The 144,179-nt window shown below is 34.1% G+C and overlaps 8 protein-coding genes, 3 long non-coding RNA genes and 1 pseudogene across 17 annotated transcripts; 8 read left to right on the top strand and 4 right to left on the bottom strand.

The window, feature by feature from the left end:
• Nucleotides 1-11,548: 11,548 nt before the first annotated feature.
• On the bottom strand, nucleotides 11,549-15,203 carry LOC123886727 (pollen receptor-like kinase 3). Its single transcript, XM_045936019.1, has 2 exons — nucleotides 13,194-15,203; nucleotides 11,549-12,303 (listed from the first exon to the last, which is right to left on the bottom strand). Exons 1-2 carry the CDS (start codon nucleotides 14,623-14,625, stop codon nucleotides 11,549-11,551), a joined length of 2,187 nt encoding a protein of 728 aa, XP_045791975.1. The 5' UTR covers nucleotides 14,626-15,203.
• Nucleotides 15,204-32,362: 17,159 nt separating this feature from the next.
• Nucleotides 32,363-35,089, top strand: LOC123884596 (jasmonate ZIM domain-containing protein 1-like). 2 transcript variants are annotated; one of them, XM_045933728.1, is made up of 5 exons: nucleotides 32,363-32,758; nucleotides 33,166-33,289; nucleotides 34,044-34,294; nucleotides 34,424-34,481; nucleotides 34,727-35,089. In XM_045933728.1, the coding sequence occupies exons 1-5, from the start codon at nucleotides 32,593-32,595 to the stop codon at nucleotides 34,836-34,838; spliced, it is 711 nt and encodes a 236-aa protein (XP_045789684.1). In that variant the 5' UTR covers nucleotides 32,363-32,592; the 3' UTR covers nucleotides 34,839-35,089. The 2 variants fall into 2 exon arrangements, with proteins under 2 accessions (XP_045789684.1, XP_045789685.1); XM_045933729.1 differs by having other exon boundaries at nucleotides 32,374-32,758; nucleotides 34,424-34,523; nucleotides 34,598-34,748.
• Nucleotides 35,090-49,997: 14,908 nt separating this feature from the next.
• Nucleotides 49,998-51,218, top strand: LOC123886726. Its single transcript, XM_045936018.1, has one exon. The coding sequence runs from the start codon at nucleotides 49,998-50,000 to the stop codon at nucleotides 51,216-51,218; it is 1,221 nt and encodes a 406-aa protein (XP_045791974.1).
• A 7,864-nt stretch (nucleotides 51,219-59,082) lies between these two features.
• Nucleotides 59,083-64,503, top strand: LOC123884088 (oligouridylate-binding protein 1B-like). The gene is made up of 12 exons (XM_045933096.1): nucleotides 59,083-59,372; nucleotides 60,632-60,693; nucleotides 61,010-61,112; nucleotides 61,216-61,292; nucleotides 61,370-61,431; nucleotides 61,530-61,617; nucleotides 61,818-61,893; nucleotides 61,981-62,011; nucleotides 62,333-62,455; nucleotides 62,715-62,800; nucleotides 63,151-63,327; nucleotides 63,889-64,503. The coding sequence occupies exons 1-12, from the start codon at nucleotides 59,247-59,249 to the stop codon at nucleotides 64,159-64,161; spliced, it is 1,284 nt and encodes a 427-aa protein (XP_045789052.1). The 5' UTR covers nucleotides 59,083-59,246; the 3' UTR covers nucleotides 64,162-64,503.
• A 1,493-nt stretch (nucleotides 64,504-65,996) lies between these two features.
• LOC123884087 (protein FLUORESCENT IN BLUE LIGHT, chloroplastic) lies at nucleotides 65,997-69,319 on the bottom strand. The gene is made up of 5 exons (XM_045933095.1): nucleotides 69,096-69,319; nucleotides 68,374-68,483; nucleotides 68,013-68,175; nucleotides 67,208-67,528; nucleotides 65,997-66,453 (listed from the first exon to the last, which is right to left on the bottom strand). The coding sequence occupies exons 1-5, from the start codon at nucleotides 69,196-69,198 to the stop codon at nucleotides 66,251-66,253; spliced, it is 900 nt and encodes a 299-aa protein (XP_045789051.1). The 5' UTR covers nucleotides 69,199-69,319; the 3' UTR covers nucleotides 65,997-66,250.
• A 2,779-nt stretch (nucleotides 69,320-72,098) lies between these two features.
• LOC123884724 (homeobox protein mls-2) lies at nucleotides 72,099-72,804 on the bottom strand. The gene has a single exon (XM_045933896.1). The coding sequence runs from the start codon at nucleotides 72,732-72,734 to the stop codon at nucleotides 72,225-72,227; it is 510 nt and encodes a 169-aa protein (XP_045789852.1). The 5' UTR covers nucleotides 72,735-72,804; the 3' UTR covers nucleotides 72,099-72,224.
• Nucleotides 72,805-76,325: 3,521 nt separating this feature from the next.
• Nucleotides 76,326-96,034, top strand: LOC123884830 (nuclear pore complex protein NUP107). Its single transcript, XM_045934063.1, has 24 exons — nucleotides 76,326-76,528; nucleotides 77,240-77,598; nucleotides 77,970-78,039; nucleotides 79,339-79,454; nucleotides 79,934-79,965; nucleotides 80,054-80,179; nucleotides 81,294-81,452; nucleotides 82,099-82,191; nucleotides 82,263-82,430; nucleotides 82,604-82,699; nucleotides 83,001-83,236; nucleotides 83,314-83,371; nucleotides 83,735-83,823; nucleotides 85,683-85,814; nucleotides 86,037-86,159; nucleotides 91,405-91,503; nucleotides 91,587-91,775; nucleotides 92,047-92,221; nucleotides 92,318-92,474; nucleotides 92,639-92,838; nucleotides 93,234-93,375; nucleotides 94,338-94,498; nucleotides 94,719-94,835; nucleotides 95,721-96,034. The coding sequence occupies exons 1-24, from the start codon at nucleotides 76,449-76,451 to the stop codon at nucleotides 95,778-95,780; spliced, it is 3,237 nt and encodes a 1,078-aa protein (XP_045790019.1). The 5' UTR covers nucleotides 76,326-76,448; the 3' UTR covers nucleotides 95,781-96,034.
• Nucleotides 96,035-111,361: 15,327 nt separating this feature from the next.
• Nucleotides 111,362-118,773, top strand: LOC123887541 (protein PHYTOCHROME-DEPENDENT LATE-FLOWERING). The gene is made up of 12 exons (XM_045936873.1): nucleotides 111,362-111,648; nucleotides 111,931-112,012; nucleotides 112,108-112,172; nucleotides 112,267-112,338; nucleotides 112,899-112,979; nucleotides 113,353-113,514; nucleotides 113,610-113,708; nucleotides 113,798-115,167; nucleotides 115,834-116,045; nucleotides 116,128-116,276; nucleotides 116,780-116,818; nucleotides 116,907-118,773. The coding sequence occupies exons 1-12, from the start codon at nucleotides 111,559-111,561 to the stop codon at nucleotides 118,404-118,406; spliced, it is 3,921 nt and encodes a 1,306-aa protein (XP_045792829.1). The 5' UTR covers nucleotides 111,362-111,558; the 3' UTR covers nucleotides 118,407-118,773.
• Nucleotides 118,774-120,845: 2,072 nt separating this feature from the next.
• LOC123887171 lies at nucleotides 120,846-135,173 on the bottom strand. Of its 6 annotated transcripts, none has more exons than XR_006801391.1 (6): nucleotides 135,036-135,173; nucleotides 123,120-123,251; nucleotides 122,211-122,453; nucleotides 122,047-122,099; nucleotides 121,820-121,933; nucleotides 120,859-121,451 (listed from the first exon to the last, which is right to left on the bottom strand). It is a non-coding gene; the product is annotated as an uncharacterized LOC123887171 (long non-coding RNA). The 6 variants fall into 6 exon arrangements; XR_006801389.1 differs by lacking the exon at nucleotides 135,036-135,173 and adding an exon at nucleotides 123,525-123,814; XR_006801392.1 differs by lacking the exons at nucleotides 123,120-123,251; nucleotides 135,036-135,173 and adding an exon at nucleotides 123,525-123,813 and having other exon boundaries at nucleotides 120,846-121,454.
• Nucleotides 132,223-132,322, top strand: LOC123887790 (annotated as a pseudogene).
• A 4,333-nt stretch (nucleotides 135,174-139,506) lies between the features above and the next one.
• Nucleotides 139,507-140,746, top strand: LOC123883158. Its single transcript, XR_006800120.1, has 5 exons — nucleotides 139,507-139,546; nucleotides 139,681-139,773; nucleotides 140,015-140,091; nucleotides 140,188-140,278; nucleotides 140,694-140,746. It is a non-coding gene; the product is annotated as an uncharacterized LOC123883158 (long non-coding RNA).
• Nucleotides 140,747-141,136: 390 nt separating this feature from the next.
• On the top strand, nucleotides 141,137-141,634 carry LOC123883496. Its single transcript, XR_006800222.1, has 3 exons — nucleotides 141,137-141,207; nucleotides 141,283-141,382; nucleotides 141,520-141,634. It is a non-coding gene; the product is annotated as an uncharacterized LOC123883496 (long non-coding RNA).
• The last annotated feature ends 2,545 nt before the right edge of the window (nucleotides 141,635-144,179 follow it).

Genomic DNA, 144,179 nt, shown 5'->3' with positions numbered 1-144,179 from the left:
CCCCTAATTGTAATCACACGAAAATGAATAAACAAGGAAAACATGTATTGGCCCCCATTTGCCGGGAGTTTTAAATCCAAAACAAGACAATAAAATGTTGGCCATGCACCAAGTTTGTAAAATTTATGAAGTGTTTTGGTTCGATTACTACTTGGTACTCACCTCGACATGACTAAGGACGTAATTGAGTTGCTACCATTGGCTTATACACATTCAACAAAAGGGCCACGGATTTAATCATTCTCAAAAGTTTGTCACTTTTAGATATCAAAGTGGTTGTTTATGATCATCAATTAGATTTTTTTTCTTCTAACTACATTGTGTTTATGTGATTTTTTATATTTGAAGAACACTTCAGGACTCGAACCTAGTTGGAACTCCTAGTAGACAAGTTTACTAAAGATTTAAATACAAATAGAAATAGAAAGATGTTGAAAAGAAACTTTGAAATAATCAAATTAATAAACTTGCAAGTTGCAAGGTCTACAAAAAATTCTATCTCTTTTGTAACATCTATATATATAACTCTAAACCATCCTAGTCGTGGTCATTTATGTTAAGAGTTTCACCTTGAATGATATATAAAATCTAAACAAATTTATATGGGGATGTAATCCTAAAAGTTGGTTTTGCAAGTGAATGTCATTGCACCTTACGACATTTTGTAAGAAATAACATAATATAAAAATCAAATATGACATTTATCCATTTATAACCATTTATATTCACGGATCAACCTCAATAGTGTTGAGAGTAATGAGTGTATTGAGAAACACAAATCCCACCTAAAATAGAGATAACGCAATGACCTTTGTGTGAGATACTTACACCAATAGTATAATTATAGGTTTAATTGCTTTTTTGGTCCCTTATTTTTATTTTAACGGTAATAGTGAAAAATTAACGGAAACCACACTTGGAAAGATGACACGTGTCCAAATTTAACGGTAATAGTGAAAAATTTGACGGGAGGGACTAACATAAAACCTGCAGAAAAGATAAGGAACCAACTTGAAACTTTTAAAAGATAAGAGACCAACTTGAAATCTAAAATAAAGATAAGGACTAAAGGTGTAATTAAGCCTATAATTATATATGTTCATTAGTCATTTTCAGAATATAAATTTTTTGATTTTTTTCTGTCCCCCCGTGAACTTAACTCAGTTGGCAGAAATATCGCATTAACCCGTGCATTGCACGGGTTCGATTAAAATATATAATTAAAATATTTTTATAAATGAAAAATAATAGTTATGATAATAATTAAGTATAACCATACATAGTTAAATATATAATAATTTAAAATATGATTATATTTAATATTAGTATATGTATTAATTTTTTAAAAATATTAGACTTTTTATTGATTTATATCGTAGTTTTGTTTATATTATTTTAACGTAATAGATCTTTGATAATATCTTATAAGTTTGAAGTGATGCATCATATTCTATTTTAATGGTGTAGTCGTATGAGATTTTAGCTTTCTTTTTATGAGTTGCAATTGTATAGTCACATATCACTTTGCGTTTTATTCTTGATGTATCATTTATTTTATTTTTTCAATAAGAGTTGGAGGAATGCATACATATATGCTTTTTTTATCACATAATCTCGTTTTTTGAAAATTACGTATAAAATAGCATAAACGCTTACTCTCTTCCATGCAATTTAAGTTACTCCATATAGTTTTTCTACTTACTTCTCTCTCTTTTTTTTAAGTCTCTTCTCACATATTCACTTGGTGGAAAATAATATTTGCTTGAATATTTAGTTTATTTTTGTTATAATATAAACTTGAATACTTTTGTCGCCAATATATAAGTTTTGATGTTGATTTCATATATTTGAATTTAATTAGGTTTAATAATAATAATTATAATTCATATTCAACAAAAGGAAGGCTAATTACAAAAACGAAAAAAACTACTAAAGTAAAATAAATGGAAAAATTAAATCTAAAAAATGTGGCTCACATTAAAAAAAAATTCACATTATGTTTAATATGAATCTCTTAAAAATTATCTATTACAAAATAACCATAAAGTTAGTACGTACTACATATTAAAGCTCTTAACGACAGTGTTTCATGTTGACAATAGATACAAAGTCAATACCTTCAAAAGAAACAATAGAATGAGATCATAACGTATAAGAATATTATATTGCAAATTAAAATTTTAAGTAAATTATATTTTCAACACATTAAGAGTCAAACATAATTAATATAAAAAAATGAAGAGAAATAATACATTATATTTTCTATATATTACCTCCCAAAAAATTTCTCTAATGATGATATCTAAGATGCACAAGCACAGTCATGCTTTAGAGTTGCTTAATGAATCCTACTAGTACCCTAGAGCTGCCAGAGTTGAAGTCCATCATCATATAGCTATCTTACAATATTGGTCGAAACTTATCATCACTAATTTATGCAAGTTTACCGCAGTTTCTATAAGCTCTTATGCGAGATTAATTAACTTTTTTACCCAAACACTCAAAGTAAGTGTGAACAATATATTTTATGAAAAAATTGTATAGAAGTGTGATCTATACATGTCTATATTTTTAATTATTGTCGTGATATCTTCTAAAATACTTAATACATTCGATTTGAGATTTCCATTCACATTCTTATCAACTTGAAATGCCAAAGAATAATCAGTATGTTTAGTAGAAAAAGAAACAAAGTTAAGAGCCATTGTTTTAAAAAAATTTATATAGGGTTCAAAATAATAATGCATTATGCTTAAGGGAAGATATATGAACACAAAGTAGTAACTCACGACAGTAGTGACACTGACAGTCAAAGGTATGATATCCCTGCAAAAATTACACGAATGAGTTTCTTGCCATCAATATACAAATTGACGTGTTGCTACATAAAAAATATGTGTTATTTTTTTTTTTTTTAACATTACATATACAAAACCCTTAGTTTAAGTATAGCTAAATTACTTACGTATAAACTGACGTGTTGCTAAATTATCACAATTCACATCCCCAAGATTTGTTCCATTGTTATCTTTGAACAATTTGAACCTTAACAAAGTAAGAAAAATGAACATGTATATTAAAAATAGAATAAGCTTTAAACTTGAAAACACACCAAATAAAACCTACAATATGAATAGTTGAATACCCAAACATGTATGACTCTTCTTGCAAAAGTCTCAATATATATATATATATGATAAAATCTTCATGCTAGCTAGTATCTATATATACTTACTATGTCTATGGTTTCTTAATTTTATGAACGTATATGTTTATTATTGGAATTCTTTGAGTCACATAGCATAATAACCTCCCTAATTATATTTATTGACCTTATGTATTCATTTCATAAGGTGTGAGTAGATTGATTTTCCGTATTCTTTTTCATTAAGTTGATGTCATTAGCAATATTTATTACCTTTTAATATAATGTATTAGTTTTTTTTAGATTAAATTTAATAAATTAAAAGAGATAATATTAAGATTTTAACAAAGATTGAAAACATTTTCTTAGAGTGCCACATCATCACAATGAATGCCTATGAGCAATTCAACCTTCCTTTTACTAGTAAAAGAAAAGATATATAAGAATCGGAATTCGAAACTTAGACACTCTACATTATTCATTTTAAGAGTAGAATTTATAATTACTACTTAAAAAAAAATATAGAAAATAGTGGGTAAGGAATTGATTATCAAACTCAAGACCTTATATATATATATATCTCCCCAACCCCTTAGCCTCTTATATATTTAGTAATACCACAAAAGCTTAAAACATTATGTTTATCGGTCTTCTTACTCATAATTAAAGTGTTCAACCTCCACTAATTGCCACAATATTTTTCCCCTAAGTGTGAGTCATTTAAATCTTTACGCCCCCTTAAGCGAAAAAATTTCTTCATCCATACACTCGCATCACCGTTGGCCGCACTCAATAGGACATGTCACCAGACCTCATTTGTCAGGAAGACTTTCGATACAAGGAGCCGGTCGAACCCTTCATCAAACCATCAGCTCTGATACCACCATTGTTGGACCACGAGAGGGCAGCCGAGGATCATCTACATTGGGTTCAGAGCAACTATACAAGTGAGTTGGACACCATAATTTTACCCCAAAACTTTAAGGCACTAGATTTATGGGTTCTCTTAATTACTTATAAAGTGATCAACTTCCACTTGTCTAAACAATATGAGACGTAACTCACATCATACTTGCCACCATAAAAACTGTTAACTTACAATCAATCAAAAAGGGAAAAATACAAATGAACACAAAAGGAGGTTATGGTTTCCATAACATTACAATGACATTGCTTTGAATACAATGAGTTGTCTTATGAATATATAGAAAACATAAATAGACTAAATTATTATTATGCCCAAAGGCCAATTACAACCAAAAACCCATTATATTATTAAATTACTAACATATTATCTAATATCTCTCGCAAACTCACAATGCCTTGACATGAAGCATTGAGAGTTTGTCAAACAAGAGATCAAACCAAATCAACCAACAGAGAGCAGTAACCAAAGTGAGTTGACATCATTGAAAATGCAGCAAGAACCATCACCTGTAATAGTGAGGATTGCCTCTAATATATAAAAACTTAGTCAAGTCATCTCTCAACCAATGTGAGACTCTTAACAAAACCAAGACAAAATACAAAGCAGTCTCCAATTCCACCAAGCTAATAAAATAACATGCTAAACTGCCCATAAAACAGAGCCTATTGAAATAGTAAGATTAAAAACCAATTCTTTTGACAAAAACAGTACAAACGGGACAAATCAAAGAATAAGTGACAAACCAACCAAGCAAACAACAACATTATCCTACGATTCAAATCGTTAACAGTTTCCTATTATAGCAAAAAAAGACGAGAGAAAGAGAAGTAACTAACCATCTTGAGGGGTTTCCAATAGATCCCTCAATGTCCGCACTACTCTGTGAGGAGAGGTTAGTAGTAGATTTCTCACTCTCCTCACTATTCTTGCTCCTTCCATGGTTTCACACACACACACACTCTCTCTCTCTCTCTCTCACTCTTTCTCCGCGAACAATCGTTAGTTGTGTCTTGGCCTACTTTAGTTTATTGTCTTAATTTCTACTCTCTCTCTGTCTCTGCAATTAGCAAGGTTGCTGCAAAACAAAACACATTAAGTGATTTCTAAGAGGGAAACAAAATATTGCATTAATGTATCACTTTCCATTTTTATCACTCAAATTTTACAAAGCTTTTCAACTTTAATTTTTGTTTCTTTTACTAATTTAAGCAAGTTTTAGAGGACATCATTAGTTTCTTTGGTGCACTCGTGTCTGCGTGCGTGTGCGTTAAAAATTAAAATAAATATATAAATAAAATAAGTATTATAATTAAATTTTAAAATAGACTTAGACTCTTATAATCTTAATAGTGAAATATATTCAAAAAATTAAAAATTACTAGAAAAATTTTAACAATTGAAAATATAATTTTTAACTTTTCTCTAAAACACTGCATGTGGTCACTGATCAGGTGAAAAATACCACTCTCTAAAACGGCAACTTTTAAATTTAAAAATATTTAGTGCACCATTTTTCGACGGAATCCATGGATTACCCATTTGGCGGATATCCGCACGGATATGGAGTGGACATGTATATCATATTTATCTAACGTAGTGGACACGGATATCATACTATTTGCCTTCAGGGATATCTATTTACATCTCTAAACATGTGCAACATTGCACATGTTAAAGCAACCAAAAGTAGTAACCTTTTACTATTTGAAAACGACAATAATGTATTAAAAAATTATATATTTAATATAAAATACACAAGTTCCAATGTAATATTATTACTCCCTCCGGCCATTTATATAAGGAACACTTTGAAAAAATTACAAAGACCAAGGAAGTGCATTTTACATAGTTATTTTCATTTAATACTCTTATGAATTTAAATGTTCCATGTATACCCTTATTTAATTACTCTTAATTCTTCTAACTTACTTATTTTTAATATTATCTCTCATAATAAATAAGGGCATAAGTGAAATTAAACATTTAAAATATTTGAAAATTGGTCAAAGTTTCTTATAAAAAGGACCAAAAAATTTCCTCAAAGTGTTTCTTATAAAAAGGACCGGAGGGAGTATTTTAAGTTTCTTAACATGTGCAAATTTGCACATGATAGAAAAACCCTTAAAAAAATTAATTACTCCCTTCAATCTTTTTTATAAGAGATAATTTATTTTTTTATTTATTGAACTAATATATATTGTCTATAGCCTAAATAATTATCTCTTATAATAAAGACTGAAAAATTAATTGTCTCTTTAAAAAAGACAGAAAAATTAACATTTTTCAAATCTGAATTACACAAAACAGTGCAAGCTGGCTAAGCAATACCTTGCATAGCTAGGCTTGTCCCTAGTCCCCATATTAAAAATTATAATTAGCCAGCAATTAATTAGCAAATATTATTCATGTTCACTCTTGAACAACATGTGCATTTCACATAAAAAGAATATTCAAACGTTTAAATAATCAATAGCATTGCCACAAAAGGGAGCAAGAGAGATTTTCTTACAATTTTTACGACATTGGTGAGGAAATAGTATATAGTTTTTTTTTTTTCTTCTAATTATTCTTTTTAAGGGAATCTTGCATGGCATGGGTGCAGGGCCGGAGTCGAGATTTTGGAGGCCCGGGACAAATAATAAAGTAGATACTTGATAAAAATACTTCTTTTTTTTTTCAAAAAAAGAACATAATCTGTTTAGAATTTTTTTTTTATAGAGTAGAAATTAATTATTTATTTTCAAAGAAACAATAAAATGCAATTTTTTTAAAAAAATAAATAAAGTAGTCGAGTTATTTATAAGTTTTAAAGTTTTTTATTTCTTTTTATGCAAAGAGTATTTAATTTATAGAATATAATTTATATAAACAATAGTTGTGTAAATTCATTATAAAAATCTTAAATAAAAGAAAACAAAATAAAACTGTCTTGGGAGGAGTTGAACTCACGACCCCAAACACTGTAATTTACAGACCAAAGCACGCACCACCATACTAATGACTCTATTCTGTTTATTTGTCTCCTAAATAATATATTACCAATATCTTTAATGTTGGGCCTAAAAAAAAGAGACCCTTAAAAGTTTGGGGCCCTGGGCTGGAGGCCTGGTTGCCTAGGCCCAAAACCGGGCCTGCATGGGTGCAAGGGGTGCTCTGCTACACAGCTAATTGTTTTTAACTAAGAAAAAGACAAAATAAATAAGTTGAGAATTTAGAGTTGCACGAGTGGTGATGCTATCAAATCATTGGTAGATATTTTAATTAAATTTTGAGTGAAATTTAGACAATAGTTCTAGAAGTAAACCTTGTTAGCTGGTCCTAGTAAATTAAAAGCAGAATACAGGTCATCAGTGACACGTAATTATTATTAATTAACTAATATTTGCAAAGGTGGATTTCTCTCCTTATTTTTTTTTTATTTTTGAAAGTGTCTCTCCTTTTTTTTCTTTCTATATGTAATATTCATATAATAAAAAAAAAATTCTCTCCTTATTTTTTCATTATATGAATAGTGCATAAACTTATATGAACTTGTGAAGTTTTACAAATTTACTAATTTACTAATTTTGAGTTGACGATAAAGAACTTTGACCTCTTAAATAGATGGTCAAAAGTTCTCGAATGAATATCAGTCACTGCTAAATAGCAGTGAAAAATTCATAAATTATCGCATTATAAAATTCAAAAAAACAACCGTACGAATGCACAATAAAAATAATAAATATTGCTAAAGAATACGATTAACAAATAGTATAGTGTTTAATTCACATAAACAAATCGTCCATAAGTTCAAAGTCAGCTAAAATGTTGATATTGTCAAACTCGACATCTTCTTTTGAGATGACCATACTCGAAACTTTAAAGATGCGTGAGATTCTTGGTAGTGTTTCGTCTACCGACCAGAAAATAAAGAATTGCTAGTAAAGATTCTTCGAGTATTTAGAAAATTGATATTTAGTTTTTGACAAGATTTTTTTTTGGCAAAAACAAAATGATATTCATTCATTCAAATGGGATAGAATACATCAAATACAATCATATGTATTCAACATCACTAAAAACGTAAAAGGATGAATCTGCGAACAAACTCATAGCATCCAAGTTAATAGCATATAACGGCAAATTACCTACTACAAATAATACGATAAAATTAAAGTCACCGGAATATCAATGCTTCCGGATCTGCAACGTTGATGCCCAAATCATTGATTGAATCTGCAATTGACTGAAGTTGATTTTTCAATAGTAATAAGCGAACACCACAACAATACTAAAAATCAAATAATATCACACAAGGCGATGACCAATACAACGCCGCACTTAGACGACAACATGAAAAACAAAAAGAAAAAACAATATATGTGACAAATCACTTATTTATATGAAAAGAAAAGGAAAAAAGGTGTAGAGGAGTGATTTTAGGCCAAAAATGACCTAAAACCACCCCTCTACGATGAATAGATTTAAAAAACTGATATTAAGAAATTAGTGCTAGTTTTTATATAAAAATAATAATTCAAAAATGCCTTTTTTAGCACTATCAATTTATAAGAGATTTGAATACCGACTGATGTCATGTGAGGAGAGGAGAGGCAGATTAGCATCCACGAGGTTCAATGATATGAATTTGTTAATTTGGTTATGGCACCTAAAAAATGGACAAAAGATTTGAAATACAGATAATAAGAGATATCCAAATATGCAATGTGGGTTATTGTTGTATGCCAGGAGGATGATATATATATTTAGAGACCTACGAGTTTGAGCTTTTCAATTAAATTAAAGACATATCATTCATTTCAATGAATATCCAGCTGGAGTATGCTGTTAACAACATCATATATGGTTGACTTAACCAACATTATTTTATCAAATTTTGTCCTTTTCTATTCAAACAATCAAAGCCCAAAACAAACAAGAAAATAAAATTGTCCTCTTGGATGGAGCATAGAGAAAAAAATTATTATATGTTCTTTATGTTATTTCCAAATGAAACTATTAAAATTTGATATTTAGGTCTACTACGTATGCACGTATAGTGATAGTTTAAGATTTGGCATTATGTCTTGATAAAACAAAAAAGATTAGGTAATTATGTTTTTTGAATAAGCATATCCCTTATCCAAATTAGCTCTTGTGCTTCTAGTTAAAAAAGTTAAGCTCGCCAAATTAGCTCTTGCCTTCCATTTGAATCAACAAAACACGAAAAATTAATATTTACAGTTGTGCACAGAACGTATTCGATGAATAAAAGTTTATGCTCAAATGAGAAAATATAGTCCAAATAGTTATGTTTATTTGGATTCGAGTTTGAATGGCTTTAGGGATAACGAGAGCTCCTTTGTGCATTATTCCTATGGTAGTATTGGTCCCCTCTTTATGTTATATATACTCCATTTATGTTGAGATTCTTCCTCTTTATCATGGTCTTCATTTATGTTGGTTTGTTGGGACGTGTTGTATTGCTAATAAGATTCTCTTCGTGTGATTCAATTTGTTTTGGCGCCCTACATGTTTCCTTCGTGCACCTTTCTAATTTTTAATCTATCCTTCTGTTATTTAAGTAGCAGATATTATAAAAATGAGAAATTTGACACCACATGCAGTTCTTTACTTAAGTAGCGGACGTGTGAAATCTTGAAATTTTCAGTAAAGAACATTGTAAAATCTTTATTGAAAATTTCAAGATTTCGCACATCCGCTAATTAAGTAGAAGTAGAGAACTGCATGGGTGTCAAATTTCTCATTTTTATGACGTTCGCTACTTAAACAGCAGAAGGATAAAAATAGAAATTAGAAAGACACGCGATGAAACATGTAGCGCGCCAAAATAAACTTTCTTGATAATTTGGCTAATAGGTAACTTCTCTTTTACTAGTCCATTTAGTCTTGAAATTACTAATACTCAGAGCAATATGATTATTTACTACAATACAATAAGAACTATAAAAATGATAATATTTCACACATTTATTGTGCGTTTGATCTGCTAAAAAAAAAGGATTGGACATGACAACTTTTGCTGTATTGTGTTTGATTTTAAAATTGTTTCTGGTACTGGACAAATTGGCAGCCAAGGGACATGACAAAAATTGAAATTCTTGTCCTCCACAGAACCATGGGACAACTTTTTGTCCTCAGCACAAGTTGTCTAAAATACCAAAACAACCTTTTGTCCACCAAACATCGTGCAACACAAAGTTTGTTCAATATCTTAAACGTTTGTCCTATGCTGTTCTATCTTGTATTGTCCTGTACTGCTCTGTCCAGTATTTATATTTTGCAGATCAAACGGAAGGACGAGTCATTATTTACTAATGTCTAACATCCTGAGGAATGTTATTTGAAGGAAGAAAAAAAACAGGGTGTATTAGAAAAATGGAGAGTGCATATAGCAACTCCCTAATACTTTGAAAAGCCTGTCTATTGCAAATTTCCAATTTGTTGCAGGTGCAAAATTATACAACCGAGTTTTTTATGAATATGAAATAGAGGATGGAACTGCCAAAAATTAGTTTAAAGGATGTACACAAATATGTACTCCTTCCGACCTTAAGTAAAAGTTTTTTTTGCGAATTTCTTGAATAACTGATATATCTTATTTTTAATATAAGACAGATATATCAATTATTCAATAAATATAAAAAATGAATATTTACTTTTAATTACGGCCGGAGAAAGTATATACATCCAACAACCTTATAATCGTACCAATGTAGAACTCCAGTGCTACCTCAATATACATACAATGCATCAAAACTCAAAAATACATTTTTGAGATTATGTGTGTACCGGTATCAGACACCAACGCGTATAATTATATTAAATCATGTTGTTTTCTTAAATTATTATTGGTATTAACGTATTTGTGTCGCGTCGGTGTTTGTCCATGCTTTATGACACTAATTATGAAAATCAAAAGTGAAAAGTAACAAACAAGGAGCAATATCCTTATAACCTTTTTGTTTTTTATTTTCAACACTAAATGCATTTATTCCTGCCTTACTACCTGGTATGATTTGGTAAGTTGATTTTGATCTTCTGTTAGTATTTCTTTTTATTTTTTAGTTCAATAGTTCAGTAACGACTCACATACTATAAATGTGAAGAAGTAGGAAATTCGGAGTTCAAATCTCGACCCTTCAATAATGTCTCCGGATAGCTACCAACTGAACTACTTTACGGGACAAACTTTCATTAGTATTTCTATATAATGTTGGGATAAGAATTGTATGTTTTTAAGGTGATGCAATGCAACCAAAGAAACTTAGTAAATATCATTGAGATATTCTATATCAGTGACTAAAAAAATTTACACAAAATAACTAAAAAAAGAACACAGCATAAGAAAATTCTAAAACATCTACAAATCTTTGTCCTATAATTAAGATACCCCTAAACTTACCTGTACAATGTACATATATTACAATTTTCCACTAGATAGAAAATCTAACATAATTTTTATCTAACATAACTTATGCTACACCAAATTCAATATTATCCTTATTTCCAACACTACTTGTTCCATGTCTTCTTCTTGATTCATCACCAAAATGTCCTTGATTATCATATGCTTGAGAAGAATCTGCAAAACCATCTCTAAGAGATGGTAAAACTTCTATTGTTCTTGATTCTTGAACTTGTTCTTGAAAATGTACACCTTTTGTTTTAATACCTTCTATTCTTCTAATTGCTTCAAACATGTCTAATCTCTTTTGAGGATTACTTTCGGAACAAGCCGCACCGATATGAAGAAGGTTCTGCATTTCACTTAATGATTTTTTATTACTTGAAATTTCAGGATCAAGTAATTCAACTTCTCTTCCTTCAGAAATTGCTGATGCTACCCATTGTACTATATCGGTTCCGCCTTTACCGGTGTTAAGATACTGAGATGGAAATTTTCCGGTTAGTATTTCGAGTATGACTACTCCGAGACAGTATACGTCGCAACGAGGTGAAACTTTGTTGTTTTTTAATGCTTCTGGAGCTTTATAACCAAATAATGTTTGTGCATAACTTGAAGGGGGAACTAGATTGATGAAACCAAAGTCCATGAGAAATGGTTCATAATCTGGTCCAAGTAGAATATTGCTTGATTTTAAGTTTCCATGTGGTAGATCAGAAGAAGCAAGTTCTGTGTGAAGATAATGCATTCCTTTTGCAATTCCTTGTACAATCTTTAAACGTGTGTTCCAATCTAGTTCTGCATGTGATGGTCCTCTATCACCTGCAATTAGGAGTACAATATTAACATAAGTGCTTATAGTAGAAGTTTTTATCATATATGTATAGGTTATTTTGGTATCAAAAGATAAAACAAAGTGAAATTGTTTTCATATAAGATATAAGCTGTTTTAATAAGCTATTTCGGAGAGCTTATGAAAAGAAGCTGAAAATAACTTATAGACATATCATTTTATAAGCCCTCTCTAACAATCTCACAAGTGTTTTTGTCAGCAGATAAACTCAAATAAGCAATTTAAGTTAACCCTAAAGTCTTGTGACTTGTCTTTTATCATCAACTCACAAGAATCATGTCTTACTTGAGGCATGTTTGGTTTGAAAACATGCTACCTGCTTTAAATTTTCATATTCATTTTAAAAATGAAAATAGAAAATGTATTCTAAAACAAAGACTCTTTGTTGTTTTAAAGGATAGAGTTCAAATTCTCTCAGAAACAATTATACAACGGTCATTAGTGTCATTTTCATTAATTACACTTTTAGCACCCTAATTTTCACAAACTTGCGATTTTGGCACCTTAACTTTCATAATAACACTTTTGGCCCTCTAACTTTCACAAACTTGCGATTTTCATCCCCTGACCAAGTCAACGCACATATGTGGCAAGTGACTCACATGTCACGTCAGCATGTCTTGCCACATGGACAATGACTCACATGTCACGTCAGCAGATGTGGCAAGTCATGTTTGGTGTGGGCATGTGAGTCACTTGCCACATGTGCGTTGACTTGGTCAAAATCAGTGGGGGTCATCCTTTTGCAAAATGGGCTAAAGTTAAGGGGCCAAAATCATAAGTTTGTGAAAGTTAGGGGGACAAAATGCAATTTAGCCTTAATAATAATAAATAATTGATGCTTATGATGAAAATTTACCATGCAGCAAATAGAGAAGACTTCCTTTAGGAACATACTCAGAAATCACTAATTTCTCATCCTTTCTATAATGATAAGCCAAAGGAGTCAAAACATTCCAATGTTTAACCCTTCCAAGTCTTTTCATCTCAGCTTCAAAACCATCTTTTCCTAAACCATTCAACTCTCTAGTTCTTTTCACAACCACAGCCATACCATTAGACAAAACAGCTTTATAAGATGATCCAAACCCTCCATTTCCAAGCACTTCTGCAGAAGCTTTCATTAAATCAGGTAAACCAAACACACCCTTATCATCATTCATCATTATAAGCTCACCAATCCCTCCTTTACTACCATGAGATGAATGTCTTCTACTACCAGATGGTGTTTTTTTCACTACATTCATATCTTTTTTCACTTGATTAGTACTATTACTAATACTATTATTACCACTACTTACTTGAACTTCAACACTACCAATATCATTAGTACTTCCTTGTCGATTATTCGCACCGATTTCATCATCAAATTTAACTTTCTCTTTTTTTTTCTTTGATTTCATAATCAAGAATATTGCAAGTGAAATTAGTACTAAAATTGTTATAACAATACCAATAATCTGCAATGACCTATGCTTACTTTTATCAGTCACATTCATATAAACATTATCATTATTGTTCTTAAATTCTGGCATATTATTCATATTATGTGCTCCAATAGGATTTGTTTGTTCCATTGGTTTTCCACATATTGTACCGATTTTCTCGCCACATAAACCCGAATTCCCTTGAAAAGAACTTTGATTAAATCTCATCAAACCTTCGGGAACTTCACCTTCTAAATTATTGTTTGAAACATCAATTTTCACCAATGAAGGATTGTTGAAATTTGGAATGTTACCACTAAATTGATTATTTTCAAGATGTAATTCAACAAGGTGAGGAATCTCAGCTAATGATGATGGAATATCACCTGTGAATTCATTATTTGATAACCAAACTTTCTTCAATGATTTCATTCTTTGGAAATAGTCCCGAGGAATATTTCCCGAAAATTTATTTCCCGATAAATACATCGCTTTCAAGAAACCGATTCGATTCAATTCAGGAATCGAACCGGTGAAAGAATTATTCATAAGATTAATAGTTCTTAAACCTTTAAGTTCAAGCAATGCATCAACATCAATTTTTCCGAATAGTCCCATTCCACGGAGGCGTAGACCGGTTACTAAACCGTTGTAACAAACAACGCCTGCCCATTGATCGTCGTCGGTACAAGGAAAAGTGTTGGCAATCCAATTATCAAGTGCTTCTGAATTTGAAAATGAGTTTTTTAGGCTCAATAAAGCTTCTGCTTCTGACATTGAACATGTCATGGAAAAATTTATGATGATGTTGAAGATCAAGATGAAGAATTTTGGATGAAAAATTGCAGAAGCTATTATGGCCATTATTTTTCTGAAAATTTGTTGATTGTTTTGTTGGTAACTATGGAATGTGATTGTGAATTTTTTTTGGTCATTGGTAATTAGTTCTATTTTTTTCTTTTTTTTTTTCTTAGTTTTTTTTTTGACCTTCTGGATGCATGAGGTAGGTTTCTGTTGTGATAGTAAAAATTAAGATAGCCTCACAATGAGAGAACCTTCAATTTTTGGGGAGAGAGAATTTGATTTTGAGGTTGAACAAGTCAATAGGAATAAAAATCTGTTATAAACCTTTGGTGATAATTTAATTATAATCTATTATGTGTGTAAACTACTAACTAGTTTTGCTCGAATATAGGTTTTCCGTTGTAACTTCATAGTGCATGTACATGTAGTAAATAATCTCAATCGTTAATTTGATATGGACGGCTCAGACTATACATTTATCAAATCAGCGTTGAATAGTCTCATTCATTGGTTCAGATTGGTTGATTGAGGAGATCAATAACTAACATTACGGAGTTATTGCAGGAAATTTGATTCCGTTTTGTATTGTGTTTGAGGATATTTTGATTTTATTGGCACAAATAACTAGTATTGTGAAAATCTAACTCGATCGCACTAGTATTGATGAGATTTGAGAAACAACTTAATTTAATTGCTTATTTCATTATATACTTTTCATCTTTATAATATAAACATATTATTAAATGTTTTGGATTAAACTATGAGCTTCCTCTAAGATGAATTGTTCGGGAGAACCGGAGTTCGATCAGGATGGAAACAATTTTTTGTCAGACTTAATTTACCTCGTATTTCTCTATTAATATGAGAGCAGGTAAAACGCATTTGTTTAGTTAGCATAATGTAGTTCCTCCATTTGTTGAGTAATCTCCAAGTCACCAAGGAATCATTATTAATAACTTGGATGACAAGTTTTTTAGTCGCATAATCGCATTCTAAGTTCTAACTGCTGTTATGAAACTTAGCAAACAAATAATGAAAAATTGTGCAAGCATAGCAGAAAATGCAGTGGTAATAACATATCCTGCACAAACAGAAAGCGTGTGTGAATCGTGGTCTCCTCCGCCATACTGCTATCAGAAGTGCAACGCAAATGTAGCATTGTTCAAGAAACATAACTGCGTCGAAACTAATCTTTGAATCCAACGTGACCTTGCTTGTTTAACAACACTCGAGTACATATTCTTTAATAATAAAATCGTAGTAGTTAATAGAATCTTACGATCAAGTCATATTTAATGTGAGTAATACTAATGTCACATCATCTAACACACTTTCATCTATTGGAGGAGCTACGTCACTCTTTTTGGACTGCACTCAATGACTGCAGAGAATCCGGATCCAAAAGTTTTGGAAGTGTTCGACTTCTTAAATTACAGGTTCAATGCTATTAGTGGTATCTCCAATGCTGACATTTTTTCCATCCTTCGAATAGCACTCTCGAACATATGATTAAATCATGATTCAGTTTCTTTTTATCGAATTTAAAAATGGATAAAATTTACATGCATTGTTTTAGGTGCAGTTTTAGGTGCAGTTTTTACTTTTCCACTCACAAAGAGGTGATTTTTTGTGTTTTTTAATTTAAAAAACCACCTTTTTATGAGAGAAAAAGTAAAAATTGCACCTAAACCAATGCACGTAAGTTTTGTCCTTTAAAAATTAATCACTTATAGAGTAAAATAATTTTACTGTATTGTCTTTGTGAATTCTTCGGTATATATTTCATTTGGATATATTATATACACCTTTAAGATTAATAATTCTGATAAGTTAACAAGTAATGTTGATTAATTTTTAGATGCATCAGAATTATTCACCTCAATAGTATATCAGTACATGTCTAAATAAGTTGTGTACTAGAGTGTTCACTTATAATCTTTATTAATTATTAAAGTATTAGTTATTGTTATTATCAAAAAAAAAAGTATTAGTTATCGTTGTAAATGCATGAAATAATATAATAGTTTCAACTGTAAAAGAAAAATATAATAGTTTAACAATGATTTTATACACATTGTTTGCTTGCGAACAAATTGGAGGAAAAATTATTCTAAAATGAAAGTTAATATAAAATAAATATATAGAAACTATTAAGATATTGCTATAAAAATGAAAATAAAACTATTAAGATATATAATATGTTAATCATAAAACCCACTTGGGGTGTGCTCCTCTTGAGGTCTGAGGTTCCATTCTCTCTAGCGTCAATTTGGGTGGACTAATTTAAATTCTTCAAAAAAATATGTTAATCATAAATCCATTTTAAAATATTATCTTTATTAACATTTTGTTTCGAAAAATGCTTCTCTATCATTTCATCTTTGTCAAGAACAACATTATTTTAATCAAACGTTTGTCTTCAAGTGAACCATGCAATGCAAGTTGCAACTGTTGGCTACAGTTTGTCGGCCCACAAGTGGAAACAATGCAAGTGGCTACATTTTTCTGGCCCACCAGAAATAAGTGCCTATAGTACCATTCCCGTGAGGCTTCTTAAAATAATAATAACGTTTTTGTCGTGGAAATGATAATGTTTATTTTTTTTTTTTATTTTTAGCTTCCACGGATCACATTAGAATTAACCATGCTACTATGGATTATATAATACACTCTCCATTCTATATTATAAATAATAACAAATTCACACTTATTAAAAAACTAAAATATAATAATTTGAAATATGACTTTTAATGTTTCCTTTTAAAAAATGTTGATAGGAATATGTAAAAAAAAATATTGGTTATTAATTATAGAAAAAAAAAAAGAGAAAAAATAAATTAAATATAATTTACATTAAATTTTATGAACATAAATAAAAATAAACCTTAAAAATAATAAAGATTAGTTATTATTTCTTTTAATATAAAATAAAATAAAAAATTTGGCATAAATTGAAATGAATAGAGTAAATATCAATTAGAAGCCGGCCCTAGCTCTTTTGGGAAAAAAATTCTCCCTATCTTTCAAAGTTCATTTCTCCTTTGTCTCCTTTGTTCATGGGATTCGGGTGATTTTTAGTTATTTTAGTTTAGTATCATCCATTTACATCTTTTATTTTTAGGGTGTTGTTAACGAGTGCCCCCGGGGCACTCTTTAAGCATTCCATTTAAAGGAACTTTTTATTCAAAAAGTTAAACACTACAATTTTCAATGCGTTGACTTTACGCATTCCGATAAAAATTCTATAAAAAGCTTACTATTTAAGGGCTTAAAGAGTGCCCGGGGGCACTATTTAGCATTTGCCTTATTTTTAATATAAATAAGTGGTTTTCATATAGATTAAGATTTTTGTTTTTGTGTTTTTTTATTATGATTTTATCGTATGAGTGCGGCGTTGTGTTGTTCGTCATCTCGTACGACACTATTTGATTTCTTATATTGTTGTGGTGTTTGTTTGATTATTATTAAGAGATTGTTTCAATTAATTATAAATTTAATCAATGATATGGACATCAACATTGTAGATCCAAAGACATAGATATTCTGGTCACCTTAATTTTATCATATTATTTGTAGTAGGCATTTTGTCGTTGTATGCTATTAACTTGGATGTTTCTGAATATGTTCGCAAATTTAGCTTTTATATTTTTATCGATGTTCAATATGTGGTTGTATTTAATGTATTCTATCAATTTGAATGAATGAGTATCGTTTTATTTTTGTCAAAATCATTTTGAACCCTGGACATCGTGCTCCTTAACCTTTTACTCAACTAGCTTAACCAGTTGAGCTGTCCATCCCACCCCTATCTTTTAATTATTTAAATGGGTCTAATTACATAAATTTAAAAATAAGAGGACCAAAATTATAAAATTAGAAATCACAGACCAACCAACAATGAAGTGATCTAAGTGGTAAGTGTTTTGATTTCCTTAAGCATGTGATAAGGGGTTCGATTCCTAGCTCATGCATATAGAAAAAAAAATTGGTTGGGAGGAGAGAATCAACCTTGTGTATCCCACATATTTCCCGACAGAGATATGCAGCCGCTTTTCTGGGACCCGGATTCCGTGATGTCACTTTTTTGGTGCAGTCGTGCAGTCACGCTATTTGTAGTCGTGCGGTCAAGATCAGGTGGCTATGATTTAAAAACTGTATTTATTGACTGCGTTTGTTTAAAATGTCCTATCGTGATTAGTCTCAATAACATATCATATGATTTCCGATTTCTTTTTAAAAAAAATTATGGATGATCTAAACGATATAATCTTTTAATCTAACGGTTGATTTTGTAAAATTTGTATTCATTATAATAATATTGGGAATTTGTGCATCATAGAAGACTTGGTGAAGTCTTTCATGTTAGCCAAAACCTCCATTTCCCATTTTCTGGCATACATTAAAAAAAACGGCCTCCTCTTCCACATTAAGCCAACCGTTGATGCTTCTGACCAAGGGTGGATTGTGGGTGGATATGGGCGGGTTCTGGCCCAAAGTTGTCATTCGGTCTAAACCGCATAGTCAAAAAATAAGGCCCAATCCACCCGAAAAATGAAGAACGGTTTTCGCGGGTTCAGGTTTGCGGTTTAAGCGGGTTGTTTGGGAACAAATCCAAATTTTTTAGTTTAGATCCAGAAAATATGCAACCAGAGATGAGAGAATCATGAAGCAAACACAAAAGGAAAGTCTTAGAAACTCTAAATTGACATAAAAAGTGAGAAAAAAATATTAAAATCTCAAATAAAATTAAAAATATAACCTTTGATTTTAACGAAGTTAGACAAATAAGATGAAAAATGATCAAGTTTTGGGTTTCAAAATATTTCATGATTGTTTTAGTCTCTGTGGGTTTGAGGTGAAGTGAGAAAGAGTGAAGAGCAGGGACAGACATAGAGGGTGGCAAGCAGGGGCTGAGGCCCCTCCCTCATCCATATAATTATCATATTAATATATTGATAGATTAGTATAGTTATTGCTTAAAAAAAATGATTAGTATAGTTATCAACTTATCATATTCATACAATATTGTTGGATTAGTAAAAGCCTAATAGCCACCATCACTTTCAAATTACTACAAATTTAATTAATATTTTGATTATATATATTTATTATACTAGTTTGCTAAAGTCCAAATTTAAGATGAATTTATGAGATGAAGTTAGACGTTTACTATTAAGATAAACAATCTAATATTGTACTTATTATATTTTTTACTAAATGTAATATTGTATTTAATTATTTGTTATTGAATATATTTAACTATTATATATTTATTTCTTGTCCCGTTAATACAACTTAATTGATAGCTGTAGGCATTAACTTATGGAGGGATCGGGATTTAAATTAGCACTTAAGGTGTATGAATCTAATCACTAGACTATTTAACCAAAAAATAAATAATTTATTATTTTAATTTTTGGCCCCCCATTACATAAGTTTCTGGATCCGTCCCTGGTGAAGAGGACACGTTAGAAGAGCTTAGATTAGTGTTTTGATTTACTCATGCAGCGGATTTTGGGCACCGTCGATCTAGTTCTCTCTACTCGGATTCGCCCGTACCAACCTAGTCCAAATCGAATTTTTCAACCCGCTAACCCGCGGTCATTCAAAGCCACGCAAAACTCTAATTTTTAGGCGAATTTTATTGGGTTCAGACGAGTCTCAGTTTTTTGTCCAACCCTACTTCTGACCATACAAAAAGTTGTGGCATATGCTCTTTTGATAGCCACGATTTTAACCGTCGCCTATATATACTTTAGGCAACTGTTTATTGTTTCTGACCACGCAATAACAGTGTAGTCTAACCATATTTTAAAGCCACACATAATAACTATGGCCTAAAGATATACATAAATCACCAAATAATAAGCAACAAAGTAAAATATTAAGTGGCTATTTTAATTTCAAACTAAGAAAATAATAAATATAACAAAGAGAAGGACACTCGCAAATCATTCCCTCTCTTCTATGTGAATAAGCGTGTGTTTGGTTCTGCGGCGGAGAGAATTGATTTTGGCAGAATTGATTCTGTAAAATTGATTCTGGCCAAAATTGATTTTAAGCTGAAGTGGTTTATGTTTGAATATATTCATGAAAAAGTGAGTTGAACAAAAAATTTGAGTGTAAAAATCAATTCTAGAATCAGAAGCTACGATTTCTAGCTTCAAGTAGAATCAATTCTAGAGGCAGAATCAATTCTACTTTTGAGAAACCAAACAAGTCAGAATCAATTCTACACGTCCAGAATCAATTCTGGATGCTCCAGAATTGAAACCAAACATACACTAAGTAGAGTGTCCGAGTTCGAACTCCAACTCCTATATAAAATATATGATGTCCCTACCAACTGAATTAAGCCCACAGACTCCAACGATCATATTAATACAACCAAAAAAATATTTAATATTAATTTTACTAAGATAAAATATACGAGACGTGATAGGATGTATAATAGTTTTCACTAAAGGACAAGATATATAAACAGCACATGTTATTTGTGGCAATAATATTTGTGGTGGTTTGGTGGGTAATGTCAAAAATTAATAATGGTGGCTACTCAAACGAAATAGAGATTAAAATTGATGGTTCAAAAGACTATGATGTAGAGTTGATAAAATTTAATCTCAAATATTATATTTTACATTAATTTATATTAAAATAAATTTAAATTTTGAATGAATTTTGTTTATAAAATATCAGTACCGAACTAAACTGGGAATGTCAACGGGACACAGAATAAGCGGAAAATACTTTACACACAATTTTCCATCATTTAAAATGATCATGATTCCCGTCATCATTATCCGCTTCGAAGAGTATTGATTCTTCCTCTATAAAAAAAATTACTTATTCAAACTAGTTGTATTATTAATTCTACCACGGTTCTCGCGGGGATCCATCAACATTAAAAAAATTATCAAATTTCTATTATTTTCAATCAAACTAGTTGTAAAAAAAGTTTAATCATAAAACAAATATAAAATAAAAACATTATTTAGTCTTGTGAGTTGTGACAACAATAAACATCAATAAAAATAAATTTATGCACACATTGTGTGAAAATATAAATAGATATAACATATATATATATATATATATATATATATATATATATAAAGATATAACATATAAAATACTTTTTTTTTTACAGAAACATATAAAATAGTTAAATATACACGTACAAAGATTATTTTAATAAAGTGTTCAGGAACAGAGTCTCCACATGCATGACGGGAATACAATTTCATTCTCATCTCTAAATCTCCTTCGGATGGATTTTTTTCTCCTTCCCCATCTGCCCAGAGAAACATTCTTCGTCTTTCGGTCTTCAAACGGGAAAAATCCCACGGGAATCTCTATTCACAGATCTAATTAACATCTCTAAACTAAACTCTAAAATATGAGTTTTCTAACTGAGTGGGACACATTAAAATTATTGCCCATATCCAAAAAAGAAAAATTACTCAAAAAATTATCCTTTTTAACCTCAAAATTACAATTTTTTGGCCAATTTTAAATTTGAACATGGCATACAAAAAAAAATTGATTTTTTAAATATCAATTTTGGGACAAAAAATCAATATTTGTTGAGACATTTAAATAACTATAATCAACTTAAATGGAGTTGCATCATCAAATTATATGTCATATCATATAAAATATATAACATATCACTATTTTTAAGTTAAAATAATGAGAAATTAAAATTGAGTAATTTTAAAATAGGAGATTAATTTTGTTAGTGGATGAAAATAGTAGTAGAATCAAAGTATTAAATGCACATACTACCAGATCTAATGCGCTTAATGTTAATAATTTTGTGGCCATATATTAATTTTGTATTAACGCTTCAGTTTTTAGGTGGTCCAAAATTTTATTACTAAAATAAATGGATATTAATGGCCATGAGAGAAAATTTTTGATAATTATATTGCAATACGATGTATCGCTATTTAGCAATAGATATGATCCTAGGATAAGATGCCAGTATGCCACTACATCATTTATTGCCTCTGACAACAGGTGAAAATTGTTGCCAGAACCATGAAAACCGTTGCCTAAAAGAATAGAGGACATTTTTCAAGTGTCTTTTATGCAAGTGTTGCCTACTGTTTAAGGGGACGTTTTTTCTCATTCTCTGGGCACACTTTTTTATAAGCTGATAAAAGGGATTTGGATTTGAGGATGAATTTTTAGTTTTATATATATATTTTTTTTTTGAATAAGCGTTATGTTAATTTTTGTAACCAAAAAAAGTGTCACGTTAAATAATTAGTTTTTTTTGTTAATAGACGAAAATGACAAAACTTTTGAAAATTTACACACACAAAGTGGAGTGGTCAGGATTCGAATCCCGGTCATGATGTCCGACACTAACAATTTCAGCATTTGTGTCGGTTGAGTTAGAATTTGTAGACGTTAAATAATTAGTTCTAATTTGACATCTAAATATAAATAATAATAATAATAATAAAATTTATAATGTTTGGAGGGAAGTTTTTTTTTGTGAAAAAGTTTGGAGGAAACAAAAATTTGGTGTTGTTCAATTCTTATGCAACAATGAAAAAAATAAAACACTGCAACCAAGTATTGCCAAAGAAACATATGGTGATGCATTAAAAACGTCCCCAGAAATATCTTCGGGGACAGTTAACAATTTGTTGCCAAAAAAATAATGGAGTAACGCTCTAAAAATGTCCCTAAAAGTAGTAGTTTAGAGGACATTTATAAGGGGGGAAAATATCTACATGAACCATTAAAATTTAGATTCAATTTGGTCACACACACATAATAACACATATCATTTAATTATTTTAAAATACACATTATTTAATTATTTTCTCTTTCTACATTTTTCTCAATTATGTGTGTGTGACCAAATTGGGTCTAAATTTCAATGGTCCATACAAGTATTTCTCTATAAGGGGGTGTTTGTTTCAAGGTTAGGAATAATATTCCTGAGAATATATGGGTTGGAATAAATATACCCATGTTTGTTACAAGGTTGACATGAAATTATTCCTGGATATGAAGTTTCCTTGGAATAAAATAACTTCCAATAACTTCTCTTATTCCCATGATTTTATTCCCAAGGAAATGGGTGGGAAAGAAAAGTTCCCATGAAAATGGGAATACATTTTAAATAACTTCCAATAACTTCTCTTTTACCCACTTTTATCAATAATTCCTAGGAATGTAGTTAATATGAACCAAACATGTTTTTTCTAAAATACCTGGGAATAAAGTTCCCATTATTATTTCCTGGGAATATGATTTCTGGGAGTAAAATTAACAACCTTGAAACAAACGCCCCCTAAGGGGTTGCGAAAACATTGTTGGCAACATCCATAAACCATTGCCTAAGGCAACTTTTAGGCAACAATTTTATGTGTCTAAAAAAGTGTTGCTAGTATGGGGGTAAAAATTTGATTTAGAAAATTTGTAAAAGTATAAAAAATATTGAGATAAAGCTGGTAAGTTTAGTTTAGTAGTTAAAAATTTAGGTAATATTATAGAGATCGTAGGTTCGATTTTCAGCTTCATTGTAAATTAAAAAAAATCTGCACAAAATCTGCTTCTGAGCCTCAAGTTCAAAGCTTCGCACAGAACTCAATTTGGATCAATAATTCACCAAACTGGTACCTAAACGACCGCAATCGAGTTAGTTTTCCACAGAATCAAACTCCACTAAATTTGGAGTTACAGAGAGAGATTAGTTACCGTTTTAGTGAAGGTATGTCCAATTACTAATTCTGCAGAAATCTATTTGTGACCTTCAAATTCAACATCGTCTACCGAACGCATCGTAACTCCAAATTCGACGAAATTGAAATACCAACAAGGATAATTTCGTTATCTTTCCATACATAATCGTAAAGTCCCGCATAATAATCGTGATAAGCGCAATATATGAAGATCGTGTAGCAAATTAATTAGGTGGATCGTGTAGTACTAATCTACTATGCTAAAACTTATCAGACCAACTTTTTTCACGTCTCTATATATTTTCATTTCAGCAGTCAAATAAACTTCATATATCTCATCACTCTTACATGTTAGAGACACTTGCATGTGCCCTCCTCAAAATGGAATGTCTCCATTCATAATTGTCAAATATCGTATATCTTGGAGACTTGTTTAAGTTATTAGGGTAATCTTTCAGTAAAATCAACCCATTTTTTTATTTTTTATTTTATGATAAAATCAACCGATATTAGATTTTAGATAGTGAATTAATTGCTAGGAAAAATAAAATATATAATTTAATTTTCTAGTAAAAAACATATACAATTTGATTTTTCTATCAAAAAAATATATACAATTTGATTTTCACGAGTATATATTACAAAATTATTGTGCTCTTTAAACATTTATAAATTTCGGAAAATTATATGCAACAAAAATCTATCGAAAAGCAATTTTTTAAGACGAATATTTCGAAAGAATTCGAGTTCAAATTATGATAAAAATAATTTTTAGTTAGATTTTAGTTATCTTGTAGTAAAACCACTAGATCCTTTTATCTTAAAGTCACTAAGCTTGGTCTAGTGGTGAGGAGTTTAGATAGTATGTTGTAGGTCCTGGGTTCGATTCTCAGCTCATTGTAAACAAAAAAAAAATCATTTTCTCTTGAAAATCAGAAGATTAAACCACAATTATTTGAATAATATGATAGAGATCCTGAATTCGGCTCCATTAACACAAAAAATTTAAGAAAAGTATAGAAATAGAAAAAGCATCTTGTCTTCTAGTCTAGTCTAGAAATAGAAATAGTAGCCTAATTAAATTTTGTCCTTTGTGGTTTGCAAGTAGTATTAGTATTATTATTATTGCTTTTCGATAGAACTTTGAATGCAAAATCCAAATTTGCGTAAATAAATTACATGATACGGAATCACGACTCAACACGCGTCACAAGATTACGTGATTCACACGCTTCAAATGGAGCCCTCGTACGCGTTTAGATGTCGGCACGGAAACATCACTCCTTCTTTTCAAACGAACACTCCTCATTTTTATTATGTTTTATTTTGAAGTTTAATTTCAATGCACGGTCGATATAAAATTATTTTACATATGTATCTAATATTATGTTGATATATTATTTAATGAATGTTATACGTCATGTGTATATAAATATAATACATGATGTGTTAGCATTATTGGATGCATATGCAAAATAATTTTACATTGATGGTATATATATAAATATATTAAATTTCTTATTCCTTATTTTGGGATAATATTCTAAGAGAAATGGAAAATCACTAACAATGTAAATTTATTTTACACTATTATTTAATATCAATTATGTATTTTGCCAAATTACTCTACTACACCTCCACTTTAATGATATGTTGTAAAATAATAATTTATTTCTATTGGACTTTCTTTTACAAATATTTTACTCTGACGTAGCGTATCCATTAAACTCATATTTTAATTATTTGAGAAAAAAGAATATATATTAGTTATGTAAAATAATTTTAAACTATGAACCAATACCAATTATGTATTCTATCAAATTACCCTCATTTATCCAACTTTCTTGATATTACATTGAAGATTGTTTCATTCTTATGGGTTGTCAGTATAAGATTAATTTACAATGGCAGGACATACCGTTTATGAAATGGAAGAAATAATCACAAGAAAGAGGGTTTGAATTGTGACCCTTTTTTTAAAAATTAATCTTGCATTCTACAAAATTGATCTCAAGTGTATATTTGGGTAAATGTTAGTGAATTATATAACAGCTTGGTCTGAGAACGTTCTTTACTATAAAATAGATTATTCCGAGAACGTTCTCTACTGCGTGAGAATTCAAATTAAATATAATGAAGTGCTTTGTGTGATGTGTGTTTACAGTAAATAAAAGAGAATAAGGAAGATAAACAACACACAAACAATTATCCTGGTTCACCCCCTAATAGTATGGGTTACTTCAGTCCTCACGCTCCTATGAGATTATCCACTATGAGATACTACCGATCTCAAATTACATTTCTTCCTTGATCTAGTCCAAGATCATAATCTTCCAAGCTTCACTCGCTTTATCTACCTAAGTCCTCCAGACTTTATAAGGTGTCACTCAGTCAATAGTTACGTATTGACTTGAGCCAATTTTTTACAAAGATGATGATTTGGATCTTCAAGCTTTTACAAAACTCAAACAATTGAGAAGCTTGTTACAATGGAAAAAACTCTCAGTTCACTCAAATGATATACTGATCATAGAATTGAGATTACAATGCTTGGAGTGAAAGAGATAGAATAAAGAGACAAATATACAATCACTTAAAGGTGGGTTATGTGAAAAATGGTCTCTTGAAGTATTTGCTTTTAGAAACTCAAAGGTTAGTTTGAGAAGCAAATAAAAACACTCTAAACTTAGAAGTATCGATGAGAATGTAGATCTTGAGTGTGAGTGATAAAAGAAGAGTTTTATGACTTGTACACAAAAACAAGTGATTGATGATTTGTAGCTTCAACTCTTGCTCTTCAAAGGCAACCAATGTTTTCTATTTATAGTTGAGGTTGTGTCTTCAGTTCCTTGGTCCCAAAGGAAGTCTCTAACGGCTAGTTTTTTCAAATAAGACAGCTCATGATGATTTGTTGAAGAGATAAATGCTGACTATTCTTTCTCATAATGTTCTCCAGACAATTCTTCAAATTTTCAAACAAAAGAGCCAATATTGACAGCTTGCAGTGAGTTGTAGATAGTTGTCCCTTGCTTTTCCACCAAGTATAGCCATTACAAATCATTTAAACACGTTTTGGCCAGCTGTAGATGAGTTTGCATCTTCAAATGTAAAGGACAGTCATTCTCAGCATCGTTCTCGGAGTGTTCTCCAGAATGGGTAACATATGACTTTGTTCTTTTGGAGCAGATTTGATGCATGACAGAAACCAGCTATAATATGTAAAGGAAGTAGTTGTATTGTCCTTCTTGGAACTGTTCATGATGTACTTTCCAAGTACATCCTTCTTGAACAAAATAAAAACACATGGGGAATGTTCATACAATATCATTTTGAAAGTACATGACAATTAATAGTTAAAGTCCTGTTGTTTCATTCTCATTGGTCCTTGAAAAATCTGTCTAAGCACATTTGAGACAACTTATGTGATATTGCATTGAATATTTCTGCTTGTGCACATGCTTGATCCTTAACCATAACCATTGGGGAAAGTCTTCTTTACACAAATATTTCTTACCTTAAATGATCTTGATATTGTTGAGATTCCGTGAGTTAATTCCCATGATAAAGTGCTTCTTTGTCTTGAACAGTGTTGACTTAAAGAAATAAGTGATTTTGCTATGAAGCTCATTCTTGGAGAGAATGAAGCATGAACTATAGAATGTTCTCAGAGCATTCTTGAAACAACATTCAAGATTTTCTTCAATGAGTGAGACACGTGATCTTGATCAATTAACTTGAAATATTGTTGCTGCAAAACTTCACATAATATTCCTCTTTGATGTTTTGCACACATGGTTGCTTGTTTATTGAGTATCTTTAAGATTCTTCAGTGGAGGCGTGAGAGTACTCATCATTGAGAATGATTAAAACTTTTATTCCTTTTGCATAAGCTCCTTTGAAAAACTCATGGACCATCATTCTCAAACGTTGTCATCTTGAGAAGCTTTGGTAAAATGATACTTTGAGTAGGTTTTGAAGATCCTCAATGAATGCATCATTTTTATTAATGTTAATTGTAGTAGTAAATCCTCAAAGCATATAACTCAAAAACTTATTGTAAGCCTTGTCACATAATATCAATATATTATTGAGTAGCTTGTGATGCAGGTTTTTCCATCCTGATTCTTCAACTATGAACCTCAAATTCTTCCTTGATTATTCAATACTTGTTGTGAACCTTGTAGTGATGAGGAAGACAATTAACCATGAAGCTCACTTTCTTGCTTGATCCTTCGATGAATCTTTTTATGATTTCAAAACAACAATCTTTAAAAAACTTCTTGAAGCTTGTGATACTACTGTTGTAATTATCTGATAATACTCCAATTCTTTCATTATTTGAGTATATAAATGCACTTTTATTAATATTTTTAATTAAAAACAAAGAAATTCATCATAAACTTCATACAAATCCAAAAATTCATCATCATCACCAACATTGTTTCTACAAATGCTTCAACAACACTAAAAAAAACTCATTCACCTAAGCTCTCTTTGCTTCTTTCCCTCTGTCACTTGAAGAATTGCAACCCATAAATTGAAATGGATAGTTAATGGAATTGTAAAAATGAAGAGATGGAATTGGACAATTACTTACCTGTTTGTTTCTGGCAAAGATTGAGAGTCATGGTTCTGCAATTGAAGAGTGAATGAGTTAATTGAGGTGCGAATTGATGAATTGATACAATAATACGTAAGTATCAATTATCAAATTCTCTGCTAGATTGTCTTTGTAATAACTTTCTCATCATTGCATGTCTGTATTTCTCTTCTCACATTCTCAATGCATATCAGCTTACATCTGTTGTCTTCCTCTATTTTTTTCTCTACAAGTATTGCAAATCATTGGTCATCCATAGTTTTCTCTCATAAAACTTATTGATGTAAACACAATTATTAATAGTTTTGTATTTACATTTAGAAATGCATGTAAGAATTGTTTTGTATGAGAATTTAGATGTTAAAAAAATATTTTAATATATTTTTTAGAATTCAATTTTTTTATACTATTTATTAATTAGAGCCCAAATTAAAGATTCGCTATTAAGCCACCAAAATCTTAGAAACAACCATATATGGCTTTGAAGAGAACAAACAAGTTACTCTAGTGTTGCAATAGAGATGGTATCTGCAAACACTCTAACGTTTAAATTAATCGGTAATCAAAGAAGATGAAGTTAGAGGTAATGAGTTGCTTACATTTCCTAGAGAATCTTCAACTCCAAGGCCTATCAGATGTGTGGAAAGTATGGACAAAATCACTACATTACGAGGACAAGCATATTGTTGGCAAATAAATTCATAACGTCAATGTGTGATAGAGGCATAGAGCACAAGACTTTTATGATGTTCATGACTTCTATGGTCAAGAAGGATGTATAGAGATGAAGGAGCTAATCATAGAGAATTCCTAAAAGTTTTTAGCAGTAGTTAAAGGATTGACTTTGGAGAGAAGATGGGTTATCAATAAAAAAATATTTTTTGGTACATGGGTTATCAATAAATTTAATTCTTAAAGCGGAAGTAATTCTCAACCAACAGACTTTTATGAAATTAACTTTTAAATTCGATATTGATTTGAATAACAACATATTAGCTTTAATTGCACGAATGTTCGTCCAGCTCTTCTCAACAAAAATCATAGTATTATCAGCAAATTGAAGATGAGTCACCCTAAACAACAAATCTCACCCGACAAGGAAACTTGTAAACAAAGTAGCTTGCATTTAAGCATTCATCGCTCTTTTTTTTTTATTATTATTTTTTTTTTTTGGGCAAGGTTTGGCCCCCCCATTTGTACTTTTTTTCTTCTTTTTTTTATATATATTATTACGAGCACTTGACTGAGGATTAGAGGTACAAGGGGTGCCAACATAGTTGTGATGTCTTATATTCTCTTTGATGTCATTATGCTCTTAGTTCACCTAAAAAAAAAAGTCCTTCGGCTGCAATAAGAAATAAAAAAATGACAAATGGTCTTCTTGTCTCAAACCCTTCTCAAAATAGAACTCTTAACTAGGACTACAGTTGACTAACACCGATGTTGAAGCTGAACAAATACATTCAGAGATCCATTTCAACGGAAAATTCATCTTATGTATAATAGAGAGTAAGTAACTCCATTCCACTGAATCATAGTCTTTTCTCAAAATCCACTTTTCACATAAGCAAAATTTTCATTTTACTTTTAGCTTCATTTACTATCTCATTATTAGCAATCAATAAATATTCCATCTAAAATCTGACGGCCTTGCACAAATGTCGATTGGTTAGCCGAACATACGCTACCAATGACCTTACTAAGTCGGTTAGCTAATAACTTGGTCAACACTTTTTTTTTCTTTTAATAATAATAATAATAATAATAATAATAATAATAAAAGAATGGTACTACTACTTAGTCAACGCCTTATAAATATATCCTACCAGCGAAATAGGTCTATAATCCGACAACTTCTAAGACACCTCCACTTTAGGGATAAGAACAATGAATGTACAATTCACACATTTAACCAACCGACCATTGTTGTGAAACTCATGAAAGAATCTCAAGAAATCAACTTTCAGATTATGCCAAAACTCTTAAAATAAAATTAAAGTTAACACCATCCAGACCCGAACTTTTGAAGCTATCACAATCCCACATTGTTTGTCTAATTTCCACCTCACAAAAAGTTGCCACCAACATGTTAGCTCCAGCATCACTGATAGATTTAAACTCGAGATTCTCCACATCAGTACAACTAATTCTTGAAGATTTAAAATAGTTAGATAAATGATCAAAAATAACCGTCTGAATGTCTTGAACCCTCTTCAACTTATTCAATGGTCACATCAATTCAATATAATTGAACTAACATTCACATTCTATATTTTTAGTTTACTTAAAAAAAAGACTCTTTTTTATTTCTTTACAAATACAATATCCATATTATTTTTACAGCGGAAAATTACAATTTTTTTCTCATGTTATATCAACAATTATAGGAGTAATAGTTATGAAAAAGTAACACTCAAGTTTTACAAATTTACATATACAACAATTTTTCTAAATATCAATGAAATTTGTTAGAAGTCTTCCACGAGTAAAGAAGTAGAGGACGGAGAGAGTAAACAAGTACATTATTAAATTTTTGTATTTTTAATACAATAATTCTATTTTTAAATTCCTATTTGTCCTTAAATCATCTTCAATAGTAGTATCGATTTCGATAATAAGTGATACTTATTATTATTGGAGCAAAATATATTTGAATACGTAATAATACTTATGCACCTATGACTTAATTAAGTATTCAAAACTTGATTGTTCCATTGTAGATGTTCTTAAGATAGAATAGCAAGACCCAAATGAAAATTACACGCAGTTACAGCAGGACGTTGTAGTCAATCACAACCATCCAATTTATAAATCAACGTTCGATATCTTTTCGGATGAAAAGATATCGATATAGGTTTTAATTTCAGCCGTTCGATCAAAAATTAACGATTAAGATTAAAATCAATGTAAAATTACGGGATAAATGGGTCTGGTGCAATCGTGTTTTCGTCCAATCGTTTTATAGCCGTCCGATCACGATCGGACTGTTTAAACAAATGTAGTCAATAAATACTTTTTAAATCATAACCGTCTGATTTTGATCAAACGACTATAAATAATCTGACTGCACGACTGCATCGAAAATCCAACTTCACCGAATCCGGGTCAAAAATTACGTGTAATTATTACCGTAGTGGATCCGGATCCAACACAAGAAGATCCATTTTCTATACAAATTTTATAGAGTAGTGAGGAATCTTCATCATAAATATATTATCAGAAAAGTGTTAACACCAGTTTCCAATTTTGGGTTAAGCAATAGTCCATTTCTCATTTAAAACACTTGTTTTTCTCGTGTGCTCATGTGCTGGAGACTTTCCACTGTCCAAACAGGACATAGTACTCTACTCTTTGAACCCCACTTTTGCTTTGCCTACTATCTAACTTACACATTAAAAACACGTGCTTCAACCAAAAAATAATATTCTAACATCACACATGAATAGTTTATTAATATATGCAAGAAAATTTTTATTAAAAAAATAAATAATTATCAAGATAAAGACCACATGGTCACACACTTCAGACCAAACCAGATTCAAGGAACATGCTTAGAAGAAAAAACACAACTCCAAATTTTTCTTCATTCTCTCTCAAAAAAAACTATACTTTCATCTTTGAACTTCAAAAGGGTCATCAAGAAATCATCAAAGATATAATCTTTTGTGAAAATTCTTGTAAAGTTTGAATTTTTATTTGGTGGGGTTTTTTTAAAATTTAAAAATGTCTACTTTCCCAAATACCGTGTCAGATGGCCGGAGAGTAGCCGGAAAAGCGCCGGAGAAGTTTAAATTTTCACAGACTTGTAGTCTCTTGAGTCAATTCTTGAAGGAAAAGAGAATTTCTGGTGATTCTGCTTCTGGATTGTTTGGGAAAATGGATCCTAAAGGTACCATCTTTTTCTAATTTCATGGTTAAGGGTTTATTTCTTATTTAGCATATGAAATTTTAATTTTAATTTATTTTTTAGGTTTTTTTTGTTTTGTTAACAAATTATATGGTTTGTGAATTGTTTATCATTTAATTTAATTATTTTGGGAAAATTAATTATATGGTTTGTGAATTGTTTATCATTTTAATTTTAATTTATTTTTTAGGTTTTTTTGGTTTTGTCAAAAAATGGATAATTTGGTTTTGGAAAATTAATTATTTGCCTATTAGTACTTGATTATGTATTAGTACTTGATTAAGTACTAATAGTTTAATTATTTTGAAGTTTATGAAATTTTTCTGTGAAATTTTGTTTATTTATTTATTTATTTTTATTTTTTTTGTGTGTGTGTGTGGAATTTTCAGCTAGTACAAAGGATTTGTTAGGCAATATGCAAAATTCAGATGGGGGTTTGAGACTAAATGCATCAACTATTGATTCTCTTCCTCAGCTTGTGGAAAATCCTTGCATTAAGAAGTCTAATATAAGGTATGTGTGACAATTTAATTTTTGCAATTTTTCTGAAATTATGAGCTGATCATATAACCTAATGTTTTTCATGTAAATTTGTGAAGGCATAGGGCTGCTAAATTATGATACTTTTAACTATAGATGTATAGATCTGTTTAAAAAAGTTGTCGGATGCAAGTGGTTAATGCGCTTTAGTTAAGGTCGAATTGTTTGAGTAGTACCCAAGTTCAATTTTGGTTAAAATAATCGTTAGTCAGACTTTACTTAATTTTTTCTCAAACTGGGAATTAGTTCGGACTCAATTTTCCCCGTAAGCTAGACGATCAAACTTCAGCTAAGATTGTTTGGGTAGTTCCCGAGTTAAATCTTGGATGGAACTATCATTGATCAAACTTTACTTTTTCGTTCTGATCTTTCGGTTGAATTTCGAATTAGTCAGGACTTGGTTTTCCTATAAACCGGAAGATCAGAACGAAAAAGAAGTTTAGATCTCTTTGGTTGATGAATACAAAATCATTATTACTTCAACCTTCCAACCAAAATTAATCACAAGCTTTAAGGTTGGATCACCAGATCCAACCACACAATAAAACTAACTTTATAACCCAAATAAAATTAATCAATGGTAGGATGAACCTATAACACTCAGCAATTATTAAAAATTTTAAAAATTAAATTTTTATTAAGTTTTTTAAACCAATTTATTACTTAAATAATATTTGTTAGGATTTGGTTGAAACAATATTCTTATTGTTGTTTATTTTTCTTATAGATCAACGACACCGGAAACACCTCAATTGACACTATTCTATGCCGGGAAATTGTTAGTATTCGATGCTTTTTCGCCTGCGAAAGCAACCGAGATCATGGAACTGGCTACCAAGTTAGCCTCTGAAATTCCAAGCACTGAAGAAAATCCACCTAGTGCACCTATCACTAGTGAAAAATCAAAGGAGTCCAAAGTTCCTCAAACAAACACTGCCTTAGAAACACCGAAACAAGGAAACAAAACCAATTGTTCAGGTAAATTAATTAATTAATATTTTTAATTATCTTCATTTGCCGTTTTAGCGAAGAAAAATACTAAACAGGAAACATTACAAGAAAATAAAAATTCACACTAATTTAATGTTACATTTTGTCGATAAACAGATATGAGATATCCAAGAAGAGCTTCACTTCTTAAGTTCCTTGAGAAAAGAAAAGAAAGGTAAGGACCAATATTCTATTTTTGTTTAGTTTAAAGGACGAAATTCAAATTATTCTATTTTTCGATTCTCTCTGGTGACAATTTGGGTGGGCTAATTTAGTTTCTTAAAAAAAAAAATTCAAATCTCTTATGGGACGATTGTAAAATGGACATTAGCGTCACTTCAACTAATAATAATATTCCGCATCCTTAATTTTAGAAAAATGTTATGAAAAAAAAATTAATTGAATTTTCAATTTTTGCAGGGTTGTTGCTAGAGGACCTTACCAAATAAACAATCACAAAAATGAGGGCAGTAGTTCAGGAAGTGAACCTAAAGATCAACAATGTTCTGATCAATTTGACCTTAACTTATAGTGATTTAAGTTCATCATGATGAAGATTAGGTTATACCAGCCAAATTACCTTTTCCTAACTATGCCCTTAAAAGGTTGTTGTGACCTTCATATAGATTTATAAGAGAGAGATATATATTTGTATGTATTATTTTATCAATCAAATAGGTCCAATATGCTTTGGGATCAAACCAGCAAGATTAATTAGTTTTATTACTCTAAGATTGGTTGATGATTAGATTCAGAAAATTGCAAGTTTTTTTTGTTTGTTCATTATTTATTCATTTTTAGTGAATGCCATTTTTATTTACTTTTTGTGAGAGATTCACTTTAAAGGATATAGTAAGGTGAAATCTTCATTTTTGAGCAATTTTTTTTTTAACATTAATGAAAAGATTCTTAATCAAAGATTAAAAAAATATTAAACTAAAATATTGCATTTTGGTGAAAGCTAAAAAAATATTGCATTTGATGGAGTAATATTTATAACTTGTTTGTCTTTGTCTATACAATTTTCATGCTTTCAGAGTTTTTTTAAAAAAAATAAATAAATAAATGAATCTATAATTAACAAACAAGTTAAGCATAAGGTGTGTTTAACAAGAAAAGTTTACAAGATTAAGTAAAAAATAATAAGTTCAACCTGTTAAACTAATTGAGCTAAGGGTTAAGGAGCAGGAGGTCCAGGGTTCAAGTCCTGGCAAATGAGAAAATACTAACATAACATTGTAATACTAACAACTAACATTGCTTATAAAAAAATATAAGTAAAAAATAAAAGCGCCTCAACACATGAGGCAATATTCATCTCTAAATATAAGTCAAAGAATTTGACTATTATCTCAAAAGAAAAATCTTTTTTATGTGTCTTCAACTACTATCAAGATAAAATTTTCACTTTGTCGAACAATACCTCATCAATTGTACTTCTTTGTGCAAATAATTTGTTACTTCACTCTTTTCAAAGAGATCAACAACATGCTAATGGCTAACAATACTGCCTGAAGACTGTGGAGTGTCCTCTAGTTATGGACCTCGCTTAGGTGGTGTGTTGTGGTTCCTTTTGGTGTGCGGAGACTTATTTTGTGTGCCTTTAGTTTTGGTGTTTTTTGGTGTTTCGGGAGGCTTGTTTGTGGCTCCTTGTTTTTATTTTGTCCATTATGTATCATGTTCCCTCGCTTTGCATATTTCATGCTTTGTTTGAGTCTTTCTAATAAAATTTGTTGTTTAAAAAAAAAACAATACCGTCTGAACACCGGAACAAGTCTCTTTTCCAAATAAATAAATTCTCGTAGACTCGAGAATGAGATTTTCATTTTATTTATATAAATTATATGTATTTATCCCAATATCCATTGTGGATAGTAATGGTATGCCCAATCATTGTAGGTAGTTTTTTTAATCTATTAAATAGACTTCTATTAGAAATTTTTATATCTTGCTTTGATATATAATGAAATATGGGGACTAGATCTGGTCGCCTTAGTTTTTCTATTGGAATCGTGTTAGGTCTAATTCCTATTACTTTGGGTTCGGTTCTACAGAAGAAAAAAAATAGATTGCCTAGTCAAACACAGACTAGTTCGATTATTAGCGGCATCCCGAAAATGTCGGTCGATCCTCCAAGAAATTTCCAAAGAATCAAAACGGCCAATTATTAATGGAATTCCTTGTCGAACATAAATTTTCACAGTTACATAGATATTATCGAGTTATCCGTTCTAACAAATGGAGTTGACAACATTTCCCTTCGTAAGAATTTTGTAGATTCATTACAAAATTGCAACGTATCTTAAAGAAATGCATTTAAAATTTGAGGGACAACACAGCCAACCACAAAACTTTAACCTAACCAATTTAAAATTTTACACCACAAAACTTGAGGGACAACACAGCCAACCACCAAGTGATCGATATTTTCAACAACTCCGCAATCGCCTAAGCAATCAGAACCATATCACGCCGAGTCAACTTATTTTTTATTGTTAATTTGTTATTTAGCATTTGCTAAGCAAAAAGAGACAACTTCAACGAAACTATTTTATTCCAAATGCTTTCTTTATGAATTGATGTCGAAGTCAAAATAGTGTTCGTTTATGATACACTTTTCAGGCAAAATACCCATCACTTTAATCAAGATGTCACCTTCATATATCTGATTTATTAACCTACAATAACAAAAAAAATTAAAACAACACAACACTCCATTAAAGACTCATCCATTTCCCACGCACCTCAAAAACAAGGGTCAAACTAAACGGTGTTCCCGGGCACTAGTTAAACATACTAAAAAAAGAAACAAATGAAAAAGTTATTGATGAGAGAGAATAACTTTTTACATATTAAAGCATGCACAGTTTACGATATGAAATTTCTATATTTACATCCTTAACTAGTGTCCCGGGGGCACTGTTTAGCATTTTCCTAACAACAACGTTTATTCGAAAGATTAAAAAAACTAAGAGAGAGTAAATTGTCTTGAAAGAAATACGTAACGTGGCCATAAATGCTCAACATTTACAGTAATAATTAAGGAACATGTGTTCGATGTAACTAACAGCAACCGCAACTTCTTTATTTTGGACATATTGTGTGGTTGAAAATGATTTTGGAAAAGAAAGATCCTGCTAGTATTTGTTATTAAGGATTTAAGAGAAAAAAAAAATCAAAAAATACAAAAATTAATAGTACTCTCTATATCACAAAATATAAGAATTCATCGACCACTGTACGTATGTCAATACATAATTTTGATTACGAATATCTTTAATTCACTTTTAGTAAAAATTATAGAAATTTGATATTTTAAAAATATTCAACGAAACAAATCAAACAAGATCTTATATGATACTAATATTTACATTTATATATTTTTAGAAAAATATGGTCAAAACAAGACATATGAATAGTGCATTTAATCAAATGAAGTCTTATAAATGAGCGGAAGGAGTATTTGACAATATCTTAAAAGATGATATCACTTTCATAAGGATAAGTTTTGGAAATTGCTAAACAATTACTAAAGGTGATAGCAAGAATGAATTGTGGCAGGATTCAATTGGCTACACACCCATGTTTTCCAACAAACACTTACTCGCCCGTGACACTGTATAAGTAAAAAAAAAAATTAGGTTCATTGTTTTATTAATGTATTTGACTTATAATATAGGTACAAACTTTTCTATAAAAATGTCACATACATATTCTTAACTCAACCTTACAAGCCGATTTTGTAAGGTTGAGTTAAGTTCAACTCTTGATTCTAAGATAATATTAGAGTCTCTCCAAGGTCCGTTGGACTACTCATCATTGGTATTTGCGCACAAGCCTAACAGTACTGAGCATGAGGGGTAGCTGGCAATGATTTATAACTAAGAGTCAATTTTCATCTTACAAGCCGATTTTATAAGATTGAATTAGATCAAACTCTCATTCTAAGAGTAACATATAGCAATGTTGTAAATTAAATTATGAAAGACGTTAATCAATAATTGTGGAACAAAAGATGAGATTTGCTCAATCCGTAAAATATAACTTAAATTAAAACATGATTATAAGATGATCATATATAACTTAAAAATTAACCGTGCAAAATAAAGAATCAATTTGAAAAGAATAACAAAAAAATTCTTTACAAGACTATAATATAAAATAATGGTCAAACATACAAGAACACAAACTTGATTTAGTGTTTGATTATATTGAACTAATAAAATGTGAAGACATATTTGTATGTTATTTAGTTGTAGTGTATATCATGTGCCACCGCACCTATATTGTTTTGCATCCAAGATTTGTACCATTTTTTTCTTTTAAATTACAGCCAACAAATATATATATTCCATAAAACTTTCACAGGACACCTAAGAATAGGTAATGCCATATACTGTATAAAAAGTCACCCAAAGTCAAAGCCAAAATATCTATAACAACACAAAATCAACAAATGAAAACTTAAACATTACACCAAGTAATCGATAAAATTAAACAATATTTGTTGAGTTTTAAGTGTAAGTGGCTAAATCTCATTTCAATTATGAATGAGAAGAATGTTGAATATACAAGAAAGATGACTTATATATCTAATATAAATGTTAACATGTTTTTCAAGACCGCATACTTTCTCTATTCCAAAATATAAGGGAAAATTGGTCAAATAAAATTAATGTATTTAATCCAAATTTTTAATCAAATAAATCAATTTTTTTAAAATCGATTTTGTAATAGAATTAGATTCAACTTCCAATTCTAAGAATTAGTAACGCCAAAGGCACAAGAGATGTTAATTGGCCAAAAAACAATTATACTATGCGTCAAAGTTAAGTATATGAAAGTTGTTTTTGTTTATTTAATATGTAAATTTATTTTTAATCTTTGTCATAATTTATTTTACCTTGAATAAAATAATTATCGACTTTTATTTATTTTACCTAAATATATATAAGTTAAAATTGGGTGTGGTTATGGTGCATAAGCTTTTTCCTTATGCACCATGCATAAACAATGAAAAGTACTCAACACACCCCCATTTACTCCACGCACCCCCATAAGTCACCCCATTACTCGCGTGCCCCCCATTTACTTTACGCGCCCCCCATTTACTCGTGTGCCCCCCATTTGCTTAGCGCACCCCCCAATTTTTTTTCCTTTTTCTCCCCTAGATTTCTTACGAGCCCTCCAGTTTTTTTCCTCCCCCATATTTCTAGCGCGCCCCCCAGTTTTTTTCCTCCTCCAGATTTCTAACGCATCCCCCAAATTTCTAATGCGCCCCCCCATTTCCAATTAAATAATAACTTTTGTTCCTTTAAAGTATATATTATAATAATCTATTTTCAATTAATTGTGTTGGATAATTATATAGTCATATTTTAATTACTGCAATTATGGCTTAATTTATTACAATTAACATAAATCATTAGACGAAACCATTGATTTTTTGTTTTATTACAAAACCATTAAACAATTATTTTGGTTTCACATAGAAAACTATCAAAACCATTAAACCATACTTATGGTTTCAGTAATAATCAGTTTTTTAAATCATTAAACCATTTAGTGTAAAACCATTTTACAATACAAATGGTTTCAGTGTATAACTATATGAAACCATTTAACCAGCATAATGATTTCCATGATTTTTAAAACCATAAAAACACAATATTGGTTTCAGTAAACACATAAAACCATTTTACGATACGAATGGTTTCACTGTTTAACACTCTGAAACCATTTAACCAGCATAATGATTTCAAGAATAATATTGCATAAATAGTATTTATATAAAACCATGTAACAATACTAATGGTTTCAGTGTATAATATCTTGAAACCATTTAACATACCAAATAGGATGAGATTCCGAAAATACCAAATAGGATTAATATTAGTTTGTCTAGCTTTATCGTTCGATTATTCGAGGGATGAGCGGATGTAAACCCGCCGGTCCCCTTTTTAATCCAATTTTATTTATTAATTTTATTTGCGGAAGACAAACAACTGGTAGACAAAGCGCATGACCACCGTTCAGTCATTCGAGGGATGAGCGGATGTAAACCCGTCAGTCCTCTTTTAATCCACATTTTATTTATTACAATTTATTTTTTAAGTTTTTATTATTTTATACTTTTTGGTTTAAATTATACAAATTAAATAAATTATATGAATAAATAAACTAAAAATAAACAAATAACATCGCACGGGTGCAGAAAGTAATCCGGAGGGGTGCAACTAGCAGTGAAAGAATGCAGGCCGACCCACATCGCAGGGGTGCAGAAAGTAAGCAAGCGGGGTGCAGCTAGCAGGAGGGGCGCAACAACAAACAAAAATCAGGGGATGATATAGGCCGTCTGATTGATCAGACAGTCTTGATGAGATCAGGATGCTGCAGAATCGTGGTCGTTTGATGGAAATCAACGGCCTGTAACAAGAGTTCCGCGATATGCGCGCGTGCACTGGATCCACGTCTGATATTTTTTTATTTTTTTTTGGCTTATGCACCATGCATAAGGAAATGCCTTATGCACCATAACTTTTGCCGTTAAAATTTACTTTTTAGATACATTGAGAATTTAATGTATCTAGCCTATAATATAGATCAAATACATTAGATTCTCAATAAATTTAAAAAATATATCTTCTCTTATACTCACTCCGTCCCAAAATGAGGAGTCATTTTGACTATATACACTATTCACATATCTTACTTTGACCATATTTTTCGACTAATAGATAAAAACAAATATTAACATATAAGATATTGTTGTTTGATTCATCTCGATGAGTATTTTCAAAATATCATATTTTTTATAATTTTTACTATTATACAATTAAAAATATTAATCGTCAAAGTTATATTTTGGCATACATGACGCGGTCAACTAGCTCACTTGTGGAATAGAGGGTTTATTTAATATCAGAGAAAGTAGTATTGAATAAATACCCAATCTTTTCGGTTCAACACCTCTTAGAGCATCTTCATTGGTGGGCGTTTATTTTTGGTTTAACTACATATTTGGTCCCTTACGTTTATTTTAGGTTTCAATTTGGTCCCTTACGTTTAAAAAGTATCAATTTGGTCCCTTACGTTTATTTTAGGTTTCAAGTTAGTCCTTTCCGTCAATTTTGTCACATGTGACAACCAATTTGCATATGTGGACCGACATGTGGTACTTGGACACACTGACACGTATACTGTTCAAACGGTGTTAGTGACAAAATTGATCGAAATGACAAACTTAAAAGCTAAAATGTAAAGGACTAAATTAATACTTTTTAAACATAAGGAACCAAATTAAAACCTAAAATAATCGTAAGGATGTAGTTAAACTTTTATTTTTTAATGTGCAAAATAATACAACGTGAGTCACGAGGAAATATAAATCCGCCAATTTTGAAATTGAAAGGTTTGTTGACTCGATTGCTGTCTCTGGAAGGACAACCACAAGTAAATTGACAACTTGTTCTTTAACGATTAGTCAATTTAATTCTGACAAAATGTTTCTTCCATCAATTTCTGGAAATGCTATTCAACGGAAAGGCACTAACGTGTCAAAATAATTTAAATGTTGTCAACCGTTTTAGAGTATAGAATACGCACGAGCAGTGCACCATCGGTGTAAATTTTACGCTAACAATCAATAGAAATACTCTCTCCGGTCCTTTTTATAAGGAACATTTAGGGCAAAAAATTTGGTCCTTTTTATAAGAAACTTTGACCAATTTTCAAATGTTTTAAATGTTCAATTTCACTTATGCCCTTATTTATTATGAGAGAGAATTTAAAAATAAGTAAGTTAGTTGAATAAAGAGTAATTAAATAAGGGTATACATGGAATAAATTTAAATTTATAAGTGTATTAAATGAAAATAACTATGTTAAATGTGCTTCATTGGTCTGTGTGATTTTTTCAAAGTGTTCCTTATAAAAAGGACCGGAGGGAGTAGTTTAATTTTTCATGTTATTATAATCGTGATTAATGATAATATAAAATTATTTTACATTATTAATACTGTACTCCATCTAGCGATATTTATAACTAAAAGTTATATTTTATATTCATTGAACAACTAATATATCTAGCTTAAATATAGACTAGATATATTGGTTTTTCAATGAATTTAAAAAACAACGTTTGCTTATAAATAAGGCCGGATGGAACACATATTTTTTTCTCATTTTATTTTGTTCACAACATTCTCCAAAAAAATTCTTTTGTTTTCTTTCTCCAAAACATATCTTGTACTACTAACAATATAATGTACTCCCTCTGTTTCATTGTAAATGACCTAATTTTACCGGATACATTATTCAAATACTCCCTTTGTCCCAAAATATAAATAAAATTTGGTCAACAAAAGTGAGTGTATTTGGTACAAATCTTTAACCAAATACATCAAGTTTTTTTGACCCAGTTTTGCTTATATTTTGGGACGGAGGGAGTATCTAGTTTTGACGGTAGTTTTCTACATATAAATAAAAACAAGTATTAGCATATAAAATATTGTTAGATTTGTTTCGATAAATATTTTTAAAATATCAAATTTTTAATAGATAATTAAAGATATTAATTATCAAAGTTGTACATCAGCAAATGTGAAGCAGTCGACCGTATCATTTATTTTAGGACGGATATAATACAATTTGTATGACATATTTAAGGCTTATGGATATTTTCGTCATTGATTCTAAGATCTAAAGATCAAACTTAAATTATTTTTTTTTTGTCAACTAGCCTAGTGGCTAGACTGTCACACATTTAAATGTGGAGGAATGTGGGATCTGAGATTCGAACTCCAGCTACAATAATGTCCCTAGTAGCTACCATTTGAACTATACTTATGAGACAAACTTAAAGTTTTTATCTCTAAGTTGAATTTCCTTTCAAAAGAATCTCAAAGTATAATTTGTAGTAACCAAACTCCAAACAAACAATTTATCTTATTTAAGGTTTTTTTTTAGATTAGAATTGATTTATTTGACATTATCTATTAGCATATTGATCTTTTCGGATCAAAATAGACGACCGCGCCGGCGTTTTTCCGTTGAAGCCCTCACTGAAACGGAGGGGGTCGTGTACCTACAAGCACTCCAACGCTCAAGTCAGCTTAAGTGTAGAGTGAAGGTTTTCACAGAAGAAAGATAATGTACCTTGTGAAATGAGGAGAGGTTGTTTATATAGCCTCCAGCGTTGGCCAAGACCCTTGATGGCATTAATGGCCATCAAGTGGCTACCGGAAAACGGCTAGAAAAGCCATGATGAGCAGTTAATGCTCATCATTCCGGTGAGCGGCCGTTACAACGCGTCGAGCATTGTGACCGTTCGGTTCGTGGAGATAGCTTCTTGGGCTGTTCTTCGTTGGGCCTTGCTCGACGGCCCACTTCTGTAGTTCCTCAGCACTTGAGCTTCTAGGCCCAGTCCAGAACAGGAGCCCCCTAGTCGTTATGCTCAGATGTGAGTATAATGACTTGAAGTTTCGTCGCTGCTGGTTTGCGGAGCATCTAGGTGACTTCGCGAGGGTCCCTTTTATTCGGGGAGTAAGGCTTTGTGGAAGCAACGAGAAACATTCTCAAGCATTTCGTGCGAGAAGTGTTTGTCGAGGTTCCGTGGACTTACTTGAGGCCCACAAGTTATGCGTAAGAGGCCTACTTTCCTGGCGACATATCCGGGCATTTAATTTGAGCTTTCTGATTTTTGCCGAGAATCTCGGTTTTCCCGTTCTGTTAGCGACTTTCTCGAGGTAATCGGGTGTTGGATTTTGCGAGATTCTCGCGAGGAGGTGGATTTGACTTGAAGGGACAAGCCGCTTCGTTTCCTTTCGCCACGTGTAAAGGCTATTCAAATCGCACTTGAGTGGCTATTAAATGGGTTTGAATCACGAGGTTGCTTGCCAACCGTTGGATCTTCACGCCTTTTCGTTTGCTGTGAGGCGGTGTGTGCGCCGTTAGATCGTTTTGAATCTCAGCCATTGGATTGATACAACGGCCCAGATGGAGGTGGCTTTGTTGTACTTCGTATAGGTGCGTCTGTTGGTGATCCCTCTATAAATAGAAAAAGAGGGATATATTTTTCGAATCTTTATCACTTCTCTTTGTTCTCTTGACTTCTCAACTTCCCAAGTTCTCAAGCTTTCAAATTTTCCAAAGAGTTTCATGCGATTCGAAGCCTCTATTGCTACTACATCATCACTATTCTTCCTTTTCTCCAACAAGTAAGTACCCTGTATCCTTTCCTTGCCTTCTATTTTGCTTCGATGTTTTAATAGTGAAGTAGGTAGCGATTTCTGCTGATATCCCCATGGCTTAGTGGTCGAACCGTTGAATCCTTGAAGGTCAGGGCCAACATAAGGGATGAGATTTTTCTCTAACAGCTGAAGAGTTTTGAACAGGCCTGAGTATATGACATCGCACGAACTTCCTTGATCCACGAGGATTCGGTGGACGTCAAAGTTTTCCATGCGTGCCCTCACTAGCAAAGATATTTGGTAATTGAGGGAGACCCCTGGTACCTCCTCCTTGTAAAATGCTAGTGGTATCGAGCCTTCCTTGATTTTCGATACGATGACGGGATTCACCAAACAAATGTTTTCCAGCTCCTCATATTTCTTTTTTATCGAACTGATGGTCTTTTTGCTGATCCCTCCTCCCGTGATTACCATGGCTTTTGAGAAGTTTTCCCATGAGTCATTCATGTGGGCGTTGAAGTGCCTCATCAATGCCTCTTCATCAGAGTCTGGGACGGGAGAGGGATTTCGGCCCTTGATATAGCGAACGCGGTAGGTATCGTTGCTCTATCATCTTCCTCGGGAGCGTCAACGGCCATTGGAGTTTCTCGAGGCTCCCTGGGTTGGACTTGCTCTCTTGCCTTGACGTATTATCGGGCATAGCCCTTTTGAATGAGAATTTCGATCGCGTCTTTTAGGTGGACGCAATCTTCAGTCATGTGCCCATGGCTTCTGTGGTATCGGTAAAACTTGGATTTATCTGCAGTTGCTTTGGGAAGCGAACTTTAGCTTTCTTGAAGTCAGCAGCAGCGACTTCGGCAATAATTCATTTTCTCGGTACGTTAAATTTAGCATATCCGGTGAACTTGCCCTGTGGAGGTTTAGATTCTTTGATATTGTCCTCTCTTGTTCTTTCATTTCCTCTACGCGAGGGTCCGACTTCGTCTTTTTCATAATCTCTTAACTTTTCATGACTTTTAGGCCTCCTTAGATCGATGGCCATTTGTTTTTCTTCATAGGCAATGTACTTTTGCGCCTTTTTGAAGAAAGCATATAGAATTTACGGCTCCTCGATGCCAACAGCTTTGGCAAAGTCACTGTCTCGACAAAGACCTCTGTCCAATAAATAAAGTTTCATGCTCTCCTCTATTTTTACTTCGACGGCAGCTTTGGTAAAACGCTCGAGATAGGACCTTAGAGACTCGGTTTCCCCTTGCACGATCGCTTCGAGCGTTGCTTCTGTCTTCGGGTGGCGCCTAGACGAAGTGAAATGGGCTTTGAAACGACCGCAAAGATCTGGTCAGGAATCAATGGATCCCGGAGGCAAGCTTTTGTACCATGTCATTGCTCCTTTCCGTAGCGTGCTCGGAAATAGCTTGAACTTGATGGATCCTCGTACATTCCGGTACTCGAGGAGAGCTTCTAAATTCTCGATGTGCTCGTCAGGGTATGTTAAGCCATCGTAAGTATCTATTGTCGAAGGTATCTCCAATCCGGTTGGCAATGGGAGCTCCCTAATTCTCCTAGATAGTGACCCTTGGTGATTCTCCTCCTCAGCCGGGGATCGGCCTCGCTGGTGTCAGGGAGGAGGAGTAGCCCTTCTTGGGGAGCGTCTCCTCAGAGAGTACCTTGCCCGTCTCTCCTCTCGATGCAGGGAGTTTCGAGGGACTTCCTTGTTTCTCCTTGGGCTTGCTCTTCTCTCAGCCTTTCTCCGAGGAGGTGGCGTTCTCGATCTCGAGAAGCTTCTGCACCTTACCGGCGTGGGAGATCGCCAAGCATGAGGATGTTGAGAATGTGTCGTGACTCGTGATTCCGCAATTGCGTCTATGCAACGGCTTTGAGATTCGAACCTTTGATTATGCTGCTCGAATTTATGGTTCTGCTGCAAGATCATGTCCACTGGCAGTTGATCGCGTTGACCAATGCGACCATGATGTCCTGCATAGGTGCTCCCTGAGGAAGAGTCATTGCTCCCGTCGCAGGTGGTGGTGCAGCTACCTCGATTTGCGGCCTTCAAGGACGTAAGGCTCGTAGTCCATGTTCTGCTGCTCTTGGCTGTCTCCGGTGATGAAGGCCAGCTATCCGTCGAGCGGGTGATACGACGAGTAACCCTGTTATAGGTTGTTCTCTGCCACGTGCTCCGGGACGTTGTGGTTGTTGACGCCAGCCATTGGTCGTGTTTGTTGGTTGTTGTTGGAAGCTTTTGGTTTAATGCTGGGAAAAAATTGGGAAGCTAGTCCCCACATACGGCGCCACTAATCTTACCTGGTCAGAAGAGACGACCGCGCCGGCGTTTGCTCCGTTGAAGCTCCTGTTGAAACAGAGGGGGGTTGTGTACCTGCAGGCACTCCGACGCTCAAGTCAGTTTAGGTGGAATGAAGGTTTTCTGTGCTAAATGATACGTACCTTGTGAATGGTAATGAGCTGCGTATATATACCCCCAGCGATGGGCCAAGACCCTTGATGGCATTTATGGCCATCAAGTGGCTGCCGAAAAATGGTTAGAAAAGCCATGATGAGCAGTTAATGCTCATCATTCCGGTGAACAGCCGTTACAATACGCGTTGGTCTTGAGACCGTTGTCTTGTCGAACATAGCTTGCGAGCAGTCTCTTATTGGATCTTGCTCGACAGTTTTATCTTGCGATTCCCTAGTTACTAGACTTTCGGCCCAGTCCATAACACTCATGTAATGAATCCAAGAATCTATTAAAGAGAGTTAATGGAGAAATCCACAAATACTAGATAGAATAGAAATTGAAATTACAGGAAGAAGATATAAGGGGAATAGGAGAAGAAATATCAGAGGGGAGAGAGGAAATCAAGATTTCAATCATATATTCAATGCCTTCATTCTATGTCTCCCTTTCATTATATATGTCTAATATGTCTAATTCATGCCTTGATTTTTTACTTTTTGGGCTTTAGTTGACACACTCTTGTTTGGCCCCGTCCAATTTATTTGATTCGAACCTAAAATAAGTGTTCTGCAAACATATACTATGCTGTGTTGGTAACAAAATGAACAATGGATATAATCTCGGTCACTCCATTTTATATGAGTTTTCATGACTTTGTCATTTCATCTATTGAAAAAAAAAAAAAATAACAATGGATATTGGATAATCACGCATATAATTGCAGCGATTTGATTCTCTCCTCATATTTGGAATATAATAATTTGTATTAGTGTATAGATCATATCCTTCTTTATGTATTACTAGAACTTTGACCCATGCGGTGCATGGGTCTAATTAGGTGTAATATATAACAATAAAAAATAAAATACAAAAATTCTAAGAGCATTTTTAATAAGAGTAGTATAGGAAATTTCATGGACTAATTATTCTATATTTGTTTATGTGCTTATTTTATATTTTATATATTTTTTAAATAATTTTTGAACCCCATCGTTTTGTTTACTTATTAAAAAAAAATTGCTGATAACTAAAGGTTAAAAAATTGATGATAATTAAAGGTTAAAAAAAAATTAAAGACGTAATCAAGAACATAAACTTAAGTAGACATCCATAAATAAATAAAAATTGTGATTAATTCCGCCGTTCAAATTTATTGAAAACAGGGTTAACATATTAAGATTCCTAAATTCTTTCATAATTGAAGCACATGTTTTAGCGGTTGAAAGGTTTTATTGTAAGTAAGATATGCAGGTTCGATGACAAATCTGTATATTTTTAATATAAAGCTGCAATAAAAAGAAAGAGAAAATGAGGGGAAAAAAATTTGGTTTAGGGTTAGCTTATGTTAGCAAGCTTATAGTATAAGAGATTATCGGTTTTTAATTGTTTAAATTGTGCAATGAAAATTGATGGTGCTTAATTGTCGTATGAAATCTTTCCTATGAAAGTTGATAGAGCTTAACACTTTGTGGACATAATTTAAATCACAATTGGTCTGCTAGTGCATATTATATCAATTGATCATCGGTTAATATTAAATCTGCAATATTAAAAACAAAATAATGAATGTGATTAGTGACATGACTATGGTTGTGTTTGGTTGTATTGCAAAAAAAATTGATTTAGTAGAATTGAGTTTGATAATAACTTTCCAAATTACACGTGATAATAACTTTCCAAATCTCACATGATAATTATTCTCTAAATTTATGATCCGGTAGAAAAAAAATCATTGATCAGGAAAGACATAAAAATATTTCGTGATGAATAATATAGTCAACAATAATTTTGATATGATATACTTTTAAAATTGATGGTGCTTATCAATTATTGCACATAATTTTAATCACAATTGGTATACTTGCCATAATGGTTGGAAATATTGGCTTGCATTGAATGGTTGTGGGTTCGAATCCTAGTCAAGACAAAATTGTATTATTTTTTAATAAAAATTGCAAGATAAAATGGAGGGAAAACAGGGAAAACAAATTAGGGTTTAGAGTTTGCTTGTGTATACAAGCTTATAATATAAACAATTATTGCACATAATTTTAATCACAATTGGTATACTTGCCATAATGGTTGGAAATATTGGCTTGCATTGAATGGTTGTGGGTTCGAATCCTAGTCAAGACAAAATTGTATTATTTTTTAATAAAAATTGCAAAATAAAATGGAGGGAAAACAGGGAAAACAAATTAGGGTTTAGAGTTTGCTTGTGTATACAAGCTTATAAGATAAAATTCCCTCTGCTAGGGTTTGCGATTGATTGAAACCCTTCACGGCGATGAAACGATGAAGCTCTGCGATTCCCTCTGCTAGGGTTTGCGATTGATTGCTATTAGAAACCCTTCACGGCGATTCACTCTGCGATTCCCTCTGCTAGGCTTTGCGATTAGAAACGCGATTCACAAACTCAATAACTCTTCATCGCGATTTCTCTTTCTCTACTCGGTTTCCCTCCTCGACGACGATGCTTCTATCCCTGTCCGGTTAGGCTTCGTCACCGTGAGTGCTACCGCCGCCAGTGGTTGCCAGCCGCCGCGAGAGTTCAGAAGTTAAGCAAAGAGAAAGGATAACGATACTGAATCTCCAGGTTGTGTTATCTTTCAAATTCTTCCATGTTTGTATATGTTCCGATTTGGGCTTTAGGGTTCATGTCCATGTTTGGAGTGTCTCTCGGTTGCATCTTTTCCCTTTCGATTCAGTCTGGTTCCGCCGATCCTCTGTCTTTCGTTAAGCTTGCAACATAGGCAAAACATTCAAGGGGTTTTGCCAGGGTTATTGGAAATTATAGCAAGATAGCCACGGGGTCTTGCTAGGGATTTGGGATTGTCTCCTTTGTGAGAGTTGTTGGTTTATCTCTCCGTTATCGTGAGAGTTGTGCGTTTTTTGTTTCCGTTTATTGTGCTCTGTTTTCCTGTCTGTCGCGGTGTGCTTATTCTCCTGGTTGCGTTGTGTGTTCGCATTCGAAGAATTGTCTGGGTTATTATTGCTCTGTTCTTGTTCTGGTTTTTGTCAGGCTTCTGCGCTTGTTTTAACCATGGAAGCAACTCTAGAGAACCTTAATCTAGGCGAGGAGGAAGTTTTGAATTTCGAGTTGGAGGAGAATGAAACTGAACAAGATGATGTTAGCTTATGCTTAGTAGGTCGGTTTGTCCACGACCGCCCTATTAAGTTCAACGTCATGAAGGTGCGATTGGCTGAGGTATGGAGGCCGGTGAAGGGTATGTCAGTAAAGCAATCTTCACATGGTCTGTATTTGTTCAAATTCTTTCATCCATTGGATATTGAAGCGGTAATCAAGGGTGGGCCTTGGACTTTTGACAACTTCACACTGATTGTTGAAAGGTTGAAGGTGGGAGTTTCCCTATATGATATTCCGCTATTTCATGTCAACTTTTGGGTGCAAATTCATAACGTTCCAGTAGGAATGATGATTGAGAAGGTAGGAAAAGGGTTGGCAAACTATATTGGAGAATTTTTGGAGTATGATAAAAATAATAATACGAGCTTCTGGAGACAGTATATGAGGGTGAAGGTTCGGGTAGATGTTAGAAAACCATTAAAAATCGAGAAGAAGATTGCTGTGAATGGTGGTGAGGGAGGTGTTGTAAAATTCAAATATGAAAAACTCGGACTCTTTTGCTTTGTGTGTGGTATCCTTGGCCACTCAGAAGATAAGTGTGATGTTAGATATGCCATGGAAAGGGATGACGGGAGGCGAAGTTGGTCTAGCGAAATTAGAGCAGATGTCCGCCGTCCTGGTGGTCGTATGGACTCGCGATGGTTGCATGAGGAAGGGAGAGGTAGGGCCGATACGTTTACTGGAAGCCAGTCAAGGGGAAGTGCACCGAATTCTTCGCATTCTTCCCAGTCTCATTCAGAACGCCCAAGTGCACATGCTACAGAAAGGGAAAGTGAACCAGGGGTTAACTCTGTGGTGCTTCATGACAACAATGACATAATATCTACCCCGTCAATGGTAGCTAATAGACGAAATTCAGTTGCTCCCAATGAACCGGGTGTTACTAGGACTGTGGATACACCGCGTTTAGCCCTCTCGGCTAGATCCAATCTGAGAGAAAGTAGACAAATTACCCCATTGTTAACTGAAGTGGTTCACCCTGAGCAGATGGAAACGCATATGGAGAAAAAGCGCAGACGTGCTGAAGGCATAACTCCAGCAGCGACAGATGAGCATCTTAACCAGCATTTTTTATCGGCAGGTCCTGGCAGTTCCCAGGACTGCCGGGACTCATGAATATTCTTAGTTGGAATTGTCGGGGCTTGGGCGGCCCGAGTGCAATTCCTAATTTGCGGAAGCTTGCCCGAGAACATAAGCCGGATATTTTATTCCTGTCTGAAACATTATCTCATGCTAGACACCTTGAACCTATTCGGGTCACGTTAGGTTACAATTCTTGTCTGGCTATTGATGTGGAGGGGCAGAGTGGAGGTCTGGCGGTGTTCTGGAAGGATAATAGTAAATGTAGCGTCTTAAACTATTCGAGAAATTTTATTAATATACTAGTGGAGGATGAGCAGAAGGGGGAGTGGAGGTTAACATGTTATTATGGATATCCGGAGCGTAGTAGACGGAGACATGCATGGAATCTTTTGCGAGAGTTAGTTAATGTGTCCCCTGTACCCTGGTGTATAATTGGTGACTTTAATGATCTACTTTCACAGGAGGATAAAAAGGGCATTCACCCACATCCCAATTGGTTGTGTATGGGATTCAGACAAGCTATCGCTGACTGTAATTTAATCGATATTCCTCTTGCAGGACACCCATTTACTTGGATCAAAAGTCGAGGTACACCTCATGTTATTGAAGAGTGGTTGGATAGAGCTATGGCTAGTACGAGTTGGCTGCATCTCTTTCCTGACGTAAGACTATCTAACCTCTTGGCCTCACATTCAGATCACAGTCCAATTTTACTTCAGTGCTCTCCTACTATAACAGTCCGCTTCAATGGCTCCTTTCGGTTTGAGAATAAATGGCTGAAGGAACCGGATTTGGAAGAGACGGTGATTGATGGGTGGGGTGTGAATGACAATGTTGCAATAGTTGATCGTGTTACTCGGTGTGCTAACAAGTTACAAAGGTGGGGCAAAAGGAAAAGAGTGAAGTTTAAACAGGAGATTGAAGAATGTGTCCGTGAGATGGAGGCGTTGAGGGATAATCAGGGGGAGGTAAAGAGTAGGAGGTTTCAGGAATGCTCTAATAAGCATGCTACTTTACTGGTTCAGGAGGAGGGGTACTGGAAGCAGCGAGCCAAGATGCATTGGCTTCAAGAGGGTGACTTGAATACTCGATTTTTTCATATGTCTGCTTCAGCTCGTAGTAAGAAAAAAAAGATTACCAAACTTATGGATGACGCAGGTACTATAGTTCATACTCAAGAGGATTTGTGCGGGGTGGCGAAAAATTATTTTAATGCTCTCTTCAGAAATATAAGTGGTATTCATGAACCTGTGCTTAATCTTATCCAGCAAAGGGTGACAGAGGAGGATAATCAGTCACTTATGGCACCCCTGACCAAAATTGAATTACAACAAGCTTTATTTCAGATGCACCCGGATAAATCACCAGGTCCTGATGGTTTCAACCCAACTTTCTACCAAAGGTTCTGGGAACATTGCGGAGATGATATTTTTGTAGCTGCATCTTCCTGGTTAGATAGGGGGTATTTCCCTTCTAGCCTTAATGAAACTAATATTTGTCTCATCCCTAAATGTGATAATCCTACTTCGATGAAAGACTTGAGACCTATTTCTCTCTGTAATGTCCTCTACAAGATAGTCTCTAAAGTGCTTGCTAATAGGTTGAAGCTTTGTCTGGATAAATGTGTTTCCCAAGAGCAGTCAGCTTTTGTTGAGGGTAGGTCGATCCTTGATAATGCCCTTATTGCTATTGAAGTTATACATGCTATGAAGAGAAAGACTAGAGGATATAGAGGTGAGTTAGCATTAAAAATTGATATTAGTAAGGCTTATGACAAGGTGGATTGGGGTTTCCTTCGTGGTATGTTAGTCAAAATGGGGTTTGGAGAGAAGTGGATACAATGGATGATGATGTGTGTGAGTTCTGTTAACTATTCAGTGCTTATGAATTTTGACAAAGTTGGTCCTATTACTCCGGGAAGAGGTTTACGGCAGGGAGATCCATTGTCCCCTTATTTATTTATTTATTCTTGTGGCGGAAGGACTGACCACTCTAATACACCAAGCTGTTAGTAGAGGAGACATTCATGGTGTACGAATCTGTCGAGGCGCCCCTGAAGTGTCTCATCTCTTGTTTGCAGATGATTGTTTCTTATTTTGCAGAGCTAATGTCGCTGAGGTGACCCAACTTTTAAGCATCCTACAAACTTATGAACAGGCCTCGGGTCAGGAAATTAACCTGTCTAAGTCTGAAGTGTTCATTAGTCGCAATATGTCACAGGAGGCTCAAGCAGATTTAGCCGGTATACTTGGTGTGCAACAGGTGTTGGGCACAGGTATTTATCTCGGCCTACCGTCTATGGTAGGTAGAAGTAAGAAGGCAATTTTTTCCTATATTAAAGATCGTATCTGGAAGAGGATAAATTCATGGAGAGGACGAGCCTTATCGAAAGCTGGAAAAGAGATTATGATAAAGTCAGTGCTTCAAGCCATCCCAGCATATGTTATGAGTATGTTTATCCTCCCTTCTTCTTTTATCGATGATATTGAAAAAATGATAAATGCCTTTTGGTGGGGAGGTGGCAGTGGTGCTAGTAAAGGTATTCATTGGCTAGCATGGGAGAGACTTGCCTGCCCCAAAGATAAAGGGGGTTTGGGTTTTCGGAATTTTGAAGCCTTTAATATGGCTATGGTAGCGAAACAAGCATGGAAAATTTTACAAAATCCAGATACATTGGTGGCTAGACTTATTAAAGCAAGGTATTTCCCACGATCTACTTTGTTGGAGGCGTCCCTGGGCTATAATCCTAGTTTTGCATGGCGTAGTATATGGAAAGCTAGACAGGTTCTGTTACTTGGGTGTAGGTGGAGGATTGGTGGTGGTGACAAGATACACGTCATGACGGATCCTTGGTTACGTGGGAATGGAGAACGCTGGATTCCTTCGCCTCAACCTGAAGGAATGTATAACTTATTTGTTAGGGACCTGATGGTAGATAATTATAAAGCTTGGAACGTGACTAAAATTCGCATGTTATTCCCAGTCCAGGTGGCAGAGAGGATTATTGCGACACCTCTCATTGGGTCAGTTTATGTGGATAAAATGGTTTGGGAGGAGGAACGAAATGGGTGTTACTCTGTCAAATCTGGGTACAAGCTTGCTATGAAGTGTATTTTCCGTAATGATAAATACCATGTGAAAGGTAATTGGAGAGAAATATGGAAAGCGCATGCTCCACATAAAGCGCGTCATCTTCTGTGGCGATTATGTAGGGGATGTATTCCAACGAGACGTCGGTTACTAGAACGTCATGTTGATTGTGATGTTCATTGTCCATTATGTGAAGATGAGGTAGAAGATGATGTACACGCGTTTTTCACCTGCGCTTCTGCTCAATCCAGTTGGCAAGCAGCTGGACTGTCATCTGTCTTGGGTTCCGCAGCTTGTCAGCAAGGTAGTGCGGCAGATAGAGTGTTTGCCGTGTGTCGGAATGAGGATTACGCTACTATAGGTAGAGTGGCTATGCTGTTATGGAGCATATGGCAGAACCGGAATGATAAAATTTGGAACGATAATCTTAGAAGCCCAATCCAAATTGGCCGGGCTGCGTTTGATCAGTGGAACGAGTGGATTGCCGTCCATAAATTGCGAAGTAACGATGATCAGGATGATCCGCCTGCCAGCACCATTCGGTGGGAAAAGCCTCGTACAGGATGGTTAAAGTGCAATGTAGATGCAGCATTTTTTGTCGGTGCAGGTAGGACCGCGATGGGTGCTTGTTTTCGTAATAATTCTGGTGAGTTTATGGCTGGAATTACGCAGTGGCAGCAACTGACTTTATCAACAGAGGAGGGTGAAGCATGGGCACTATTGCAAGCTATGAATGAAGCTAAGAGTAGAGGTTTTGAAAGCGTCCAGTTTGAAAGTGACTCTCAAGTGTTAGTTGATGCTATTCGTACCAAACGGCGAGGCAATTCAGAGTTTCTCTCAATCGTTAATGAAATTATTCTTGTTATGTTATCAGGTGTAAACTTTGAAGTTAAGTTTATTAGGAGACAAGTGAATTCGGTTGCTCACAATTTAGCTAGGGCGGCCAATTCCTGGACTAGTTTCCATAGATTTGAAATTATTCCTTCATGTATTGAACTTTTGATAATTAATGAAATGCAGTAAGTTTGTTTGGTTCAAAAAAAAAAAAAAAGCTTATAAGATAAAAGATTAGTGCATATATTACACATCAATGTAATTGGATATTGACCAACACTCTCAATAAAATTCACTTTCATAATTCTATATTCGTTCTATGCTATAAGTTGATCAATCTTGCTTAATAGCACAACGATACAAACTTCAATCACCATCACCATGATAGCCATGTATTAAATCAATCTCTCATGAATTTGCAGTCATCAACATCATCAAGAGTTTTGTTGATGATCGCAAGTTCATCACAGATAGATTCCATATATTGTAGGTGTAGGTATTTAGAAACCAATTTTGAGCCCTTGAAGGTGCAAGTTTAGTGCTCTTTAAGATGCATGATCTGAGATCTAGTTTTGCTTGCAAACATTTTGTTAAGCACTTCCTTAAAATTGTTGACATTGTGAAATATAGTAATGAAATAAGCATCCACACATGAGAGTATGACTTGAAGGATGAATTGATATTGTCTCCTCCAATAATTGTATCTTGCATATGATTTTGTCGCTGATGAATTTAATTTGTTCCATCAAATAAGCCTAGAGTTAAAATATGTTACTCTCTCTGGTTCTTATTATACGAAAAAAATTACTTTTTAGGTTTATAGAATGTTTGATGTATTTGGTCCATGAACCATCAAACATTGTATAAACCTAAAATGTAAATTTTTTCGTATAATAAAGACGGGAGAGAGTAATACAATATTCTTTCATATTTTATTTAGTTAGCCATAGATAGATAGTTGGTTAAGAAGATAGAGTTAGTTTTACATCTTTCTTTAGATTACAATTTGTGTATAAATATTATATAACTCTTTGTAATAGTAAGTTTGATAGAATATTCATCTTCTCAATTTTTCCAATAGAAGAAATGAGCAAGTCCAGTTTGTAGCTTATTTTTCCTCTGTCATTTTCTCTTTTCACATTATATGCATGATCTCGTGATACTTTGGGGGGTATTTAGGAATTGCTTAAGATACACCGGGTGAATTAGAATTCAATTTGCTATGATAGGGAGCATGAGGTTTGATGGTAAGAGGGTGAGGGAGTTTAATTTAGCTTTATTATTATAATGGTGGTGGAGATTGTGTATTGATCGGGGGAGTTTGTGGTTTAAGGTGTTAGTTGCGAAGTATGACATAGAAGGTGGTTGGATCAATGTAAGCGGGAGGAAGACTTCGTTGAAGACTTAGTAGTGTTTTTGATAAGATTTTTTTTATCAAAAGGGATTAAACTATGTATACGAGATATTTATGATATTTTAGAAAATTTAACTATATATATGATATCATATTTTAATTTTAGTTTATATTATATAATACATTTATATTCATGTGATAAATTAATGGAGATTAATAAACTTAAACTATACTAAAAAGGTTACTAGATGTATAATTTAATCAAGATACAAATGTTAATATACAATAATAATAGCAATAAAAATATTATTCATTTATTTAAATAGGCCAGTCAGGTAGGCCTAAAACGTTTTTTTTATGGCTTGTAGTATGACATTTTTAGTTAAATAGATTTATAAAAAAATCTTGATATGTTCTATTTAAAAAAAATTAGTCTGGTCTTACCTGAGCTTATGTAGGCTAGACCATAGGTCCCTATAGAATGGTCTGACTTATTCTCACCCCTACTTGTGGAGTACACATAGGGGTGTTTGCATGTCGAGTTTGATCGATTTTATCCAAACACGATCAAAGTTAATTGGGTTGAGAGTGTAAAACCAGTATGTTTTATGTCAAATTCAAACCAACCAAATTCGATGATGAGTGGGTTGGATCAATGTGATTTAATTTTTTTTAAAGAATTTCCAAAAACATAAAATAAAAAATGGCATTATATTTCATGATAATTTCAAAATTCAGACTAAATTTTATACTTGAAATAACATGAAACATGTCAAGTTAGTTTTCCGGACATTGCATTATATATGCAGAGGCCGTGGTTCAAACCTCGATCATCTCACTTATTCACCGTAAGGGTGAAATTTCTAGCTACTAGGCTACTTGACAAAAAAATAAATTAAACTTTTTTTTATAAAAATAAATAAAGATTTTAACACATACATTAAACTATAAACTATATCATAAAAAATATAACAATATTTTGTGTAAAAAAAAAATAACAATATTTTCAAACGGCTTTAATTTAGATTGGGCCCACACTTGAACAGATTCAGGTAGATTACTGGTTCGATCATCGGGTTGAACATATCACCCGTACTCGTAAACACTTCTAAGTACACAAAATGAGTTCTTTTCCCCCAATCAAATTTTTTCCATATAGAAGAGTCAATAATCGAATATGTAACCACTTGCTCAATCAATCCAAGCATCTTACTTCCTTGAACAAATCTATCATTGATACTCCATTTGTATTATATTGTTACTTTTGGGATATTTCTTTTTGATAATTTCTGTTATCAAGTAATTTATTGATTAAAAGTGAATAATTTTTTTCATTATATATTTTTAATTATTTCTTTAACTCTAATTAGTTTGTATTTTATATTCTTTAAGAAGTATGGATAGAGTTGAAAATGGGTAAAAAAATGCTTAGTCCAACTCTCTTCGACACGATAAAATTTGAATAAGCTCAAAACTCTACTCAAACTAATCACAAACTTTAAAACTCTCGCCTCCTTCATACTCCTAAGAGTATCTTCAATGGTGATACAATTTTGGATATCATACATTACTGATAAGTGGTCTATAATGTCATATACCACTTTGAGTATTATACATTATTAACAAATAGTTATTTTTATATTTATTTTTTTAACTTAAATTAATAATATTAAATAGATGATATAGTACCTTAAATAAGGTATCGTATCATCAATTATGTCACGTCATGAAACTTCAATGATAAAACAAATTAAGGTACGGATCTTTAATGGTTTAACCTATGAAACTCTTATTGATACTCTTATTGGAGATGCTCTAAACTCTCAATATAGGAATTAATCATAATATGAAGCCCTGATACTTCAAAAGTGGCGAAATATCGTGTCTGATACCGATACTCGTCTGATACGTCCCGATACGCGTATCAGAGAAGTATCAAACAATTAATGTTCTTTGATGGTAGAAATTGAGGAGAAGAGACTGCTACAATATGCATTTCTTTTAAATAGTGAATGTTAGAGTATGATGTTATTTATGGATTGTCAATTATGTCTTTTTTGGGTGGTACCGATGATATCTTTTTGGATGGTACTAGTTATGTTCTTTTTGGGTAGTACTTACTTTACTTAAAATATGTAATTGTCATTTGTTTGCTCAGTTTAAGTAATTTGAATGTTAATTTATTATCATTGTCAATTTTAGTTAGGTTTATATTTGTATATTTAATTTTAAATTTAATTTTTAAATAACGTATCTTGGTCATATCGTATCGGAAATTTTGAAAATTTTCACGTATCGGCATATCGATATCGTGTCACGTATCGGGGCTTCATAGATCATAAAGATTCATTTATCATTTTATCATACTCTTCAAAAATACTCTCTCGAAACCCACTTGGATTGGTGCATTGGTATTGACTTGGGACCTGAGACTGTGCTCCTTTGAGGTATGAGGTTGGATTATCTCTTGTGCCAAGTTGGGTGGGCTAATTTAGCTTTTAAAAAAAAAAAAAAAAACTCTTGAAAAAAGCAAAACATTTATCTATTTTCTCATTTGTTAAAATTAAAACAACTAAAAAAATAAAAAAATAAGAATAGTGAGTGAAGTACCTTTATGAATAGTCGGTAAGGGGTTTTGTGTGGAGTCCTCTGCTATTTTCTCAGAGGCCTCTCTCTCTGTATATTTCTCACTCAAGGGTCTTTCTCTACGGACCCTTACAACCCTAATTTTCACCAAAAAAACCCCATTTTCCAGTGAAATTTTCACTAGGAAAAACCTCAAAATGCAGAATCATAGGCTCAAGCACCAGCAGCAGCAACAACAGCAACAACAACAAGCTCTGATGCAACAAGCTGCTTTGATTCAACAGCAATCTCTCTATCATCCTGGTCTCTTAGCTCCACCTCAGGTTGGTTCCTTTTCATCTCCATTTCCTCGATCATTTTCTGTTTTTAGCTTTCTTTCATGCTCTCGATCTTGTAGCTTTGCATTTTTTGTTTATTAGGGGTTTATCGAAATACCTAGGGTTTGTAGTTGTACACTGTTGCTGAATTTAATTTTGATTTTATAAGAAATTGGGTTTGGTGTTGATTTTCATTTTGTGGTGGGGAAATGGTTTTTTATATAATTGTGTTTCATTTTTGGTCTTGTTGAAAAAATTGAATTTTGGAAGTTATTTTGTCGGAGAAAAAAAAATTTAAATTTTGGTTTTGTTTGATTTTCTGTGTTTTCACCACCAAATGAGTTGAGGTAGCTGGAATATAAAAAAGCTGTATTTTTTGTGTTTGAGTAAGAAATGGCTCTAAAAGAATGTTTAAGTGTGTTTCTTTATCTATGTGAAAAAGCCCACTTGCCATAGAAGCATTATTTTAGGAGTACTGACCAATGAGCTAGGGAAATTTATTAAGAATGTGGTTATACAGTTATGGTTACATTGTCTAGGTGCGGGTACGGTACCCGATTGGTACGGGGTACGACATTTTTAGAAAAACTAATGTACGTGTATGGACATAAATTAAAGTACGGGTATGTACCCAGTACTGGTACTCTCCCTCAAATGGAGTACCCGTGCATCATATATCTTAGCTATGGAAATTTGATGTGGTTGTCAGTCAAGTTAGGGAAATTTGTTAGGAATGTTACTTTTTGCCCCCTTTTTTGGCATTTCTTCTTTAGATGGTAAGTGATGAAAAGAGAGTTTAGGTGTATAAGTTTGCAATTAATATATGGCATTATTTCCTTGGAGGTTTAGCTAGTAATGGAATCTGCATGGTTTAGGAGTTATTATGTTGTTTGTTTGATGCTGGCATTGAATTTGACTGTAGTCAGATAGCGCAATTTAGTAGTTTAGTTGTTTGTTCGATGCAGGCATTGAATTTGCTTAGTTTAGTTTGTCTTTGAACTGTTGAAATGTTGGGTGCATTGAATCCATTTTCATTTCCTTCTATAATTCTATTAGGCTTAGCGATGAACTCTTTCATGTGTTTCTTAGTTGGTATTGATTGGGTTGTGTGCTTTCTTTCTCCCCATTCACTCTAGTAAATGTTTCTCATGCTACTGTTGGTAGATACAATACAAATATTCTATCTTGATTTGGCCCCTTTTTCTTTTTCTTTTCATTTTTTTTCCTTTTTTTTTTCTTTTCTTTTTTACTTTTTCATTTTGCAGATTGAACCAATCCCAAGTGGAAATCTGCCTCCTGGTTTTGATCCAAGTACTTGCCGCAGTGTGTGAGTGTTTGTCTAGACATTTTTTCACCTTTTATTCAATCTTTTATCCCTCACTTTCCTCTTCTTTTGTTTTATGATTGTGACACAGATAAGCTTAGGCACTGTTTCCTTAATTTTATCTTTTATTGAGTTGCTGATCTTTTATATATTACTTACGTTGATATCTTGTGACGCTTAAAACCAGTTTTGTTGTATTAAAACATTACCTGTATGTTACTTCTAGCTTGTCTGATTTGCATTAATTACTTGTAGCCTAATTGTTTGTTTCTTTTCTTCTTTTTTAAATTTTAGTTTCTTTATCTTTGAGAAAATGCAGGTATGTGGGTAACGTCCATACACAGGTAACCGAGCCACTTCTGCAAGAAGTTTTTGCAGCCAATGGCCCAGTTGAAGGGTGTAAACTTTTTAGAAAGGAGAAGGTATGTTTTTTATATATTGTTATATCTTTGTCTAATAGATTGATATGAAGTACTAGATACAAGTGGAACTTTGTATTTGACATCTTATGCTTCTCTTATGCAGTCATCCTATGGGTTTATTCATTACTTCGACCGCAGATCTGCTGCTCTAGCCATATTATCTCTCAATGGAAGGCATCTGTAAGTGCAGTTCTTTTATTATAGTTATGTTAGATTGATTTGGATTTACACTCAAAGATTAATTCAATGGTTTGTAGATTTGGACAGCCTATCAAAGTTAACTGGGCATATGCTAGTGGTCAGAGAGAGGATACATCAGGTAGGTTCAGAGTAAATATAAGAGATTTATGAACAAATTGTGACCTTTGGGGAAATTTTGTTGAAGATATTATATAATATGTTTCTTTGAATTTGCAGGCCATTACAACATATTTGTTGGTGACCTCAGTCCTGAGGTTACTGATGCTACTCTTTTTGCATGCTTTTCTGTCTACCAAAGTTGTTCGTAAGCTTCATTCTCCTATGATTTCTTAATAAAACAGCCATCCATTTTATACATTTGGAATTGGAGCAATCTTAATTTATTCAAAATGGAAAAATATGTGTTTGTGCTACTACCTTGTATGATAATTGTGCGTTGCATGCTAAACAATTTTGTTGGTCACTTGGCATGGCTCACTATCTTTATCTTTTTGATGGCTCTAGAGATGCAAGGGTTATGTGGGATCAGAAGACTGGTCGTTCAAGGGGATTTGGATTTGTTTCATTCCGTAGTCAGCAGGTCTATATTTGTCTTAAAATCTTTATTTTATTTTTCAAGCAAGAAAACTTCATGATGTTTCTGACTTGTATTTTTTCCATTTTGTAGGATGCTCAAAGTGCTATAAATGATTTGACTGGTACGATATTTATCATTGGCTTAGTAACCTTGCTTTATTTGAGCCAATTATAATCTGGAAAAGTCTCCAATGATTTTTCATTAGTAAATACCAATACAAAACTAATGTTTCAATCCAAAGGAGTTGTGTATTATTAGGTTCTTTTTTGTCAATTGAATTTACTTTCTATGTTCAGTTATTTTAAAACTTACATTAATAGATGTCCTATAGACTTTTCAGCATTGCTAATTCTGGTAGCTACACTGTTTAATTGATTTTACAAGATTCACTTTTTTTCCTTGTATGATTGAGGCATAATGATTCCCTGCATGTGCCTTTCAGGAAAGTGGCTTGGAAGCAGACAAATACGCTGCAATTGGGCAACAAAAGGTGCTGCTGGAGGCATGGAAGAGAAGCAAACCCCAGACAACAAAAGTGTGGTGGAACTAACAAATGGTTCATCTGGTAAGTCAATTATGCTGTAGTTCGCGAAACAGTAATGGAATGGTTGAATCAAGTGCTTCCACATTTAACTTATATATTTCTTGTTTTAAAGATAGATCTGGGGGCTTACTAAAACTTTGGTGTCCTATTTTTATCCTTGACCTAAAGATTTTTAGTTGATTGAACTTGTAAAAATTATTGTGTTCATAAAGACTTTTGTTTTCTTAGCTAACTGATGGAATACCAGGCATGCAAATAACAGACATTTTTTATCTTACAGAGGACGGTAAAGAGACATCTAACAATGATGCTCCTGAGAACAATCCTCAATATACAACTGTTTATGTGGGTAACCTTGGTTCGGAGGTATGAAACTTTATTTCTACTTTTCAATTTGTGGTTTGAAGTTGCACATCCTAGTTCATCAACCAATAGTCTGTTGATAATTTTTCAAGCTTATTATGATGTGACCGAAGTAATATTTTGAAATCCGTAAGACCGTAACCACTATTTGCATTCATTCACCTGTTTTAGCTTATTGTTTTATTCTCCATTTCTCTTTTGGCCATTAGATTAGAAATGATAATACTTTAGCTTTTAAATTTCCGTCTTCTAATTTTACAATGTATGTGATGTTTACTTGTGAGCTGCATCTCTGAAATATGCGTAAACTGCTGTTGCCATTTTAATCATGATGACCTTTGGTGATTGTACAGGCAACACAGCTTGATCTCCATCGTCATTTCTATGCTCTTGGGGCTGGTGTGATAGAGGAGGTTCGTGTCCAGCGTGATAAAGGATTTGGGTTCGTGAGATATAGTACTCACGCTGAAGCAGCTCTGGCTATTCAGATGGGAAATACCCAGTCTTATCTCTGTGGCAAACAAATTAAGGTTTGTTTTTACCTTTTGATGTCACTGGCTCGCTACTACACTACTAGTTACTCCGTAATCTTGTCACTTTTGTTTTATGATCAATATTTATATTATTGATGTATTTTCCTGTCTCAAACTCAAATATTTCTTAAGATGAGTCTGTTGGGTGGGGGATACTGGGATGGATATTTTCCACATTTGACATGCTTTCATCACCTGTGCTCTGGAATTTACAGAAATTACAATTAGTTTGATCATTCATTTGCAATTGTTAATCTTGATTTTCTTCTATATCCTGACAACAAGCTAAGAAATTTTGATCTGAAATCTACATACAGTCATTTGGCCATGTCGAAGTTAGACACAATTTATTTTCTTGCTTAATATACTCCCTATCCGCTATTGAACTTAAACTTGTGAGCCATTTATGAGATTCTGGTGTTGTCCTGTTGCATATTAGTTTGTTAATTATTAAGGAACTTTGATGCTCAATCTACTTTTACTACAAGATTTCATTTCTTTATCTTGAAGTGACAATTGGCTTGTCGCATCTGACGATTGTTATTGTGTTAAATATAGTGCTCCTGGGGGAGCAAGCCCACTCCACCTGGAACTGCTTCAAATCCTCTTCCCCCACCTGCTGCTCTACCTCTGCCAGGTCTATCCGCAACCGATATTTTGGCATACGAGCGGCAGCTAGCAATGAGCAAAATGGGTGGTGTTCATGCTGCTTTGATGCATCCACAAGCACAACATCCTCTTAAGCAGGCTGCAATGGGAGCAAGCCAGGCGATATATGATGGCGGGTTCCAAAATGTTGCTGCTGCACAGCAAATGATGTACTATCAGTAAAATATAATTATCTTGATGTGCTATCTATCTTCATGCATATCTATATATTCTGCACATTGGTTGGTGTTAAAACTCTAGGGAGCTATTTTCTTTTTCCTTTTTAATTAAATGGTTGCGAGGTAGTTACTCCAACCAAATTAGATCAAACATTTGTATGTGTTTGTTTGTAACATCATGTATGCGGTTTTCTAGTAGTTGTAGTGATGATGAGTGTTTGTTGTGATAATTTTATGAGATGTTTTCTTATCACCCGTTTGGGTGTTGGCGTTATTATGTAATGATTATTATTGTCATTACTATCCTATATTATGCCTGTTATATATTTATTAATATTTGAATTCACTAATCCAATGCAATGTATTGTGATATCCATATGATGATAGGTTAGTGATTGTGAGTTGACACACAACACATGATCCTTAGCATTACATATTTACATTGCACCATTAAGTTATATACATTGGTTTTAAAATATTTCAGAAGAGAGATGAAAAAATTGATTTGAGTACTTTAAGTAGAAAATTTGGGAAAAAAAAGAAGAAAAAAATGAGAAAGAAATAATGGAGAGTGTATGTTTTTGTTTTTTCGGAAAAAAAAAATTCTGTAATTTTCAAACCGTTAAGTCTTCTAAATTAAAATGTTTTATTTTTGAGATTTTTTCTTGTGAAAGAGACTATGATCAACTTTTAAAAATTGAAAGTAATTTTTTAATATTTATCATTTGAAAATAGTTATTTGATTGGCTATATATAGGAGAGCAAAATTGTAAATAAAATAGATTAAATAAAGGATTAAATTGAAAACAAAATGATTACACCAAAATTTAGTGTTCTTTTTTTACAAAACTTTGTATCTCTCTTGCTTATAGGTATAAATACTACTGTATTTTATTTATAAATTATGAACTCTTCATAGATAATGTAGGTATAGTTATAACAATATTTAAGGTTGAATTGCTAAAATTTAATGTTTGTAGCAAGGTAATCAGAACCGGACCGGTAATTGAACCGGTGAGCTTACCCGTTCAAGGTTCAATTGATCGGACTGGGGTTCAACCGCACCGACCGGTTCACCGGTTTGACCCGATTCCTCACCGGTGCAATCAGTTTTTTGTCGGTTCGTTTGCTGCCTGTTTTTCAGGCAAAACCGAACTGCATTCATGACCGGTCCACGGTCCGGTTCTGACAACCTTGGTTTGTAGTGAGTTATTTTATTTTTGAAGACTCGGAATCCGATCCAAAAACTGACTAATTCGAGGGATATTTACTTCACTGTCTGTATGGACTGATCGTCTAATCCAACACATTTTTATCGCGTGTTAACTAGTGAAGAGTGTCAGCAGAGGCAAGATTTATGAAACTTCATCAACTTATTTATACAACTGATTCTTTTAAAAATCGTTGCTTTATTTAGAAAAAACCTATTTTTCTAGGATAGTTTGTTCTGACTTAACTCTTTGGAATGTGATGTGCTGGAAATAAAAAAAGTTTTGATAAAATGTCTTGACTTTCTTATCAGATTGTGGAAAGAGAACATAATCTGATCTGTGTAACACTGATGCATGATTTTTTCAACAGTTGGAAAAAGAAAAAGAAAAAAACAGTTTGTGTGTGTGCATTCTTGATCATTATGACAATTTTGTACATGAAACTGCATGTACATGTATTCTTAAAACTCTCTAAAGGGTAAGACAGTCTATTGATCTTGTCGATGAGTCGGGTGCTCTTTTAAATTCTTGCAAAATTTGTACCAAGCATTTTCATGTTCACAATAACTAATGAGTTAACCAATTTAATATATAACATTGTTTAGAACCATATATGAGACTAAAATCATTGTGACAACAAAATGAAATTGGCCACATCTTTCATGGACCAATTTTATGATTCTCTTAAAACTAGTTATGCCTCATTTCACAAACTAGAGATTAAACATAATATTATCTCTAAGTTTAAACTCTCCTTCAAAATATGGTGTAACACACCAACCTTACAATCTCAATAATAGCTTAACAATAACAAATAATGAACTCAAGGAACATTAACTAGAATAAATTGTGAATAGCAAATGTTGAACATGAAAGTGAGGATTAGTCCTTTTCCAACCTTGCAATATACTTGTCATAGTATTGCCCTGCCTTTTCAAGGTCTCCGAGCTCGGTGTAGCAGTCAGCAATTGCCCCAAAAGCTTCTGTGCTACCGGAATCTTCTCCTTCTCTTTCAGAGATGGACAAAACCATGGAATGGTATTTAACAGCATCCCGGTACTTTCCTTGTCTTTGCAATGAAGCTCCTGTAATATACAATATGCAAATATATAAGAGCCTGTTTGGATTGACTTATTTGAATTTATCTACTGACATTGTACTTGCAATACTGTTTGAGAGAGCTTATACAAACAACTCTTATGTTCTAAGTTGAAAACAGCTTAGAACATGTCTTAGAACATGTCTCTCAAAGTTGAAAACAGCCTATAGAGTATGCCTTAGAACATATCTTAGAACATGTCTCTTATGATCTAAGTTGAATTTACCTACCGACGCAGTATAAGCTGAAAACAAGTTAGAACATGTCTTAGAACATAAGCTTATAGAACATGTCTTATATATGTTCTAAGTTATGACAGCTTATACCTTACCTATAAATAATTTGGTGCCTGTTTGGATTGACATATTTTTGAGCTTATGAAAAATAGCTTATGCAAATAAATAAGCTTTTATGTTAATTCATAAGTTCTCACTAATAAAAATTGTATCTTCATAAGCTGTTTTTTAATAAACTAACTTTATAAGCTTATAATAATACATAAAAGCTTATTTATTTACACAAGTTATTTTGCATAAGCTCAAAATAAGTCAATCCAAATGGACCCGTAATATAGAAATAGCTAGCTTATACATAAGTGTTTAATTAGGTTGTTTATCCAAACAGGCCAAAACTGTGCTCCATGGAAACTTATTCACTTATTTAACACAAAATCGAACGTTGACTGTGTAAGAGCATTTAAGAAAACGAGTACTGATATGGAAATAGGGAAGATTATAAACCTAGACCACGAGCTGCTTTTTTCTCCTCAATAGGATCCTTTATACTCTGAGCAAGCTCAAGCGCAGTATTAAACTCTGTGAACGCTCTATCTGGCTGTTGATTCCTTAGAAAGTTCTTTCCACTTTTTAACTTAGAAATTAGCTCATGCTTCTTTGGGTCAACAATAATTTCACTATCAGGTATCCTACCACCAGTCGGAGCATAACTCAAGCTAGGGGCATAGGACTCAATTTTCGCTTGCTTCCTTAAAGCTGCATTGATCTGAAGTAATTGCTCATTTAACCGCTGTAATTCTCCTTTCCTTTGTCTTGCGACCAACCCTATCACATGATCAATCAATTCAGAAAAATGACAAGATACCACATATCCATAAAAAGTACAAACGAAATGTATTGATCATATTTTAGTAAAAACGCAGGTTTAGCTCGTGATATACAGGAACCAGATATTCAATGACACAAGCCACATTTATTTTCGCTTCTAAAACTTCTACCAAATCATGTTTATGTTGCTTTCTAAACATGTTTGGTACTATATTAAAATCTTTGAATACAACTTAACAAGTAAACACATTGGGCTTCCAAAGGGCCTTCATTCAAAATCTCTTAACTTCTAAACTAGCCTTCTATGCTTAAGATTCTTAGCTGCAAACAACATATATTTAAGGATTTATACTACTACTTTATAAAAAAAGTAACTCTGAAAATATGTTGCGACAAAATGGAGTTCTACTCTCAAAGCCCTTGAGTTTATAAACATTCATCAGCCAATATAACCGTATATCAGAATCTCTTAGTACCTTACCTCCTACAGTGGCTCCAATGAGGGCTACTGCTAGCAGAATAGGCATATTGAACATAGAGTTATCAGCTTCGCATGTTTCGGCCAAAGCTTTACAAGGCATAGAGAACATCAAAATATTGCTCGCAAGAAACAATAGCGAAGGGAATCTTTGTGGCATGTCATCCTGATAATGCAAACAATTTCAATCATAAATCACAAGTAAAACACCAATACGCCAAAACAGTCACTTGCAAATTGATTAGCACAAAATAGTACTAGAACACTTGATAATTTCCAAAGCAGGGTTTTCGATAAGGGATCCTTATAAAACTTTTAACTTAGTAACACTTTCACTGTAAAAATTTCAAGTACATAAGATTACCTTACAGTTTGAGCAGTGAAGCACAGTTGAAATTTTAGAAGATCCATCAAAAGTATCTTTACAAAGTGGCACAACCTTGTTCACTTTTAAAGAAAGACAAGTGAATTTTCCTGATTCATTCAACAAGTTCAACCTCATGTGAGTATCATTGTCTTATAATAATAAGTTCTAACACAACACACTACACCCCACATTTTCATCATTTTGATGACAAAACTCAAATAGTTTCCATAAGATGCTAGTAAAGAAGATACACTAAAGTACTTGATCCTTGTTTGGATAAACAACTTAATTACGCGCTTATAGCATAAACTATTATCGCATAAGTACATATGTATAAGGTATTTCTATAACAAACGACAGTTGTTTTCATAAAGTTATTTTGGAGAACTCGCGAAAATAAGCTGAAAACAACTTATGATGTGTCATAAGAGGTTTCGGCAAGCTTTTCCAAACAGTCTCACAAATGCTTATGACAGTAGATAAGCTCAAATAACTTAATCCAAAAAGACACTAGCTTGATAACCTAAATGCTAATAAAAGCTAAAATCACAACTTTTATCTTCAAAAACTAATAAAATGATGATAAAATTTAATCATAAATTTCATACAAGCAAACAAATGGGTCAGCAAAAAACCAGTTTCAAAGTCTTAAAGATGAAGAAAGTTATGATTTTGAGTGTGATATTGAAAGGATAAAAAGTGGGGGCAAAGTAACTGACCTTTAAGGTTGAGGTTGGTGTTGTTGGAGTAAAATTGAGGAAGTGAGGTGTGAGGAGGAGAGAGGAAGCAGGAACAGCGTACTACAACCGCCATTGTTCTCATTTGTTGTACAAAGGTTGTTTGTTTTGATTTTGCTAAGGTTGGATGAGATGATATGAGAGGATAAATGTTGGATTTGGGATAACAATGAAAATCCTTTGTATTGTGTTTTAGTGTACTGTTTTTGGATTATGAATTATTATTTATTACTATTATTATACTATGTGTCAGGGACATGGATTTCATTTTAGTTTTACTACTTTTTTAAAAAAATTATGCTTTTGTATTTATTTATTTATTTATTCAAAGGGTCATATTTGACTTTTTATTACTGTAAGTATATGAGTACTCCGTTAGTGTTACATTAAAAAAATTGAAGAGACTAAGTGTAGCTTTGTATTTTTAATATTATATTTTTTTGACAATTATTTTTAATAATATATTAAAAATATAAATATGTTAAAAATTGAAGAAATTAAGTGTAGCTTTATGCTTTTAATATTATGTTAAAAAAAAAAGGAGAAACTAACATGTGTCCACTTGTTAGTGTACAAATATAGTAATTTTGTATAGAAAATTGTGCATTTTATCACTTTAGAAGTTAAACATTATTTCATCCAATATTTAATAACTATTTAAAGTATCTTTAACATGTGTCCTTAGCATGACTCTTTATCTCTCTCTTACTTGCAGAACCGGTTACCAGTTGAACTTAAAATATGAGAGATGATGTGGCACCAATTGATAAGAGTGTGTTAGAGGGAGTGTGTTAAAGGGTGTGACCGTAACACCCTCTTAATTATATTAGTATATTTATATTTTTTTTTGAAAACTTAGTATCCGACTCTATTAGTTTTTTTTTTTGTTACACTATTAGTATATCTATATTATGCACACCACGTAAAAAATTAATAATAATATTAATATTATAAGGGGTGTCTTGGTAGTTAAGGTGGATGAGTTGGTGACTAGAGTGATAAGGAGATCAAATATTTTATTAATATTAATAAGGATGTCTTTGTAATTTTTTTTCAATATATGTAAAGTAGTCTAAAGTGACACTCACCAAAAAAATACACCTTTAGTTTACCAAAATAAATAAATATATATATATATATATATATATATATATATATATATATATATATATATATATATATATATATCCCTCACCCAAACTCGATCAAAATAAGGAATAAGGAGACATAGTTTGAGGGGAGGGAGTATATGTTAGATGAGGAAATCTATCATAGGCACAGGTACAGGCACAAATAAATTTCATTTAGGTACACTCACAACAATGTATAAAAATTAAAGAAAAAATAATTAAAGTGATATTGATTGATGTGACCATTTTATTTTTCTTTTAATTTTTTAAATTCATGTGTTTGTGCCTAAATTTGTGCTTATATGTCTTGTGCCTATGCAAGAATACCTCATCTTAGATATGTGTAATTCATTGTGTAGCTTGATGTATGGTGTGTGTGTGTTAGTGTTAGTGTTAGGCGCTGCGCGCTAGCTTGGGCTAGAAGTTAACCATCTATGTGCTTGTGTTTGACAGTTATTGTTGCAACTGTCTTATAACTTGTATTGTGGCTATATAATGCCTTGTATAGTGCTAATAAAGTTAGAGGTTGCATTTGCCCAACAGTATAAAGCTTAACTGCTAAAAGAATGAGCTTCGCATCTAGCTCACATCCAAGCTTGATCCAAATTATGAGATATATACTAATGTGATCCAAAGTCATCAAAACTCGAGGGATATGGCATGAGGAGAAGAGAGTGTGAAACTTCTCTAGTGGAGGAAAAAACCACTTTGATCAAATTAAGGGGTTTGTATGGTGATGACTAAAATAAAAGCATCTTTCCCTCACCCAAACTTGATAAAAATAAGGTGTTGAGATCTACTATTAAGTATGAATTAAGTCCTCGTATTGGTTGAAAGAATGTTGGATTTACATGCGATCAGCATAACTATTTGATAACAGTATTTATACCTCAACCACTATGAACTTTTGAAGGACAGTGGCACAATACTCATACACCATGATGACTTACACCCTTCTTCATATTCTTTTTCATTCAAAATATATACTATATCTAATCTTACATAATCCTTGTGATCTTACATGTTTGAGTATTGTTGCTGCTGCTAAGCATCAAACTTGTTTGGGTTTATTTAGGGCCCGTTTGGATTAGCTTATTTTTGAGCTTATGCAAACATCTTATGCAATATAATTTAGGTTTTATGCTATTTTATAAGTTCACACTAATGAAAATTGTATTTTTATAAGTTATTTTATCATAAACTACTTTGACAAACCTATAATAATACATAAAAATTGCATAAGTTGTTTTAACATGACCCTTAAGTTAATCCAAACCTATAATGTTGTGTTGCTCCTGAGGAACAAAAAAAAAACATCACTAATTTATTGATAGAAAAACCCATTACAAATTTTAAACTTATCAAAGCTTCATCTTTTTTTTTATAGAGTTACAAGCTCCCCTTAAATTCTTATCCAAAAGCATATTAATACTAGCCGGAATACAATCAATAGTCACAAACGAGCAATCAACATTATGTTCTTTGAACACTAGGAGATCAGCACAAAAATTTGCTTCACGGTAAATGTGATTAACCTGAATAGTCCAACCTAGGAGATACATAAGATAGAGGACCTCGCAAAAAAGGGGTTGAAGATGAAAAATAGAAGTAAATCAATTATGGATCATATTGATCACCTAAGTTGAAGTAGTTTCTAAGATGACATGGATTAGTTGCATTTCTCTATCCAATTGAGAACCAATACCACATAACACTAATCAAAGCTTCATATAACTATTTCTTCTCCCACAACCAAAATAAAATCCTAACTTTATCTAATTAATTAATAATCACTAACTCACTATTTTTTTTATAGATGAATCGCGATGTTTTTGGCAACTGAACTAAGTTATTCTACCACAACAATCTCGAATGGTTATTAACAAAAGGGATAATACACATAAGAATCTAAAGAACTAACAAAAGCATATCTACATTAAAAAAAAACCAAAATTAAAATGATTATGAAAATAAAATAAAACTATTTGACTGATTTACGGTGATCATCATCGTCCTCATCGTCGTCGCCGTCGTCGACATCATCGTCATCGTTATCGGAAACAGATGGAGAAGGAGGAGAAGGATCAAGACGCGCAGCATCTTTAGCCCATTCAATCAATTTCTGAATTTGAACTTCTTCATCTTCTTCATCACTTTCTTCATAAGTTTCCGATGCAGAGACAGTAACAGCAGCGTTCCCTGAATGATTAGATTTGTTCTTGAGAGCATCGAATCTGGCAGAGAGATCCAACGGTCCTTGTTCTTTGGATTTCGTTTTTAAGGCTTGAAATCGACGCTCAAGATCGAGATCCAAATCAGGATCGGGATTGGAATTGGAATTGAGAATTGTTGAAGAAGAAGAAGATGGTGATGGACGAGATAAGTGGGAATTGATGGAGAGGTTTAAGAGAATTTCGTCTTGTGCAGCTCGTAACATTTGTTCAACTTCATCTTCTTCTTTTTTCTTCTCTTTTCTGGTTCCTCTCCTCATCGTTCACTCGTGTAACACTGATGATGAAGGAACATTAAGAATAAATAAGATACTGAAATTTACTTCTATGCAAGAAAGAAATAACCTATTAAATTACCTATGTACCCCTTACCTTCGATATTCTAAAAAAAATACACGTGACACTTGCATTAAATGCTATCTTCTTTTCCTCTTTTTTTTTTAAGGTTATGTTTGGATTGATGGTACGGAACGAAATGAAGCAAAATGAAATAATGGAATGGAGTGTAGCGGAAAAGAATGGAACACAAATTTCGTTCCATTCTTTGGATATTCAATAACGGAAGGGAATAAAATTATCACTCCATCGTTTGAGAAGTGAACGGAATATAATAAATTATTACATTTTCATTCCAATTTTACCCTTATTTTAAAACATTGAACTATAAGTCATAACTCCAAATGTCAATATCCTTATTTTAAAACACTAGTGCAGAGGCAAGTTTCAATAGTCAAACGTGAGTATCAAACGTAATAACAATCAAATACTAGTTTCAAATACTAGTGTCTTATTCTAATCACCTAAAGAATGCACATTAACATGAGCATCAAACGTGATATCTTAATTTCAAAATAGTCAAATAGTAAATTCAGATGATAACAATCATAACATAATTCATAATCAGGTCTTTTGGATTTTGAATATCATAATTTAGTACCATTGGATGATATATAATTCATAATCATTTCAACTAAAATAGCAAAAGTATGGCTTTTGGAAGCCAATGCATATGACAGAAAATTCCAAAACCTGGTCTTAAAACAAAATTACAATTCATAAGCAACGACCGCAACTTGAAATCAAAATCAGTACTTAAACAAAATAAGTCAAGCATTAGATTCATTACATATGGTAATACTCTTCTTTTAAGGTTTGTTTGACACAATGAAAGGTAACAAAAAAACCAATATAGCAGCATGGAGAAGAATTTAAGTCTTAAATAAATAAGGTTTAAATGTAATTTTGGCCCCCCCAAATTTATCAATTGTTCGATTTTGGTCTCCAACACTTGCCCCCTTCTGCATTTACAAGCTCCACGTGCACATTTTAACCAATAACGTTGACTTGTAATTTCTAAAAGGTTAAGGTAGTATCTAGTTATTTTGTCTCATCAAACTCGTTATAGCTGACAAAATTGACAATGACGGAGATATCAATGTTACTGTTGATAAATTCCCAAACATGCTTATCTTTTTTATTACTACAAAGTACAAACAACAAATGAATTAAACTTTTGATTTTTCATTTATTTTCATAATTTGACTTATTTTATTGATAGTTTATGATGAAAACAGTGAACATACATGATTTTTGTTGACAAGTTCCGTTAAATGTAGAGTAATATCTAAAATTCCAATAAAAAAAATTCTAAAATATCTAAAATTCCTATGACTTTATTGTACTAGTCACCATGGCCGTGCATTCGCACGGGTCAATAATTGCAGATCAATTATATTATATCTTTTTTGGCTAATAAACAAAGTAATTCATACCCGTAGAAAACGAAGATATTTATAGTATAGTTTATTTCCATCAACTTAATTAAACATGAAAGTACAACAATCCTACAAATTACGAAAAATTTCTTTATAAACTACATTTGAAGTAGTATTTATAAGGTTGTCGTTATCATCAACGATTAAAATTTCAAACCATTTCTCGATGTGACTCTTGACACATCAACATATAACTAACCATGTGAAAATACTGATTGTGGAAGATACACTCCAACATTTTTCAGTGACTGGCCCTGACTCTTGTAAATAGTCATGGCAAATTAAACAGCGATAGGAAATTGCCGACGTTGAAATTTGAAAGGGATTCTGACGTCAAATGGTGTTACAGATAATATGGGAATAAAAACTTTGTCGCCAATATATTGTTTCCTGATATTACATTTCCTTCTATAATAAATTGTCTCATCTTTGTAACAATCAACCGAGTTCCATTGCACAACCCGTGAGCTGGATAAATATTTCTCAATAACATAATTGCACAACCCGTGAGCTGAATAAATATTTCTCAATAACATAATTGGAACTCCAACTTTCAATATTAACTTGTGATTTGGAAGACCCGAATAGACAATTGTATTTAAAAACCTGGGAGTGTGTATATGATCCGACCTGTCGAAACCAGATTTATCATTATCTAGAGAATCGTATCTCAAATATATTTTCTCATCACCGTCTATCAATGACGACATGTACTCATTAATCAAGTCAACAATTGAGTTTTTTGGAGTCAATATGGCTCTATCCTGAAAAAATGAAAGATCTTTCATATTATCTAATATAGATGGATATATGGCAGTAACAATCGAGGCAATATGATCACCTGAGCTTGGAATCAGAACATCATCTGGAATACGCGGCGTGATGTCAACATCATCTCTGTCTCCAATACTTCTATCACCAATTCTCAAAACCCAATATGAGAAGAGTTTCCTTTCATGTAGATCTTGACCAACACTACCATGCCAAATTTTGGATGAATTAATTTTAGCATTTACAACTGCTTGCTTAGTTCCTTTGGGTATGACCGGTAAAATTTGTCGAAAATCACTACCAAAACTTTTCCCCCAAAAAGAATGTATTTAATAATCCGACTCTTTCAGTTCGGTTTTTTAATACTAATAATTTCATGTACAAAAAAAAACTATAATATTTTTTTTTTACGATAAAACTATAATAATTCTAATAGTTAAGAATTACCATTTTATTTTTTTATTATATCATAAGAAAATTGACCTATACATGATAAAACTATAATAATTTTTTACCGTTTTATTGATAGTTTATGATGAAAACAGTGAACATACATGATTTTTGTTGACAAGTTTCGTTAAATGTAGAGTAATATCTAAAATTCCAAAAAAAAAATTCTAAAATATCTAAAATTCCTATCACTTTATTGTATTTGCGAATGAAATTAAAAGCGTCAGGATGAGTATGAAAGTGAAAAATTAAATAGAAGGAGTAAAAATAAGGATTGGATGATGTCAAACATGCAATTTTAATTTATTTTCTATGTTTTTAATGTTAATTTCTACGCCATGAAAAATATAACCACGACACATTCAAATAATCAAATTAATCAAATCAGCATTTTTTTTTTAAAAAAAAAATTGATCAGCATATACATTGTGATTTATAAATGCAGAATGTGGTAAATTTAAGGATCAATGTTGCATAATTGAAGCAAATAAAAAAAAAAATAGGGAAAACAAAATGACACATGAGTAAAACCACTAAATTTACTATTCGTTAGTTGGTTCAGTAATGATTGATGCTGAATTTGGTAGGGAGGACCGCAATTCGATCCCACAATTGCAATTGGGAGATGACTGAAATCACTCGATGTCAGAACTGACCCTGAACCAAATTAAATCAATGACAAAAAAAAAACCCACTAAATTTGATGAGTAAAAAATCTGAATAATATGCATAAGTTTTTTATGTTAGAACAAAAAAAACATAAAAAATAAAATGGCACACGAGTAAAGAAAAATGAATAAAAAGGTTTTTTTTTTTTTACTTAAAAAATGAATAAAAAGGTTAATGGCAGGTAAATCGACCCGATTGAACCAACCAAGGGTTTAACAAAAGAAAACATCAAAGTCATTCACTCACACCTTCCCGCGCCTGAAAATTCAGTGTTGTCAGTGAGAGGGGTTTAGGTCAAAATTCGCAACAATGGACGACGAAATGGCAATGGATTCTCCTTTCTTCGATCCTCAAGACCTCACCACTCGACAGAAGCTCCGCAGATACGGGTACACCTTTTTTCTTAACTCCAATCGAGTTTCCCAGTTTTCCTTGAATTAGGGTTTATGCATTTATAATTGATGCAATTTTAAGTTTATCAGTGGATTTAGGGATGCAGGTTTCGTTTATTAATTATAATGCTTCTAGTAATAGTTTTGTATGCCATGATATCAATAGTTACTACTTACTAGTATTTCTTAATTTTGTAGCTGTGAAATTTAAATTCAATTATATTTGTTGTGGTTGCTGTACTTTACTTGAAGATTGTTTTGCAGCATTTGAAATTCATTTTGAGTGAGAGAATTTGATAATGTTCTCTGATTGTATTTAGGCTTTGTTTGGGAAAATATAGTGTAAGTTAAGGTGTTAAGCTAGATTATAGCTTATAGTAGATAAGTGAGCAGATTGAATTTGTAGTGTTTGATAAAATTAACGGTCGAACTAGCTTATAAATATGAAAGGACATAAAAAAGATAGGTATGAGAACTTATGAATTAACATAAAAACTTTTTTATTTGCATAAGCTCAAAAATAAGTCAATCCAAACAGACCCTTAACTTGTCAAAATAAGCCATAAGACTCATGAGAAAATGTGTAACCAAACAGGTATTTTTTTGTTATATGAGCTTATAAGCTATAAGTTCCAAATTTGGCATTGCCAAATAGAACCTCAGTTTTATAAATTTCTGTGGCATCATTCTATTATGTGAATTTTGCAGGAAGTGGCATTTAAATTCAGGTGCCTCAGTCGAGCAAGATTACTCGGCTTCTAAGTTAAGTGAAAGTGGGCTGTTTTATGATGGACAAAACATCCATAGTCCTACTAATCCCGCACTTATTCTTGAAAATATTAAACAAGAGGTTGAGAGTCTTGACACTGATTACTTGGAAGATAAGTCTTTGTATTCCTCTAGAAAGAGGTTATCTGCTGATATTCCTGGAGTTCCTGGCATGGATGATGGTTTTGACTCTGTACGATATTCATTAAAGGCTTGTAAGCAAGAAGGTGACTCATTGGGAGATGATGCAGACAATATATTTAATCTGTTTGCTTCTCTATTTGATTCCTCTTTGACTGGTAGGTACCGCAAGATTTATGTAGTTCATTTTCCCTTTACTGTTAAATTTGGATAAAAAATTAGCTTTTTAAAGATTGAAGTTCCACATGGTACAGACATATATTGCTTTTGTTTTTTCGAAATTTGCTATAGCATATTGTATGCTATTTTTAGGAGAAGAGACTTTCTTTCCCCGTTTGTAATAAAACTTTAATGTAATAAAGGTAAAAGAAAAATAACCCCTCTCCATATTTCCATCTCATTTTAGTTTACCTCCCATTCCATAAAATTGGTTCTTGAAATCATAGTTGTGTACCCTCGAGCCTTGATGCAATGTCTTTCTCAGGAAAAAAGGAATAGTGTGATTTTGTTGTATTTTTTTTGTTTGCAGGAATGATGCCTATTCCTGATCTGATACTAAGATTTGAAAATGAGTGTCGAAATGTTTCAGAGTCTATCAGGTTTGTTTGCTACTAGTCATTGTAATCATCTGTGTAGAAATTTTATCATGCAAACTTTCGTAACATATGCATGAGTATAATTTTATTATCTAATGGCTGACATAAAGGCTCTATATCTTAGACATTTTGGTCTGTCATCTCTAGGATTAAGAAACCTGAAGTCATCCTTTCTTTCGTTTTAGGCTGTTATAGCTTTAGACTTCATTATTTGCTTATTTATTGATTGATTGCGTAGTGGGATTATTGAAATTCTCTGGAGGATTATCTGTATATTAAGTTTCGTACGTATACCAAGAAAATGAAGGAATGGGTGGGAGAAAATCCAAGAGATTCTGTATCAATCTGAGAAATTTAAACTGAATTGAATCATGTAACTTAATATACACAGCAAGACTATATATAGAAATAGGAGACAGTTGCAAACGGTTAATTACAACGGCAATGGGTAAGATTTTGCCGTCTTTCTTTACCAGTCTTTATCTATGTCGTTTTGATCTCACTAACTTGCCCAAGTAACTCATTGCTGACACACATTTACTAAAAAAACATAACTATCCATGAATCACATACTTTTTCCATAAACGCTTTTAGATAGATATTTTTTGCATATAATAAAAAATCGGAATGAGCTATCTAGTGCATATTTTACACATTTTCCTTAAACTTTACATTTTACTTTGCAAAATCTGGCAAAATATTATATGGTAACATGTAAAATCTATTTATTACTACTGCCCTTGGTCAAAATAAAATTTAAGAAAATAATTTTTTATGTTTCCAAAATTGGGGGTAAAGCAGTGTATCCGAAGTCTGAAGTCAATGGGCTAACAGCTCATTTGATGCTTATGTTGTATTGGGGTGTAGTGTAACTACTTGTTATAACTGAGGCATGGCAAATTTTCCAAAAACTTGGGTACATAATGTTGTTCAACACTGCTATTTTGTAGTTATATTTGAAAAAATATGAGTGATATGCAAAAGGATTGCATGGTTATTGTAGTTTATTTGTTTGGAGTTAAAATCCTAGTTTACTGCAACTTAAAGAAGAAATTTTGCTGTGTTTGTCAGCTCTGCTTCTTTTGTTTGCTGTCTTTTGACTTGCCCATTTAGCAGGATTCTTTGCCTTCCTTCTATGTTTCTCTCATGCTCCTTAAACTCTTATTATATTAGGGGAAAATGATGGTTATCATGAACTCTTAAAACTACACTGAAGGGTGGATAAACTGAAAATGTATAGTGTAAACTTGGATATTACATAATTACTTTGATGGTAATATGATCCTGGCTTTTCATCTATAGGTATGGTTTGAACATAAGGCATCGAGTTGTTGAGGACAAATTAATGAGGCAGAAGGCTCAGCTCCTGCTTGATGAGGCGGCAACATGGTCTCTCTTGTGGTTCCTTTATGGGAAAGGAAAATATCGCTATCCTTGGGTGTTCTTTTTTTAAGGATTAATTATGTCTCCATCCTTGATTCTTCTATGATGTCTGATTTTTCATGTTTATTTCCTTCAGTTTACAGACCCATATATATCAGATTCTCTAAAAAATCATTTTTTATATAAATAATTTGGAAATTATTCTTTAGAGACTTTTAAAAAAAGTATAAACCATGGCTGAAAAAGCATTCAAGTTGAAAACTATGCATGTTAAAATAGTTTTTCATTCATATGATTGAAAAAGCATAGATACCAGACATTATGTTTTTCTTTCCCTTCTATTAAAAATTATATTTTTAAAAGCTAATCAAAATAGCTATTTCATTTTCAACATAGCTATTTCATTTTCATATGGAAATGGAGACATGGAATGTAATGAGTGCCTCTGCAGCTTATATCCATACTTCTGTTACGTTTTTTCCTGAAAGTGTTTTTTTTTCTTCCCTTTTTTCAGTGATGGAAGAGCTCTCCAAAGAGAAAATACTGGTAATGTGTGTGTGATGTACTTGATGCGACCACATAATCTCTCCCCATTCGTGGAATAGACTTATTGAAATCTTTTCACTTCTCACAGGTGAAAGAAACATCACATGTAGTGGCTTGTGAGTTTGTTGTGGAGGACCATATAGCTCAATTGTGCCTTAGGGTAGTCCAGTGGTTAGAAGGTTTAGCTTCCAAAGCACTTGACTTGGAGGCAAAGGTATTATTTTCCTATATTTTCTGCATGGAAATTAGATTTGTTCCAAAGTAGTAGCATGTTATTTTTTATTTTTTTGAATTATGGCATGAGTACAAATTTGATCACCTTGAAGGCTGTATTGTGCTGTTTTTGACAATATGTAATAAAAAAATTATTTAAAAGTTAGCAAGGAACTACGTCCATGCTCCAGAGAGGTGAAGATATAAAATCAAGAATTAATAGGGAACATGACAGGAACTACATCCATTGCATATTCACAATGTCAACTTTGAGGGCGAAGATAAACCCTTGAAAATGCAAGTATTCCAATCAGGAGAAGAATAAACGAAAAGTTAGATATATGTAGACAAATCTTGGCATCCCACAACTTTCATTCACATAGAAGCAAAGAACATATGGAATGCAAGTTTAGGAAGGGCGCAAAAATACAGCTCAAAGATAAAAATGGAAGAGTATACTGTACCATAAATCTCAAGGTTTAAATATCTTTCCATTATACAAAATGATAAGGAGATAGGATATGCCATTAATAGGATGTTTGTAGGATGGATGAAATGGAGGAATATTTTATGTGTCATTTGTGATTGAAGTGCATCACTCAAACTTAAATGAGAGGTTTACTGCATAGCTATAAGACCTGGATTATTGTGTGGAACTGAATGTTGCACGTTAAATAGCCAATAAGAAAGTAAGCTTGATGTTGCAAATATGACAATGTTATAATGGATGAGTTGTCTCATAAGATAAGATAGGATTAAGAAATAAATCATTAAAGAAAATGTCTGGCTAGCTCCTGTTGTAGACACTGCACATGTTAGTGCTTGTAAGTTATCTGGAGTACATTTATAAATACTGCCTTGGAGTATCAACAAGTTGCAATTTTGGTTTACTTGAGAATAAATAGAGGGAAAAGGTAATAATATAATATAATATAATAATAATAATAACAATAATAATGAAATTGCAATAAATAACAAAAATAAAGGAGAGGTTTTCGATGAATATGTTCTGAAGTAAAAACTGTTCCATCCCTAGGTAATACCTTTTACTGTTTTTCCTAGTCTGTATACATATCTTTGTTTGAGTGTTTCGGGTTTCCTTTACATTTATGCAGGTGCGTGGATCTCATGTTGGTAGTTATCTCCCAAGCAGTGGTGTTTGGCATCATACTCAACGTTACCTAAAGAAAGGAACTTCTGATAGAAACCTTGTTCATCACCTGGACTTTGATGCTCCAACTCGCGAAAATGCAAATGTTTTGCCCGATGACAAAGTATTTTTTTACACTCCATTGTGTTGCAATTCTTTTACAGCTATTACTTGGTTGCACCAATAAACTTTATAATGGATATACCAGTCTATATGACTTGTGCATTTAACTTTAGAATTATTGAATTTCAATCTAAAAGGTTAAATATAATTTTAGTCCCTATAAAATCTTGACATTTTAAGTTTAGTCACTACATTAATTTTGTTCAGTTTTAGTCTTTATTTTGAAAACTTTATACAAAAAAACGTACTTTTAATCCCTCTAGAGACTAAAAAATAGTCCTTATAAAGGTAAAACAGGAACAAAATTGAATAAAATTTATGTAGTCTAAATATGTTTATTTTGCAAGGATTAAAAATATATTCAACCCTATTCAAAATGAGCATACCTTCAAAGTTGCATAAGATGTCATATAGTTGGTTATCGAGATTTAGTGGCCCAAGTATGCTTATTGGTAGATAATTTTGTAACCAGTTATCTTTCAATATTTAAGGGTAGATGAAAAGTTTCAAGAGCATGCACTTGCTATTGGATGTATTTTCCTGTAATAGTTTTTGATGATCAAATATATGTGGGAGTCTATCTGTCTATGGACACTGTAATCCTATAAAATCTTGAATGACATTGACGTTTTTTGTTTTGGGTACAGAAACAAGATGAATCTCTTCTAGAGGATGTATGGACTCTTCTAAGGGCTGGAAGGCTAGAAGAGGCGTGTGGACTTTGCCGATCTGCTGGACAGGTGAGCATAACTTTGAAATGACAAGTTTTTGGACTTCATAGTTCAACAGTTAACATAATATTTTCTTGTAGCCATGGAGAGCTTCCACTCTGTCTCCTTTTGGAGGTTTGAACCTGTTCCCTTCTGTTGAAGCTCTGATGAAGAATGGCAAAAATAGGACTTTGCAAGCTGTTGAATTTGAAAGTGGCATTGGTCATCAGTGGCATCTTTGGAAATGGGCTTCCTATTGCGCATCAGAGGTAGTGGCAATATGTTACACTGATTGAACTATGCTCTTCTTGTTTGATTCATGTTTGTGCTGTTAACTTCTGTATTAACTAAATCCCTCCTCTCCAGATTTCCTGTGTTTTCAAAGTTATTACTTTTATTTATATAAATAAAAAAAACTTCCATTTGATCCTTTATGTTGCAGAAAATAGCAGAGCTAGGTGGGAAATATGAAGCAGCTGTGTATGCAGCTCAATGCAGCAACCTCAAACGGATGCTTCCGCTCTGCACAGACTGGGAGGTATTTTTTTCTTACATTTATATTTTGTAAACGTTTTCATTCATTAATGCAAAAAATCTTGAGAAAAAGCCTTCAAGATCCATACTTATTTTTTATGTGTCTGATTGGCAAGCTTTAGAACTGGCAGTTAAACTAAATGAAGAAAACTGTCTTTTGTGGTAGAGGTTGTTAAGCTTCATTCTCTGACTCTAATTTGTATATCTCCTTCATAAAGTCTGCAAATCTAGTACTCTTTTTATCATCCCACATTCCTTGTTGGAAACTTGAACTTGATTTACAGTATATCATCTAACATTTGCAGTCAGCATGCTGGGCAATGGCAAGATCTTGGCTAGATGTGCAGGTAGACTTGGAAGTCACTCGTTCACTGCCAGGAGGAGTTGATCAAAATAGAAATTTTGGAGATGTAATTGACCGAAGTCCTGGACAAGTTGATGGTTCCTTTGATCCTTCAAGTGGACCTGAAAATTGGCCAATTCAAGTTTTGAATCAACAACCACGACAACTTTCATCTCTTCTGCAAAAACTTCATTCAGGGTAGCTGTACAATTCGTATCACATTTGTAGCCTTTGTTTTGTTGTTTTATTACATATCTGTTCTTTTTCTATTTTAGGGAAATGATCCATGAAACTGTTACGCGGCAATGCAAGGATCAACAACGACAAATTCAGGTATTTCTATAGAAGATATTCTTTTTTGGAGTTTCTTATCATCATTTTTTGAAATAGTTTTTCATATTCCAACATTTGGAGCTTTTTGTCTATAATAATAAGGAAAAAAAAAAGAGATAAGGAATGAGTAGTTGGGTCTTTCAATTCCAAATATGATGTGAACGTGTAACAGTTCATGATAAGACAGTGCCCTACTCAAATGTAATCTTTAGCTATTCTGTTTCCAATTTTTTATGTAAAAAGAAGAAAATAAATGGTGCAATCACTTTGGGTACAGAAGAGAGTATTTTTTTTATTCCCTATATCTTTCTATATTTATTTATATATGTTACTGATGTCCTAAGTCGTATGTTTGCCCGACAGATGAGCTTAATGCTAGCAGACATACCACATGTATTAGACCTTATATGGTCATGGATAGCACCCTTGGAAGACGATCAGAATGTATTTAGGTAAGTTTTTTTCACTAGTTCTCTTTTCCATAATCATAATTCTGTGTCTTCCGATGGACATGTTAAAGTATTTTGTTGTAACAAATTTGTGAAGTTCATTCCAATAACTGACCATATATGGCATGCAATGATACATTTAGATACACTTGCCAACATTTTTTTTATAGAAATTAGCCTTACTGTAAATTTTAGTAAAGTTTTCTTTTAGTTATTGTTTTTACTATTATTTGTTTGCGATAGTATGAACACGTTGGATTACTTTGAGTTGAGCTGTAACAGAATAATGGATGTATTATAAAATAATTCATCTTTTAATATTTGTTTTGTTTTGTAAGTATGATTCGATTTGCTTTAGTAAAACCCCAGTTTCAGTATACCTCAAAATTATCAAGTGTCAAATGATTTTATTTTTTTTATTTCCTGATACTTCAATTTATTTCCCAGATCATTTCAATATGTGAAGTTCTTCTATGCTACAGTCACTACTTGCATTACATGATAATACAGTATCATAAAATTTAGTCTAGATTATGATCTTAGCAATACATGTAGAATAGAACATGAGTTTTTATTTATTTTGAAACAACCAATGTTAGCGGTTAGTATTTAGTATTGTTAGTTTTTGCTGTGCGTGGGAATCGAGCCCCTAACCTCCTTATCACTCCACTCCCTATCTCATCGACCCTAGCCACCAAGACATCCTGATAACTTCCCATAGAACATGAGTATATTTATTAATAGAAAAAAAAGAATATATCAAAGAGGAAAGAGGGGAATTTTTATGAAGTGGATTTCATGATAAAAAAGGAAGGGTCTGATGGCAATATTTTTAGTTGGAGAAGGTTTTGTGAAGGTGTGTTGTTTTTGCAAATGTTTGGTGCTTTTGGTTGGATATGTGGGTAATTTTTTATCTGCGTTCCTTCGGGCTAGGGCTTACGAGGAGTTGCTTTCCTTGTTAGCTTTTAGCAATGGATTGGAGGATTTGTTGTATTATTGTGCTATTGCTTTTTCTTTATTTCAGTGTATTATCCTCCATTTTTTCTTTAATAAAGAACATAATAAATGCTTCTTCAAATTCAAGAATCAATACTGCAAATCCTTCCAATCTCTTGGATATCTATTATTGGAATTCTCTTTATCAAACCACGAGCTTATATACCTAGGTAATTTTAGAGAAAACCTTTAACCCACCTAAAAGGAGGTGATGAATTTGTAATTTCTGAAAATTTTGGAAAAATCAACTTACTACTTGAGTGAAGGAAACTGTAGTGTTGCAAAAAGTAAATTTCTTTCGTTGAAAAAGCTGTTAAAGATTGTTGGGAAAATCACTCACTGCAATCAGTGTGTGTGAAGTTTAATGGTTTATGGTAATCATGGACTTTAGGTTATGTAATGTATAATGTAGGTGCAAATAATTTGTTTTAAGCTTTCAAAATGGGTTATGGTTGTTTAAGAAGGGGAGGTTAGATATACGAGGTGCTATTAATTCTTAGCAGAGAGTAAAGAAGGGAAATACAAATTGAAGGCAGCAAAGAATTAATGCTGTAATACTCTGCAAATGTGGAACGTGGGTGGGAAGAAAAGTAGGGAATTGTGTGGAAAATGAGGAAGACTGGAAATAGAGAACGGAAGCAAGAATTGACCAAGGTCTGGGAAGGGAGGCTAGCAGACTTTTAAGTACTGCCTTTGTTGTTTTTTGTTCTTCGTTTTCAGTTTATGCATGTTTTACTTGTACTAAGTTTCCCTATGCTGATATCTCCATACTATTAGCAATTTCTATTAAAAGTCTAAAACTATACCTAGTTTTGAGTTTCCAGTTGATGAAAATCAGTTGACCAAATTTTTCGTGCTTCTCACAGGCCTCACGGAGATCCTCAGATGATACGATTTGGTGCACATCTAGTCCTTGTGCTTAGATATTTACTTCGCGAGGAAATGGAGGCTGCTTTCAGGGACAAGATTCTGAGCGTTGGTGATAATATTTTACACCTGTAAGTAGTTTTATACGAAGTTCGTCACTCCACTTCTCTTGAATAATATTATTAGAGGGAAAACTTGACAAAATATTATAGATGGCCACTCTGTCCTTAGAAGGTTTCCTAATTCTTTTGTATTATTGCACAACTTTCTATTATGTGTTGGAGCTGAATAACTGTATGTATTGAATGAAATTTTGCTTCACTACATTGATTGATTGAATTGAAAAAAAATAGGTATGCCCAATTTCTGTTTTCAAAGGAGCATGAGGAGTTGGTAGGCATATATGCTTCTCAGCTTTCTCGTCACCGTTGCATAGACCTCTTTGTTCACATGATGGAACTTAGGCTGCACAGCAGGTATAATTGATTCTCTCCTTATGTCTGCCCTTTTTTGTGCAATAATCAAGCGATTCTCTCTGAAAGAGGATCTGATTACACTCTTGTCGATGTTATCGTGATCACTATGTTTATGATGGGCCTCATCACAGGTCTTCAGTTAAGGCCTGCCACAATAGGTAAAAAAGGAATAAGGGTAGGTTGGGAAATAGAATGGATGAGTCTGTTATGCATGTCCTTAACACTTATTTGGCTGGTTGAAGAAACAGAGATGACAGCAATAAGAGAGGAATAAATTGAAACGAGTTAATGAAGAGAAGTTAGGTGGAAAACATGTATCGTTTGGATGTATAGAGATGAGAAAGAAAGAAATGGGAAAAATTTCTATTGGCTTGTTTGGATGAGTATGTAGTAAGTAGAAAGTAGTTGAGATAAATGTTTACCCTTAGACAGACCTTGTAGCATGGCATTCCTAACTGATTAGAAACAGTATGTAATCAATAGTCAACACACACACACACATCAAGTAATTGGCATGTGTGTCAGTTATACAAAACTATGGGAACTTAGTCCCGCTGTCCTTCATTCTTTTGTGATTTTAAACCTTGCAATTTGTCAATTTGTCCATCAGTTTTAAACTCCTTTGTGTGCTGAGTTCGGAACCTGTCTTGTGATTTGTGGATTTGTTCATCAATATAACCGGTCTGACCAGGACATATTTATTATTTATTTAAGTGTTGAATATTTACTATGCGCGTAGCATTTAATTATGTTTATATACATTGATAGATGTTTTAAAAATTCTTTTTCTATTAAGCAAACTCAACGAGTTGAGTCTACGAAGATTCCATGAGTTTTCATAGACTCTCGAGTTTGATAGCCTTGATTTATATGTAACTTAGTTTGGAAAGAGGGGTATGTGAATGAAAGAAATATAAGGAAGATATAGCAGTTAATGCAAACAATTAGAAGAGTTGGTTAGTGATAGGTTCAATCTGGTATACTAATGAGAAATAAGTAATAATACAGTAAACAGAGGGAAAATGGATGTATATTAATACTTGTAATGGTCAGAGTTTAAATGAGATCTGACAATAAGTACACAAGCAACTGTAAATGGAAGGAAAAATACTGAAAAAGAAGATAGTCGAGCTCTTCGAGAGGCCTTATCTCTCCTAGGGGTGATGATCAATGAATTCATGCATAAAAATGACCACTGAACATTCTATCTGCATATATGGCTCAGATCCATATTCTCTCTCTACCTTTCCACCTGGCACTGAGCATGTGCTTTCCCTCAAGTTAGTTATGGGTGGAATTATCCCCTACACCTCTCTTCTAACGTATCCTCCTATACACCCTCCCATAACTATCAATTCCTCCCCCTTCAAAACTCTCCTTGACCTCAAGGAGGAATCCAGGAAATTCTGACATCAGCTTATCAATTGATTCCCATGAATTCTCAAACTCTGTTAGACCCTTCCACTTCAGTAATACCTCCACAACTCCTTGAGCATTTCTTCTAGTATCTAGAGCTTCTTCTGTTGTTGGCTCCAACTGCCACTCTTCATTCAAACATGTTGGTAAAGGTTGAAAACCAACTGTGGGAGAAATAGATTTTTTAAGTAATGATGCATGGAAAACTGGGTGCACTTTGCTTTCTTCTGGTAATTTCAGTTTGTAGGCTACTTGACCCACTCTCTGTATGATCTCATAGGGTCCATAGTATCTAGGACTGAGCTTCTGGTTAAATCTCGTAGCCAAACTCTTCATCTTATAGGGTTGAATTTCCAAGTAAACCATATCACCTACCTCATACTCCACATCTCTTCTATGTTTATTAGCTTGAGCCCTCATCACATCTTGAGCTTTTAGTAGTTGTTCTTGCATTTCTCTCGGCATGTCATTCTTTTCAGCTATCAATCTGTTTACCTCTTCTACTGCTGAATGAGTCATATCTCCCTTGATGAGCACTGGGGGTGGTCTGCCATATAAAGCCTCAAAGAGGGTTCTCTTTAACGATGCATGATAATTGGTATTATACCAATATTCTGCCCATCCCAGCCACTTAGGCCATTGCTTAGGCCTTAAGCCAGTAATACATCTCAAATATGTTTCTACTCACCTATTCACTACCTCTGTCTGACCATCAGTCTGGGGGTGGTATGCACTACTATACTTACCAGCCAGTTTAAATAACTCAGACCAAAAAGAGCTTAAAAAAACCTTGTCTCTATCAGAGACTAGAGAGCTAGGGAAACCATGCAACTTTACTACCTCTTTGATGAACAGTTCAGCAATGGACTTGGCAGTGTATGGGTGATTGACAGGGATAAAGTGAGCATATTTTGTCAATCTATCCACTACTACCATAATAGTATCTACTCCTCCCACCTTGGGCAACCCTCCTATAAAGTCCATAGAAATATCACTCCAAATTTGAGTAGGAATTGGTAAAGGTTGTAACAAACCCCCAGGACTCAAAGTCTGGTACTTATTTCTTTGACAAACTTTTCATGATTACACATACTCTTGAATAGTCTTCCTCATACACTCCCTAAACACCAAACTGGCAATCCTTTTATAAGTTCTGAAATACCCCCAATGATCTCACATAGCTGTGTCATGCATCTCAGGTACTCTAGGTGATTCTTTAGGTAATACTATTCTGTCCTCATAGTACAACCTGCCTTTTTTCAATTTATACCCTGTATGGCTAGATGGATCAACAACCAAGTCCTGCACAATCTGTTTGAGCTTCTCATCAGCTTGTACTTCTGCTTCAAAACCTTCCCATGCTTCACACTGCACAGTTGAAAATGTGGCATACTGCATTTGCCTAGAAAGGGCATCAGCTGCAGAATTTTCTTTACCTGGCTTGTATTTCATCTCAAAATCATACCCCAACAATTTACTAATCCACTTATGTTGCTCTTCCCCCATAACCTTCTGTTCAGTTAGAAATCTAAGGCTCTTTTGATCAGTGCGTACCTTAAAATGTCTGCCTAGTAAATATGGTCTCCATTTCTGTATTGCTATCACAATAGCCACGTGTTCTCTTTCGTATACAGACTTATTCTGAGCTCTATTTGACAGAGTTTGGCTCATATAAGCTATGGCTCTTTCTTCTTGCATCAACACAGCCCCTATCCCCCTCCCAGAAGCATCAGTTTCTATGACAAATTCTTTGTCAAAATTTGGTACAGCTAGCACAGGGAGAGTTGTCATTGCCTGTTTGAGTTGCTGAAAAGCTTGTTCTGCTTCACTTCCCCAACAGAAAATTTTCCTTCTTTAGCAATTGTGTCAGTCCTTTAATATCCTTAGGATGGGCCATTTCATCATGTCTTCAATCTTTTTTGGATCAGCAGATACCCCAGCTTCAGCTTCTCTTTGCCAACTGAGCATTTTTTTATTAGCAAAGAGCTGATTAGCTCTTAACACATTTAGAACTTCCCTTAAATGTTTCTTATGGTCCTCAACACAGCAACTATATATGAGAATATCATCAAAGAAAACCAATACAAACTGCCTCAGATAAGGTTTCAATACAGGATTCATTAGAGCTTGAAAAGTTGAGGGAACATTGGTTAACCCAAAAGGCATGACCAAATATTCAGTGACCCTCATGGGTCCTAAATGCTGTCTTAGCAATATCTTCTTCCTTCATTCTTATCTGATGGTAACCTGATTTCAAATCTAGTTTAGAGAACACCACTGCTCCTCCAAGTTCATCTAATAACTCATCAATTACAGGTATGGGAAATTTATTAGGCTCAGTTACCTTATTTAGAGCTCTATAGTCGGTGCAAAATCTCCATCCTCCATATTTCTTTTTAACAAGTAGCACTGGACTTGAGAAGGGACTAGTGTTATGCCTAATGATTCCAGTTTGCAGCATTTCTTTACCATCTTCTCAATCTCATTCTTCTGATATTGTGGGTATCCGTAGGGTCTGAGATTTGGAGGGGCAGCATCAGCCTTGGGTAGAATGGCATGATCTCTTTGTGGGGGTAAGCCAATTGACAATTGAACCACTTCAGGGAATTAAACTAACACTTCCTCCCATTCCTCTGCTGGTGCAACATTTAATTCATCATTCTGACCCTCCAAAGAATGCACATAAAATCCTTGTCCTTCATTCTGTAATGCCTTCCAGGGTCACCTACACAATTCAGGGTCACCTTGTATCCTAAACTTTGTCCCATCCACCTTCCATTGTAGACATAAGTTTTTGAAATTAGCTTCAATGTTGCCTAAGCTGGCCAGCCACGCCAGTCCATTCCCAACACCATTCTAGTCCCTCCTAATTCCATTAAGAAGCAATTTTGCTTGAATTCCACATTTGGAAGTTGAAATTCCAATTCCGTACACACACCCTTATTCCCCACCTTCTCACCAGTTTCTGAAACGCGATCCATGAGACACTGTGCTACTGTCACTCCCTTTGCCTTCGTCGTAACGTGGATCTCCACAACCAAGCGGTCCCCCTTGTCTCCCTCGTGGTCGTTCTGTTCAAGCAACAATTGATGGATTTGTTCCATCGTAGCTTCAACATTTCCCAAACATGCATCCATCATGTCAATTCGATTCTCCATGATGTGTCTTGTTACTACCATTCACCAGATAAGTTGAAACCGAGGCTCTAGATACCAAATTGATAGGTTCAATCTGGTATACTGATGTGAAATAAGTAATAAAACAGTAAACAGAGGGAAATGTTCAGAGTTCAAATGGGATCTGACAATAAGTACATAAGCAACTGTAAATGGAAGGAAAAATACTGAAAAAGAAGATAGTCACGCTCTTCGAGAGGCCATATCTCTCCTAGGGGTGATGATCAATGAATTCATGCATAAAAATGACCACTGAACATTCTATCTGCATATATGGCTCAGATCCATATTCTCTCTCTTCGTTTCCACCTGGCACTGAGCATGTGCTTTCCCTCAAGGTAGTTATGGGTGGAATTATCCCCTACACCTCTCTTCTTACGTGTCCGCCTATACACCCTCCCATAACTATCAGTTAGAGTGGATTAGTTCTATAAATTAATAAGGGGAATTAAGGGTCGGGGATTCATGCGGGGAACTAGTTTTTTTGGAGAATTGAGCAAGTGCTTAGTTGTGAAAAAGGAAACTGTTTATAAAGAGGACTTGGAGGAGAAAAGTTTCTCTTTGTTCTTGTCATATACAATCAAGCCATTTCTTTTATCTATTTCCACTGTGGTTTTGTAACTGACTCCTATGATGTTTGTTTAATTCAACAGCGTACATGTCAAATACAAGATATTCCTTTCTGCTATGGAATATTTGCCATTTTCTTCGGTGGACGAATCAAAGGGTAGTTTTGAAGAGATTATTGAGAGGTAATATCTATAAAATTTTACTCAAAAAGATGTTTAGGTACATGTGAAACTTTTTCCATTCGTAATGAATGTATTTGGAACAGAGTTTTGTTGAGATCTCGAGAGGTCAAGATTGGCAAATATGACAACCTCTCAGATGTTGCAGAACAGCACAGACTGCAGAGTCTTGAAAAAGCTAAAGTCATCCAGTGGCTTTGCTTCACACCACCATCAACCATTACTAATGTGAAAGATGTTAGTAAAAAACTTCTTCTTCAAGCATTGGAACATAGGTAAGTAGTAGTGCATCAAATTGGATTGTCTAATAAACCGTGCTTGTGAAGGTGAAACTTGGGAGCAGTTACCAACTCACCATCTAATTGCTGTATAAATGGTTTTCATAACTTGTCAGTCTTGAGTGCCTATTTTCATTTTTATTTGACATACAATACCAACTAGTGGGAAAAACACACTTGTTGTGTTGTTACATTTTGAAGTATCAAGTAAGAACCTGATCTTTCCATTCCTCATTCTGAGTTTTAACCGTTTTTCCCTTCCATATAGCAATGTGCTCTTCAGGGAGTTTGCCTTGATTTCTATGTGGAGAGTACCAGCAATGCCTATAGGTGCCCACACAGCTCTTGGTTTTCTTGCTGAGCCCTTGAAACAACTTGCAGAGACTCTTGAGACCTCCGAGCATCATAATGTTTTTGAGGATCTGAGAGAGGTTGAAGAATGGGTATGCTGAATTACACTATTGTAATTTAGTTATTAAACTTTACTCGCATAATTTCTGCATTGACAATAGTACTAAATCAACTTTGCATATGACTAGCGCGAGTATTACTCCTGTGATGCAACCTACCGCAAATGGCTTAAAATTGAATTGGAGAATGCAGAAGTTCTTGTCTCTGAATTGTCACTAGAGGAAAAGGAAAGGGCTATTTCAGCAGCTAAGGAAACACTGACTGCGTCTCTTTCACTGCTAGAAAGTAAGTTAAGTTTCCAACCTTGCACATAACCCATGCTGTGAGGAAAATGTCCAAAAACTTTAGCAACACATGAATCACAAAACTTCTGTTTTCCATGTTTTTGAAAATTAGCTAGTTAATTTAGATGTTAGCATCTTACTTTTTTGTGATTCCCTTTTATACAGGAAGAGAAACACAGTGGCTCGCTTCTACTGATAATATATATGAATCAGCTGAACCTGTTTTCCTTGAACTTCATGCAACTGCGATGCTCTGCCTGCCATCTGGAGATTGTTTGTGTCCAGATGCTACTGTATGCACCACACTGATGAGTGCCCTCTACTCTTCTGTTGGTGACGAGGTTGTCTCAAATCGACAGCTAATGGTATGTTTGTTCAACCATTGAAAGCTTAAAAGCCTGCAAATATCATTGTAAGGGTGGTTGTCTTAAATTGACAGCTTATTGCATAGTAAGCTTTAACTCGATGGGGAGTGTTAGTATATCCAGAAAATGACTCATCGTGTGACAATTATGGACTGATGACTTAAATAAATTAAAAGAATGAATGCTTTGTCGATAAGAGGAGTGAAAATTTGCTGAAGAGCTGATGAGACAATTCAAATTTTTGCTTGGATCTGAAATCAATTTTGTCTAATGTGTTTCTAATTGGTCATATCTTGTGACAATTATGGACTGGCTTTATCAAGCTTACTCTTATGTTATTCTCGTATAAAACTAATTGTTATCTTCTACTTTGCTTACCGTCTAATATTTTGCAGGTGAAAGTCTCTATATCTTCGAGGGACAATTATTGCATTGATATTGTTCTTCGTTGCTTAGCAATATTTGGTGATGGATTTGGACCACATGATATCAATGACGGTGGCATTCTTAGCACCATTTTGGCTGCTGGTTTTAAAGGTAACAATATTATTAATCTACATATTGCACTCTTAGCTTCACAATTTAGTCCATAGTAGTACTTTCGCAAGGATATGCTTCATTTAGGTCTTTTATTTCCCTTGGACCAAATTTCGGTGACTAGCTTTGGTGGCTTGGTTTTATTTTTATGACAATATGCAATCTTTCTCTTGGTGGACTTGTTGGTGCATAAAATATTTTTATGGAGGTTTCTAATAGAGTTTCCCAAATAAGATATGCTCTCGGAAAAATGAATAAAAGACAAATACTCGGTCTGAAGCATGGTTTCTTAACCTTTTTCTCTTGTTTTTCTTCAGTGGTGTTAATCTTGGATAAGATTAAGCGATTGTCTTCATTTTGATTTAAAGTGTCATTTTTAAGAGAGTTTCCCAAATAGATGTGCAGAGAAAACATGTTTATGTGCGAGGAATAATCTGTCAAAATCTGGAGCACGGCTTTTTCAAGTTATTTTTTTCTCTTCAATTGTAGTGCATCCCATTAATTTCTGTGGAAAGTGTGCCGAGTCTGTGCTTTACACGTTTCTATCCTAAAGGACTGTATGTGAGAGGAATGCTCTGTCAAAATCTGGAGCACGGTTTTTTCAAGTTATTTTTTTCTCTTCAGTTGTAGTGCATCCTATTAATTCCTGTGGAAAGTGTGTTGAGTTTGTGCTTTACACGTTTCTATCCTAAAGGACTGTTGCATGAAAGGGATCTATAAGAAATGTAAAATCATACGTGGGCTTAACACGAAACTAAATCTTTTGGGATGAGTTAGTCATTGAGAGAACTTTCAGGTGGGGAAATTTTCTGATTTGAGAAAAATTGGTATAAGATTGTTATTATATTTTTTTTTCTTGCATAGATGGAAAGGTCATACGATTTTGAGCTCATGTTACTATGAGAGGACCTGTATGAAAAATGAGTAAAAGATCCAGTAAGTTTGTTTACTTCCTATTGTAGGTGAGCTTCCTCGGTTTCAGGCTGGAGTTACAATGGAAATATCCCGATTGGATGCTTGGTATTCCAATAAAGATGGCATCCTAGAGTTTCCTGCAACATACATTGTGAAAGGACTTTGTCGCAGGTGCTGTCTCCCAGAAGTCATTCTTCGTTGCATGCAAGTAAGTCAAGAGATGACATTAACATATAATTATCTTTGTGGGCAAAATTGCAAAAAGGAATTCTTGATTGAAAAATTCAATTTTAGAACATATAACATTGATTAGTTGAGTGGTTGATTTCTTCAAAACAGAATGTGTAAGAAGAAATTTAGATGCAAAATTATTCCCTTTTTTGAAATTTCCACTGATTTGTTATGTGCAATTTTTGTCTCATCTACAGGTTTCTGTTTCTCTTATGGGATCAGGAGTCCAGCCAGATTCCCACGATAGCTTGATTGAACTGGTCGGCAGTCCTGAAACTCGCTTTCTTGACTTGTTCAGTCAACAACAATTACAGGCAAGATACTACTTCTTAAAGAATTCACTTCGTGTTTATCCTGTTTTATACCTTTTTTGAGGAGTCATGAGGCCATGCAATATTTTTTTTCATTATTGGCTTCTCATTTCTCGCCAACACAGATCATCACATAGTAATCAAGTTAGATACATTTGCTATTTTTTTCAAATGTTACCGAGACACCTATTATATAAAATAATATTGGGAATTTTTTTAAATTATCACTTTTAGGATTTATTTTTCATCCGTTTCTTACAGTTTTTCTTTTAAGAAAATAAGAATTTCAAATAAATTGCAAACTGCCAAAACTATTAAGTTGTTTCGAGTAGTTTCACAAGGCCCAAAAAATTGTTTCGGATAATATCACCATAACACTTGGTTATCAGTTATCAATATATTATATATCTCAATTTAGGGAAAATTTCTCAACCCACCCCTCATGTTTCTTTTTCACCCTCCAAAAGTTCGGAAAATACTTTCCGAAGTGTCTTTCTAGTGTACATTTACACTAAAAAAATTCGGAAAACGTTTTCCGAAGTGAAAAGAGAAATTCAGGGGGTGGGTTGAGAATTTTTCCAATTTAGGCATGCATGGAAATTTTGAGCCTTTGGGTTATGTACATGAATAATATTGGAGAGATAGTTTTCAGCCCCGCTCCACCCCACACCCATTTCTTGAAAACCATGCTCCTCCAGATTGGTTGGATTTACCGATCTAGATGGTAAAAAACACCGTCCGGACGGAAGGGAGTAATTGTTAAGAACCGCTGTGTGGGAAAAGAAGTTCTCACAATATCAGTGGGGGTGGGTGTGTATGTTGGCAACGAAAAATAGCCCTTATTCTGTCAATTTGAGCCTGACTAGATGTTTTCCATTTTACTTGTAGGAGTTTTTATTGATGGAGAGGGAATACTCAATCTGCAAAATGGAGCATACACAGGAATGATTATTACCCATTGAGAAGAACATGATCCAGTGCTTTATCTAGAGCTACAATTTTGAAAGAATGTATTTTTATAACGCTTGCATTTTGTTATTTATGTAGTTATTGTTGTACTGTCAAGAAAGAAAAGAGGGCGGATGAAAGTGTCTTCTGATATTGTTTGTACTCGATCTTTAAAAAATATTCCTTATTTGTATATATATTAATATAATGTCTTTTTTTTTTTACAAGATATTAATATAATGTCTTATGTCTTATTTGAATGATAAATTTATTTGTTTTTCTACTTATTGCCAATGTGTCCTTGATTTATTTTTCTTTCCTTGCATATCTCCATAGACCATAGATATTAGGCAATCCTACAATGCATGAATATCACTCTTTCAAATACACAGGTTTTTGTTTAATGTGAATTCTTATATTCTTAAAAAGGTACGGTTAATGGAGCTTAATGCTCTTCATGTAATTTAATTTTACAACAAATAACTTTTTAGTGGATTATATGATGTTTCTAAAATGAAATTTGAAATGGTAAAGTTCATTTGAATTCTCCAACCAGATATGTGTGGTTGTTTCCATTGTATATTGGCCAAAGAGTTTCTAAATAAGCCTCAAGAAAGCTTAACCTCCACAGCAAGTTAGTCATTCCTCTATTCAATTTCTTATCTATGCTTCTTTGACCTCTACAATTTATGTCAGGTGAATTTACCGCCAACATTGCTTAGATAAGTAATGTTGCAGCGGTACGAAAGCTAGCTAAGGATCATAAATATTCCAATTCAAGTTGCATGAGTACCGCCAGAAATTGGCATGGATGGATGCAGTTGGACTAACATAGAGTCTGTACATAACCACTTGTTATTACCAAGGTTAAAGTCATCGAACCGGCGAGCTCACCGGTTCAAGGTTCAATTGATTGGACTGAGTTCAATCGGGGTCGAACCGTTTTAAATTAAATATATATTTTAATTAATATATAAATAAAAATATATGAATAATCGCTCAATATTTCATAATTTCACACATTAAAAAGATAAAATATCACAAGTCAATAAAATAAAATTTATAATTCAAACCAAATTAGAAATTATATAATAAACTAAGTTCAATAACACAAAATAGCACCATAACATCAATTGACAACATCCTGCCTTCAAAAAAATCAATTGGCAACATACTACCAAAACCAAGTGTCAAGTAAAAAAGCAAAAACTAAATGTTCATCAAGTTCATAAAGATTAGTGCCATAACATCCATTGCCAAATGCATAGCTAAATGCAACGTAGTGCCAAGTTAAAAACTAAATGTTCATCTAGACATAAAAAGTTAAAAACTAATAATCATCATAGTCATCAAAGTTTGTTTCTCCATAATCAAAGTTGTCATTTGAAGTTCCAACATCTTCACCATTTGAACCACCATTTCCTTCAACAACATTATCCGCTTCAACTTGAAACTCCGAAGTGTCAAATTCATCATCACCTAATTAAATAACAAATAGTAAAATTAGTAAGTTTGAATCTTTCAACTTTCAAGTAAATAGTAAACACAATACATATTCAATATATAGTATAACTAAACTAAACATTAACCTTGGTTGTTTCTCGATAAATTCTCAACAATTGGAATTGCATCATCTGTTGGTCAAGTGACTCCAAACAACACAAGAGGGGGGTGAATTGTGTACTCAAAAATTGATTAAAAATAAGCACTTGAAAAATTTAATCAAATAAAATAAAGCACTTGTAAATAAGTTTATATAAATTAAAAGATGATATATAAATATGTCAAAAAGAAATAAAAGAGATGAATGGGATAGAAAAGAACACACGAAAAATTATACTAGTTCGGCAAAAAACAAAGGGCTTACTCAAGTCCCCAAGGAAAGCAACTTGAGATTTCACTAAACCAAACTTTTATAACATGATAAGCTAATAACCTTTACAACCAATAACTCTCAACACAAATAATGGGATATCGCCTCCCTTGTGCAAGAACCTCTAAACCAAGAGATATCACCTCTCTTGAAAACCTTGAGATCTACACATATAAATTTTCTTGTCAAAATATTTTTATGCAAAATCATATATAAAAATCATTGTGATTTGTGAGTGTGTGATATATTTTCAAGAGAGCTTTTTCTACTACTCACATAAAGATCCTAAAAATAGATGGATTACAATCCAATAATTCTATAATCCAAGTCTTGAAAGTTTGCTCCACTTTTCCACTTTTTGCATTCTCTGTCATTATTAAACTTCTTTTGTCAATCATCAAAAACCACAACGTTCCTGTCAAGGCATATATTCACATCATCATGATAAAGGAGATTCTCAATCTCATTAATATCAAGTTCAGGAGGTGCATCTTCATTCACCCAAAAATCTATGTCATCAATAGATTTGTAATCAATGAGATCATAATAAATCTTGTTAGATTTCCCTCTACAATAAAATATAGCTTTAATTTTTGACTTGACATAAATTAAAATTATACCTATTTTGCAAACGCAAGTTATAAGTAACATAGACAAGATCATTAAGTCTTTGATGCTCAAGCCTATTCCTTCTCTTTGTAAGGATACGTTAAAAAACGCTCCAATTTCACTCACACCCAGATGAAGAAGTTTGACCAAGAATACGAATTGTCAACTTTCACAAAATTGGAGCACTACCTCCATACACTTTCCACGATTCAGCTACAAAAAAATAAAAACACTTAATTTACTATCATACGTGCATAAGTGTTCACCAAGTTGTATATTGGATGCCACAACAACAACACTTGATTTACCGAAAGTCCCTTTCCGATCGTGATACATTTGCATCTCTTGAAAGGCTTTGGATGCGTCAGAGCAAAGAGATTTTACTTCAAATAATTTAATAAGTGCTTCGGTAACCATACTTTTGTCATTGAAGTCATGACCATATTGGAATTGAGGATTAAAAAAGTAAGTTGCTGCATGAAGATCACGTTTCAAGTGTTTATCCCATCTAGCCTTGATGATATCAGTGTTAGTTTATAGTCTGTCTTCCTATTCTTAAACATCTTCTTTATTGCATTTTTTGCCCTTTGCATGCCATCATAAACATAATCCAAAGAAGGTCGTTCATCCCCATCTACAATTTTCACGAGTTTGATGATAGGAGCCATAATTTTTGCAATCATGAAACAATTACTCCAAAAAGAAGAGTCCAAAATAATGGCACTTACTGCTTTTCCAGCCGTAGACTTTGCTAACTTATGGGAAGTAAAATGTCTATCCACCATCAAAGCTTGTAAATCATTCTTACGACCGTACAAGCTTTTTAGTGTAATAAAAGTAGTAGCAAATCTAGTTACTCCCGTCCTTCACCAAAGATTTCTTTTTCTAGGTCAAGTTTCTTTTTCTGCTTCTTCTGACAGCAGCCTCTTTACAACTGCTTTGAAGGTTAGCAATTTTTTTCAACTCACGCTAAATTATAATTTATTAAATACCACTGATGTATCTTTAGACATAAGCAAGCAGTGATTTATGTGTTTAACAAGTGCACTGGGTGCACTGTTTAACATCGTTAAACACATAAATAAGGAAATTTAGTCTTGAATTTTGTGCATTCAATGCATTGAAAGTGTAAAAAGTTATTTTTATCAATATTAACTTTATGTTTTATTTCTATTTTTGGTATGCTTAATTAACAAGTGCACTGGGTGCACTGTTTAACATGACCCAAATATATAATTGGACAGTTTTTTTTTTATATATTAATGCATCATTACACATATAAATGTAGGTATATGAAAAGTTGATCAATATGACAATAATGTAAGGAGAAATGATGTGACACTGTAGTGGATGACATGGGAAAATGAAGAAATTTCGTTGGTTTAAGTGGATTAGGTTTATAGAACTAATAGGATAACTATCTACGATTTATATATATATATATATATATATATATATATATATATATATATATATATATATATATATATATATATATATATATATATATATATATATATTTTAGGGCTTACTGATTAAACAAGTTTCCTTTGTTTAAAAAAAAAGTATCAACCTATCAGATTTCTACGGGTCTGGCCCAAAACAACCCATTTATTTATATAATAATATAAATAATCGTCCTCACTTAAACCTACACGAAATCCGTCGTTTCCAGATCAAAAATTAGTGTCATCTCGTCGTCTCAAATGTCGATTCGCCGCCATTTTAGTCGGTTGACGGAGATCGTCAAATCCACTATCGGAAACGCTAACAACATAACATTTCTTCCCGGTTTCCCTCTGATGAAAAAGAAGAAGAAGTCGGAATACAGTGCTGAATTGTTCTCCCTTCTCTATCAAAAAAACCAGACCCAAAGTGGAACCATAGCCAGATTAACCTTGTATACCATTTAAGGTCTGAAATGAAGAGGGGTATTGGCATTTCGGTTTTCGATCGCGAGTCTGCGCTTAAAATTTGTAAACTTATCATGTCAAATCCTCATTCCAAACTGTTTGAAGGAAAAAATTCTGAATAAATTAGGCTCAAGCTCTACAACGACTACACCAGAGTCTATGATAAGACGCCGCCGGAAAAGGATATTGTCCGAAGGGAGAACGGATCGATCAAATGGGATCCGATCTTATATGCAAATTATAAAGTCGGGTATTTTTTCTGCAATGGAGACCTGAAAATGATGTTTGATGACCCCCATATAAAGGGTCATTTTAGGGAGAGGTGAGGTTGGCCGATTTGGTGAAGCGGAAAAGAGAGGACTGACTCGAATTTCAACATATTTTGTCTGATTTCCCCCCTCACCCCCTAGTCATTAAGTGACTATTCCACATATATATAGGGTCATGTTAAATAGTGCACTTGTTAAGCATACTAAAAATAGAAATAAAACATAAAGTTAATGTTGATAAAAACAATTTTTACACTTTCAATGTATTGAATGCACGAATTTCAATACCAAATTTCCTTATGTGTTAGGGTATATGTTTATATAAGAAAAAAAACGTATGGACTAATGGAAGCAAATAGTCACTATAATGATTGAATATATCTAATCAAAAGGAAATAAAATAGTCACTAAATCATCATATTTTGCTAAACAATTGTTTAAATTCCACCGTTTCTACTTTCTAACAATAAAAAATGCTACTCTAAAAATAAAAATCAACTTTTTGCTCTTCTACTTTGATAAAGGATTAAGGGTCATTTGGTTTTCTTCATTTTATTTTTGTTTCTCATTTGCATTTTGGCTCCTCTTAAATTGATATTTTTATATGGTTATGCTGATTCTATAATCTATTGTTTCTTTATTATGTATTGAGAATTCTATTGTCATGATGTCATACTGAATGTGAATGATAATGGAAAAAAAAAGTTTTTCGTTGAAGTATCTGAGGATGTGACTTCTTGATCAATGTTAGGTGAGCAACTAACTATTGGTCTGTTCATTTTTCATTTGGGGCGTCGAAGACGGTAAATCATTTACACACTATCTGTTAAAAACTTGAAACTCTCTCTTGATTATATACTCTTGAAAACTTGAAACTCTCTCTTGATCATATACACACTTTTTGTTAATTCTAATAATTATTTTTACACAATTATTAGTTTGATTATTATTATTATTTTAATAATATTTATTGTTTCAATTTTTCCATTTTATAATATAAAATAACACATCACACCCGTGCATCGCAGGGTAAGGATCTAGTTGATAAAAAGGAGACAAAACAAGAAAGAGGGGGGACATGGACCTAACCCTCGACAAAGTTAGCAAAATCTAAAACAAGGTAAGCCTAGCCTATTTCTACCAAAGTCTGCACCAATTTGAGGAGGCATGAAGGACCACCTAGAGAAAGCAGTAGAAGTAGCCAAAGAAAGACCCAAATTAGCCATAGAGTCAGCACAATTGTTTTTCTTGATAGATTAATATAATTGATCCTATGTTCCTGATAACAAATAAAGAACAAGATCAATAAACCAAATGCGGAAAAATAGAGATTAGCAATTACCTCCAGCCATTGTTACAATAGAGTTGTGAGTGAAATGCTCTTTTAGTCTTCTAAGCTCTTACTCTCAACAATATAGATGGTGTATATTTTTCTGAATAGTGAATTGAGAGAGCTTAGGGACCAAAGGCCACTTTATATGCTTGATTCTACCATCAAGAAATCATGAGCCATTACCACCCAAATAATGACCATTAAAAATTGATAATGACCATTAAAATTGAGACCCTCCTTATCATGACTCATAAAAAACCAATGGACCACTTAATGGGTTTTTACTCATAATAATGTGAAAACCGTTATATTTTCTTACATTCTCCCACTTGGTCCATAGGATTTTAATTGTTGACCTAAATTGAGTCATCATATATCTTCCTTAAGAAATAAACACATGAATCATAGCGATAGTTCCTCTAAAAGCGAGTATTTTCATCTATGTATTACAACATGTTTAGTTTCTCAAGTATATACTTAATGTGGTAATCAAACTTAATGAATAAATTATATATTTATTCTTGGTCCAAATGAAATATATTTTCTCAAAAACTATAGTGCGCATGAATATGAGAAAAACATCACAACATAAGAGTTTTTTATTTATTTATTTATAAACTGAATGTATACAATCATAAAGAGGAACCAAGTCCCATATTTTCTACATGATCCTTGAATTTTAGTGGTGGCATGCCCTTAGTCAAGGGATCAGCGATCATTAAATCAGTGCTAATGTGCTCAATGACCACTACTTTATCTTTAACTCTTTCTCTAATGGCTAAGTACTTAATGTCGATGTATTTACTTCGACTTCCACTTTTGTTGTTCTTAGCCATAAAAACAGCAGCTGAATTATCGCAGAAAATTTTCAAAGGTCTAGAGATAGAATCCATGATTCTAAGCCCAGAAATAAAACTCTTAAGCCATACACCGTGAGAAGTTGCCTCAAAACAGGAGACAAACTCAGCCTCCATAGTAGAAGTAGCAATCAAAGTTTGTTTAGCACTTCTCCATGAAATAGCTCCACCGGCCATCATAAAAATGTATCCTGATGTTGATTTTCGAGAATCAACACAACCTGCAAGGTCAGAATCTGAATAGCCGATCACATCTAGATTGTCCGTCTGCCTATACATAAGCATGTTGTCTTTTGTTCCTTGAAGGTATCTCAAAACCTTCTTTGCAGCTTTCCAGTGGTCCATACCTGGATTACTCTGATATCTTCCTAAGATTCCAACAGCAAATGCAATGTCGGGTCTTGTGCATACTTGAGCATACATTAGACTTCCAACAACAGAAGCATAAGGAATGTTCTTCATTTGTTCCCGCTCAAAATCATTCTTAGGGCATTGGTTCAAATTAAACTTATCACCCTTCACAATGGGAGCAACACTAGGTGAACAGTTTTGCATCCGAAATCTCTCTAAAACTTTGTTGATATAGGTTTCTTGTGATAGACCTAGAACTCCTCGAGGTCTATCTCTATGGATCTTGATGCCAATAACATAAGATGCCTCACCCATGTCCTTCATATCAAAATTTTTAGAGAGGAACTGTTTCACCTCATGTAGCAAACCATTGTCATTAGAAGCAAGTAAAATATCATCCACATACAAAATAAGAAAACAAGTTTTACTCCCACTAACCTTCTGGTATATGCATTGATCCATAGGATTTTCAACAAATCCAAATGAAGAAATTATCCCATGAAATTTAAGATACCATTGACGGGATGCTTGTTTCAAACCATATATGGATTTCTTAAGCTTGCAAACCAAGTGCTCACCATCATTAGAGAAGAAACCTTCAGGTTGTTTCATATAAACCTCCTCCTCTAAATCACCATTAAGAAAGGCTGTTTTCACATCCATTTGGTGCAACTCAAGGTCAAAATGTGCAACTAATGCCAAGATGACACGGAGAGAATCTTTCTTTGATACAGGAGAAAAAGTCTCTGTGTAATCAATTCCCTCCTTCTGAGTAAATCCCTTAGCAACGAGTCTAGCCTTGTATCTCTCAATGTTACCTAATGAATCCCTTTTGGTTTTAAATACCCATTTACAACCAATGGCCTTCATCCCATTAGGTAACTCTACAAGATCCCAGACATTGTTGTTTTTCATGGAATTCATTTCATCTTTCATGGCATCATACCACAAATTTGACTCTTTGCAACTCATGGCTTGTGAAAAGTTTTCAGGATCATTTTCAGCTCCAACGTTATAGTCAGATTCTTGTAGATACGCAATATAATCACTAGGAATAGCTGATTTCTTTGTCCTAGTAGACCTCCTTAATGTTGGACCAACATTTTCTTGTGGATCATGTTGTTCAACTAATTGTTCATCATTTTCAGGCATTTGATGATCAATTTGATCTACTGGAACATCATTATTTTGTGGAATCTCAATGATTGGTGGTTGATCAACATCCATTTGAACTTGAGGGGTATTGTGAACAACAACCAATCTATCACCTGAAACTGAAGGTTGGGTCTCTATATGATCATGCACAGAAACTATGTTCCTGATGTGATCACTCCCACTAGTCAAGTGATCTTCAAGAAACTTTGCATTTTTTGACTCCACAATCCTAGTTTTGTGAGATGGACAATAAAATTTATAGCCTTTAGACCTTTCGGCATATCCAATGAAATACCCACTAATGGTCCTCGGGTCAAGTTTCTTCTCTTGTGGGTTATAAATCCTCACCTCAGACGGACATCCCCAAACGCGCATATGTCGCAAACTCGGTTTCCAACCTTTAAATAATTCAAAAGGTGTCTTTGGGATAGCCTTGGAAGGAACCCGGTTGAGAATATACACAGCCGTCTTTAGTGCTTCATTCCACAAGGATTTAGGAAGATTAGAGTTGCTAAGCATACTCCGCACCATGTCCAATAAAGTTCGATTTCTTCTTTCTGCAACACCATTTTGGTTCGGAGAACCGGGCATGGTATATTGGGCAACAATCCCATGTTCTTGAAGAAACTTAGCAAATGGACCAGGTGCTTGTCCATTTTCAGTGTATCTACCATAATATTCACCACCCCGATCAGATCTCACAATTTTTATTTGCTTTCCACATTGGTTCTCAACTTCAGCCTTAAAGGCTTTAAAGGCATCCAATGCTTCGTTTTTATTATGAAGCAAATAAATATTCATATATCGTGAATAATCATCTATGAAGGTGATAAAATATTTCTGACCATATGCATCCATATCTGGACAACATATGTCTGTATGAATTATTTCTAATATGCTTGAACTTCTATTGGCACCTTTCTTAGAAATGTTGGTCTGCTTTCCCTTAATGCAGTCAACACAAGTTTTAAAGTCAGTAAAATCTAGAGTATTAAGTACCCCATCTTTTACTAGCCTTTTAATTCTCTCTATGGAGATATGTCCTAATCTCCGATGCCATAATATAGAAGAATTTTCGTTAATATTACACCGCTTAATGCCAGTTTGAACATGCATTGAACTATAAATGGATTCGTTTTGTAAATTAATACGATAAAGACCATCAGACAATATACCATTCCCAACACATTCCGAATTATAAAATAATTCAAATGACGTGTCTTTAAAATTAAAGGAATATCCAAAAGGTACAAGTCTTGAAACTGAAATCAAGTTTCGTGAGAAACTTGGTACATAAAAGGTCCTTTCTAATTTCAAAATAAAACCATTATTCAAAATTAAAATGCAAGTTCCAATAGCTTCCACATGTGAGCCCATCCTGCTTCCTGATAGGACAGTTTGCTCACTTCCCACTGGCTTCCTTAGGCTTTGCATACCCTGTAAGGAATTGGTTATATGTATTGTAGATCCAGAATCAATCCACCAAGTATTAATATTAACGTTAGTCATATTAGATTCATAACAAACAAATGAAAATAAATTACCTTTCTTCTCAAGCCATTCCTTAAATCTAGGGCATTGCTTCTTCATGTGTCCTCCCTTTTTACGGAAAAAACACTTGTCCTCCTTCTTAATATCACCTTGAGGTGGTATTTTGAATTTACCCTTTTGATTTGCTTGAGCCTTGTCAGTTTTGATAGCTTTGTTCTTCCCGCGAGTGGTTGTCAGCAATGCACTCTCACCCTGTTCCATCACAAGCCTTTCTTCTTCTTGAACACACATGGTCATCAATTCATTGATTGACCATTTGTCTTTATGTGTATTATATGAAATTTTAAAAGGCCCGTACTCAGCTGGAAGAGAGTTCAGAATGTAGTGCACCAGGAAGGACTCAGACATATCAACCTCAAGTTTCTTAAGTTGAGCTGAAATGTCGCGCATTTTCATTATATGTTCGCGCACACCTTTCACACTGGTGAGTCGGTAGGAAGAAAACTTCATAATCAAGGTACTTGCTAAAGCCTTTTCTGAAGTGACGAACTGATCGTCAATGGCTTTCAGCAAATCACGGACATTCTCATGCTGATCGACAGAACCACGAATTCCAGCGGTAACCTTAGTCTTAATGAACATTACACTGAGCCGGTTAGATCTCTCCCACCGCTCACATAGTGCAATTGCAGCTGGAGTACTTGTTTCAGTAATTGCAGGTGGTTCGTCTTTCCTAATAGCATAGTCTATGTCCATCCACCCTAAATGGAGGAGAATCCTTTCCTTCCACACCTTATAGTTATCTCCTCTGAGCTCGGGAATGTCACATCAAATATCAGAAAAATTAGCAGGTTGAGAAGCTGAAAAACCAAAAGTTCATGTCAAAAATTAAGGCATATATGTTATCTAAATTGTATGTATTACCGATTAACAAAGTAAACATACCACAAATAAATCTTATAACATAAAAACTACCTGCGGGCTAAATTTTGATGTAATAAGATTTATTTAAACTTTATGATAGAATTTTCAAATTACATACACAACAACATACTTTACGTGCATAAAATAATTTGTTTTTCTATCCAAAATTATACTTTATGATAAAAACTATCAAATTATGTACCAATTCATAATTCCTGCGGGTAAGTTATGAAAATAATTTGACATTCTATCCTAATTAATCATACAAATATAGCAAAAATTCCTGTAGGATAAGATTCACTATACCACATATAATTAATTACAATGTTATGTCTAATTTCTTATGTGACCTTAAAAACTTTAGAAATAATTTTAACTAATTGAGGGTGCTGCGGCTAAACCAAAACTAATTAAAATTATGAAGATCACTAGACATAACAACTCAATTATATGAGAAATTAAATTATACATATCAAAATAAGATATAAAAATGAATAAAAATTCTCATATATGATTACATAACTAAAAATAATATTATGTACCTGATTAAACTTTTTCCAAAATTGTAAGGCATAATCAATCAACTTAATCAGAAAACAGCATATTCAGAGTACAAATACATAATAAGATAATAGTATAGCAGTAGTTGTTACCCGTCCCAGTGATCAAGAAGGTAAACCTTTTACAGAAAGGAACTGTGTTCGAATCCCTGAATCTAAATTCTGTATAATTTTTTCTTTAAAATACCAGTTCATTGAATATATATTATTAACGCAGCAAAATAAACAGATATAAAGGCATGGCCTGATGGTAACAATATGTGTCAAACACACAGGGGAAGCCGGTTCGAGTCCCTTATCCTACAATTATCCCCTGTTTTTTTTTTTTTTTTTTTTTTTTTTTTTTTTTAATACTGTTACTGTTCATCTTCAACCTTGAGCGGGTCAGTTTGACCCAGTTACGACCCAACTTAAACCCGGTTCGTTCTATGAGTTTTATACATCGTTTTAAGCATTCTAAATCACAGATAACTTAGAAAACTAATAAATTACGAATTTTTAATGATGTTTGGAAATATAATGCTTCAAACTCAAAAATCAAAAAAACAAACAAAACAAACCACAAAATACCAAAATTTGGAAGAACCAATACGTAACAAGGCAGAGGCAGTAGACATGCTCTGATACCAAATGATAGATTAATATAATTGATCCTATGTTCCTGATAACAAATAAAGAACAAGATCAATAAACCAAATGCGGAAAAATAGAGATTAGCAATTACCTCCAGCCATTGTTACAATAGAGTTGTGAGTGAAATGCTCTTTTAGTCTTCTAAGCTCTTACTCTCAACAATATAGATGGTGTATATTTTTCTGAATAGTGAATTGAGAGAGCTTAGGGACCAAAGGCCACTTTATATGCTTGATTCTACCATCAAGAAATCATGAGCCATTACCACCCAAATAATGACCATTAAAAATTGATAATGACCATTAAAATTGAGACCCTCCTTATCATGACTCATAAAAAACCAATGGACCACTTAATGGGTTTTTACTCATAATAATGTGAAAACCGTTATATTTTCTTACATTTCTCTCTAAAAATATGAGAGACAAAGAAATTCATGAGTAATGTCAAATATATACAATTGTCCCATCTATTCCTTAGGATGCAAGGAACAATTTTAGAAGATTTGAAATCATTCAAGACTAACATGGAATCAGCTTCCAGCCATAGGAAATTCCAACCTTTCTGGTGTGCTATTTCAATAGCAAGCATAGCACCCATGAGCTCAGCAAAAAGAGAAGATTGAACTCCCAAATTAATAGCGAAAGCACCGCAAAAAATGGCCTCGGAATTTCTGAAAACTCCACCACAAGAGGAGTTACCGGGGTTACCAGCAGAGGCACCATCACAATTGCATTTTATCCAATTCAAAATAGGTGGCTGCCATAAGACGTCTTTGATAATAGGAGCATTAGCAAATTTCAAATTAACATGAAGAGCTTTCAAAATTACAAACTCTGAGATGGAAGAATAGACATGGAGTTTAGAGAAATTCCCAGACAAAGACACATTGGCAATAATAAGGTTAATGGCTGAAAGAAAGTGAATATGTTTGTCTGCAAATCTTTGCTGATTCCTAGAGTATCAAATGATGTTAAAACAGTTAATGATCCCTGCAGTCAGAGATAATTTACAGAGAGGAGACCAATTTCTATTACAGATAGAGAAGACATCAAGAAAGTTGACAAAATTGCACTGAAGATTTAAGAGAGAGCCAAGCCAATTCCAAATTTTGCCAGCAAAGTTGCATTCTAAGAATAGATGCTCGGTAGTTTCAACCTGAACCCCACAAAGGTTGCACATGGAGGGGAGATTACAACCTCTCAGAGCTAAATTATCATCAGTGGGTAATTTACCATGAAAACATCTCCAAAGAAGCATGAATTTTTAAGGTGGAATAGAATGATGCCAGATAAGCTTAGTCCAAGGCAGGTTCTGAGAGGTTGGACAATGAAAGGAGTAATGATCCTTGAGAGACAAGCTACCATCATGGGATTGCTTCCAATACAAGTTATCATCTTTAGCAAAAAAAGGAATAGTTACCTTATCTAAAAGAGCAAGTAATTGGGGATAAGCATTATGAATGCACTGAGGTATCACTTGTAATCCACAATAAAATTATCCACTGTTGACTAAAGCAAATTATGTAAATGAACAGGAATGGCAAGAGAAAAGACCAAAGGATCACCACACCAAGAATCAAACCAAAATCTGATGTTCTCCCCAGTGCCAAGTTGCCAAGCAGATTGTTGAGAAATATCCTAATATTTTGTTTTTATAATACTCCAAATATAAGAGAAAATATGATAAGAGATCGGTTTTGAGCCATTTAAAACTCTACTCCTTAGAAACTGAGCCCATTGCATATTGGGTTGGACAAGTTCCCAACAAAGTTTTAAGTTGTTGGCTTGATTAAGTTTAGAGAGTGATTTAATGCCAAGACCACCCTCATTAAAAGAAATACAAACTTTGTTCCAAGCCACGGTAACAAGCTTTCTTTGATTGACATCACCACTCCAGATGAAGTTTCTTATCCATCTCTCCAAATCTTTAATTAAACTAGTAGGCCAAGAGTAAACAGAAAAACTATGAATTAACATACCTTGAATTACACTTTTGATAAGCTGAACTCTTCCCGCCATGGATAAGAGAGAGGCCTTCCACCCCGCCAACTTGGCTTTAACTTTATCAGCTGGAGACTGAAAATGGATTTTCTTAGGTCTACCTTTAAAGATGGGAACACCTAAATAAGTAAAAGGCAAAAAATCAATATTAAAACCCGAAGGATCCGCAAGATGAACCAGCCTAAAGTGAGCCACAGAACCAGCATAAATAAAAGAGTTTTGAGGGTTAACATGTTGACTAGAGATCTCTGCATATCTTAGAAATAAATCAGATATCACATGCATATTAGAGGATGAAGCTTTACAGAACAACATGATATCATCAACATGATACCCATTTTTCTTAATTAAATTTTAGAAAAATAATTCTAAATTATTCAACATCAAAATCACTTTTTTATTTTATTTTAAGTTTTATTACTAACACAAATAAATATCTGAAAATGAATAGAAATAAATAAATGGCTTAAATGCAGTTTTGCCCCTGTTTTGATTAAATCGAAATTTTACCCCCTATTTTAAAACGCGGACTTTTACCCCCTGTTTTATAATTTTATGGATTTTGCCCCCCCTAAAATTCTGCTTTCGAGTCACAACTTCAAAGCTTCGCACACACTCAATTTGGATCAATAATTCACCAAACGGATATCGAAATGACCGTAATCGAGTTATCTTTCCACAGAATCAAACCCCACTAAATTTGGAGTTACAAAAAGAGATTAATTACCGTTTTAGTGAATGTATGTCCCCCAAAATTCTGCACAAAATCTGCTTTCGAGTCACAACTTCAAAGTTTCTCACACAATTCAATTTGGATTAATAATTCACCAAACGGATATCGAAATGAACATAATCGAGTTAGCTTTCCACAGAATCAAACGCCACTAAATTTAGAGTTACAAAGATAGATTAATTACCGTTTTAGTGAAGGTCTGTCCAATTACTAATTTTGTAGAAATCTACTTATGACCTTCAAATTCAACATCGTCTACCAAACACATCGTAACTCCAAATTTGACGAAATTTAAATGACAACAAGGGTAATTTCGTTAGATTTCCGGACATGTAAATACTATTGAAAAATGAGCTACAGGGTGAGAGACATGACAAAAATATCAGTAGTAGTTCCATACAATAATTGATTTGGACAAACCTTCACTAAAATGATAATTAATCTCTCTCTGTAACTCCAAATTTAGTGTAGTTTGATTCTGTGGAAAACTAACTCGATTGCGGTCATTTCGGTACTAGTTTGGTGAAATATGGATCCAAATGGAATTATGTGCGAAATTTTGAAGTTGTGTCTCGAAAGCAGATTTTGTGCAGAATTTTGGGGGACATACCTTCACTAAAATGGTAATTAATCTCTCTTTGTAACTCCAAATTTAGTGAGGTTTGATTATGTGGAATGATAACTCGATTACGATTATTTCGGTATACGTTTGGTGAATTATTGATCCAAATTGAGTTGTGTGCGACACTTTGAAGTTATGACTCAAAAGCAGAATTTTAGTGAGGCAAAATCCAAAAAATTATAAAATAAGGGGTAAAATTCCGATTTAATCAAAATAGGGGTTAAAACTATATTTAAGCCTAAATAAATAAAACCTTGTTGGGGGTAATGAACAAATGAGGTATAAAAACGAACCCAACCAAACCATACAAAGCTCAAATCCGAACACTCTTCGGAATCAAATTCCTAATGTCAAAATGCGTTGAATTCATTCATTCTTCAAATTGAATCCCAACAACCACTTTCTTCTCTTCTGTTAATTTTTTAGGGTTTCCAAAATCCACACAAAATTCCATGGGTGTCTCTTTCAAGGTCTCAAAAACTGGCACTAGGTTTCGCCCTAAACCCCTTCCCCTTCAACCTTCTCAGGATGATCAATCTCAGGTAATTCAAAGTTTCTCAATTCTGGGTCTCGCTATTTTCTTCAAAAGTTTGCGTTTTTGTGATTTTTTTTTTGTTTATTTGGGTGATCTAAGATGGAAACTAGGCTTAGAACATATGAAAATTGATTTTTTTTAATTTTTTTTTGTGTTAATTGACTAACTAGGTTAAATTGAAGTGTATCAATGTGATTAACCGGAATTGTTCAATATTTTGTAATTTAAGTTACTTTTATTGATTGCTTTATGTTTCTTTTTTGTTTGTTTGTTTGTGTTGTTGATACAGAGTGATCTTGTTGAGGCTGGTGAAAACATTGCTCAGATGCAGAATTCATCGATTTCGTCTGAAAAGCTTTCATTAATAGCAGGTAAGTCACCAGAGTTTATTGGCCAGTTAGCTTGTGTTTAAATCATTCAATTCAATATTGAGTGTTTTGTTGTGTTGTTGTGGTTGTTTTGACAGACAAGGAAGCTTCTTTTACTCTGAACCTGTTCCCAAATGGTTATTCTATTGGAAAACCGAGCGAGGTTTGTTAAAAACTACTATTAATATTTTGCTACTGTGGAGTTTTTTTGGCTGTGCCAGTTTATTTTCTAAGCTATGTGATTTATGAATTTTCAGAATGGTGCTGCAAATCAGTCGTTACCGAAGTTGTTACTTCCGTATGACAGGTCATCTGAAACCCTTTTCTTGGTAATTTTCTTGAAATTCTATAATAGACTTTTTTTTCTTCGGTTTTAACATTTTGTTCTAAAATGTTGCAATTATTGAGTGGGATGTTGGGAAAAACCCATGTCCCACGTAGCTAGAGATATGATCTACATAGACTTTATAAAGCTTAGACAATTTTCACATTACAAACTGATTTTGGCGGAGTTGTGTTATGCCCAAAACCTAAGAGGGACTTTGTACATAGTTAGCATTGCTATATTTATGAATGAAAAGCCTCATTGAGCTTTCAAGACCTTTGACCTGATTAATTAATTCTTAATGACTGGTATAATTTCATAGTTTGAGTCAAGTGCTTCTAGATTTGAGCTACTTGTTTCTACCTTCTTACATTGTGTACCTCAAAGGTGGAAACAGGAATAGGACCAGAAGCTATGCTTTTGTCTGTGCCGTTCATTGGGCGGCTTCAATTTCCTTTTCTAAATCACCATCTTATGTTTTTATCATTTTTTATTTGTCTGCATATGTTAAGTATTTCATGTACTTACTTACCTTCCTATTTCTTTGTCATTATATGTTTGGAGGCCATTGAGTCAGGTCACTTGCCTGGGGACATTCTGGATGATATACCTGCCAAGTATGTTGATGGAGCACTGATATGCGAGGCGAGTCTTATTTATTTTTGGCATGCTTTACTTTTAAAGGCAACATTTAAATCTCTATCTATTGTTTTGTTAAAATATTTAAAAATAATTTTAGATTACACAAATTTTCTACTGGCATTCAGTTTCTTTTGTAGTGTCAACAATTCACTGACGAGTTTCAGTTATGCAATACTCCTTGTGCCAGAGGAGCTCTTATTGACATCTCTTATATTATTTTTCTTCTTTTGATTGTCGATAGCTTTTATGTGCTGTTTTGCACTCTTTGCAAATTTCCTCTCCTTATTTACCAAAACTTATCACCATTTTATATATACTTTAAATGTTGCATACTGTTTATAAGGTTGTGATTTGTTTCAATTCTGTAACACTCCAGGTGCGTGATTATCGGAGATGCTCTTCTGAAAAGGGAGCTGGCACTGTGTCTGTGGAAAGTTCTCCTACTGTGAATAAAATAAGCCTCAGGATGTCATTGGAAAATATTGTGAAGGACATCCCATCTATTACTGACAAGTCTTGGACATATGGTGATCTAATGGTGAGCGTAATTCACCAATCATGAATTGCCAATTCATTTAATTTATTTTTTTATTGGGTATTAATCTCACTTTACTATGTTCACATTGATAATAGGAAGTTGAATCGAAGATACTGAAAGCACTACAGCCAAACCTTCTTCTAGATCCTACTCCAAAGTTAGATCGGCTGTGTGAAAGTCCACTTCCAACAAAGGTATACACAATTTAGGTTATCCTTTAATGAATTTATTGTGTGGATGTATATGCTTCCTAAATACTAATAATGTTGAACTCGTGTTTCAGCTCAATTTGCAGAGAAAGCGATTAAGGAATATCCCAGAGTTCGCTGTCACTTCTAGCAATAGAATCCATGGGAAAAAAGTATGCATAGATAGAGTGCAAGAGAACTCAAATAGCAGGTTGGGTGATTCAGGAATCACTACATCTAATGCTATTGTGCAACAGACTCTTGAAAATCCAGCAATGCAAAATCTTAATCCAAGCATTGCCATGGCCATGCGATCTAATAATATTATACCAGATTCTTCCATCCCAGGCTTTTCTATGATGTCCCATCAATCAAGATATCCAATGGCTGTTGGAACTCCAAGAAGTTTGCAGGAGCATGGATCAATTTCTGGTATTAATTCATCCGGGGCTTCTCCTGCTGCACAAGATGTCATGATTTCATATGCTGATAATCCAAATGCGAGTGTCTCTCTTAATGCAAAAAGAGAGCATCCGGATGGACAATCATCACCTTTATCGAATATTGCAAAAAGAATGAGGTCTGCTTCGACGGGTGTCGATGCATTGCAGCAACAGCAAATAGGCTCACAAGTTGATGCTCTTCAAGGATCTGATATGAATTGGCAGAATACACTATTACAGCAACAAGCAATGGCCAGAGGTATTCAGTATACCGGTGGTGGCTTTCAGAAGTTTCCTCAGCAGGTCTTTGAAGGGGGGTTAAATCAAGAGACCGGGGCTATTCAATTTTCTTCTGGTCAGCAAGGCATGAGGTTAGTTGCCAAGGAAGAACAATTTGAAATGGAAAGAATAGATGGTGCAGGGATAAACCGCTATAAAAGTGAGATGGAAATGGACCCACAACAATTACGGCTTCAGCAAAGAATGCCACAACATCAATTCACGAGACCTAATTTCCCACAGGCAACCTGGAATAGTCTGGGCCAGCAAATTGAGAAAGAAGCTAAAAAGGAGGACCAGATTCTGAAAAGGAAACAAGTACAAAGTCCTCGGTTATCTAGTGGGGCATTACCTCACTCGCCATTATCTTCAAAATCTGGCGAATTTTCTAATGGTTCAGTTGGACCAAGTTATGGACCATCTTCAATGAACACTGCACCTGGAGCCTTACTAAAAGAGAAGGCAGCAATGGCTTCACTTACTGCTGCTGTTGGAACTCCATCTTTGACTTCTAGTGCTAATGATTCTACACAAAGGCAACAACAGGCACAACTAGCTGCAAAGCGGAGATCTAATTCCGTTCCCAAGACCCCAGCAATGAGTGGAGTTGCTTCTCCTGCTAGTGTTAGTACTGGTGTCCCAGGCAATGCAAATAGCCCCTCAGTTGGAAACTCAACTTTTTCTGAGCCAGGTCTTCAAAATATGTTCGATAGGTTCTCAAAAATTGATATGGTGACAACGAGGTATACTCTTTACATTTTAAAACAGCATCTCAATATTGTTTTTCAGAATCATATGTTTATGATTTTCCCTGGATTTTTAAAAAGTAAAAAGTAAACTCAAATATTCTATGGTGGGGATGGAAGGTTATGACTAGCATTTTATTCAGACAATGTTGTATGGGACGGTTTGGGAGGTAGAAAGCCAACACAAGAATAAACTCAATGTAGTATGGATGAGAATATTGCATTGGATTAGTGGAAATATTAGACGAGACAATAGAGGATTAGAGAGTGATAGCATTAGAGAGAGTTGTGTAGCACATTCTGTAGATAAGTTGATTGAATCTCAACATTGTTGGTGTAGGTATGTGTGGAGGAGACTCATAGGTTCTATAGTAGGAAAGTTGATTAGATGGAGTGCAGCCTAATTGCTAGAGCAAGACCAAGAAAAACTACAGGCTAAAACTATTAAGAATGATTTTGATGCAAATGGTTTAGCTATAGACATGCTTTATGACAGAAGATTGTAATGATGTTTTATCCATGTAGCAGACTCACCTAATGGGACACGGCTTGCTTGTTGCTATTGTAGCCTTTGCTCTAACTGTTGATACAAAATTAGAAGCGTTGTTATGCTTTCAAATTTCATGAAGTGTATCTTACATATAACCTTTGGACTTTTATCAGGCATAAACTTCAGTTCAAGATGAAAAAGCCGGATCAGCCTATTAAAAAGCAGAATACATATACACCGCAACATTTGGCAGCTCATCTTGCAAATGCAAATGAGGGATTGGTAGATGAGTCCAGTTCTTTGTCAAAGTCACTTATAGGTGGTAGTATGAACACATGCAAAATGAGAGTGTCAAGTTTCATTTGGAATGAGCGGGTAGTTCAAGGTTTGTTGCAATTTTTGCTCAATCTCCTATTCTTGGAAATATGCAGTTCTTTCTCTTGTCTTACACTCACTTTCTTCTACAGGAAATGTTGTCACTGTAGTTCCCAAGTGTCGAACAAGGATGATAATGGCTGAAAAACCATCTGATGGTACAGTGGCTTTGCATTATGGGGACATAGACGAAAGTGATTACATAGGCGCTGAAGATCATCTCCCTACATTACCGAATACTGTAAGTTTCGTTGCATACATTTTTGTGTGTTATATGTATATTGAGGATTTACATCTGAAGTTAGTTGAATGCAAATGTTAAGCCATTCAAACATTCATTTCCCATCTATGTTTATCATAGCTTTTCTTAACCTTGTGGCTTTGACACCCTTTTTGAGGAATCCTTTGCCATTTTATCTCATTGCTACCATTGCTTTCATTTCTCCATATATATTTTGGCCATAATGTTTACTTTCACTTCCTCAGCACACATTTCTTGTTAAAAGTCATAATTTATTCCCCCTCTTGTTATTCTGGATAGATAGTTTTTGTATGTATAATTTCTTAATTTCTCAGCATTAACATGATGGTGTTTCGGTCGTTGTCGACCATGAAATCACTATGAAAAGTTAATGAACTATCAGAGTTATTGTAGTACACATTTGACTTTCATGCCTTTCAATATAATAGAAAGGAGTTTCTGCAAGTTTATTGCTCTGATTTATGTATCCTATTTGTGGACAGCATTTTGCGGATTTGCTTGCAGACCAGTTCATTTCACAGGTATGTTACTCTTTCTGCACTTGAAGCACATGAAGGACAAATCTTTGTTAAATTGTTTTTTTAATAGGAAAAAAATTGCCTACTGCAGATAGACAAGGAAGGATATGTTAAGGAAGATGACAGATTCCAACTCAGGCCAAACCCTGTGAACCTTCCATTGGGCAGTCAATCTAGTTTACCTCCTAATGACATGCAGCAATATGGAGAACCAAGTCCGGGTCAGTCTTATAATGAAGCTGCAAAACTAGCCAGTGGCAGTAATGCATCGTTAAATATACCGCAGAACCTTGTAGCAAATGCAAGGATGTTGCCACCTGGAAACTCTCAGGCCTTGCAGATGTCCCAAGCACTTCTCTCTGGTGTCTCAATGGCTCAAAGACCACAGCAAATGGACTCACAACAACAAGCAGTTCAGCAGCAGCAGCAGCAGCAGCAGCTTCAACAAAATCAACACTCTCTCCTTCAACAGCAAAATCCACAGCTCCAGAGATCTTTGCTCAGTGCAAATCAGCTTTCACATTTGAATGGGGTTGGACAGAACTCCAACATGCCATTAGGTAATCACTTGCTGAACAAAGCCTCACCTCTTCAGATTCAGATGCTACAGCAACAGCACCAGCAACAACTGCTGCAACAGAACCAGCAACCACAAATGCAAAGGAAAATGATGTTGGGACTTGGACCTGCTATGGGAATGAGTAACTTCAGAAATAGCTTAGGTGGTCTTTCACCTATGGTCAATGCCATGGGAATTGGAGCTGCAAGGGGAATAGGAGGAACTGGAATCTCAGCACCAATGACGTCTATTGCTGCCATGGGAAATATAGGTCAGAACCCAATGAATCTTGGCCAAGCTTCAAATATTAGTAATTCTATAAGCCAACAATATAGGCCTGGACCAATTTCGAATCAAGCTGAACTTTTAGCTAAGTTAAGAATGGCACAGAGTCGCGAAGGCATGTTAGGTTCACCTCAGTCTAGCATTGCCGGCATGTCAGGAGCTCGGCAGATGCACCCCAGCTCTTCCAGTCTTTCAGTGTTGAACCAGTCTCTGAATAGGGCTAATATGAGTACGCTGCAGCGAGCAATGGGTCCTATGGGTCCACCAAGGCTTATGCCAGGGATGAGTCTATATATGAATCGGCAACAGCAGCAGCAACACCAACAATCCCAGCAGCAGCAGCAACACCAACAATCCCAGCAGCAGCAGCAGCAACAGCAGCATATACAACAACAGTTGCAGCAGCAATTACAGCAGCAACAACAGCAGCAAGACACACCGTCACAATTGCAGGCAGTTGTTTCACCTCCACAGGTGGGATCGCCGTCTACAATGGGAGTTCCATCGATGAGCCAGCAAACACATCAGCAAGCAAGCCCTCAACAAATGAGTCAACGAACTCCGATGAGTCCACAACAGATGAGCTCAGGGGCAATTCATGCGATGAGTACCGGTAATCCTGAAGCTTGTCCAGCAAGTCCGCAGTTGAGCTCTCAGACACTAGGGTCTGTTGGTAGCATAACCAATTCCCCTATGGACATGCAAGGTGTTAACAAGAGCAATTCTGTAAACAACAATGCACAGTGAAATTACAAAACTTAGAAAGTTCAAAGCCAAATTCTTACTTGGAAGCGAATGATGACAAAAATTTGAGCACCAAAATCAGTGCTATAAAACAACTGCATCCTAAAGGATCAAATGACATGGTTATTTACATATAAATAAAGCATATATTAGGGGAATTAGTTTATGCTGCTCTATAACCAACTCAAGAAGGAACCACATATCATGCTAGATGTAAATAGCTTTTTTGGTTTTCCCCTACTCTCATTGATCATCACATGAATGTTTGGGATATTTTAGACTAAGATTAGCATGTATTATTTGTACTTTGTAGCTCCATAACTTTGCCCAGAGGTTCAATTTTTAATTATACTTTGAAAGATTATAAGTTTAGTAAAGCTGTGAAGACTAAATAATATATAATATTAACAACAAACATTTGCTTATTAAAAAAATTGCTCCTCAAACCAGAAGACTAAAGAATTAAGAATGTTTGCTGCTAACATTTCCCCCTCCCCTTAAGTTAAACTAAAGAAGGTTTGCTATCTTTTTATGACTTCTCGACTTTAACGTCTGTTCTTGAAATTTAGTTAACTTGGACTTTTAGTGTAATGAACTTATTTGTTGGTGGAATTTCTTTTCAAAATTGTATTGAGAGCTACTTTTGTCATCCTACTAGTTACTCGCGCGTCGTATTTTTACACATCCGCGACTTAAGTAGCGTATGCGTAAAAATAGGGCATTTTGGAAAAAAAAAGTTGTCTGCTACTTAAGTCGCAGACAGTGTTTGAGTAACCAGTATGGCAGTAAAAGTAACTCCCAATTGTATTAGAGATGACTTTTTCATTGATTGGCGTGGTTTCCCTAATTTTCGGTTATGTTGATTTTCTTTAATTGAGTGCCAACATAGTTAGAATGTTATCCAGTTAGTATAAAGATGTTGCTGCACTTTCAATTTTACTTAAAATAATTTATTTTACAGAAACTTAAAAAAATCAAGTTTAGTGTGATTTAAAATTTACTATCAAAGAGAAATACAAATCTAAAAATTAAAAGAATGATAAGTTATGAGTGTCTAATTAGCGTGAAGATGAAGAAAGGGATAGAATTAAATATTTGTCTAATTGTTTAAAAAAAATTAAAATTTGACTAATTTTATCATTTTTTTAATGTTTTTATGTTTAATGGGATTTCACGACTAAGTCATATTTAATATTTCATTAAACAAACTAACTGTTCAAGAAGCTTTTTTACTCTAATACAAACATAATAGATAAAATGTTTTTTGACAAAAAACAAAATGATATTCATTCATTCAAATTGATAGATTACATCAAATACAATCACATAATCAACATCGCTAAAAATGTAAAGGATGAATCTGCGAACAAAACTCACAGCATCTGAGTTAATAGCATACAACGGCAAAATGCCTACAACAAATAATATGATAAAGTTAAAGTCACCGAAGTATCCATGCCTCCGGATCTGCAACGTTGAAGCCCAAATCATTGGTTGAATCTGTAATTGACTGAAGCCGATCTTTTCAATAGAAATCAAATGAACACCGCAACAATACGGGACAACAAAAACGTCGCACAAGACGACGAACAACACAACGCCGCACTCAGACGGCGAAATCACAAAAAGAAAACACAAAAGAAAAACTTGATCAATGTGAAGATCACTTATTTAAATAACAAAGAAAAAGAAAAACAATTATGAGGGGTGATTTTGGGTCAAAAATTGACCCTAAAACCACCCCTCTTTGGTAGATCAAGAAGAAGAAAAACTAGGTTAAGGTTAATAGATAAAATGTTTATGTAAAGAAAAAAACACAAAATAAATAACAGTCTTATATATTATTAATAAATAGTGGCACAACAATTGCATTTTCTTCTTCCTCGTCTAATTGTTCAATTAATACACAATAAATAGAGGAGAATGTTTTTCAATGAAGCTGAATAGTAAAGTAAAGAGAGCAACTATCCAAAAGCTCTTCTTCCACGCAATTAGCATGATAACTGAGACTAGAAATGTTGTGATAGCCATATCACAGGCTAGAGATATGGTTTTTTGTGTTTTTGGTATTGCGAAATTTGGTGGGATATAATTATAGGGTTATATGAAGAATACTAAAGTTCTTGTTTTATTCATCATTCTTATGACTCTATGTATAGAGCTACATAAAAAAACACTAATCCTATAATAAATTCTAAATAAATCTTAAATATTCTAAACAGAAATATAAATCATAAACCTAATATTATTTTATTTCAAATATAAATCTAAACTATATTTAAATATAAAATCTTTCAAAAAAGATATTTAGGCATTATTCACAACGATATATAACCTTAAGCTTTGGGAAACAACCCATACTTAAGGCTTGCGATACCATGGAGAATGAAGCTGAAATAATTGCTTGGCTTGCAATTATTGAAGCCACAAAGGCCAAAAGAATTTATTTTTTTTGACGTAAAGGCGCTTAAAGCATTTCATTAATAATAATGTTATGAATACAAATAGGTGTATCAGTGAAAACATGGAAACTAGCTAGAGATGGGGCTACCCATGCTAGAATATGAGCTACCACATTGGCTTGTCTCCTAATAAACTACACCTTTGAGTTTTTGAAAAAGGTGTTGTGCAAACATTGACAATCTTTGATGACTTCCCCGAATTCAGATACATCATCCTTTTTACTATGAAACTTAGTAACAGTTTGCGCATCAAGTTCAAAATCAACATCTTCCAGCTGTAAATCTCGAACCCATTTGAAAGCTTGCAGAAGTCCTTGAGCTTCATCCATCTCCACGTCACAAACAGGTGAAAACCACTCTGTTTTGGCGACGACAAATCTGCCTTGATCATCTCTGATACATGTGCCTATGCCAACTCTATTAAGGCCTGAGGAGAAGAAGGAGGCGTCAATATTGCATTTATAGCGACCCAAACTCAGCCTTACCCACTTTGCTACCGCTGGTTGTTGTTGCCCGTTGATGCTTTTCTTCGGTGCTGTTTGGGCCATTTGCCAATCCGTAAGGACCGTACAAGCTCTTTCAAACACTGCTGAAGACAAACTGGAATATATAAGGATAAATAACGCATAGTATCACCCTAATGGAATATGAACACACTTTTGCTTAATCATTTAGGTTAAAAGAATCAAGAAAGGCTAATTGCTATATTGTCATAATCTTGAACCACAAAAATTTGGACAGTATCACTATCAGGATACCCATTCTTGTTTGTTCACATTTTTTCTTCATTTGCATTCCCTAAACCAGTCTTAAGTGGTCTAATTTTTTACTTGCAAACTCATTTGTATACTACACTTATTAGACTTCTGTTCTCTCCCTATTTGAAATGAATAGACCAAAACCAAGAACTCACAAAGGACTAAAACATTTATATGATAAGACGAATCAACGTACCTAGTATGGTGCGTAGAAAACCTTTGACACATCAGCTGGGTATGTTCGTAGATATGCTACTTGTCCACTATATGCTGCCAATATTGCGGGAAGTGCGATAAATAAAAAGCTAATCTGCAACACACATTATACAATATTAGTGCAATTATCTAATTATATTAAAAATCTAATTTTATAATACAAGGTTTTGAACTGCAAATTTATTAATGAAACATATCAATGCTTACTCGAATGGCTCCAACATTGAAGTGGTCCAAATCTGCAAACATAGCCTCACAACCTAGATTATGCATAAGCGTATACATTAGAATAAATTAAAAAGAAGATCCTAATACAACTAAATGTTAAATTGTATCTAAAACTATAAAAAAAAAAAATGATGACGACTTACCAGATACGCACAGAAACACTCCACCTAATGATATCCATCCTGTCTTTCCATTGCGTTGGAAGTAGGAGATGTCCCGATGTCACCGTATACTACTCCCAATGTTTGAAATGCTAAGGAGAGTGTAGTCGTTCATCTCAGCTTTGGGAAACAACCCATACTTAAGGCTTGCGATCGATACCATGGAGAATGATGCTGAAATAATTGCTTGGCTTGCAATTATTGAAGCAACAATGGCCAAGGGACCTATATGAAAAAAAAAGAAAAGAAATAATTAACATGTATAGCTGAAGACTGAAATATAAGGAATAAAGATAAATAATACATAATCACTCTAATGGAATATGAACACATAATGCTTTAGCTTTTAATTACTTGGGAATGATATTTAGCATTAGACTTTTGATTTTCACACTTTTACCTCTTTGCTTAATCATTTAGCCACATTTAGGTTAAAAGACTTAAGAAAGGCTAATTTTGTGCTCTTTTTACAAGAAAACACTAATTTTTCGACGGATTTAATATTTACTTACCGGCCACCGGTAAGTTTGTGGCCGTCTAAGCCGCCGTAAAAATTAAAAAATGGCCAGAAAATTAAAAAATATTATTTTTGAAAAATTTCAGCCATTTACCGGCGGCCTATATGGTCGGTAACTTTTTCAATGTTAAAAAAAATTAATCACGTGCAGAAGAGTACACATCTCTTGTCTTTTCCAATGTTAAAAAAATAAATAAAAAAAAAAGTTGTCTTGGACCAAGGAGTGGACAATGGTCGCTGGTATCTCAACTCATGTTTTCTATTCAAAGTTTTCAACATGCTAACAATGAAAACAGGAAAGGAAAAAAAAAAATAAAGGCATCAAATTCTTGTGAAAACCGAAAATGCTAGGAACAAGGGAAAGGAAAACAAACAGCTATCACAAGAATCCTAAACACAAGCAGACTCAAAAAGCTCTCAACCAATCTGCGTTTCCAAATCTATGTTTCCAAATCTGCGTTCAAATCTGCGTTCAAATCTGCGTTTTCAAATCTGCGTTTCCAAATCTGCGTTCAAATTCCCGTTTTCAGATATGCTTCGTTTCCAGAAATCAGCGTTTTCATCTTCATCAAATCTACATTTCTATCAAATTTTTCATTCTAATCTTCATCATCTTCAATCTCTACAGTTTCAAGTTTTATTTTTTGAACGAGAAACAATTATAGGATTGCGAATTTGGGAGCAGATCTACAAGACCAAGTATTGTTTTTGCGAATTTGGGAGCAGATCTAATCTAAATGAAATATATAACACTAGAAAATAGAATTTTTATGACTTACCTCATTAATCAAAGAAATTACAGTCGATGAATTAGGAACCAAATAAAGCTCCTCATTGAATTAGGAATCAAATGTAGTAAGTATTGTTGAAGAAGTGGTTATTATAGAGGGGGGAGGAGTTGATATTAGAGGGAGAGATGAGTTGACATTGAATGGACTATATTTATAGTATTGTTGACATGTTGGGACAAGTTTAGAATAGGTAAGACATGCATGTAATGTGAAATTGGTAAGAAACAATTGCACGAACACATGCTTCACTGCTTTGTGCCACCCAGTTTCCTTTTTCTAATTAATTAGTACTAATAATTGTTATGCTTTACTCCCTCCGTTCCAAAATATAAGATCCCGTTAACTTTTGCATATGTTAGTACATAACTTTGACCGTATTTTTCTAAAAGAATATAAATGTAAATATTATCATATAAGATCTTGTTTGATTTGTTTCGATGAATATTTTCAAAATATCAAATTTTTATAATTTTTACTAATACACAATTAAAGATATATGTAATCAAAATTATGTATTGGCATACGTGTAAAAGTCAACGGGGTCTTATATTTTGGAACGGAGGGAATATTAATATAAAAATAAAATAAATAAAAATTAGGGAAGAAAAAATCTCTCAACAATTTAACTAACCACCATATCTCGGTAGTTGAACCACCATATCTAAACAATTTAACTCATCAGTCAGTCATCACCGTCATCACCGTCATCAATAAAAAGATTTTGTTGAACCACCAAGTACAATGACTGCTGGTGTGACGTTGGTAACAGAGGGATTTTGTTGCGTCATTTAACAAAGTACTGAGTTGAAACTATAGGATTATATTGGACATTTTGGATGAAATATAATAAAGAGTGGGGATGCCAACTCATTCGCGGGATTTGCAAGAAGATTGTGTCTCGTGCCTTTCAGCATTTTACAATTGGTAAATGTGTGTTAGTTGGGAAGTAAGTGGTTCATGGTAATCATGCAAATTGGATGGGGAGAATGGGTGACATATTAAATTATTAAAATACAATTATATTTTAAATTATTATATTTTTTAATAAATGAGTTTTTTTTTTTTTATTTATAACTAGTTAATTGACTTTTATCCGATATTTAAAAATTTGTTATATAATATTGTTAAAATATAAGTGAAACTATTGTGTTATTTATTGTAAAACTTATTAAATGAATAAATTATCAATTACAAATATATATTTAATTTTTGATGTATTAGTGACAAATAATTGTCCCGTGTATATTCTTATTAAAAAAATTAGAAATTTGATTAGGAATATTTAGTGTAATTTAGTAAATTTTATAGTATTTAACTCACACCGGCACACTTTCTTTGAGTAGGGTAGAGAATGAAATTTTTTTTTTCAATTTTACATTATATATGAGGGCATATTTGTCATTTCAAATTTAATTGTTGGGGTAGAAAAATAAATTTTCCCCTATATTTTCACGAAGTTTTTTTTCTTTCTCTATGTACAACATTTTCCTTAATTTGGCTGTCAAACTAAAAGAGAATTGAGTACGAAAATGAGAAAAATAAGTGACGCAAGTATCAAAGGTAATGGGGATATTCCAACAACTCATATGGGCTTATGTCATGCCCTTTCCAAAGGTAATGGGGATATTCCAACAACTCATATGGGCTTATGTCATGCCCTTTCCAAAGAGTAACCTACCTCTCACCTAATCGTAATCTTCTTTTGTAGACATAAATCACTATGAATAACACAATAGCACTTGAGAGTTGAGAATCACAGTAGTATCTTCATTCATCCAACAAAACACAAAATGGCAAACTTGTGGTGTATAATCTTCACAATTTTTGCTTTACTTATTCCAGTCTTATTTATGAAGAACCTGATGATATTTTCGCAAGTGCACGAATCGTCGTCAAGTAATATAAAAAGATATCGATCCCACGAGGATTGAGTCTATTCTATCAAGCAACGGTATCTAAACATAAACTGAAATTTAAAGACATTGATTGGGGGTGAAGTTATCGAAGTGATGATTTTAAGATTTCTTTTCAAAGTTTTTAAAACGATTGGGGATCCTTCGGTTCGTTCACTCGCACATCAATGTAATTCTACTCGCACGCACTCGAATCAAGATTTAAGATCGAATTATAAGTAATCAAGTCCAATCTCTTGGTACTTGATCCTCTCAATTCACCACAACTCCTAATCTCTTAGGTAGTTCATAGTGAATTGAGGTTTTTCAATTCCTAATCCAATGACCATGACCAACAACATCTAATCTCTTAGTATGTTCATCAATCACTCAATTCAATCTTTAGACATGTAATTAATCCTCACTCTCGTGATAGAATTAAACACACACGACAATACTTAAGCTATCAAAGGAAAGTACGCATTAAACACAGATTTGAACTGATTAAACCTTGATTCAATTGCAAGAAAGTATTACAAATTACATTGAATTGAGATAAACGAACCTAAGACCCCCAATCAAGGGGTCTAGCCTCTCATTCTAAGATTAGAAGAAGGAATAGACTCCATTTGCTTCATTCTTGGACGAAATTGGGCCTTCAAATGCTTCAGATCGCAACTGCAAGGGTCCAGGTGCTGAGCTTGCTTCCAAAAATCGAACCCTTTTCAAATAAAACAGGTTTTCTTATATAGCAGTCGCGTCTGCGCCACAGCGCCGTCCCCTGCGCCATGGCGCAAAGAGTCAGTTAGCCTCTGCGCCACAACGCAGCTCTCCTGCGCCATGGCGCCACCTTCAGAGCTTGCCCAGATATTCTGATGTTCATCCTGCGCCACAGCGCCACTTCCCTGCGCCATAGCGCCAAAGGCAGAATGAAAAACTTGTCCAACTGGTCTTGATTGCGCCATGGCGCCACACAGCTGCGCCATGGCGTGGTTGGCAGAATGAAAAGCTTCCTGAAAAGGCTGGGGTTACGCCCTGGCGCCATAAAATCTTCAATTCTTCTTCTCTTTGCTTGTGCCACACTCAACTTCAATATTTCATGTATCTCCTTGGTTTTGATCAATTTTTATTACATATTCCTAGAATTTTCACCTTAAAAATCACCTAAATTCATGTAATGATGAGGCGTCATCACAACCCCAAACTTGAGTTGTTGCTTGTCCTCAAGTAACTTTGTTTAACAAATGCACTAACATGAATTTTTGGTATTGTCCTTAGACACTCAAGTCATACATCCTTGAGACTTACCCGGCCGTGTTAACGATCCATCCGCACGCAAAACTTATCGCCTCCATTCTTTCAAGACAATTTCAAGTTATTCACACATAAGGCCAAGCTCAATGATTTTTTCTCACAATGCTTACACACACTCTTCTTGGTTGGATATCACACTCATATCAACACCAATTTGCAAGTCAACAACAATTTTGCAAAGATTCTCAAGAGTTCAATCAAACTACTTTGTGCACACACATTAGAGGACTTAATGGTTGTAATGAGGCTTGGTTAAGGGTGGTTGGTGACATTTGGATAAGTAGTAAGAAAACTTGGAGTTAGATCACTACTAGTCAATGAAAAATTTTGAAACCCAACCCCTTTTCAATAACTTGCTAGAGAACCTTTTGTTTGAATTTTCAAAGTGCTTTTCAAACATAATAGACCAAGGGGATCACCTATCTTTTGGATGACTCAATCATTTTTTTTTATTTCTTTTTGTTGTTTTTCAATCATAAGAGTCATCACTTCACAAAGCTTTTTTTTGCATTTTTTTCTTTCTTTCCTTTTCACATCTTTTTCTAGTGATCCCTTGACATTTTTCAGAAAATTTTAAGCACATATTTTCATAGGTTCTCTAGTACACCCACCCCAAACTTTATTTGTTTGCTCAATTCCAAAGAGCAACCCCAAACTTAGTGGTGAGCATTGCACGTCAACCACGAAGTTAGTGGTCTAACCTCCAAGAAAGTCGTTCTTTTTTTTTTCATGATTTCCAAGATTGAGGCGATAAACTTCCTCAAAGGTTAGTCACAAAAACATATTTTCTTTCGGCTCAAATTTGGTTAAGCAAAGGACAAGTAATACAGGGGTGGTTCAATTTGGCTCAAGGTACCAATAAAATTTTCCTCGTGTGCACATCAAAGTTATCAATCAATCTCAAGAGAACATAAGCAAAATTAAGAGACGAGACAAAGGGTGGATCCACACATATAAGAAACAAGTAAGTGTTTGGCTCAAAACCTCACAGTTGGGCTTAAATCATTGAGCTAGCCAAAGTGTGAACATTCGAAACATCTCATGATAAACGGAGTGCAACAAGACATTGCACGCAAACATCACATACCACATGCGGGGATAGAATCAAACAATTGATACTCAAGTGATAAAAAACAGTAGCAACCATTCATAATATTGCAAAAGCTAAATAAAATTCCAACAAAACAAGCAATTATAGCACTCATATTACAGTCATCCAAGCAATTAAAAGGTGAAAATTATTACAAACTAAACATCATAAAGTTCCAGCAAACCAAGCATCAAAAGGAGTAGTAGAGAAGGAAAGGAGGAAAGGAGTAACCACAGTTAAGCATCGTCTTGGCCATCATCACCGGCCGAAGGATCATTGGACATAAAATCACCGAAGGATGAAGAGGCATTTGGGTCAGCTCCATCAAACATACTACCTCTTGCAAATAGCTCCCATGTCATCTCCTCATTGGCGGCCTGCTCCGCTCTCGCCCTTTCCGCATCAGCACAGATATCTCTAGTCCACACACTTGTGTGCAACACTTGACGAGCCGCCAATACATTCCTTTCATCCGCCAAATGAGCGTCCCAAGCCCATTGTGTGGGATACAAATCAGCAAAGCGGGATGAAGGAAAAGAAGCACGGTAATCCAACGCCTCCGTATAGGCCACGGAGCTGGTGTCATAGTAAATGTTTTGAATTCCGCCCCTCTCGGCAAAATCCAGATTGTACAACATACCAGCAAGCTCATTGACAGGAGTAGTGTATTGTTGCCCTCCTTGTTGCTGGTTCGGATGCACACCTCGCTCAAACCGGTCTATCTCTTCCGCTTCCAACTCATGATCCTCTTGCCCCCTATGTCCACCTTGTGCTCCACCTCTTGGCACACCATATTCGTTGAACGTTCTAAGCACAAGAGCGCGGATAGGGAGCCGGTATTCATCATCAACTTCCGGCACCCCCTTGGCTCGGCACAAGGCGGTGATGAGGTTGCAATGCCCCAAGGAAAAAGTCTTCCCCGTATGGTTCACAATTGCATCAATGCTTCCACTAATCCATCCACCCACATTAATGGGGCTTCCTTCCATGATACACTTCACCCCCACAGCGTTCTCCACTTGGTACTCCGACAAACTAGAAATCGAGACAATATTTCGCACAAAGAATGTAGCCCAAGCATGAGCTACCGGTGTGAACTTAGCCAAGTCGATCTTTGTTGGAATAGATGAAGCGGAGTTCTTTGGATGCCAAGGCGTTCCCGGAACCGTCACAAAATCCTTGACCACCCTTCTAGTGGGTTCATCGCCGTTCCGAATCCTCCTTTTCTCCCTACTATACGCACAAGCTTGTGGCACAACCGCTTCCAAGAAACCATTGATCTCATTCGGTGAATAGCTCACCAACTTTCCCCTCACATAGACATTCTTATCCTTGTGATCACCATAGAGAGCCACCGCATTCGCATAAAATTCCTTCACCAAAGTCGCATTCCCACTTCGCTCAACCCGTTGAACAATACTATTGAGCTTGCCCCAACCTCTGTCACGGAGTTGCTGCGCAATCTCCGGAACCGCAAGCAAGAAATCCTCATCAAAGCCTTTTTCCAGATTAAAAGAGAAGTTTCGAATCTTATTGTACCTTTCCTCAGCCTCTATCGTCAAGAACCTCTCACTGTAAGGTGGCACACCCGGGGTAGCAACGGGTTCCTCCACTTGGCTTGGAACTCGCCCCCTTCCGGCCGTAGTCTTGGTAACACTAATCTTCACCCTCTTATTTCTCACAGGTTGCTCAGATGGAGAAGAAGTCTCTGCCGCTTTCTTACCCTTGCTAGCACCCCTTTGTGGCCTTGAAGACATGATGAACAGTGTTTTCGAGATAGGGAGAGGTGGTGGTTTGTTGATGAAATTCCTTGGTGCTTTGGTTCAATTGAGGGTTAGAATTTGAGGTTTTGAGGATGGGTAATAGAGTTTTAGCTCTTTTATGGTGAGGGAAGGATTAATTGAGGATGGGTGGTGGTAAGGGTTGGTGATGGTGAAAGTTGAAATTGATGGAGAAGGGGATGAATTTGAGAGAATTTGATGGTGGAAGGGTTGTGGGTGGTTGATTTTAGTAAGGATTGGTGAAGATTGAGGATTTGTTTGGATGAATTTGGAGTTAGGGTGAGTGAGGATAGGGTTTTAGAGTGTTTGGGAGTGAGAGGGTCGAGTTTTGATGGTAGTGGAGGTAGATGAAGGAGTAGGGTTGAAGTGATAGAGGGAAAAGTGGAACGGTAACCAAAAACTCAAACTTCAACACGCACCTGCGCCACAGCGCCATGCTGCTGCGCCATGGCGCAGACTCCAGAATAAAAACCTTTCAAATTGTTCACAAGTTACGCCACAGCGCCATATATTGCGCCATAGCGCAGGCTCCAGAATAAAATCATCCTCCTGATGTGTTGCGTTGCGCCACAGCGCCAGATAGCTGCGCCACAGCGCCAGTTACAGAATAAATGAGCTCTGCTTTGTGAGCAATTGCGCCATGGCGCCACGCAGCTGCGCCATGGCGCAGAACACTGTCAACATCAGACTTTTCAAATTTTCCTGCATAATCTTCCTCCTTTCATGCTTTGGCCTGCATTAGACAAAAATCAAAAGAACATTAGTAACTAAAAACGTTGGGTTGCCTCCCAACCAGCGCTTGTTTAACGTCCCGATGCTTGACGTCCAATACCCCTAAGGGTTATGGAAAGTATGTGCCACCATGTGGCGGAGGAGTATCCATCAAATCCATCTTGCATTCATCCTTGATCAAACTATCACCCATTTGGTCTTGCAAATCATAAGGATCTCCATCATAGGACTTCAAAGTATCAAACACACTAAACACAATCTTTTCATCTTCCATTCTCAGCATCAGCTCCCCTAGTTCAACATCAATAAGGGCACGGCTTGTAGCCAAAAATGGTCTTCCTAGAAGTAAGGGCTCCCAATTACCATCGTCTTCCATGTCCAGCACCACAAAATCAGCCGGGAACACAAATCCAGCCACTTTCACAAGTACATCATGTAAAATTCCTTCCGGGTGCACGATTGATCTATCCGCCAAGGAAAGATTCATCTTGGTGGGCTTAGCAACATCTCCCGGTATCTTCTTCATCATGGAAAGCGGCATTAGATTGATGCTCGCTCCAAGATCACATAGTGCCTTTCCAATAGCTAGATCACCAATAGAACACGGAATGGTAAAGCTTCCCGGATCTTTTCTCTTTTGAGGAAGCTTTCTTTGGATAAGAGCACTACACTCTTCAGTCATACTTACCGTCTCATCATCCAACGGCTTCCGCTTTTTGGCGAGAAGTTCTTTGAGGAACTTGGCATAGAGCGGCATGTGCTCCAATGCCTCAACCAACGGGATCGCCATTACCAACTTGTTAAGGACTTTCATAAACTTTTTGAAATCCTTTTCACGGTTCAGCTTCTTCACTCTTGCATATGGTTTCTTTCTAGGGTATGGCACCCTTGCACACGGTGAATCATCCACACCCTTACCTTTCTCACTCTTCTTCTCATCTTTTTCTTTTATCTCACTCTGTTTTTCAACTGATTCTTCCTTAAAGGTTGATTTTTCCTCCACACGGCTGGCATTTGACTCTTCCATGTACATTCTTTCCAATTCTCTCTCCCATTCCTCTTCATCTTCAAATTCACTTTCTTCATCTAGAACTTCTTCTCTCTCAATTAGCTTTCGCTTCCCATTCTTCTCAACAGTTTCTTCATCCGGCAACTCACGACTCCACAACTTTATGCCCTTACAAGTTTCGTTCCTAGGGTTGTCTCTTGTGTTTCCACCGAAGCCTCCACTGTTTTGCAAACTGGAGAATTGCCTAGATAGCTGCCCCATTTGCACTTCCAAATTCTTAATTGATGCTTCATGGTTTTTGTTGGAAACTTCTTGACTGGTCTTCATGGCTTCAAAGTTGCCTTGAGTCATTTGAATGAAGTTAGAAAGAGTTTCCTCCAATCTAGAAGGAGGCCTTTGTTGGGCTTGATTAGAAGCTTGCCCTTGATTGCCCCAACCTGAGTTGTTATTGGGATAACTCTTTCTAAAGTTGGCTAAGTACCTCGCTTCCTCCGAGCCTTCCGGAAAACAGCCACCATTAGGATGGTCTTGGAGACAAAAATCACACCTAACTTGCTCCACCTTGCTCACTTGAGAATTAGTAGGTTGTGAGGTAGAGATCAACTTCATCATGGATTCCAATTGGCTTGACATGAGTTTTTGCTGAGCTAAAAGTGCAGATTGTGCATCGAGTTCAAGCAAGCCTCCCTTCTTCTTGGCACCACGATCATTTTGGGCACGGTACTCATTTTGTGCCATGCTCTCCACAAGCTCTCTCACCTCAACTCCATCTCTATTCTTCAAAGATCCACCAGCTGACGCATCTAGTATCATTCGGGTTTGTGGTCTTAGCCCCTGTGTAAACATCTGCATTTGGCTATGACCATCAAACCCATGGTTAGGACATCTCTTTAAGCATACTTTGAAACGCTCCCAAGCATCATACAAGGTCTCATTATCCAATTGCTCAAAGTTGCTTATTTCAGCCCTTCTTTCCAGGAATTTGTGGATAGGAAAGTACCTATCCAAGAATTTTCGCTCCAACTGTCTCCACGTAGCAATGGTTCCGGATGGAATCGTATCCAACCAGTCCTTGGCCCTTCCGGATAATGAATGCTTGAAGAGCCTCAACCTCTTATCTGACTCGCTCACCCCTGGAGGATCGGTATAGTCGCATGCCTCATAGAAATGTGATAAGTGCAAGTTTGGGCATTGCGATTCAGACCCCGAATACGGATTCTCTTTCAAGGCCGACAGTACGGTGTTCTTGATGTCGAAAGAAACAGGATTCAGTGGCTGAAAACCCTGATTAGCCAAGACATCGTCGTCTCGCCTACCATAATCACCGAGAGTTCTCCTTGGAGGAGGTGGTGGCGGAGGGTTGTTCACCGGAACCTCTTCTTCATCCATGACAGTACAACTCTGTTCTGGACTGTTTCTTACACCGGATGAACTTGCTTCCAATTCCGAAGCTAACAAGGCTTCTCTTGCCTTCTTTCTAATAGCACGCGCAGTCTTTTCAATCTACGGATCAAATATCAATTCACCGGTACCTGTTCTCCGCATGCACAATGAACAAACGAGTAACACAACTCTTGACAGAAAAATTAAAACAGAAAAATGTAAACAAAAACAGAAAAATAGACACTATTGCTTTGTAGAATCGATCAACAATCCCCGGCAACGGCGCCAAAAACTTGATGATATTTTCGCAAGTGCACGAATCGTCGTCAAGTAATATAAAAAGATATCGATCCCACGAGGATTGAGTCTATTCTATCAAGCAACGGTATCTAAACATAAACTGAAATTTAAAGACATTGATTGGGGGTGAAGTTATCGAAGTGATGATTTTAAGATTTCTTTTCAAAGTTTTTAAAACGATTGGGGATCCTTCGGTTCGTTCACTCGCACATCAATGTAATTCTACTCGCACGCACTCGAATCAAGATTTAAGATCGAATTATAAGTAATCAAGTCCAATCTCTTGGTACTTGATCCTCTCAATTCACCACAACTCCTAATCTCTTAGGTAGTTCATAGTGAATTGAGGTTTTTCAATTCCTAATCCAATGACCATGACCAACAACATCTAATCTCTTAGTATGTTCATCAATCACTCAATTCAATCTTTAGACATGTAATTAATCCTCACTCTCGTGATAGAATTAAACACACACGACAATACTTAAGCTATCAAAGGAAAGTACGCATTAAACACAGATTTGAACTGATTAAACCTTGATTCAATTGCAAGAAAGTATTACAAATTACATTGAATTGAGATAAACGAACCTAAGACCCCCAATCAAGGGGTCTAGCCTCTCATTCTAAGATTAGAAGAAGGAATAGACTCCATTTGCTTCATTCTTGGACGAAATTGGGCCTTCAAATGCTTCAGATCGCAACTGCAAGGGTCCAGGTGCTGAGCTTGCTTCCAAAAATCGAACCCTTTTCAAATAAAACAGGTTTTCTTATATAGCAGTCGCGTCTGCGCCACAACGCCGTCCCCTGCGCATGGCGCAAAGAGTCAGTTAGCCTCTGCGCCACAACGCAGCTCTCCTGCGCCATGGCGCCACCTTCAGAGCTTGCCCAGATCTTCTGATGTTCATCCTGCGCCACAGCGCCACTTCCCTGCGCCATAGCGCCAAAGGCAGAATGAAAAACTTGTCCAACTGGTCTTGATTGCGCCATGGCGCCACACAGCTGCGCCATGGCGTGGTTGGCAGAATGAAAAGCTTCCTGAAAAGACTGGGGTTACGCCCTGGCGCCATAAAATCTTCAATTCTTCTTCTCTTTGCTTGTGCCACACTCAACTTCAATATCTCATGTATCTCCTTGGTTTTGATCAATTTTTATTACATATTCCTAGAATTTTCACCTTAAAAATCACCTAAATTCATGTAATGATGAGGCGTCATCAGAACCTAATTGCAAGGCATGAACAAGATTGTCCAATAGATCATGGACAATACACCTAGGAGATCATCCATGTGATCGATGCCATGGGGAAATGTGCTTGTAAGCACATAAAGAGGAGATGTCCCGATGTCACCGTATACGACTCCCAAGCTTTGAAATGCTAAGGAGAGTGTAGTCGTCCATCTCAGCTGTTAACATTCACGTGAAACAAGTTACTTCATATTTAAGACATTTATGAAAACTAGAAATTGAAAGATAAAAAAGAAAGAAAAAAAAAACATAAGAAAAGAATTGAAATCACCTCGGAGGAGTGGTCATTTTCACCTTCCTCAATGCTTATAGAATTAATTTCAATAGACATTGGAGAAGTTAATTGTATAAGATAAAAATGACACAACAAAAGTCTCTCTCTCTATGTGTCTTTGCTTGAGTTACAAGTTATTAATGATTTCTATTTCTATGAGCATTAAATAGGTGCTAAAGACCCAACAAACAAAATTAGGGGAACATGAGAATTTCATTTCTTTTTTGGAAGGTTTTGTTACTAATTTGGTTGCTGTTGTCTTCATCTACAAGACTACAACTATTTTATAATATTCTTAAGTAAAGAGAGCAACTATCCAAAAGCTCTTCTTCCACACAATTAGCATGACAACTGAGACTAGAAATGTTGTAATAGCCATATCACAGGCTATTGCAATAAATTGAAGAAACCTAACAGATTAACAAAAAAATTAAATGAAATATATAACACTAGAAAATAGAATTTTTGTGACTTACCTCATTAATCAAAGAAATTACAGTCGTTGAATTAGGAACCAAATAAAGCTCCTCATTGAATTAGGAATCAAAGGTAGTAAGTATTGTTGAAGAAGTGGTTATTATAGAGGGAGGAGGAGTTGATATTAGAGGGAGAGATGAGTTGACATTGAATGGACTATATTTATAGTATTGTTGACATGTTGGGACAAGTTTAGAATAGGTAAGACATGCAATTGGTAAATGTGTGTTAGTTGGGAGGTAAGTGGTTCATGGTAATCATATGATATCATAGTAATCGTCTCTTATATTTTAATTTTTTTTAAACTTGATAATTCCAAGCTCAATAAGGTAATTAAATAGAAGTATACTCCCTCTGTTGTAAATTATAAATACTAGTAAAGTAGAATATCTTTTAAGATTTTTACGCATATTAAAAAATATAATGATGTTATCGTCCTCCATTATAAATTGAATTGAGTGTCGGTTATGATTTTTACACACGTTAAAAATACACGTTATTCCAAACATACATGATGAACATTAAAATCACGGCAAATGCAAGAGGTAGATAACCTCCTTGGTCAAATTTGTATTAAACCGAGCTTAAATAAACAAGCTCTATTGTACAGCAATCACAAACATCCTAATTATAGAGATTGTTGGATTATAGAAATGTTGACATGACATGCAAATTGGATGGGGAGAATGGGTGACATATTAAATTATTAAAATACAATTATATTTTAAATTATTGTATATTTTTTAATAAATGATTTTTTTTAATTTATAATTTAGGAGGAAGGTATAATAGGAGATTATTGTTTTTTAACACATGAAATCTTCTGTTTCTATTGTAAGATAGAAAATATTCTCCACTTCTCTTCTCATTTCTTACTCAAATGACATGGGGATGGCCTCTATAAACTTTAATCTAATTAATAATAATATTACTATTTTAGGCTTAATTAGTAAAATGGTCCTTTAAAGACATTTTTGGTTTCAGATTGGTCCCTTAAAGAAAAAAAGGTCCAAATAGGTCCCTTAAAGAAAAAAAAGTCCGAATAGGTCCCTTAAAGACATCTTCGTTAATCAGTTTGGTCCTATTTAGACCTCTTTTTAGGGACCAAACTGATTAACAGAGATGTCTTTAAGGGACCTATTCGGACTTTTTTTTCTTTAAGGGATCTATTTGGACCTTTTTTTCTTTAAGGGACTAATCTGAAACCAAAAATGTCTTTAAGGGACCATTTTACTAATTAAGCCACTATTTTAAGAAAAATTTTAGCTTAAGTACCTCTGTGTTTCCATAACTTATTATTTTTTTTTTTCCTTTCGCTACCAGTTTAATCTGGTTCGAGGGACAGTTCTGGCATCAAGTGGTTCCAGCCCCCTCCCGATCGCAGTTGCGGGGGATCGAACCGTGATCCTCCCTACCAAGTTCAGCGCCAATCACCACTGAACTAATTAACGATTGGTTGTGTTTCCTTAACTAAGTAAGCACATTAGTTCGGTTAATCAGTTCATTGGATTTCAAAATTAAAAACCGAGTAACTAACCAATTGAATTTTCTATGGAATTTTAAGGGAGTGCAATTTTGCTCAATTTAGCTTCAGCAAATTGAACAAACAATGAACTTGCATTAAACTTGTATCCAGTTAATATTTATTTGAGAGACAATATCTATGGTAATAATCTCTCAAAACTTGGGAACCAAGACACCAATCAGTTTTCACTGATAGCTTCTTTCTCTGTTTGGGATCACTGTATGCATGTGACTAGTATTTGTGAATCATGGAACAAACTGATCGATTTGCATTGGACAAAGGCTTCCTTGGATAAGAAGTTCTTTCTGCAAAAAAATTAGTCTCGACAATGGAAGGATGGTATCTCTCAACAGTAGTTGGTTTGTGTCTGTCAGTGTAGTCGGCATAATGGTGGTTTGAATTAAAAGATGGTTTTCCTGAATTTCTGAACTGGTCAGATCCCATTGTGACAGCTCGAGAGTCAATAGACCGAACCTGCTATTCAGTTCCAGCTGCTGGTTTATTTACAATTGCAGATGTATGAGTAATGAATACATTTGTTGATTCTTGAGGTTGATTTTGTGGCCTTGCAATGGATGCATGTGATTGATATTGGTCTTTGGAATCATGTAGAGTCTGCTGTAAACAGCAGCAACACTGTATCAGAAACTATCTTCATGTTACTGCAGAATTTAGAGGAACAAAATTCTGCTCGGTTGGCTGTTATTATGTGGAGCATTTGGAAACATTGTAACATGAAATTGTGGAACAAAGTAACTGAAATAAAGGAACAAATATTGAACAGAGTCGATCACCTTCTTGAGGACTGGCGCGCTGCAAAGAATACACAAAAAAAAGCAACGCAGCAGAGGTTGAAAGTGCTGCTGTCATGACAGAATCGCGAGTGCAGACGCATAGGCAGGAGCAGGCTGAGATGCGTTGGCAGAAACCTGAAACGAGTAGGTACAAATGTACATCGATGCTTCATTTTCGGCTCACCGGAACCGTGTTGGTTTTGGTATATGTATCCGTGACGATGAATGCCATTTCGTCCTTGCCAAAACAATGTGGAGTTCACCTATGTGCAGTGTAGATTTAGGAGAAGCGTTGGGACTTTACCATGCTCTCAATTGGGTTCAAGAGTTACAACTAGAACGAGTGGATTTTGTGCTTGACTTGAAAAGAGTTTCCCAACTGACAAAATCTTCAACATAAACAATCATAGTTGCACCAAGCAGCAATGCAAAACATACTGCAAAGTTCCACACCAGTTGAAGAAAGACATTTTCTTATTCCTTTCTATGAGTGCATATCTGAATGTATCAAATCAAAAGTGCATTTTGCATTGCCGTTGCTTACAGGAAAAGGTAAATTCTTTTGCTTAGCCATATGGCATACATCACAAGGAATTGGATCTAAAACAGAAATGTAACTGTATTTCTTACTCAAACAATTAGTTCTTTCATCAGATAAGTGGCCTAATTAACCTCAAGTGCAATAGAGCACTACTGCTATCTACACTGACAGGAGAAGTATGATGCACAATAATTTTTTTAATTAATTAACAATCTAAACCGTAAATATAATCTAAGGGTTATTAAGTTCTCCTCTCATCTCTCATTATAAGACATTGCTCTCACTTGAAGTGCCCCCTTATAATGGTACATTTTTTTTTTTTGGTATACGTAGGTAATTCATTTATCAAACCTAAAGCTTGAGTCGTGTCCCGGCCACCGCACCACAAGCTTGCTTCGGCACTGTTTCAGTGAGTCTTTTCCGATCACGTCTCTCCTTTTTCTCCTTGCCTAATTAGTTTTATGCTTTCTTGTCGTTTTCTTAAGTTCAATAATGTATTTTCGTTTTTGTTTATTTTCTGATTTTATTAATTCTTTCACTATGTTGTTAATGCTGTTTGTGTTATGCTAGATTTTGCTGTTGCTGTTGTTTGTTTTATACGTTTGGTTCCTATGATTTATTTGTGTGACTATTACTAAGATACCACTTGTGTATAAATGCATTAATTTTTTATTTTTAATAAGAAATATATTTAGAAAAAGAGTAATAAATATATCTAGAATTTTGTAGAGAATTTTATAATTTTATATTTAGGAACACATTTTTTTTTGTGTAAAAGGACTTTTATAATTAGGGATGGTGGAAATAGTTAAAACACGGGCAATAGGTAGGTATGAGTATGTATACTTAGGTATACTGACATGGCTAATAAGATTGCTACCCACACATGTATGAGTCTGGGTAGAGTATTTTTTCAAACTGCTGGTACAAAGACTGTCACGACCCAACCTGCACGGTGACCGGCGCACGAACTAATACACACTAGTCCGGCAAGCCTAATGACCAAACTTATCACACGATGCTATTGTACCCTATCCGCTGCCTTCCCAAGCCCAACCCATTTGTTTTTGAAATGCCCCATCATTCCCTCATCCAAACACACTTTAAGACTTTGTTTGCGAATTTGGACAGGGGGGGAGGGCTTTGGGGGGACAAAAGTAGAAGGAAAATTAGAGAAATCTTACATATTTTTTTGAGAGTGTTTTTGGAGGGAACGATAAATGAATGCTTATGATTAATATGTTTTTAATTTTGAGAATATTATAACAACATAGATTGAATTTGAAGAATTCATATAAGGGCAATTCTGTTCAACTAAGGGCAATGTTTTTACAGATTCTGTCATGGATAAAGAGTTTCAAAATGCTCCTGAGAAATCTGCTGTTGACAAGTTTCAACTTATTCCCGAGTTCCTCAAGGTAACTAACTCGTTTGTCCGGCACTGTTGTTTGCATCATGATAATTTTAGAGATAATAATGATACCAATGAATGAATAGTTTTCACTAACTGATGATTTCAATTTTTTAGGTTAGAGAGTTAGTGAAGCAACATGTGGATTCTTTTAACTATTTTGTTGAAACTGATATCAAGAAAATTGTTTGAGCGAATGATCGTATTCAAGCTACTTATTACCCGCATATATATCTAAGGTATGGACTATATCCTATCCTATGCTAGTTTTTGTTACTCTCATATTCTTTATTCTTTTATTCTCGAGAGGCTGGTTGAAATCGCTAAGTTATTTTACTGTTGTGCTAATATACAACATGACATATTTCTGCAGGTTTTTGAATGTCAAAATTGGTAAACCGTCAATAACAACGGATGGTATTACTGATGTTATCAGCCCACAGACATGCCGACTATCTGATCGAACGTAGGAATCTTTACCCTTGGAATCATGATCTAATGTTTTTAATTGCATAATGCTGGGATATTGATAGAATTCTAACGATGATAAAAAATATTCTCTTAAGTTGCTTGTTAAGTTCTATGGACATTTCAATTTCTTTTAGTTTACTTATTCTACTAATTCGAAGTTGTAGCCAGGCCAAATGTTACTCATTTTTGTTGTTCCTAACATGTTGTGAATTATACTTCATTTTGTCCTATAAAAGGTACGCGGCTCCGATAACTGTTGATATTGAATACTCTCAGTCTCAGGGAACCTGATGACCTAAAAATAATAAAACGGGTAATTGACCCCTATTATTATTATTATTATTATTTTATTATCATTTGAGTTTTGACTAATATATATTTTATTAACTGCAACAATTTTTTCCTGCAGTCCCATATTATTATTGGAATATTGCCTATTATGTTGCGGAGTTGTTGTTGTGTTTTGGATAAGAGAGACGAAGCTGAGCTTGCAAAACTTGGTTCGTTTTATTCATTTAACTGTTTTATTAAAACTTTTGCATTTCTCATTCTTTAAATAAAATCTTACCTTTAGTTTTTCTGTGATTCTAAATACTTCTTTGATGTTCAGAGATGTTACATGTTATTTAATCTGTTCAAGACCTATTGACTTGGGTATAAAAAACAAATTAATTTGAGTTATTTGTTGAATGGTTAAACAAATAGTGTCAGAAATAATTGATCAATATCATTTACAAGAATAAACCGATACACATTTTTCATTGACTTGTTGAAGTTGTGTGAGATCAGGTGTTTTACCAAAGAATACTTGATAGAATCTTCTGTTTTTCTTATGTAAATATGGTTCCTTTTAACTTTCTTCCAGACAGTTTTCAATTATTATATTTACAAAATAATTCGACGAATCTGTTTCAGGTAATTTTAATACAAGAACAACTTTCGAAGAATAGAATAATTATAGAAACCGGCAAGAAAAAAAAAAGTAAGTAATTTTTTCTGGTATGATGAAAGCTTATTCTTCATCTTTTTATTATGCATATACATATCAACATGCATACATTTATGATTTTTGTCCTCTCCTTACTTGGTAAGCAAGTAAGAGAGTGTTTTTGGACGTTTTTCTCTCACATTAGATATTGGAGTGTTTTCAGAATAATCATAAGGTTCTCTAATGAGTTTTCTTTTCTCCATCTAAAAAGTCGTCGAGTAAAATATTGTTAGCCATGTATGTGGTTGTGCATTTAACCCTTGATGTTAGATTACCGATGTTCTATTTTGTATTATTACTTTAAAGTATATTTTGGTTCCTATTTTGGCTTTCAGCATTACTGCATCTGTTACAAGCAGCACGGAGAAAATGAAAACAAAAACTACGATTGTGATGGAAAGGGAGAAGCTGTGGTTAGAATTGAATCAATTTAAAACAAAGGTTTTCACTTGGCCTTTTTTCATTTTGTCTTATTCACCTTTAGTCCTTTGATTACATTATAATTTGGATGATTAGGTTCCTCTTATGGTTGTAATGAAAACTGAGCGATCAAGAAGTTGCACAATTGATTGGAAGAGATCCTCATTACAGTTCGCTACTTATGCCATCCTTTGAGGTAATTGACATGTGAATTCAGCTATGAACGCATTATGATAAACTACTTATTACGATCTCATCCTTTGTTGTTGTTGTTGTTGTTGTTGTTGTTGTTGTTATCTCTGATCTGTTAAATGTGTTTTACCCTCTGATCAGGAATGTACAAGATGTGGTGTATCCACACAAGCCCAAGCATTGGAGTACCTTGATTCAAAATCAAAGTGAAATCAAAGGTGAGTTATTATTATTCCCATTCACAAAGGATTTCTCCTTTCACACAAAATTTATCGAATTACAATATTTGTCTTTCAATCGGACATTCTATAAAACTTGTGCATGTTAGAATTAGCACAACTATTAAATATGATATGTATATTAAAAATTGATAATAAAATTACTAAAATATTTATCTACCTTCTTACTTGAATTTTATTTATATTTTATTTTATATATTATCGAAGTATCAATTAACTATATTAGTTTTTTAATTTTAAATATGTTTTAATAATTTCTCACTGGAATTATATATTTATCTACCTTCTAATTTATTGCTAATGACATGTGTGCACATCAGGATCAGGCAAATAAATCTCCCATGTTTTCAAACATGCAAGCTGAAGAGGTTTCAAATCATCTCTCTCTCTCTCTCTCTCTCTCTCTCTCTCTCTCTCTCTCTCTCTCTCTCTCTCTCTCTCTCTCTCTCTCTCTCTCTCTCTCTCTCTCTCTCTCTCTTAACTAGTTCCAAATGTATATATACATTAGAAGCAACAACAGAAAAAAAAACACGTTTCATCTTCAACCTCTAGCCGCCGCAGATTTAGATCCAATAGTTGCAGACCAATTTTATCATAAAAAAACCATAATTAATAACTGAGAAAATCATACAAATCATTTATAATATATTTTTGATTTTAATTTCAAATAAAAATGTGTTAAATCAAAAACTAAAAATCAAAATCTGACAAAATATGAAGAACAAATATCCATATTTGCTAAAGAACTACTCAAATTTGTTGAAGAAAATACCCAGATTTGATACCTGAATCATATTACCCATTATGCAAGAGAAAAATTTTGGTAAGAAAAAGATGCATTTAGAGAAGAAGAAGAAGAAGAAGCAAAAAGAGATTTTTGAGAATGCTTAAGAGGAAGAAGATGAAAGAGAATGATAATACGCAAAAAAAAAATGGAAGAGAAGAATAGAAAACATGAATTGGAACATGTGTGTATTTGCAATTGTTAAAAGTTGTGTGGTGACAATTGAAAATTAATTATATTCTAATAATATTATAAAACATATTTTGGTTGACCAATACACTTAAGACACCTAGGATGGACTACCTAGCCCAATCTTATAAAATGGGTAGTTAAGAATTTGCCATTCTTTAAACTCAACTTTTAAGACAAAAATCAACACATAATTATCAACACGAGTTTGGCTTTGCTCCTTTTCTCCTAGCTCCTTTTAGTCCTTTTCTTTTTCTAGATCAAGGACATGTGGCACTAAGATATCTGATGGCTATCATTTAAAGGTTATAATTAAATCATTAAAAATTAAAAACAAACAAAATTGAAAATGCGCAGCCATCTTGTTCATCACCACTTCATCTTCTTCGTCACCACCGCTACCACCCACAGTCACCGCCGCCGACGCCCCCTTTCCGGCCGTCGCAGGACGGCGGTTTTCCTTCCCTCTTCTCAATAGACCACCACACACACACACACCAAGATCTCAAAACCCAAGAACGCAATATCACAGTTGTAAAGTTGTTCCATCTTCTTCCTCCTGGTTTGTGCATCCACCGCCGCCGATTCGTGGCTGCAATTTCATCCTCCTTTATGCTCCACACCTCGGCATATCCCCGTCACACTATATTTCATTGCGGCATCTTGCCGTCGTATCATATTTCATTGTCGCGTCTTGTCGTCGATGCATAACGCAGCGTATGGGAATATCTAGAGTGGAATAAACCAGTGTATTGGGTCTGTGTTTGCTGAATCATTGGGGATTCAAATGGAGTTTGCAATACTAGCTCTGAACAACAATATGCATATTATAATTTTCTTATAATTAGCAACTGATGCTGCCGCAATTGTCATATTATAATTTTCTTTTTGCAAGATGTTGATGTCTTAGATTATAATTTGTTTTTGCTTATAATGTTAGGAGAAGCTTGAATGTTGTATCATTGATTAAAAAAATAATAATCTGCTAACACATCTGCAGCTTGAATGTAAATAGCAAACAGGTCACAAAATAGCAAACAGCCACCATATGTCAAAAAACATGTCACAATCCATAAAAAGAGTGTTACAAAACCGCCGCCTGTGACTGTCGGAAAGGGGCGTCGGCGGCGGTGGCAGTGGCTGGTAGCAGTGGTGACGAAGAATATGAAGTGGTGATGAACAAGATGGAAAGATAATGAAACACAGACTCCGTGTTTTGCAATTTTGTTTGTTTTTAATGTTTAATTATTTAACTATAACCTTTAAATGATAGCCATCAGATATCTTAGTGCCACATGTCCTTGATCTAGAAAAAGAAAAGGAGTAAAAGGAGCTAGGAGAAAAGGAGCAAAGCCAAACTCTTAATAACACATAGTAAGAACTTATACAAGCAATGCAAATTACTCCGTAATATATATTAAGTTTTTTTTTAATAAACTAAATAGTCCACCTAAATTAGTACCGGAGAGACTCAAACCTGAGACTTCAAAAAGGAATGCACTCTCAGGTTCCAAGTTAATGCCACCAGACCAACCCAAATGAGTTACAAATTTTGAACTTATTGTAAGGTAGTTTAGTTTAACATTTCT

Source organism: Trifolium pratense, linkage group LG5 (assembly GCF_020283565.1).
Source record: "Trifolium pratense cultivar HEN17-A07 linkage group LG5, ARS_RC_1.1, whole genome shotgun sequence".
NCBI classification, from domain to species: Eukaryota; Viridiplantae; Streptophyta; class Magnoliopsida; order Fabales; family Fabaceae; genus Trifolium; species Trifolium pratense.
Note: the sequence above shows the minus strand (reverse complement) of the source record. Positions and strands in the feature narration are given on the sequence as shown.

Coding starts and splice junctions, on each gene's coding strand:
- LOC123884596 (XM_045933728.1), top strand. CDS start 32,593: ATGTCTACTTTCCCAAATACCGTGTCAGATGGCCGGAGAGTAGCCGGA. Junction 33,290..34,043: donor ATTAAGAAGTCTAATATAAG/GTATGTGTGACA, acceptor TTTTTCTTATAG/ATCAACGACACCGGAAACAC. Junction 34,482..34,726: donor CTTGAGAAAAGAAAAGAAAG/GTAAGGACCAAT, acceptor CAATTTTTGCAG/GGTTGTTGCTAGAGGACCTT.
- LOC123884830 (XM_045934063.1), top strand. CDS start 76,449: ATGGACGACGAAATGGCAATGGATTCTCCTTTCTTCGATCCTCAAGAC. Junction 77,599..77,969: donor ATTTGATTCCTCTTTGACTG/GTAGGTACCGCA, acceptor TTTTGTTTGCAG/GAATGATGCCTATTCCTGAT. Junction 94,836..95,720: donor TCAGTCAACAACAATTACAG/GCAAGATACTAC, acceptor TTTTACTTGTAG/GAGTTTTTATTGATGGAGAG.
- LOC123887541 (XM_045936873.1), top strand. CDS start 111,559: ATGGGTGTCTCTTTCAAGGTCTCAAAAACTGGCACTAGGTTTCGCCCT. Junction 112,173..112,266: donor CTATTGGAAAACCGAGCGAG/GTTTGTTAAAAA, acceptor ATGAATTTTCAG/AATGGTGCTGCAAATCAGTC. Junction 116,277..116,779: donor TCCCTACATTACCGAATACT/GTAAGTTTCGTT, acceptor ATTTGTGGACAG/CATTTTGCGGATTTGCTTGC.
- LOC123884088 (XM_045933096.1), top strand. CDS start 59,247: ATGCAGAATCATAGGCTCAAGCACCAGCAGCAGCAACAACAGCAACAA. Junction 61,432..61,529: donor TCAGAGAGAGGATACATCAG/GTAGGTTCAGAG, acceptor TTGAATTTGCAG/GCCATTACAACATATTTGTT. Junction 62,801..63,150: donor TGGGTAACCTTGGTTCGGAG/GTATGAAACTTT, acceptor GTGATTGTACAG/GCAACACAGCTTGATCTCCA.
- LOC123884724 (XM_045933896.1), bottom strand. CDS start 72,734: ATGAGGAGAGGAACCAGAAAAGAGAAGAAAAAAGAAGAAGATGAAGTT.
- LOC123884087 (XM_045933095.1), bottom strand. CDS start 69,198: ATGAGAACAATGGCGGTTGTAGTACGCTGTTCCTGCTTCCTCTCTCCT. Junction 68,176..68,373: donor TTCACTGCTCAAACTGTAAG/GTAATCTTATGT, acceptor TTGCATTATCAG/GATGACATGCCACAAAGATT. Junction 67,529..68,012: donor CATTGGAGCCACTGTAGGAG/GTAAGGTACTAA, acceptor ATCATGTGATAG/GGTTGGTCGCAAGACAAAGG.
- LOC123886726 (XM_045936018.1), top strand. CDS start 49,998: ATGGAAGCAACTCTAGAGAACCTTAATCTAGGCGAGGAGGAAGTTTTG.
- LOC123886727 (XM_045936019.1), bottom strand. CDS start 14,625: ATGGCCATAATAGCTTCTGCAATTTTTCATCCAAAATTCTTCATCTTG. Junction 12,304..13,193: donor TCTTCTCTATTTGCTGCATG/GTAAATTTTCAT, acceptor TCCTAATTGCAG/GTGATAGAGGACCATCACAT.